The sequence below is a fragment of the Taudactylus pleione genome, unplaced genomic scaffold, assembly GCF_031769625.1.
Source record: "Taudactylus pleione unplaced genomic scaffold, aTauple2 ptg000464l, whole genome shotgun sequence".
Lineage (NCBI taxonomy): Eukaryota > Metazoa > Chordata > Amphibia > Anura > Myobatrachidae > Taudactylus > Taudactylus pleione.
In genome coordinates this window covers 1471732-1615910 of record NW_028284866.1, presented here as the reverse complement: position 1 = coordinate 1615910, position 144179 = coordinate 1471732, and the positions used below count along the sequence as shown (strand labels likewise).

Genomic DNA, 144179 nt, shown 5'->3' with positions numbered 1-144179 from the left:
AGATCAACATTACAAATTATTTAAGCTGACAAACATTGCACATATTCACCATAACCCATTACTATTCATCAGTTATAACATGTAAAACAGATTATTCAACAGTGATTTATCATGATTAAATAGAAGATGGCTGCCGACATGATTATAATGGACAATATGGGATGATTATAATGGACACTAGAGTGAAAGAAAACAGACCAAAGATGGCCGCCAACTACCATAAACACTAGAGTGAAGGAAGACTCACCAAAGATGGCCACTGCCGCTATTGGAGCCTATACTACAGAAAGCAGAGCCCATATTATACTGAGAAAGTATAGGGACACCACTAACACTAACCTACAACGGCTGTCCACTTCCCATCTAGATAGAGACCTAAACCATATGAGCATGCACTGCACATTCCCGATCCGCGGAACCCGGAAGTGCGGTTTCCTCACCACACACCGGAGTTTTAATAAGTTAGGACTTTCACTATAAAGCAGGGTAAGAGGATAGCAACAGACATTTGCCCTTGAAAAGTCCCTCTTAGGGACAAAACGCGTTGGAAACAGTGACACACCTGTTTTTTGCTTTTAACCCTAGCCTTAATACTGTACATTGTATAATGTGTTTTATACTGTAACTGGAGTTACATTAAAATTAGTAAACTGTCACAACAGCCTCAGCATCCATCCATTCACACCCTTTATTCCCCCTTACTCACATGCATGCAAGCATCGGATGATTCGCAGAGAAGTGACAGACCAGCAGATGTACACTTTTGGTAAGTACGATTCCTTACCTATATTACACTGCACCATAGTGTCATTGTCACACTGATACTTCGTTCATATTCTCTGAGGTGGTGTGAGCTGAGAGGAGAAGGATTACCACGATAAAGTGAGCAAGATAACTACATGATTTCTGAACACCCAGCCGCAAGTTTTTGCCCACATAATCATTACCTTTTTGTATAAGCATTATCATCATCATATGCTAAACCACTATATAGACATACAACACGCGCTGAATATCCAGCCTACAGTTATTGCCAACCAGAATTTTAAACAGACTTTTTCCTGAGACTTTCTGTCACTTCTAACCAAGCTCCAGACTCAAGATTTTGCGGACCAGTTATCCTACATAACACCTCAACTGAACATACTACACTGAGGAAATCTTTAGTTACATGCATCAACGTTACAAACAAACCACCTATATTCAGTCCAACCCACTCTAGACACCTATTCTCAGTAATTTACCCACCATAGAGTGCTTCCCTCCATCCTTTCTGTCTATTGTTTAATTTAGGGAATAAGGACACTCCCTGAGGTAGCAGCTAGTGGTGCCATATATATGCCCTTTTCAGGAGCGCTAACCGCCAACCCCATTTATTACAGATATCTGTTCTTGTTCAGTATATTTGCATAAACCGGAGAAATCATTAACTACATTAACAGACTTGAGAGTGGAAAGCAGGCGGAAGTGTAGCCCAGTGTTGTTGATTCAGTTCAGGAGTCGTTACAGGTTAACTCCACCGCTCTAGGTACACTCTTTGGGCAGGAAGAGTAACCAGCACATAGGTACCCTAGTATGTGATCATTTGTATTATAATAAATTGCTTTTTATTAACTGTAATGTTTTGCCTTTTTCTTTTTTTTAAGATGACTTCCCGCAGCACTGGTCTCTGGAGATCATGTTGACTTTTAGACAGTGGGACTCTTGAATAAAATAGAAGGACTACACCCTTCCAGTCGCAAGTCTGTACAGGCATCTGCTCACAGCTAAGCAAAGTTCAACAAGGGAATGTAAACGGAACTGCAGGCTATGCAGAGGTGGATGTAAGTAGTGGCGGATTTTACCTAGAGGCTGCAGACCCCTCCGTACCATCCGGCATCCCAGTGACCTCGCTGGAAGTGGCTTCCCATTAGCAGCGCTCCCTGCTAATGACAGCTGGACAGGCAGTCCCAGGGGTAGATGTATTATATAAGTATATATTAGCAGAGATTTTAGGATTTTTTTCCCCCCACACACAGAGAGTATTTAGTCTTCCACTCACTCCCATATTGAAGTTCATCTTGGAAGAAGAAGAAACTCGCCACCTGATCTGTCTCAGGGCAGTGGACAGACTGCTCATTTATTTGGCAGCCCATCACGAAGAGAGAGAAGGTAAGTCAGACTGGACCGTGCATGGAGGCATTGGTCTCTAGCTACAGCTCAGAAAGCACCTAGCAATGCTCCATAAGGAGTCAGCAAAGCTCACTAGTTGTACAAATGGTAAACCCATGAGTGGTGCAGGAGTAGCTCTATGTATTTAGTTATGTAACTTACAAAGATTTATAAACCAACCACCTACACTTAGATGGTTCACGTACATATTGATGCTGTCTAGTGCATCATAAAGAGTCAGGACCACACCCAGGGATATCAGTTAATAAGCACCTTTTTATGAAGATGGTGTGGTCACATACCAAGGGCACCCCAGATGGTTGAGTGCTGTGGATTAAGCTTGTCAGTTATATATATAAATTATATATATATATATATATATATATACTTTTCAACTGTCTGTTTTTCAAATTGAGTGTACTTATTACATTACAGAGAAGGTCCCTAGATCCTTAAATCCTTCTGCTGTATTCTATCACCCTGTCAGCACAGTACCATACTCTCAACATAAGTGCTGGTGTGTGCTAGATTTATGTCGTTATAGTAATTGAATGATTAATCTCATCCACCAGCGAGTAAGTAGTTCCACCTTTACTTGACTTTTAAAACTCTGTCTCTGCCAGGAATCATTGTCAGATCCGTTGCTGGCCCTATGCTGTTACATGGCTGTAGTTTCTGAGGTCTTGTTGCTTGTGTTTCCAGATATTATCTGACATCCTGCTTATCCATGATGTATTGACCTTACCCTGTTTAATACCACACTGAGCCCACCGCCTATTGGCCTGTTCCTGGTTAGGATTTATCTGCCTGAAACTAGATTTGCTCTGTTCAGATGGGTTGAGTATAGGATGCCGGTGTTTGGGATCTCGGCGTTAAGAATCCCGATGCCAGCAACCCGACAGGGTTAGGATACCGACATCTGTCAGCAGGTGTCCTAACCCTACTCCTCCCCGCACCCTAAACCTGACCCTCCACCCCAGTGCCTAACCCTAACACTCCCCTCCTAGCACCAAACCCTAATCCTAACCCCTAACCCTTCCCCTAACCCCACTACTTACCATCAAAATGCCGGCGTCAGCATTCTGCGCTCCGGCATCCTGTACACCTGGGATTTTATCTACATCCCATTTATATCATACTTGCTTACACTCCCGGAAGTCGCTGGAGGCTACTGATTTTTCAGGGAGCCCCCCCCCCACCCCCGGAAGAGTAGGTACTTCTCCCGCATCCCGCCCACTTCCTAGTAACATGGGCAGAAGTGGAGAAACTTACCTGGAATCTGCGGTCTGTCGTTAGGGGGTGGGGTGTAATGGCGTGACTCTATGATAATCAAGTCATTTGGCCCCATCCCCTATTAAAATATGCGCGATTGGTGGGACTTCGCTGCGAGGGAGCGGGACCTAATGATGCGGATGGCCCAATTCCGCCCCTAACACTGGCCGAAAGCTGACTCTCCCCAGGCTTCTCCCAGGGAGAACAGATCAAAAGATGGTAAGTATGGTTTAGACCTATACTCCTGTATTACTTGCTTAAGCTGTGGGCACCATATTTTCTTCTGTTATTTGCCTGTGAAAATTCTCATCTGCTTCTCTTTGTGAATGGGAGACTTATCACTAATGCTGGGGATACACCGGCAGATACATTGTGTGTCAGAGTGACAGGCATTCTATCTGGCAGCCTGACACCAAGCAGTTATTATGGTCATACACTGTGAGATATATCACAGTGTATGGGCCACAATATCTGTCTTCCTCCCCATTTCTCTGTCCTTCCCCTGTGAAGGATCGGTTGGACGTGGCAGTGCCTACACTGCCTGATGCGGACGACCTGTAACTTCAAAATAACGCATCGGATGATCCAACATGCCCGACCGCTCAATACTTTCAGATCGGCCCTGCACATACACATACAGTACAATTATCTGGGTGATCTGCCGATATTAGGAGGATCGCCCAGATAACTGTATAGTGTATGCCTAGCATTAGTAATTCTATGTGTCTACCAGTTGTCTGCTTCTGTTTTTTATAACCTGAAACATCTCAATTAGAAATGGTAATGGAATCCCACCTTAATAAATTAGTATTTGGAAATTTTAAGGTCTGCTCCATTTCACTAACAGCATTGTAAAAACTTTTTGACACATCATCTCTAATACAACCAAACAACAGTTTCTTATGTAGTAATGAAGCAAGGTATAGAAAAGCATGCCATGTTCATGTTACATGCTTTAAATACATAAATATATTTCTTAACCCAGCAATGAAATGTATCACTTTATCCAAGGTACTGTAGAAAAGTAGGATCTGAAGGAACTAATGGGGTGATGTATCAAGCCGTAGAGAGGGATAAAGTACCAACCAATCAGCTCCTGTCATTTTTCAAACGCAGGACCTGATTCAGACCCGCTCGCTAGGATGCATTCGCATGCTAGATGCGTATGCAAATTCTGCAAGGCAGGCGATCGTACGGCAAGGCATTAGCACGCTCTCTATGTCTTAGCGTGCAATTGCATTGTGTATGCAGACACCCACCAGCCCGTCTTAAGACGTCCATTTGCACACGTCATATCCAGGAAGAGTATGCAACCATCGGTAGCATCGAGTAACATCGGATGCGTTCGCAGCACTTGTGGTTGACCATATCCTGCCGCAAGCACTGCAAGTGACTACTACCAAGTGACGTGTACAATGACGCTGCCTTTTAATTATGCAGGCCCCTGAAACAGCGTTAAGACGCTCAGGCACGTCTGCGTTTGCACCTCTACTCCCCCGTTTTAGTGGCCAGCCCGCCACCACCCAAAAATGGCTTCTCCTGTCACTCATTCTGCCGGGCAGTCTATGCGCAGTGAGCGAACGCTTCCCGATCGCTCGCACAGGTTCGAGCATGCGCATTGCGATGCGTACGCATGAGCAGAATGCAAACAATCGGCTGGCTGCATGCGAACGCATCCTACTGAGCGGTTCTGAATCAGGTCCACAGACTGTAAAATAAAAGTTAGGAATTGGTTGGTACTTTATCTCTCTCCATGGCTTAGTACATGTCTCCTCAAGATCTGATACCTTTAGGTGCATACACACGTAACAATTTTGTAACCAACGATTATCTGTCAGATTTTCCCTTGAGAAGTGAACGGTATTTTGAAGTGTGATGAACAATGTTTACAACGATGAACGAAAAATGTTTCTTCCCTTAATGAAAATCGTTCTGTTGGACAGTCTGAAATGAACTCCAAACTGCAAACGGGAGCGCGCTTGAACGATTTTCATTCATTGTTATAACAAGGAAACTGAACGATTTTTTGAACGATTACGACGTCGTTATAGTTAAATTGTTAAAAAAATCGTTACGTGTGTACGCACCTTTAATCTGCACCTCTGAATGAACACTGAAGAAAAGGTGAAACCGCTCACAGCCCACTTGTTTGTCAGTTCTATACTATGAAACTGTGCAGCATATGGGACCACAACAAAAATGACCCACAGAAAAGAACAATCACAAGAAGGAGGAGTGCTCTCACGAAATTGCTGTGTATAGCAAAGGTACCTAAGTGACATGATAGTAGTCTATTTAAAATGTTTAATTGTTTTTCCACATAAGTGTTAACCAAGGCCGGATAAAGGGCCTCATGTGCCCGGTGCTAATAATAATCAAATGACCAGTGCTGTGTGGGCGTGGCCAGTACAATGTGCGTGTGTACACCAGTGTTTCCCAAACTCAGAACGCCTAACAATTCACATTTTCCAGACCACCCAGCAGGTGCTCAGGTATGTTACCAACTGTCATATTTTGAAGATCCACCGGGATCTGGAGCTGTTTGGGGCCCTGCCGCTATAATACATCTCCCCCTGTATGCTTTCATTTACAGGGATAGACTTTTTTTCATTTTGTTATCAGGGTCCTATTGTGATATATGAGGCTAGAGATCCCCAGGACAATGCTTTACCTTTGTGTGTAATTATTACCCTGATGTCCTGCCCAGCCATTACCCATTTTTTTTTTACATAGTAACCCTGAATGGCTCAAAGTGAGTACCCTGAGGATATTAGTACCCCAGCTTGAGAGCCACTGAACTAGATTATCTCTTCCAGTATATTAGCTTACTATGGAGCAATCCTATATACAATCATTATTGATATATATAAGTACCCTTTTTCCTTCTATTAATAGAATAGAAGGAAATTATGAATTATGGGTTTTAGTTGATGTTATAGGGCCTGATTCAGAGATGGTGGGTAATGCTGCCTGGATCGCAGTCGCTCTGAAAATAGCGTCTGCTGGAATATGAAAATGCTAATCTCAGCCTTCCTTTTGTGCGGGACGGTGCATCATGCAATGGAGTGTACAAGTGGTGAGACTCCCACTTTCAGCCTCCATGGTCTGTGCACTTGCAATGGAGATTGGAAACAGTCCAACAACAACGCAACATCGGTCGCACCATGGATGTTTGCGGTAGCCTAGGGTCTACTCTAGCTACTCTGCTCTAATCCAACTAAACATGGCCTCTGACGCTGTGGATTTGGGATTGGGAACACAGCAGCGTACCCAGACACGCTCATGACACTCCCATGAAACGGCCCCTTTATGTAATCACTTTAGGTCACCTCCTAGTTTCCATCCTGAAACGCCCAGGGATCGCAAACCCCTTTTCAAGTGTTAGCAAAGCCGTACACAATTGCAATGATCGCCATCAGTCATTTGGGTTCGCAAGGGCGCAGTGAGGATTTCTCTGACCTATCGCGCATGCACAGTATCAAATAAAACTGCAGCAACATTGATACTGTAATCAACTCTGAATCAAGACCATTGGGCCTGATTCAGAGCCGAACGCTCTGAATCAGTGCCCTCCATGAAAATGGAGCGGCCTCCTGGCCGCTCGCATAGCTGTGGGTGACCACCCACAGCATATGCGAGCGTCCATGATGATGGTCGCGATGGTCTTGACCATCGCGACCATCGGGCTTGCGACGGAGACCCTGCGGTAGGGTCTCGCTGCCGCAAGCCCTGGAGTGATTTTGGCTCTATCAGAGCCAAATCACTCCCAGTGACATCACTAGTGATGTCAGTGGGGCCGGCTTCAGACGGTAGGCGTTCCCATGGGAACGCCTCCGTCTGGCAGGCACGCCCCCGGCAGACCCACCAAAGGGGGCGTGCTGTCAATCAACATCGAAAAGATTAGATCAGAAAACAGTACACCGGCAGCCGGCTTATAAAAATATCACAAATGTACCAACTGGCCGCGCCTGCAGGGGGATGGGTTGGCGGGCCCCTACAAGCTTCAGGCCATTGGGCAACTGCCCAACAAATCTAATGGAAGAGATGGTCTGCCCAAGCATTGTTATCCTTAAAACCTCGACCGTTAGGTAATGATTTTCCAGTCAAGTATATGTATTTCTTTTCTGATTTATCTGAAACTGAGAACACATATATAACACAGATGTAATCATATAACACTGTAGCAATTAATATGATTCCTTTTCATGTATGAAGTTGAGGCAGTATCTTGCTCTTGCACAGAATCAATAAGCATTATTAGCAAGAAGACTTCTGTAAACATTTATATGATCCTATACGTACTGCACTGAAATGCTGTGCTCCCCGGAATTTGATCAGGGGACCTGGCAAACTATGTACCTATGTCCTGCTGGTTGAGCCACAGCATTACAGTGGTTAAGAAATCTGTTTGTTATTCTTGAACATCCTGTACCGGCTCTCCGCCCATTTTCTGACCACAGCCAATCCGCTGCAGGTTGTGTGTATATTAGCAAGGAAGTTAATTATACCGAAGCCTGTTTATTGTGGTCTATCCTTTAATCTAATCTAGCTGCTCCTGTCCCTGTTGCTAATTGGATTTCCTGGAACTTGACCTTAGCTTTGTGTTGAATTCCCTCCTGTCTCTGAAACCCCGGGCTATGTTCCAGACTTCGGCTCTGCTTATCACTTTTGTTACCTATTGCCACTCTGCTGGTTTACCTGTGTTATGACCCTCAAACCTAGACTTTAGGTCTGTCTTTAAAAGTTCATCGCTGCAGCACTCCTGCTGTAGGTTCCTGTAACACCTGCAAGAGACACACCTCCAGAGTATAATTAGAGTTATGGTAGACTTACCTAGATAACTCCTTTTCTTCGAAGTCCATAGGGGATACCATGGGGAATATTATGGTTGGAGACCAGGCACCAAACAGTTAAAGCTTCAGCTCCCATGCTTCCCCGGGTCCTCCTCCATATATACCCCCCTTACCCCTAGCCATAGGACTTCAGTTTAGTTAACAAGCCTCAAGGCAGGAGGATCAAAGAGGAGAAGGATAAGCAATCATACACCAGAAACACTATTACACAAAATGAGGGAATATGTGACCTAAAGAAAATTATCCATGCAGCCAGGTGCATCAGGTTGGGTGCCCTGTGGACCCTATGGACTTTGAAGAAAAGGAGTTATCTGGGTAAGTCTACCATAACTCTAATTTTCTTCTTCAGGGTCTATAGGGATCCACAGGGATACCATGGGGATGTCCTAAAGCTGTTCCCCTAGGGTGGGGGATGCTCCTGAGCAGAAAGGAGAACTCGTCGCCCAAAGGAAGCATCCTGAGAGGCAAAAGTATCAAAGACCTAACACCTAAGAAATAGGTGGATAGAAGACACATGGCTGCCTTGCACAATTGTTCAGCACAACTAAATGACCATGATGGTCCTATAGACCGAGTAGAATGTGCTGTCACCGTGCTTGGGACAGGGTGATCAGCCTGTGTGTACACCTGAGAGATAGTCATCCATAGCCATCTTGCCAGAGTCTGCTTATTAGCTGGCCATCCTCGTTTGTGAAAACCATATAATACAAACAGAGTATTTGAGTTTCTAACAGGGTTTGTGTGCTCCACATATAGTAGATACGGAGAGCATGAACTACATCCAGGGATGCTTCGCCTACAGAAAGATCTGGAGCCTCAAAAGCTGGATCTACAATTTCTTAATATACATGAAAACGGGACACTACCTTAGGAAAGTAACCTTGTATGAAGAATAGCTTTATTCTGGTGAAAAATCAAAAATGGAGAGCGACAAGAAAAAGCTGCCAAATTGGAGACTCTGCGAGCATAAGAGATAGTGAGAAGAAAAAGTGTCTTCACTGTCAACCACTTCAAATCTACAGAGTCTAGAGGTTCAAATGGAGGAGCTTGTAGCCCCTTAAGAACCAAAGACAAATTCCACAGTGCTACTGGTGGAACAAAAGGAGGCTGAGCTCACAGAACTCCTTGGAAAAAAATTCTAACATCTGGTAAAGAGGCAATCTTCCTCTGGAACCAGACTAACAGTGCAGAAACCTGCACTTTCAAAGTAGCCAGGCAGAGGCCACGTTCTACACCTGCCTGGTGAAAAGCCAGTATCCTGGAAATCCTAACCACCTTAGATTCATACTTTCTGTGGGAACATCATTGACCAAAAGAATGCCAAACTCTAATATATGCTGGCAGAGGCAGGCTTCCATGCCCTAAGCATCGTTTGAATGACAGAATTGGAAAAATCTTTTGCTTTTAGGATGGGAGATTCAAGAGCCACGTCGTCAAAGCCAGACAAGGTAAGTCCAGATGCTGGCAGGGGAGCAGATCCTACCATAAAGGAAGAGGATATGGACTGTCTATTGACAGATTCTGTAAGTCGGTGAACCAGTGACATCTGGGCCAAGCCGGAGCCACCAGTATTACTGTTCTGCCTTCCTGCTTGAATGTGATGGGTCTCTGGACCTGGATCCATACCTGGGGACCTTGTGGTTGTGATGTGACGCCATGAGATCTATCTTTGGTAGACCCCATTTGTTTACCAAGAGCTGAAACACTCTCAGATGGAGAGATCACTCTCCAGCGTGTATGTCCGGACGACTTAGGAAGTCTGCTTCCCAATTGAGTACTCCCGGTATGAATATTGCCGAGATGGCCGGAAGATGACGTTCTGCCCAAATCAGAACCCTTGTCTCTTCTTCCATGGCTATGTAACTTCTTGTGCCTCCCTGATCATTGAGGTAGGCCACTGTTGTCGCATTGATGTCATGACACAGGACCTGCTCCAGGGCAAGCCGGTCCAGATCCAGTCCAAGTGCTTTGTATACTGCTTGCAGTTCCAGAATGTTTATTGGCAGATGACTTTCCTGATTTGTCCATCTTCCCTGCAAGGTGTGACGACCTGTCACTGCTCTTCATCCGCAAAGACTGCCGTCTGTGGTGAGCAGCACCCAATTGGAATCCAGAATGGGTTTGGTTTGTTCAGTTAATCCTTTCTCAGCCACCATGGGAAGGAGTGACGAACCTCTGGAGTAAGAAGGATCCTCTGGGACTTTATTCGATGAAACTGTTCATTACATCTGGAGAGAATCAATCTTTGCAGAGGACTGGAATGGAACTGAGCATACCCCACCATGTTGAAGCTGGATACCATTGATCCCAGGACCTGCATTGCTAACAGAATGGATACCCTTTACTTTCGAAGCAGCTTGCATATTCGCAATGATAGGGCCACAATCTTGTCCTCTGGTAGAAACATCGTCTGTGACCAAGAATCCAGAAGAGCTCCCAGATGTACCATCTGCTGTGTTGGAGAAAGTGATGAATTCTTCCAATTGATAATCCAGCTGTGCTTTTGTAAGCAGGCTATGGTCAGATGAAGATGGTTTTGTAAAACAACCGATGTCTGTGCCATTATCAGAAGGTCGTCCAGATATGGCAGAATTCTGACCCCCTGACGCCTGAGATAGGCCGTCATGACTGCCATTATTTTGGTAAATACCCGGGGAGCCGTAGATAGGCCAAAGGGTAGAGCCTGAAATTGGTAATGTTGCTGAAAGGACAGCAAACCATAAAAATTGCTGGTGGGATGGTATAATAGGAACATGCAGATATGCATCCTGAATGTCCAGGGAAACCATGTAATCCCCCAGCTCCATTGCCAAAATAATTGATCGGAGAGTTTCCATACGAAACTTGGGTACATGGATAAACCTGTAGAGGGTTTATAGATTCAGTATAGGATGATAAGCCCAATTCGGTTTCTGAACCAGAAATAGATTGGAATAATAACTCCTTCCCTGTTGAGACACAGGAATCGGGACTATTACCTCCGCCTGCAACAAGGAGTGAATGGCTTCCTGAAGGGCCAAAGCCTTTACCACATCTGCTGGAGCATCTGTGCAAAAAAACTTCTGGGGAGGATGCATCCTGAAAGTGAGGGCATATCCCTGTGAGACCACTTCTCGGATCCAGGCATTTGTTGTTTGATGGCAACAATCCGCAAACTGAAGAAGTCAGCCTCCCACCCTGGGAACCCCCAGGAGGAGGCCCGCCCCATCAGGCAGAGGGTTTGTCGTCCAGTTTAGAAGCTGGACATCTTCCCGGGCCAGACCTCTTAGTTTGTTGTCTTGATATTTTGCGAAAACTAGATGTCTTAGAGGAAGACTGTTCCCTTGCTCATCCCTGAGAATGGAAGGACCGAAAAGAAACCTACCTAAACTTTATAGTCACCGTAGATGGCAGACCTGCTGGTCTGCCAAAAACAGTGATAGCTATAATTGACAGACAGAAATAATAAACAGTGTCAATAGAGCAGCTAGCAAACAGTCACATACAATGCATATGCAATAAAATTACAATCGACTCTAAATCAACTACAATAACAGAGGAATGGTAGGATATAGAGCACTAAGGGAGAGGATACCAAGGGAGACTGACCAAAACCCTCCTGAGACCAACAGCTACAGGGCACACTGAGAGTGGACCGTGAGCGTCTCATACACGTTAAGGGTAGGTGGAGCAACCCAGATGCACAAAACCCTTAGTAGAGACAGCATCTGAGTCGGAGGAGGAGCTGCCAGGGGAGCACCTACCTCCCCTACGGTGCGTTAACCAGCCAGGTATGCTGGCCTCGTGGCAGCAGAAGCGTCTGCTGCCGATCCCCGGAGTCAGATGATAAGGCCCCAGTGGTGTAGTAAGGAGGTGGACAATCCCGGGCCCTGACAGCAGTGGCTTCTGGTGCATTTCTGACACCAGAAGCAAGGACTGCTGAGCGTGATTCCACGTAAGCGAGGAATCGCCTTACCTGATATCTCCGTGCGTCTGGTTGCAGTCCAGGTCACAGCATTGCGGCTAGCAAACTTAGCCGCGACCCATCAAATTCGCCAGCCCAGTTACTGGTTTTGCGGCCCGGCAGAGGTGGATGGAGTCGCACCATATGTGTCTTAATTCAGACGCTTAGTACTGCCAACTCAAAAACAAAACATAAAATAATAGCTTAGGCTGCCAGAGCAGTCCCGTTACAAAGGTGCGTCTTGATCCTGCCGCACCAAACAAACAACAACTGAAGTCCTATGGCTAGGGGCGGAGTATATATGGAGAAGGACCTCGAGGCATCCTGGGAGCTGAAGCTTTGACTGTTTGGTGCCTGGTCTCCAACCATAATATTCCCCATGGTATCCCTGGGGATCCCTATGGACCCTGAAGAAGAAATATGGGATACACTCTTACTGCACGTGGCCTTGCAAACCCATTTCCACCCTTGTTCTGCCTCCGAAAGTGTAGGGAGTAGCAAGTGTAAGATGCAACCGAACCTGTATAGCTTATGTATTTTTTCTGCAGTACGGAAATGTGTATTTTCCAGAAAAATTGATATGTATATGTCCAGCTCTACAAGTCCCTGAGTGTTTTATCTTAATATAGATCATGTTATCTTAGGATTCTTATAAATGTGATTGCAATTAATTTTATATCTTTTATAATAGGATTAGTGGTTACTATTATACCCAATCTCTTTCTTATTAGCTTAGTTCAATAGGAGCTGACACTGCACTTTTACTGAGAGTTATATGTGATATTTTATATGACCTAGACAACACTTATAGTCCTTTATTGGCACAGTTATATAGTCATTTACTACTGCAATAAAAAATAATACGGTCCACTTTTGTGTGTCCAATTCAGAGGCGGAGTATTGCTCTCATAGAGGTCTGTGACAAAATAAGGTATTGAAAGCTTTTTTAATAATACTTTTATATTCTTAATTATACTCCTGTGAACATCAAGAAATCGTATATTAAAAAAAAATGACCACATCACATTTACCTATAAGGGGGTTACATATATTTTTAAGAAAAAACAAGAAGTTTAATTGTTTTTGACATATTTATTGTGATATACAAAGAAGTGTAGATGATATCACTGTGTTTTTGTCTTAATTACATAATAAAATAATAAAATCAAACAATAATAGAAACAAAACCATAATTATTGAAAAAATTGTTAATATCTTGTTTTTTTTGTCTTCAAACTTCATTTTGTCGCTTTTCGCTGATAAGCTTTTTCTGTGTCGTCTCTGTGTATCATCCAGCAGTAGTCAGCCATCATGCTGACGTCCCAACGAACCTGGTATCTTCTTTTTACATTTTTTACGTCTTGGTGGAACCGTTCACCCTGTTCTTCACTGTAGTCTTCGTGATTATTCGGAAATGCTCAATATGGGAATTAAAAAAAATGACCTTTAAACTCATATTGCAGCCAAGGTTTCTCTATTAAGCATTTCCCTTACAATTTCTTTGTAGCTTGACTTTGCCTAAAAATGTTGATATCACTTGTACTGTATGAGTGGTGTGTACTGTATATGTACTATGTGTGTGTAGTGTGTACTATGTGTGTGTGTATGTATGTGTTGGTAGGCAGGGGTTAAAATGAGCCGGCACAGGGCAAAACTGTGTTGCATCTGTTGTATTTGGTTCCACCTTCGCCAGCTCACCTTGTAGTTGTAGTTATTGTGTGTGTGCAGTGTTCCTTTAGACAGTATGGGGTTTAGGCCCTTTGTAACTTTCAGCTCCAGGACTATGTTGACCTTAATCTGGCACTGGGCGGGGGGAAGTTTTATGACGAGAACTGAATTGCAATGTTCTATACAACCGACTGAATTCATTTAAGACAATGTTTTATAATAAATGTAAGCAGAATACATTTATTACTTTAAAGAATATGAAAAAAATGACATTCATAAATACACATTTTGCAGAAAAATGTGATGTGATATGCAATATTGGGAGACATTTTCGTGTTCAGAAGCCAAAAATCTATAAGTATCACATAAATTTGTTAAAAAACTCTTTCATCGCAGACCTGTGTTATTAGTGTTGATTGCTGCATATTACATTTTTAAATATAGTATTCTATCAGAATGAGATTACATGTATCCAATGTACTATCCATGGATTGTTGAGAAATAAGGATGTTTAACATCCATTTTCAACGGTTGCTTTAGCAATCATATGGCAGTTCTATATGAACTGAGGATACTGCTTGTTACGGTATAAACATGATTGTGTTTTATTTAATGATATATTACTACTGTATTGGGGCATATATTTTATCTTTATTTAATTTATTATGTGATCACTTGATTAGAATCTATGCATTAGTTTAATGAACTGACATTCAGAGCTGCAGATTGTCCCAATTAAGAGTGGTCTATTTGTGTCAGTCTCTATTCTATATTCCCCTGAAGAAGTTACTTTACTAACAACAAAACGCATATTTGCTGCATTACTGGGATCAATATTATTCTATTATGAGGTCAATCCTGTCTCAGAGGATTGTTTATGGAGTGCTGCTGGAGACCCAGGACACCTTGCAAGTATTTGCTAGTTTGTGCTTATTAATCAGGACAATTGTTTCATATGGTTCTGTTCAATAATTATAATTATAAAGCTGGATGGTGGAGCATACATACACTTTGTGTACCCTCACTGACAATTCCCACTGCCACTAATGAGGAACAATGCCTAGCATTTTATCCAACCAGGGCCAGCCCACTTGCCAGCCTTCCACACTAACTTACTGAAAAATGTGTCTGCCACGTGCTGTCGGACCGCTTCACCATGGTAACTGAAGCATGTGCGTACATGTCCATGAAGATGTGCACTGCACGTGGCTGCTGTCATTAGGACACACATTCAAGTTCAATAATAAACAATTAACAGCCATCTTATACACAACTAAGAAATTGGACAGAAATCCCAGAGAGAAAATAAAGGGTAGACTATAAAGAGAGACAAATACTAAAGGAGACAACATCTATATTTTAAGCGAGAATGTGTGTGTGTGTGTGTGTGTGTGTGTGTACGTGTCTGTCTGTTTGTCCTTTATGCATGGCCTGAGTTTTGTACCTAGCTCCACCAAATTTGGCATTGTGGTGTAGTTTGACAAGGATTAGGTATTGGCTATATTTAAAGGTTGTCAAGGCTGTGGAGGTCTACATGGTGACAACCAAGTAGGCCGTTATGTTTCTGATTTGAAATTTTGGTTTAAGCAAGATCGCTCAGGATGTCTTCCAGTGCCTAAAACTGCACTGTTCTGAAGACACAGGCTGATATGTACCAGTGGGGGGATGGAGGGGTTGGGCAGGGGCAGAGCACCAAAAAAAAGAGAAGTGAGTCAGAGGATCAACTGTCACCCTGCACTTGCACTGACAGTTACTCATTTCCTCCAAGCACATTTTCATATGCCATGGTCTCCAATGTTGGTCTGCAGTGTAAAAAATGAAGACTGCTGATGTACTTCAAGTTCCATTCTGCAACTCAGGCAATGCCGTCCGGGTATCCCAGCTAGTTTTCAATATCAGAGTAAGGATGGGATGTACTTAGGCTGAAATGCTGTCAAACCGCTGGCGGCGGTGGTGCCAGACAGTATTTATTTGGCTAAGTCTATATTCATGTTCTTAGGTAAGCGCTGGCTGCGCTGCAGTGTGTGTCTGTGTTAGTGTATGTGTTTGTGTGCATTAGTGTGTCTGTCAGTGTGTGTCTGTGTGTATGTATCTGTGTGTGTGTGTGTGTGTGTGTGTATGTGTGTAGGCTAAGAGAGGGGAGTGAGAAAAGCATGGCAAGAGATTCAGATTAGGACTTGTACGAGTATGTACACTGTAGAGCAATTTATTATAAAAGTGTTAGTATTAGGGACTACTACAGGGTGCATTATATAAGGGGCACTACTGGGGGCACTGCATAGGGGGGACTATATAAGGGGCACTGCATAGGGGCACGACTACTGTGGGCACTACATAGAGGGGTACTTTATAAGGGGCACTACTGGAGGGCACTATATAAGGGGCACTACTGGGAGCACTGCATAGGCGGGACTACTACTGGGGGCACTGCATAAGGGGAACTACTGGGGCACCTCATACGGGCATCACTACTGTGGGCACTACATAGGGGGCACTGTATAAGGGGCATTGCTGGGGGCATCTATATATTTATTTGTGGCTAGATGTTTTTTCAGTAACCAAGAATTTGGAAACCCCCCTTTCAAAATCCTGCGTTTGCCATTGAAGAGAACAGAGGTACTAAAAGAGAGCAAGAAAAAAAATATGAAAAAGAAGATATTTTCCCTTTATCTGACAGTGAAAGTGCTAAGTGGGTTAAAACAAACAGTGGGACAGAGAGAGAAAAAGAGGGGGTTGAGCAAAAGGATGACAGAAATAAAAAGAGAGACGGGAAAAAAGTGGGTTATAGAGACGGGGAAGAGGGGAGAAGTGTGGGTAAGAGCGAGATGGGTGTAAGAGATGGGGAAGAGGGTTAGAGAGAGAGAGACCGGAATAAAGGGGAGAGAGAGATGGGGGAGAAAGGGGGTGGGATAAGAGAGGGGAGATATAAGGAGACAAGGCGAAGAAGGGGAGTGCGGTAGAAAAAAGTAAACCCAGCGAATGATGAGTACAACTACTAATGCTACCATCATCCCAGCTATATCTTTCTGAGTTTAAGACTGCATACTGTTAGAGTCGATGCACATCTATTGCCCAGTTCTGCTTATATTTTGTTTTATTTGTATGTTTTTGTTTTATTTGTATTTTGTTTTATTTATATGTGTTTGTGTATTACGGCCCTAACTGTGTGGAGTTTGTATATTCTTCCTGTGCTTGCGTGGGTTTCCTCCGTGGTGCTCCGGTTTTCTCCCACACTCCAAAATATACCGGTAGGTTAATTGGCTCGAAAAATTAACCCTAGTGTGTATGTGTATGTGTGTGAGCATGTGGTAGGGAATATAGATTGACTGTAAGTTCAACTGGGGCAGGGACTGATGTGAATGGACAAATATTCTCTCTAAAGTGCTGTGGAATATGTGTGCGCTATATAAATAATTGGCAATAAATAAATAATAAAACATTCACAGTTTTGACGTACATACTAGCTGGATTTGCAACCCATTCAATCTGCATGTTTTTGGAAATGGATAACCCAGACAAATTCTTGAACATTTCTCATTTCTTATCTTTTAAAATATGTACCATAATCTTGGGTAACTTCAAGTTTGACCTTTCAACTTCTATTTTACCAAAGAAATGGAAGGCCAAACACACTGGAAATAGATTCTGGGCCATGTCGTTGTACTCCACCTCTACAGATCAAAACTTCTCCACCATTGGATCTGTATAGCTTTTATTTGGGTTGCACCCAATGCCTGTGCACAAAAAGTCTTTTTTTCTACCATCTAAAAGTTTTAGTCTTCACTGAAAACTCCCCTCTGCAGGCAATTTAATCATATTCTTGAAGCAGTCACTTAACCTTCCTGAACTATTCTACTTGATTATCTCCCCTTTACACAGTTCACATAAAACTTGCATGTGTTCTTTTTCTATATACTCAAATAACCCTATGAGGGGTATTCAATATGAAACGTTAACTTCACTGTCGAAGTTAACGTTTCATATCGGAGTTTTTACCTGTGTTAAAGTATCAGGCGCGCGCCCGCTTATCCCCGTATTCAATATAAAATTAACGAAAACGTTTTTTATCAAAGACTTTTCAAAACTGTGATAAGTCTTTGAAATTGAATACGGTGTAAAAGTAAAACCTGCGATAATGACGTCATAAGTGCGATATTAACGCAAAAACGATGTTATCGCTCCCATATTGAATACCCCTATATGACTCATAAACCAACATTCCTGTGTGAATGGATTGTATAGTCCACTAAGATCTCTGAAAAACATTTTCGGACCATCAAAGGGGGTTCTAGTTACTCAGAAACCCTCCCCTGCGTGTCCCACTGTCTCTCCCCTCCCCTTACCGTCAGTGTGCATGGTGCCACACCTATCTCTGGCATTGATGATGTCAATAAATGTAGTTTTTGTTATAGCTCAGCTGTAACTTGCCAGATGTAACAAAATGCAGGTTATTTGTAGGCGTTTCCACTACAAAATGATGCAGTTTTCACGAGAATTTGTTCTGTTGGTTTTAAGCCAACTTGGAACAGACACAACATTCTTATTATATTAGTATAGATTTTCCTATACCAATAAGATATTATCAGATTCATCTTGGACACTCATTAATTGGTCAAATACCAATACTGGCTGCATACATATCCATTAGTTATATTGTAGTTCTTTTACTAGGTAATAGGCTGCAACATCACAGAAACTAAATTGCCTTTAACTATACTTATTGCCATTTACTTGCTGATCTGTGAGATTAGTATTACTAAAATGAGGATATTCTGTTATTGTTACTGTGGGTCTCTGTATTTGGGAATAAGTTCAGGAGAGCTCTGCCCCTAGATTGAGATAAGTACCAGGGGTCTGTTAGATATTTTATCATGTCTGTCAAAACTTGAATTTTGAGGACAACAGACAGTAGCCAATAGTGGGCAGGGCCGTGATCAAGCGACTCACTGTGAATTGCGTCATTATGGCCTCACCATAATGACATAATGCAGTGAAATGAAGCACAAAATGAAAGCATAGGTAAATACACCCCACAGCTAGCTCCATCTGAAGATGGCATTGTGCTGCTTTAGCCTATGGGCTACACCGTGGTTCTGTAGACCGCACATGTGCATGAGATCAACACAGGAGTGAAGAGACTCACTCAGAGCACATCGTAAGGACGGGCTCCTTTCAGAACCCCTGTCACTGTGTGTGACACTTTCACTCATTCCAGTGATATGATCACATCATCAGTGTCACGTGACATCACGTCCGAGCTGCTCTGCGTTGTATGCAGCACTGACTGTACATGCAGAACAGAGAGTCGGAAGCATTCAAGAAACGCCGGCCACAGGAGGTGAGTATTCAGGGGCACTGGAGGGGGGGCACAGTATACCGGGAAATGTGGTACTGGGATGGTATGCGTACGGCATCCTGGTGATCAGGATGCCGACGCTTACATTATCGGCGCCAGAATATCGACGTATGTCAGAATCCTGGCGCCGGTATCCCGATCACCGGGATGCCGAAGGTAAGTAACGGGGTGGGGGGGAGGTTTAGGGTTAGGAACTAGCGGGAGGGTTAGGCACTAAGGAAGGAGGGATAGTTTTAGGGTACGGGGAGGGGGAGGTTAGGTTCAGGCACTAGGGGGGAGGTTAGGGTTAGGCACTAATGAGGGAGGGTTAGAGTAGGGTAAGGGGGAGGGTTAGCATACGGGCCAACAAGTGTCAGTATGTTAACCCTGTCGGAGTTGGGATTCTGACAGCCAGAATCCAGTCTGTCTGTACTTCATACCAATTCCACTGGGGTTGGGAGCAGGGCTACTGGGACTAGGAAGGAAAGGAGCAGAGGTGCTGGGACTGGGAGAGAAAAGAACAGCAGTCCAAGAAATGGAATGCTGGGACTGGGAACAGGGATACAGGGACTGGGAGAGGAATAAATAATAGGATGGGAGAATGTTTGTAGAGCAATGGTGCTGGGACTAGGAAGAAAAGAGCAACAGACTAGGAAATGGGGTGTGGGACTGGGAGCAGGGGTGCTAGGATTAAGAGGGGAAGATATAACAGACTAGGAGAATGTGTGCTGGGACTGGAGGCAGGGGTGCTGGGCCTGGGAGAGGGAGGAGCAGTAACTTGGAGAAGGGGTGCTGGGCCTGGGAGAGGGAGGAGCAGTAACTTGGAGAAGGGGTGCAGGGAGGGGCAGACGCAGCAGCAGACTGGGAGCAACATTGTACTCATGAGAAGTCTTTGGCAGCCGGCAAAGCAGGCACAGCCTCACAATAAGTCACTCCCATGAGGCTGCGCTGCTGCTGATCTCCAGGGTCAGAGGAGCATGCGATGGGCTCCTCCAATCAGAGCTCAGCACATGCTCCTCTGACCCCTCTGCAGAGCCTCATGGGAATTACGCTGTAATGTAGTGTGCCCCAGTCATCTGTTTGTAGGTGTCGGCTGGGTCAGTCAAAGCAACCTTGATGACAGCCTTGATGACTGCCCAGCAAGCAGCTGCACTGCGGTGAATGGCACTGTAGAATGGCATAGCTACAAAGCAGTGGGGCCCACTGGGGACAGAGTCGTATCTAGGGAGGGCATGTGGGGCACGTGCCCTGGTGCCGCAGCAGGCAAGCAGGTGGGGGGCACCACCAGCCAGGGCAGTGTATCTGGCGGTGGGGGCGTGGGCTGTCTGCGACCACCACCGGGTACTTTAATATCTGGAAAAATAGTCTAAGTGCACTGTGTCATAATGTCCTTCTATCAGAACCATGGGTCAGTGAGGAGGCGGGGACTGGTGCAGCCTGGATAATTGAACAGGGAGAAGCAGGCCATGTCATTGGGTGGGGAACGGAGCGAGGGCTGGCGGACGTGTCTTGCAGCAGCCTGGATTATTCCATGATGCAGCCGCCAGCCCTCGCTGGCAGGTAGGCACCGGGCTAGGGCCGCCATTTGCTGGGTGCCGGCTGAGATTTCCTTCCCTCCCTGCAGTGGAAGGCTGGAGCTCACTTCTGAGCTCTGCTTACCGGCTCCTGCAATGGGTGTAGGGAGAGACGTCATGTGCTGAGCGCGAGGAGCTGTCGGTTGGCGGTGGGTGCATGAGCGGGGATTCAGGTAAGTACAGTTTTGTTTGTGTGTGTGTGTGCGCCTTTATGTGTAAGGGGCACTACTACTGTGGTCATAGTATTGGGGGCACTGCTACCGTAATCATTGTATAAGGGGCACTACTACTGTGGGCATTGTATAGGGGGCACTGCTACTGTAGGCATTGTATAGGAGGCACTGTTACTGTGGGCATTGTGTGAAAGGAGCACTACTACTATGTACATTATGTGTCGAAGGGGCAGTCCTTTGGGGATTGTGTATAAGGGGCACTACTATGTGGTATAATGTGAAACAGGGGCACTATGTTTGGTGTAATGTGAATAAGATTGTGCTATTGTATACAAAAACACAAAATCGAGGAGGAATGGACTGCGCACACTAGCGGCAGCAGTGAAGGAGTGCTAAAAAATAGGTCATCCACCTCCCAAGGGAAACAATAAAACAAGAATTAAGCACCCCTATACCTGCGCACAACTAATTAACAATGTGTATTCAAAATGGGTAATGTTGTAGTGAGTCAACCTCAAAAAACGTATAGGATTTAACAGTTCTCTATTTCGGATATTCAATATATCAGCCACATACCGTACTCACGTTAAAAACGGAGTATAAACCACCCAAAAAGGTTTCTTTATCTTCTATATCAAACAATGAGAGTGTATAAACAGTAGTAGGTAGAAAGGTGGGCGTACACCAACTCACAGTGAGGTATGTTGTGATAGTCGTATCAAGGTTTCTTTTATGTCGTCCCTTTAAAGTTTAAACTCTCTCCGTCCACATACTTTCTGTCCTCTCAGTCAGTCAGCCTTTAGCAGCTGATCAGGTCCCCAGAGAGGGGGGATAAAGAAACCTTTTTGGGTGGTTTATGCTCCATTTTTAATGTTCTGTACCTATTCACGACACTGTCTGGAACCAATTGGAAACAAGTGACTGTGATATATATATACGTTTTTTGAGGTTGACTCACTACAATATTACCCATTTTGAATACACATTGTTAATTAGTTGTGTGCAGGTATAGGGGTGCTTAATTCTTGTGCTATTGTGTGCCATTGGCTATTGGTCTGCAAGCCGTGATTGGCTTGTGGATAGTAACAATTCAAACTTGTTAAAACAAGCTTGCGCCCGGAGACAAGTCTCGCCCACCGCTGCTGTTTCTTAACCAGCGCTGGTAACAAACACATAGTTTCAGTATCCCACTGGGAACAAATCTTCTTTGCCTGCAATACTTCCAGCGCTGGGATCAGACACTTGATCCCAGCCCTAGCTACTGCCCACATCCCCACACACACAACAACTACAAAGAGGAAAGGAAAAAAAAAATTGATAACCACAAACTTGCACTAAACTCTGTTCAAGTATAAATACATAACTAAATAGGAAATGGCATATGTTGCATTGCTCAGATGTAAAATGCATTAATTATTAACAATTAAGGGCTGAGGAACAGAGAGTAGGGGGTGAAAGGGGCATAAACACCCTAGCGCCAATTTACACCTGAATATAACTTATGCATCTTAAACAATAAACTTAATCTATAATAAAGACACAGTGACAAATGTGGGGCTAAACGTAAATAGGTTTCTTTCTTCAGCCACTGCGGGGATTTATGTAAGTCTAGCCGTATTTTTAAAGTGGCAATCAGTTAACTGATCCCTCTGCTACAGTTCTTTCCGGCCCAACGTCAAAGAAATAGATAAACGGTGACTTTAAAGATAGGGAGGGAAAATGCTGCAAAGAGGCAGTTTCCTGTTAGGAAGTGACCTAAGTGAGCTACAGCTCCTCCCTGAAACCCACCACTAATCCTACCATTGGCTAGCTAACAAACAATGTTAACCCTCCATTAACCATGCAGCTGTATTTTCAACTGTCCTATAACCTAGGGGTTTAAGGTCCGTCCTGCACATGTGGGTGCCTTCCATTAACAGGAAGAAAGAGGGCATAACATTGGAAGAAAAGGCCTATTGATAGCAGAAATGGAGCACAAAAGGACGGGGGGGACGGGACGGGACGGGACATAAACAAGTGTTGACCTGGAAATGTTGCCCGTAAGGATATAAGGATAACATTAACTTACTCCATGTCATAATTATTTACTTATATCACTTTCAAGTGAATCCCACTGTCCCCCAAGGACTATAGTTGTGTCCCTTGTATCTTGGACTCTCTCCAATCCATGTTTTACAAAATATAACCAAAAAGTATGTACATTACCACATGTATGTGAGCATAAAGCTCCTCTCTGACCACCGATAGATAGAAAGGAAAAACAAAACGAAATCCCAGCTACAAAAACAATGCAAAACAACAACAAAGCAGCATGTATGGGAGAACAAATGAAATAAAACGTGTGCACACAGTCTAAGGAGAGGGGTTACTACTACGCTTGTCCTTCCATCTCTATCCCTACTTACCTGACAGAATTGTTCTGCCCACAAAGGTGTAAGTCCTGTCCTAGAACAAGATTCCATCCCTAATCCACATGTGCTGAACGTCAGACTTCAAATGTGATGGTATAAATAACCTCTTCTTATCTTTACATAACACTGACATAGATTTGTCTAGTTTCTCTCCAGACCATCCCACCAACCATTCTGTTACAACTGGCCCTTTGTATGTTTGCAGTGGGAAAACCCCAAGAACTAGCTCCAAAAATTGTAAGGTCATCCAAACCACTGCATTTTTGTACATTTTGGGGTTTTATGTGTAGTTCTTAGAGGTAATCTGATATAGTGTCTGTCCTCTCAGTTACCAAAGACCGATTGACTCCAATGGAAAAGTAGCATACTTAAAATGTCTGGCACCAGGTCTTCTTCCTTATGCAACACATACAAATGCTAAAAACAACTTAAATTGTTCCCCATTGGAGTAATATTCATATTGTGGCTGAGAGTTACAAAAGGAAGAAACCCTGATCCATGCATTGATGTATTTCCATCTCTATCTGTGAGGAGGCCTATGGGTAGTGAGGCAGGATAGGCTAATTACCAAGCCTGAAGCAAACGCACCAGCTTCATCCATTATACTGCCAACCATGAGCGCACTCTTACACCCTCCATCTACTATTCTTAGTGCATTTATGCTCCCCACAAAGAGACACCATCTTTTTAACAAAACCACGTTTAAATGTAACAAGGCATTACATTACGGCCATTTGGCAAGAGGAAAATACAGTAAGAAAATTATCGCTAGAAAAAGAAAAGTGAACAGCGCTAATGTAAAGAAGGTGCAAGTTCAACAATGATCAAAGTCGTATATAAGTAAATACGTCTTGGTGAAAAATGGTATACTGTATTGTTTAACACTACACAAACAAAAAATAAATAAAATACAACTAGATTAAATTCGATAATGTCGATAGTATAATAAAACACCTAGATAAGCCCAGGTCTGGTGATGTTCCAAAAATCTATTAGTTCAAGTACCAAACAAACACATAGGGGCATATATAATTGGGTTAAAAACCTCGTGCACTTCGCGCCCAATTCCGGAATACCGTGGGTATGAGCGCTCCCGCTACCCGCGGTATTCAATTAAAAAAATAGTGGACATGGGGTTTTCAGCTCTGAAAACCCCACGCTGTGTAAAATAAAATAAAAAAATAAAAAACACCTACCTGGCAGGGGGTCTCCGCGACTCCCAGTGGCTTCCCCTTTCTCTTCTTCCTGGAGAGGGGGCTGCTGGGAGTCCCGGGGGCTGATAGGAGGAGCAAGGGCTGCTGGGAGATGTAGTTCTCCCAGCGCCCATTCCAGGGGAGACACACACACCGCACCAGGGGTCACGCTCACACACAAACACACTCATACACACATACAGCACACACACTGACATACTCACCCTGCTGCAGAAGAGCCGGCTCCCGACGCTGGATGCAGAAGAAGATGCAGAAGACAGTGCTGAGGAAGGTGACTAATTAAGCTAATTCGATACTTCCAATTACTTAATTAGTCCTCAGGGGGGGTGCCGCGGGGGTGTCAGGCAGAGAAAAGTATCAATTTTCCGAAGAGCTGTCATCGCAAAAATGTCAACTTTTCGGAATAGATAGTTATGGGGAGGAGGAATGATGAATTCCTCAGGTAATTAGGTAGAACTCCATGCGAGTCTTAAACCTAATTACCTCCAAGGATATTTAAGTTATGATGAATAGGCCCCATAGTCTTATATGCGTATTTGGCGCCCGTCCGATTAAATGTTCAGCTAATAATAAAGAGCACAGCCGTAAATAGACTTTTTGGTACCCTGTGCTAGAAAGAGCATTGGCGCCCTCCTCATTTTTCGAAGGGACATAATGCACCCAAAAAAGGGCCATGGCTTCATGGGGAAGCGCCAGGGAAGAGACAGGAGAGGCCAGGAGATGCTGGGGATGAAATAAGAGGAAGCTACAAGCAAGAATGATAATAAACAGAAATTTGACAGGCCCAAAGAGCGCCCCCTGACCTGTGGTGCCCTGCGCGATGGCACCGGCCGCACTACCCTAGCTACGGCCCTGATATAGAAGTTACCAGCTTGGTATTTCGTCGTGGCAATATCCCACAGCTTCCTCTTTTCTGAGAGATGCATTAAGCGATACCTACCTAAGCCAACCCATCACCTGGATACTTTGGACATCATTGTGCAGCCCAGTCACCTTTTTTTCCTCTGTGTATGTTTGTAGTTAAGGTACATTTGAAGGCGAGACCACTTATCTTCTGCTAGAACTACTCCCACCTGCCCCAGGTGATTTTAATTAGTATGGGTCCTTTAAATTGAAGTACACACAGTTAAATGGGCGCTATTAAAATTAAGTCCTAGATAAATTTATTTAACGTGTCAGTATTAGGGATGCTAAGTACCCACCTTATGAGGGTCACCGTGATGTGGTAGGTGGGCAAACATCTTTGGCCAAACATGTACTAAGAACCTTACTTAAAAAAAAACATGATAATTGTTAGAGTTTATTATAGATATTTTGATCATCAGAAATCTTAGTGCTTAGAATGTGCAGGGCCGCCGAGAGGGGGGGGGGAGGGGGTACAGATTACCGGGACCCGGGCTTCCTGAGGGGCCCGGGCTTCCTGAGGGGCCCGGCGGGGGCCCGGGTCTGGCGCCGCTCCCCCTCCCTCACAGCAGCCCAGCACACAGCGTGTGCTGAGCTGCAGTGGAGACTGCTCGTGGCTGCAGAGCAGCAGCCACAGCAATCTCCTATGCCTGTGGAGGGGAGCGACCACACTGATCGCGCCCCCCCTGGCTTTGGGCAGGGCTGAGGGAGCCCAGAGCGCCCCCCTGCCCGGCGCTGCAAATCTTTTTTTTGGGGGGAGGGGGCGTGGCCACGCCTCCAGGGATTAGGCCACGCCCCTATTACCCAGGCCCGCCGCGGCTCTCAGCGGGCCTGAGAGTGTGCACCTGCATTTTCCTTTTTATTCTGCTGTAGAACTACAGGCCTCAGTATGGCAGCACCACTTATTATGTTTAAGATTAGAATGTGCAGCCTAACCCCCCTCCCTTTTTTTTTTTCCAATATGTTCCGAAAGTGGTCAGATTAACTAGTAACCTAGAAATCCGTCTATTTGTTGTACCGAACTAAGGCCCTCATTCAGAGCCACTCGCTAGCGGCAGTACGCTCGTTCCGAGCGATGTTCGCACATCTGCGCATGCGTACGGTTTTTAGTACGCATGCGCGAACCAGTCAGTGCGGCCGAAAATCGTTGGTACGCAATATAGCGAGGGCCTGCTATTTTGAGTGACAGAATGAGGCGTATGTGGGTGGTAACAGGGGAAGGTGCTTGAAAACGGGGAGTGGAGATCCGAACGCAGGCGTGCTTAAAGGTCAAAACGGGCGTTTTAAGGGAGTGCATAATTAATACAGCAGCGTCATTGCCCACGTCACTTGGTTTTTTTTAACTCAGAACTGCTCGCAAAATAGCGGTTGAAAACACCAACCACAAGAATAGCGAGCAGTTCATACGCTGCACGATGTACTCGATTAATCTAATAAATAGCGGACATGACGTATGGTGCGTGCGGCCAGGGGGCGTTTTTATCAAAAAAACTAGTGTATGTTTTGCTCGCTCGTTCAGACTTAGAGGTGGGAACAGACTGCAATTTGCGAACGGATCATTTGAATAGCCACCCCTTGTTTTTGAACGAACGACCACAAATAGCGAACGGCTCTGAATCAGGCCCTAAATCAGAATCAGTCACAGCTTTCATTGTAAATTGCAAAGCAGACTGACACATTCATGAAGTCTTAGCAATTCTACAAATCATCATTCTGTGCAACCTTCCTCTTTCTGCATTACTCAATCCCCTACCCAGTGATTCTCACCTAATGCTTTCCTGGTGTAAGTTTGTGCTCTTCAACTTTGTCGTAGGTTGGGATTTTTAGAGTTTGGTAAGTCAGTATGTTCTGTTTTTTGGCCTAATATTAGACACCTTGCCCTGTAGGTGTGCACTGCGACACCTACAGGGTCTCTTATGACAGGGAGAGGGGGGTGTGCAGTCTCTGAGCTGGACCCCCTCCTTGGCACACTGCCCCCGTACTCCACTCCGTCAATGCTTTGCACCTCTTTATGCGACATCAAACCTATTAGCTGCGCCCACAATATTGGGCACAAGCTTCAGCCGACGCTGAATCCTCTACCCGCACCCCGTGCTTTCATAACTTTATAGTGTACTGAGAATTGTGGTGTTGTTATCCGTTTAATGTTATGTACTGGTTACAGCGCGGCGGAACACTTGTGGCGCCCAATAATTAAAGTATAATAATTCTATACATACAGTAGTATAAAATATAGTCCCTGGTAGGCGCCTGTCTGTTTGTTCGGGCTAATATCGAGATCCACTGGACGGATTTTGATGCAGTTTTCACTATTCTATAGAGCATTTGTCACAGAAGGATTAGGTGTATGAAACATTAATGTATGACAAAAAGGGAGCCCAGCAGTGACGATTATAGTGATTTCTTGGCTTGCGCTGCCTAAACCGTTAAAGGTATTTCATAACGATGTGGACTTTATTTTATACCATGTAGAGATTGATACGTATTTTGATGTAAGTTCTGTTTACGGATAAAAAATTTCCCTTTTTGCCCTTTTTTTACCATTCCTATTTAATTTATTTCCAAAAATTATACTTTCATTTTTAAATGAGTCCAATTCCCGGTAAGAACCTGCTTTGGCATAACAATACATAAAGCACAGGGACAGACACTTAACATGGCTGGAGATGACCTAAGTGGAAACTGTTTTTCTCATTTACCACTTTATGTGGCCCTTTTGCGTGTCACTTCAAAATTAAGGGCGGGATATACTAAGCATCGCATGCGCAATGCGGTACATCCCGCCTCTCTTAGGGTACATACCGCTGTTGATTACCACGGTATGTACCTAGAAATGCTATTTAAATCAAAATGGACAGCTCTCCCGATAGAGGTGTCCTTTGCGATGTCCCCGGACAGAAGTCCGTCTGCATCCGATTGGATCCCTCTCAGGGTACGCGTCCAGGTAAGAAGCCCATAGGGTTCTAATGGGTAACGCCACCTTCAGTGGGACAAAGCGCATTCCGGTGCTTAGTACATATGAAAACTGCAGTAAAACCTCGTTTCTGGGGTTTTACCGCATTTTCAGCTTTAGTACATCTCAACCTAAATCTTTTCGTGTTGACATCAGGAGTAAAAATCATTAAAGTCGTCTACAAAGTAATCTTATATGTCCTCGATTAAAAAAGACTAATGCCATAAATTCTAAATTGTTCTTGTGTGAAGCCTGCGCTGGTCTCTAGTAATAATAATAATGAGAAGCACTATCTCCGTCTGAGGAAGGGCTTTCCTCCCTTTCATAAAATAAGCCTCTATAATAGAGGGAGCCAAAGTATTCCATTCAATTAAAATAGAACCATTGCTAAATGAAGCATCCATCCTGTCATGTCTATTGTCAACATCCTGAGATGTTGCAAATTAAAACTAGGTGGTATCACCCCTGGATGGATCAGCAGCAATAAAGCCAGTGGTTTATCTTTTATGTACATCTATATTACTATTTGTGAAATTTAGTGAGACAAAGGGGGTGAGCTGCAGGGCCGGCTCGAGGCACGTTCGACCAGTGCGGTAGAACAGGGGCACCACCCCATAGAGGGCGCACCCCTCCCAGCCATTCCCGATTTCAGCAGGACATTCCATTTTTTTCGGGCACTGCCCTACTGTTCCACCCGTGGGACAAAGTGTCCTGCGGGCGGTCAGGAGAATGGGCACCTTCCTGCCGCAGCTGTGCGGCAGTGCAGGCCCCGGAGAGAAAGAATGGATGCCACGCCTGGGGGCAGCCCAGCTACTGACGTAGTGCTGGACTCGCCCCCAGCCTGACGTTAATGGGAGGCGTGCCATACTGGCACACCCCCCCCAAATGCTTTCATGTAGGGCTGTGGCCTATGGTAATTAGGCCACACCGCCATTTTTGGCTGCACACGGGTAAGGGGCGCAGAGTTGCCGTCCTGCACAGGGTGTGGCTCCCCCTGGAGCCGGCCCTAGTGAGCTGCCTTCCTCTGTCCAGTCAGACAGCTACTCAACTATAGTATTATCCAGTCTCACACTGGTCACTTCTAAGGGGTGATATATCAAATAGGAAACTGCGGTAAAGCCCCCGAAAATGCCATTTCGGGGGTTTCAACACATTCCCCAGATGTACAAAGCACCGGAATGCTTTACCAAATAGAAGCCCATGGGCTTCTGTTCTGGACACTCTCCCTTTGAAGGGATCCGATTGATTAATAGGGCACGACATAACAATATAAATCCAGAGCCACCATTAGCTAACCTCCCCATGATACGCTACTGATGTTACAAATGTTCCTCACAAGTATTTTAAAGATTCCCTCCATGATCCACCCAAGTCATCCCAAACCACACCAGGGTCAGCCCAAATCCCACCCACATTATTGTGATCCATGAACCTTTCTGAGTTTTTGCAAATCTGGACAGCCCTGCCAAATTAGGAAAGTTGTGAGGTATATCAGTGCTGTATGCATTTGTTTGTATACATTCATTCTACTGTATTCATCTGCATGTCAACCATAACTGAACCAGCTACCATGCATGCAATTTTATGGTAATTGTGTCATTTACCATGGTAATCATGTGTCTTTTTTCGTAATATGTACCATAGGAAACCATCAAGTTACTGTATAATTTTAGTCAATTTGAAAGGTTTACCCTAGTAATAATGTGCCTTTTTCAGTAAGGATTACTATGGTACGTTTTATTAATGGAATAAGTATACAGTCTTGTAAGACTTGCTGTACAAGATAGTATTGGACTGACTGCAAGAAATTGTAGGGTTAGTATCAGACTACAGAATTGTGTTGCTATATGTCTGTGCACAGGGCTGGTGCTAGGGTCTTTGCCGCCCCCTCCCCTGAAACTGTAAATTTGCACCCTCCTCACCTCCATCAGGGACAAGCATCTGCCAGTTGTCTCTCTTTCACTCACTGTTCGGCAGGTCCTACTCCTGGCGTTGAGTCCAGATTACCCATTAGCCAGATCACCGATCTGCCTGAATTCCCAGGGGTGCGGGAGCAAACGTCATACGAAAATGGCGAATGTTCCCCATTATCAAGCCCCAAAAATATAGCATTTTTGGAGCTTGATGAATTTAGCTCCCCATCCTAGTGAATGGGGATGCCGGGCCAGGTTAGGAGTGAAAGGTAAGCAGGAGATGTCTGTGATATCTCCTGCGTTCCCTTTAAGATTAATGGCCCTAATACTTAATTTCTACAAAAGCAGTTGAAAATTTAAATTTTCACCTACTTTTGTAGAAATCAAGTGATGATAAATATGGCCCTTACTCCCTTTAATAACACCCCTATACTAAACAACTTCACTCTACACTAACGATTTAACAGTAAAAAGCCAATTTCCGAACAGGCAAAATTGGTTTTGTACGGTCTGGTTCCTTTTTTATGCAAATGAAACAGTTACAGGTAAGCAGGTGGTTCTGCAGCCAAAGATTACAGTGTCTGTGGGAGTGAATTGGAATTGTGCAGAAAGCAGGGGCATTCCCTGCTGAGCACAGATTAGACACACGTGCACCTGCATTTACCACCCATGCATAATTATTACAGATATTGTTTTGCAGGATGTAATTTTTTTTTTCTAAATAACATAAAAGTGGTGTCACTTAAACAGCAGTTTTCCCTATTTTGGAGAGAGGTGCACATCTGGCAAAAGGACTTTATATTGCCATCTCTAAGGAGATGTGGTTTAGTCCTAGACGTCAATGGGATGCATGTTGCACCTTACAGTTTGCACCTTACATTAGTTAAGTTGTAGATGCACAAGGACTAACTAATTGCCAGACACTCCAGCATTTAGACTTGCCTTGACGGTGGTATTTTAGAACAAAAATATTAAAGTTTAAATTAAAGGGTAACTTAGTCCCAAAGTGGTACTGGAGACAGACTTTAAAGTGATGTTTCCACTTTATTCTCCATGATCATAATTAGGCAGATCCACAATCCCACAAAAGTAGGCGCATCACTTTTATAGGAAGCAGTGCAGCTCTGCATTTTTTTATTTTGTGGCTCGTGGATGAGCATTCAAACATTCCACTGTGTACTCAAGGCTATCATTAGTTCCTCATATGTTAAACTAAACCCAACATTATATTATGATCTCTCTATATACAACCTCAAGCAGCCTAAGCGAAATGTGTAGAGGATTTGGTTGTGCATTTGTGTCCCCCAATCCCTACGCTAAGCTCTATACACTGAATTAGGTTTAAATACATATTGAACATTTTTATGTTACATACATCAACAATCTGAACACCATCATGTGTCCTTCACACAGTAACTACACAAACATGGTAATAATGATATATTATATACATATACACACACAGTAACTACACAAACATGGTAATAATGATATATTATATACATATACACACACAGTAACTACACAAACATGGTAATAATGATATATTATATACATATACACACACAGTAACTACACAAACATGGTAATAATGATATATTATATACATATACACACACAGTAACTACACAAACATGGTAATAATGATATATTATATACATATACACACACAGTAACTACACAAACATGGTAATAATGATATATTATATACATATACACACACAGTAACTACACAAACATGGTAATAATGATATATTATATACATATACACACACAGTAACTACACAAACATGGTAATAATGATATATTATATACATATACACACACAGTAACTACACAAACATGGTAATAATGATATATTATATACATATACACACACAGTAACTACACAAACAAGGTAATAATGATATATTATATACATATACACACACAGTAACTACACAAACAAGGTAATAATGATATATTATATACATATGCACACACAGTAACTACACAAACATGGTAATAATGATATATTATATACATATACACACACAGTAACTACACAAACATGGTAATAATGATATATTATATACATATACACACACAGTAACTACACAAACATGGTAATAATGATATATTATATACATATACACACACAGTAACTACACAAACATGGTAAGAATGATATATTATATACATATACACACACAGTAACTACACAAACATGGTAAGAATGATATATTATATACATATACACACACAGTAACTACACAAACATGGTAAGAATGATATATTATATACATATACACACACAGTAACTACACAAACATGGTAAGAATGATATATTATATACATATACACACACAGTAACTACACAAACATGGTAAGAATGATATATTATATACATATACACACAGTAACTACACAAACATGGTAAGAATGATATATTCTATACATATACACACACAGTAACTACACAAACATGGTAAGAATGATATATTCTATACATATACACACACAGTAACTACACAAACATGGTAAGAATGATATATTCTATACATATACACACACAGTAACTACACAAACATGGTAAGAATGATATATTCTATACATATACACACACAGTAACTACACAAACATGGTAAGAATGATATATTCTATACATATACACACACAGTAACTACACAAACATGGTAAGAATGATATATTCTATACATATACACACACAGTAACTACACAAACATGGTAAGAATGATATATTCTATACATATACACACACAGTAACTACACAAACATGGTAAGAATGATATATTCTATACATATACACACACAGTAACTACACAAACATGGTAAGAATGATATATTCTATACATATACACACACAGTAACTACACAAACATGGTAAGAATGATATATTCTATACATATACACACACAGTAACTACACAAACATGGTAAGAATGATATATTCTATACATATACACACACAGTAACTACACAAACATGGTAAGAATGATATATTCTATACATATACACACACAGTAACTACACAAACATGGTAAGAATGATATATTCTATACATATACACACACAGTAACTACACAAACATGGTAAGAATGATATATTCTATACATATACACACACAGTAACTACACAAACATGGTAAGAATGATATATTCTATACATATACACACACAGTAACTACACAAACATGGTAAGAATGATATATTCTATACATATACACACACAGTAACTACACAAACATGGTAAGAATGATATATTCTATACATATACACACACAGTAACTACACAAACATGGTAAGAATGATATATTCTATACATATACACACACAGTAACTACACAAACATGGTAAGAATGATATATTCTATACATATACACACACAGTAACTACACAAACATGGTAAGAATGATATATTCTATACATATACACACACAGTAACTACACAAACATGGTAAGAATGATATATTCTATACATATACACACACAGTAACTACACAAACATGGTAAGAATGATATATTCTATACATATACACACACAGTAACTACACAAACATGGTAAGAATGATATATTCTATACATATACACACACAGTAACTACACAAACATGGTAAGAATGATATATTCTATACATATACACACACAGTAACTACACAAACATGGTAAGAATGATATATTCTATACATATACACACACAGTAACTACACAAACATGGTAAGAATGATATATTCTATACATATACACACACAGTAACTACACAAACATGGTAAGAATGATATATTCTATACATATACACACACAGTAACTACACAAACATGGTAAGAATGATATATTCTATACATATACACACACAGTAACTACACAAACATGGTAAGAATGATATATTCTATACATATACACACACAGTAACTACACAAACATGGTAAGAATGATATATTCTATACATATACACACACAGTAACTACACAAACATGGTAAGAATGATATATTCTATACATATACACACACAGTAACTACACAAACATGGTAAGAATGATATATTCTATACATATACACACACAGTAACTACACAAACATGGTAAGAATGATATATTCTATACATATACACACACAGTAACTACACAAACATGGTAATAATGATATATTCTATACATATACACACACAGGAACTACACAAACATGGTAATAATGATATATTCTATACATATACACACACAGGAACTACACAAACATGGTAATAATGATATATTCTATACATATACACACACAGTAACTACACAAACATGGTAATAATGATATATTCTATACATATACACACACAGTAACTACACAAACATGGTAATAATGATATATTATATGCATATACACACACAGTAACTACACAAACATGGTAATAATGATATATTATATGCATATACACACACAGTAACTACACAAACATGGTAATAATGATATATTATATACATATACACACACAGTAACTACACAAACATGGTAATAATGATATATTATATACATATACACACACAGTAACTACACAAACATGGTAATAATGATATATTATATACATATACACACAGTAACTACACAAACATGGTAATAATGATATATTATATACATATACACACACAGTAACTACACAAACATGGTAATAATGATATATTATATACATATACACACACAGTAACTACACAAACATGGTAATAATGATATATTATATACATATACACACACGGTAACTACACAAACATGGTAATAATGATATATTATATACATATACACACACGGTAACTACACAAACATGGTAATAATGATATATTATATACATATACACACACGGTAACTACACAAACATGGTAAATAATGATATATTATATACATATACACACACGGTAACTACACAAACATGGTAAATAATGATATATTATATACATATACACACACGGTAACTACACAAACATGGTAATAATGATATATTATATACATATACACACACGGTAACTACACAAACATGGTAATAATGATATATTATATACATATACACACACGGTAACTACACAAACATGGTAATAATGATATATTATATACATATACACACACGGTAACTACACAAACATGGTAATAATGATATATTATATACATATACACACACGGTAACTACACAAACATGGTAATAATGATATATTATCTACATATACACACACGGTAACTACACAAACATGGTAATAATGATATATTATCTACATATACACACACGGTAACTACACAAACATGGTAATAATGATATATTATCTACATATACACACACGGTAACTACACAAACATGGTAATAATGATATATTATCTACATATACACACACGGTAACTACACAAACATGGTAATAATGATATATTATCTACATATACACACACGGTAACTACACAAACATGGTAATAATGATATATTATCTACATATACACACACGGTAACTACACAAACATGGTAATAATGATATATTATCTACATATACACACACGGTAACTACACAAACATGGTAATAATGATATATTATCTACATATACACACACGGTAACTACACAAACATGGTAATAATGATATATTATCTACATATACACACACAGTAACTACACAAACATGGTAATAATGATATATTATCTACATATACACACACAGTAACTACACAAACATGGTAATAATGATATATTATCTACATATACACACACAGTAACTACACAAACATGGTAATAATGATATATTATCTACATATACACACACAGTAACTACACAAACATGGTAATAATGATATATTATCTACATATACACACACAGTAACTACACAAACATGGTAATAATGATATATTATCTACATATACACACACAGTAACTACACAAACATGGTAATAATGATATATTATCTACATATACACACACAGTAACTACACAAACATGGTAATAATGATATATTATCTACATATACACACACAGTAACTACACAAACATGGTAATAATGATATATTATCTACATATACACACACAGTAACTACACAAACATGGTAATAATGATATATTATCTACATATACACACACAGTAACTACACAAACATGGTAATAATGATATATTATCTACATATACACACACAGTAACTACACAAACATGGTAATAATGATATATTATCTACATATACACACACAGTAACTACACAAACATGGTAATAATGATATATTATCTACATATACACACACAGTAACTACACAAACATGGTAATAATGATATATTATCTACATATACACACACAGTAACTACACAAACATGGTAATAATGATATATTATCTACATATACACACACAGTAACTACACAAACATGGTAATAATGATATATTATCTACATATACACACACAGTAACTACACAAACATGGTAATAATGATATATTATCTACATATACACACACAGTAACTACACAAACATGGTAATAATGATATATTATCTACATATACACACACAGTAACTACACAAACATGGTAATAATGATATATTATCTACATATACACACACAGTAACTACACAAACATGGTAATAATGATATATTATCTACATATACACACACAGTAACTACACAAACATGGTAATAATGATATATTATCTACATATACACACACAGTAACTACACAAACATGGTAATAATGATATATTATCTACATATACACACACAGTAACTACACAAACATGGTAATAATGATATATTATCTACATATACACACACAGTAACTACACAAACATGGTAATAATGATATATTATCTACATATACACACACAGTAACTACACAAACATGGTAATAATGATATATTATCTACATATACACACACAGTAACTACACAAACATGGTAATAATGATATATTATCTACATATACACACACAGTAACTACACAAACATGGTAATAATGATATATTATCTACATATACACACACAGTAACTACACAAACATGGTAATAATGATATATTATCTACATATACACACACAGTAACTACACAAACATGGTAATAATGATATATTATCTACATATACACACACAGTAACTACACAAACATGGTAATAATGATATATTATCTACATATACACACACAGTAACTACACAAACATGGTAATAATGATATATTATCTACATATACACACACAGTAACTACACAAACATGGTAATAATGATATATTATCTACATATACACACACAGTAACTACACAAACATGGTAATAATGATATATTATCTACATATACACACACAGTAACTACACAAACATGGTAATAATGATATATTATCTACATATACACACACAGTAACTACACAAACATGGTAATAATGATATATTATCTACATATACACACACAGTAACTACACAAACATGGTAATAATGATATATTATCTACATATACACACACAGTAACTACACAAACATGGTAATAATGATATATTATCTACATATACACACACAGTAACTACACAAACATGGTAATAATGATATATTATCTACATATACACACACAGTAACTACACAAACATGGTAATAATGATATATTATCTACATATACACACACAGTAACTACACAAACATGGTAATAATGATATATTATCTACATATACACACACAGTAACTACACAAACATGGTAATAATGATATATTATCTACATATACACACACAGTAACTACACAAACATGGTAATAATGATATATTATCTACATATACACACACAGTAACTACACAAACATGGTAATAATGATATATTATCTACATATACACACACAGTAACTACACAAACATGGTAATAATGATATATTATCTACATATACACACACAGTAACTACACAAACATGGTAATAATGATATATTATCTACATATACACACACAGTAACTACACAAACATGGTAATAATGATATATTATCTACATATACACACACAGTAACTACACAAACATGGTAATAATGATATATTATCTACATATACACACACAGTAACTACACAAACATGGTAATAATGATATATTATCTACATATACACACACAGTAACTACACAAACATGGTAATAATGATATATTATCTACATATACACACACAGTAACTACACAAACATGGTAATAATGATATATTATCTACATATACACACACAGTAACTACACAAACATGGTAATAATGATATATTATCTACATATACACACACAGTAACTACACAAACATGGTAATAATGATATATTATCTACATATACACACACAGTAACTACACAAACATGGTAATAATGATATATTATCTACATATACACACACAGTAACTACACAAACATGGTAATAATGATATATTATCTACATATACACACACAGTAACTACACAAACATGGTAATAATGATATATTATCTACATATACACACACAGTAACTACACAAACATGGTAATAATGATATATTATCTACATATACACACACAGTAACTACACAAACATGGTAATAATGATATATTATCTACATATACACACACAGTAACTACACAAACATGGTAATAATGATATATTATCTACATATACACACACAGTAACTACACAAACATGGTAATAATGATATATTATCTACATATACACACACAGTAACTACACAAACATGGTAATAATGATATATTATCTACATATACACACACAGTAACTACACAAACATGGTAATAATGATATATTATCTACATATACACACACAGTAACTACACAAACATGGTAATAATGATATATTATCTACATATACACACATAGTAATGTAATAATATTCAATGCTGTTCAGCAGTAATTATATGATCCCCATGTGCTTTTGTCTGCAGTCACTAATAGGAGCACTGCTAAATAATATAGGGCCTGATTTAGAGGTGGACAGAATGCCTGTCGCGGCTGCATCTTTGAACGCAGCGGATCAAAAATGATATGCAAGTGCCGCAGCCGCTGGGGTTTGTATTGAGATCCTCCACTGCCGGCTTATTAGATCTATCACTTGCGTACAAAGACGCACCATCGGACCTCTGAGCTACATGTAAGCCACCAGGGCCAGAACCTATGCATCCAAAGATGCAGCTGCCGGCTCCTACACCCCCTTCCCCTCCCAAAACGGGTGCCACCAGTGGCGGCTCCCCTGGTCGCCAGGCACCTGTTACCTCCCACAAACGGTCACTGCCTGTGTCCAAATCCTCACTATGACTGCCACAATAAAACCATCGCGGCACATGCACAGTGCAACTCTGCGCAGTAGCAAAATCATCGGCCAACTGCGCAAACGTCGGCTTTGCATCCACCTCAAAATCAGGCCCATAGTGAGGATACAACTACCAGGAGCAGCATGGAGAAAATTCTAATTCATTTTTAAATATAATTAAGTATATTTTATGCATAGTCCTCCATATTCCTGACAAAAACAGTGATTTCCCTTTTGGATGAAACCTTAAATCGCAAGTATTTCAAACAGAGAGCCTAAACACACTATAGGCCTAAACACACTATAGGTCTACTCTAAACACACTATAGGCCTAAACACACTATAGGTCTACTCTAAACACACTATAGGCCTAAACACACTATAGGTCTACTCTAAACACACTATAGGCCTAAACACACTATACGCCTAAACACACTATAGGCCTAAACACACTATAGGTCTAAACATACTATAGGCCTAAACACACTATAGGTCTAAACACACTATAGGCCTAAACACACTATAGGTCTAAACACACTATAAGCCTAAACACACTATAGGACTAAACACACTATAGGCCTAAACACACTATAGGCCTAAACACACTATAGGTCTAAACACACTATAGGCCTAAACACACTATAGGTCTAAACACACTATAGGCCTAAACACACTATAGGTCTAAACACACTATAAGCCTAAACACACTATAGGACTAAACACACTATAGGCCTAAACACACTATAGGCCTAAACACACTATAGGCCTAAACACACTATAGCCCTAATTCTGAGTGGCGCACAATGAGGTCGCAATTCCAGACACCTACAGCGATCTTCAGTCCTATGAGACTATACGTCCGTATTCTGTGTTGTACGCATTTAAGCGATCGCACCACCTCCCAGTTCTCTGGTTGCAAGAGCAGCCGTCATCACTATCAGCGGCATTTATACCTACCCCATGCTATTTGCAGAAAATCCGACTAACAATGGCATGAACTGTGCATACGCGTGCATACGCGTGACTTAGAATAGTTTGCACACCACTGACATGCCCATGCTATGTTTGTCTTACGTGTGACTGCCCCATTGCCAGCCAGTACTGTCCATTCATCCATCGCAGAGAAAAGACCGAGGTGTTTACATGTAAAGATGCCTATGCAGCCGACCACGCGTGCACAGTTTACTAAAGATCGCTAGACACTCCAGCTTTTAGACTTGCCTGTGACACAGAATCAGGCCTTTTGTGTGTGTACACACACATGGTTGCATTCATTAATTTTATATTAAGTTGTTCTCTGGGCCAGTGGTGCTCAACCTGTTTTCTGCTGGTATAATATGTTAACTGTGTGGCATTGTCCTGGGGCCCTGTGTCAGTGTGGTATTGTCCTGGGGCCCCGTGTCAGTGTGGCATTGTTCTGGGGCCCCGTGTCAGTGTGGCATTGTCCTGGGGCCTTGTATCAGTGTGACATTGTTCCAGGGCTCCATCTCAGTGTGTTTTTTTTCTGGGGCCCAGTCTCAGGAGATGTACTAAAGGGGAAAATGAGGTAAAGCCCCTAAAAATGCAATTTTCGTGGGTCTTACCGCATTCCCCATACGTACAAAGCACCAGAATGCAATGGGCTTCTTATTGTGATGCTCCCCCTTGGGATGGATCCAATCGGATCCCTCCAATCATTCCCCAACCCACCGCGGCCTGCAGCCTTCTGCGCATGAGCAGAAGGACTTCTGTTAAACCCAGAAGTCCCTCTGTCCAGAGCCATCGCAAAGGACTGCTGTTATCGGGAGAGATATCCTTTGTGATATTCTAGGTACATACTGCACTACACGGTATGTACCCTTAGACAGCCGGGATGTACCGTATAGCTGACGCGATGCTTAGTACATCCCGTCATCAGTGTGGCATTGTTCAGTATTCCAGTTTCAGTGTGACATTGTCCTTGGCCCCTGTGTCAGTGTTACATTTTTCTGTGGTCCAGTGTCCATGTGGCATTGTCTTGGGGACCTTGTGTCAGTGTGACATTGTCCTTGGCCCCTGTGTCAGTGTGACATTGCTCTGGGGCCCCATGTTGTCAATGTGACATTGTTCTGTTGTCCAAGGTCCATGTGGCATTGTCCTGAGGCCTTGTGTCACTGTGACATTGTTATGTGGCCCAGTGTCAGTGAGACATTGTTCTGGGGGCCCATGTTGTCAGTGAGACATTGTTCTGGGGCCCCGTGTTGTCAGTGTGACATTGTTCTGTGGTCCAGTGTCCATGTGGCATTGTCCTGGGACCTTGTGTCACTGTGATATTGTTCTGGGGCCCATCTCAGTGTGACATTGTCCTTGGCTCCTGTTGTCAATGTGACATTGTTCTGTGGTCCAGTGTCCATGTGGCATTGTTCTGGTGGGGCCCATCTCAGTGTGACATTGCTCTGGGGTCCAGTGTCAGTGTGACATTGTCCTGGAGCCCACCTCAGTGTGACATTGTCCTGGGGCCCCGCGTCAGTGTGACATACTCCTGGGGCCCCACGTCAGTGTGGCATTGTTTTGGGCCACAACATATAGTTTTTAATAAAACAAATTATATATCTGACAGCTAGAAGACGGTGACCCTACTAACATCTTGCATACCTCTATTGTTAGCATGGTGCTTTCCATAAGACAAACCTCTAAAGGTCACAATATGCTAATGCTGTTTTATTCCTTGCTTGTGCATAGGAACAAAGCCTATATAGCATAGAGGTGGCTGCAGGACGTCATTATTATGTTTACTCAAACATATTATTTCACATCACTCAGAAACTGACCTTCCATCAATCACTGTTCAGCTGAAATGACAGTTGGCTCCAGCATTCAGTCCCCTTTGTTTACTATGCCCATTCTGTCTGTCAGCAAGCCTGGCTGGCTGAGCCTGTAGTCAGATCCATCATCCATATTTTTTTTTTTAAAGTCAATTGTCAAAGTAGACAGAGAACGTAAACATTCTCAAAATGCCACAAACTCACCCAGTGCCATAACTGAGACACGCCTTGTGTACACATGGGACTGTGTCCTGCGGGGTTTATTTTAAATTATTTTTTAATAAATAAGTTTAGATAGAAAAGTTTGAACGTCAGGGATTTATAGTTTGTAAAATGTAAGGCAGATGAATAGTTAATTATTCATAGTCCCAGAAACCTATCAATAAAGCTACCGAATCACTTGTATCAACAAAATATCACTGATAATAGGCCTACCATTAGACAGTTAGATTATAGGAAAAACTGTGGACCTCATTCAGAGGCGGTCGATAGTCGCAAGCGGTCGCTCTGAATGAGGGCGGTCGCTTGCATCTTGTAGTGCCGCCTCTTGGTCGATCGCTAAGCTGTGGGTTACCACCCACAGCTCTAGCGACCGACCAGGGTGATGGTCGTGATGGTCAAGACCATCGGGGCTTGCGACGAGACCCTAAGGTTGGGTCTCGGCACTCGCAAGTCCCAGGAAGCTCCCCACTGACATCACTGCTGATGTCAGTGGGGCCGCCCCCAAACAGCAAGCGTTCCTTCGGGAACGCCTTCATTTGGCCGGCCACGCCCCCTGCCCGCCTCCCAAACGGGGCGAGCTGTCACTCACCATCGACAGCTCGTCCCCTTTGGTGCGAGACCCCTAGCAACGGAGTGCCCACCGCTAGCTGGGTCTCACGCATGCGCACGTCGGAGCCGTCTCCGACGTGCACATGCCCAGTGGGGGAACATCGACCCGGTTGCGAGCGCTCAGCGCTCGCGACCGGGTCTGAATGACCCCCAGTGTCCTAGAATGTCTGTGTCCTCAGTCTTTATATTGTATAGCTGAATGATACATTAAATAACAATAGGTCATATTATCCTTCCCTTCTGTGGGCTGAAACATATCTCACAACAGTGACGAATTCCTGTGAATAAAATGTTGCATAACGCACACTTCCCGGCATTTAGGCAGGAGAAATTGGGACAAATTAAGCTGTGCCCCAAACCTTCCAGGACCACCCATTTTTTGGACAAAGCACCAGTAAATTTTGAGTAAGTTCCATTCCATTTGAAATCCACTAATCGGGACTATCACACAAAAATTAGGACAGTTGGGAGATGTAGTACTGTATAATGGATTAACAGAATTCCACAACTAAATGGGCATTTGTCAAAGTAGACAGAGGAGTAGGACCAGGGGCATATCTATAGTGGGTGCAGGGTCTTCGGGAAACACGGGCCCCTGGTTCCAGGGGGGCCCCACACCGCACACCCTGCACCCATAATATTACTTACCTTTCTGGAGTCCCACGTTGGTGTGGGGGTCCAGCGTTGTAAAACGACTGGAAAATGGCCACGGCAGCCATATTCCCATCATTTGCACATGCGCAGTACAGGGAAAATTGCCGCCACGGCCATTTTCCCAGTGACCTGTACATACATTATAGACTCTGGGCACACTCTAGTGCCCAGAGTCTATAACTCTGGCGCTGGCCGCACACAGCTCAGTGCGCTGCCGGCAGCCGGGCAGAGAGGAGGGGGCCAGTGTCGGAGACTGCACACGGGCCCCCTCCTCTTTAGAAACGCCCCTGAGTAGGACCTGTGTGAAACAGGCTCAGGGGCGTATCTATGATGGGTGTAGGGTTTGCGGTGCACACAAGCCCCCGGATCCAGGGCTCCCGCACCGCATACCCTGCACCTATATTATTTAAAACTTACCTCTCCGAGGTCCCGCTCTGGGAAACTCCCCAGACCTTAATCCCATTGAATCCTCAAGAGGCTGGTGGACAAACGAAAACCCACAAATTCTGACAAACTCCGTACATTGATTAGGCAAGAATGGGCGGCCATCAGTCAGTATGTGGCCCAGAAGTTGGTTGACAGCACGCCAGGGCGAATTGCAGAGGTCTTGAAAAAGAAGGGTCAACACAGCAAATATTGACTCTTTGCATAAATTTAATGTAATTGTCAATAAAAGCCTTTGACACTTATGAAATGCTTTTAATGTTACTTCAGTATACCATAGTAACATCTGACAAAAAGGTCTAAAACCACTGAAGCAGCAAACTTAGTGAAAACCAATACTTGTGTCATTTTGGCCATGGCTGTATATAGTTCTACATGGATAATAATGTAGGGTGAAACAGATACAAATAGGAGATAAAAAAAAAAGTTCAGAATAGACTGTTTCATTTCGCATTATTCTGAATTAATAAATATTTAAATGAATAACAGTGTAAGTGAAAAAAATAGTGAATATTCAGAATTGGCTGTTTAAACAGTAGAACATGCCCGCTTTATCCCAGTATTCAATTAGGATCCGGCGAAAACGGGACTCGGCGGAAAGGTAATTATCAAAAAGTCCATTCAATTTGCGGGAAACCTTCTTGTCACCCCCCCTAAAGATGTGCTGACATGGGGGATCACTATTGGTACCCCCAATTTGGGCTGCTGAAGGTAGTCAGGATTTTTAATAGCCGTGGCAGGTGCATAAATGCGGCTTTAGAAGAAGGGGTGAAGAATAGCACTTAGATTTTTTATTATTTTTTAAATAACTTGCACCATCAAATTTGGGGTACATGAAAATGGGTGCAAGCATATTTTTAAGTCGCTAAAGTCATTTTCTTTTAAATTCTTTAAAAAATGCACCTGCCGCTACCACCCGCATTCTAGAATACACCTGCCGCATACTTGGGAACCAAACCTGAATCAATTTCGCTAGTTTAAAACTTTGTTCCCCAATATATTTTTTTTCAGCCCCAAAATGTAAGTACATTTTTTGGGGTGTCCAGAGGATTTCTTTGAATTTTTTTTGGCACAGATTACTTTTATAGTACACTCCCAGGACTGCAGGCTATTTTTTTTTAAGCCTGCATCCCTAAACCCCAATTCTGCACTTTTTTTTCGCCATGTATTACATGGTGAAAACTTATCCCCGTTTTTTAACAAAGACTTTTCACACCGGTGAAAAGTCTTTGAAATTTAATATGGGGATAATTGAAACAGGCGAAAATGAAGTCATCATTTCGCAGCCTAATTGAATACTCCCTAAGAGTGCTTAATTTTTGGAAAAAAAAAACATGTTGAGCATGTTGTACTGGCAGGAAGTGGCACGTCTACTCACGGTGTGCTGTGCTGGATTCTGAAGTAGCTGCTAAAGTAAGTCCTGTACAAGTCCTTTAAGTTTTGTAGTAATTTGGACATTTCTTGAATTTTTTTCTTTCTGTCAGAAATTTGTATGTCAGTGAGGTAGTGATGTGCTGCTTTTCTGTGAGCAGTTTCTTTGTGAAAGATGTTATTGTTTACACTTGTGGAGTTATACAGCTGTTGTTTTAGGATGAGGTTCAGAAAACAGGAAGTTGATCAGGCCTAAGATGTGCTGTTGTTGGCAAATAATGCATGGTCATGTGATCTAGTGTGTCCAATCATGTTGTTTTTATCTCTCAATACACACCATTTTATAAATATATATATATTTCCAACAAGAGGTGCAGCACTAGAGGCCTACCGTAAATGATCTAGAACACAGATGATGTATGTCAATGTTTGTGTTTTATACACATCAAACACTGAAACACTGGCATACATCTGCAGCTTTGTGGATAAGTTAACTTATTTTTGGAATATATATATAATTTATATTTTAACATGGCATAGTTATTGTATGTAACCTATGTTGCATTACAAAAGCAATTAATCCACTTGGGGTTGTGATCAACTAGCATTAATACCAGGTAATTTAAATTAACAGATGTTTATTTTCCCACCACATGACACAATGACTGCTAGTATGGAGCACATCATATATTGTAACATGTTTTAAGACCGGTGGGGAGCAACAAATATATTATAGTATTATAGTTTTGCCTCATGTTATAGGATTACACTTACCTCTCAATTTCATTGGAACAGTCACAACCAGGACTGCATGGTCCAAGTCTGCCTGGGAGTCAAGAGGTTAGAGCCATTCACAGGCCTCCCAACATAGACAGCTGGGGCACTGTTGTTTCAATAGAGGGGCGTCGCCTTTTATCCTGCCCCTGGTTACATCAGTTTGGGGGCATGTCCAGCACTCCCTGAGCGGACCCCAGACTCACTCCACACGGTTTAGATGCCATGCATGCACACAGCATCTATTCACCCACTGCTCACCCAATCCCCCTCCCCAACTGGACATTGCAGTTTGCAAGTGTGACGACGGGACAGCGCCTGAAAAGCGGGACTGTCCCACCAAAAGCAGAATAGTTGGGGGGCATGTACAGATGCTGCTCAGTATAGCAAAAGCAGCATAGGGGTGCTGCATGCACCTGCCACTGGTGCGTGCAGAATAGAGATGGTGGTATGAGGGTAATTAGAGAGATAAGGGGCAGCCTAGTGCTTTTCAGGGCTAACATGCCCCCTCCTTGATGTGGCTGCACCCACAGTAAGCTCACCCCCCAATATTGGGTGTTATATTTGATGAAAATCTCACTCTTGAGTTTTACTTTAGGGATTGCATCCACTCCTGGCATGCCTCTTTCCTTTTTACTGTAATGGCCTAATGAAATTAGCGGCGGCGGTGGGGTGCCCAACTTCCCGACGGCCTGTGGGTGGAACAGCAGGGCAGTGCCCGAAAAACGTGACTGTCCTGCTGAAATCGGAATAGTTGGGAGGGGTGCGCCCTTTATGGGATGGCGCCCCTGTTTGACTGCATTGGTCGAACATACCTAGAGTTAGCCCTGCCAAGATTCTAGCTATAATTTGATAGGATGTACTAGATCACAGGTTCTCAACTCGGTCCTCAGGACCCCAAACAGTGCATGTTTTTTAGGTCTCTTCACAGAATCCCAAGTGAAATAATAAGCTCCACCTGTGGATCTTTTAAACTGCGTCAGCGAGTAATGAATTTACCTGTGCACCTGCTGGGTGACCTGGAAAACATGACCTGTGTGGGGTCCTGAGAACAGAGTTTGAGAACCACTGTACTAGATCAGTGTTTCCCAAACTCATTCCTTAGGGAGCACTAACCGGTTATGTTTTCCATGTCTCCTTACAGGATCACAAGTGAAATAATTAACTCCACCTGTGGATTTTTTAAAATGTGTCAGCCAGTAATGAATACTAGAGATGAGCGGTTCGGATTCTGTGGAATCCGAACCACTCCGAACATAGGGGATCCGAGTCCACCCGAACCCTGTTCGGGTGTTCCCCGTCTGACTTGGATCCCTGTTCGGGGGCCAAACTGCGGCCTCCTGATGTCGGATTCTCGCGAAAGAATCCAACGTCAGGGCTCCTCTAGTGTAGGGCAGATCGCTGTGATAGCGGTCTGCCTTTCACAGACATAAACACACAGCCACCAGCGGCAGCTGTGTGTTTGTAATAGCAGCCAATGAGAGTGAGGCAGACTCTCATTGGCTGCTGCACAGAAGGAGCCGGTTGGAGCTCACTCATGAGCTCCGTCTTCCGGCTCCCTCCGCGCGTAATAGAGCAGCAGTGCGGGACGGACGGCGGCAGGAGCGGGGATTTAGGCAAGTTTTTTTTTTCCTTTTTTTATTTGTGTGTTTTTAAGGGGGCGCTACTGGGGGCATGCTAATGGGGCACTGCTACTGGGGGGCATACTAGGGGCATACTAATGGGGGCACTGTTACTGGGGGGCATACTACTGGGGGGATGCTAATGGGGGCACTGCTCCTGGGGGGCATACTAATGGGGAGCATACTAATGGGGGCACTGCTACTGGGGGGCATGCTAATGGGGGCCTGCTATGGGGGGCATACTACTGGGGGCATGCTATTGGGGGCACTACTACTGGGGGGATGCTAATGGGGGCACTGCTACTGGGGGGCATACTACTGGGGGCATGCTAAAGAGGGCACTGCTACTGGGGGGCATACTACTACTGGGGGCATTGTGTAAGGGACACCACTGCTGGAGGCATTGTATAAGGGGCATTACTACTGTGGGCATTGTGTAAAAGGGTCACTACTTTGGGCATTGTGTAAAAAGGGTACTACTGTGTATCGTAACATAAATAAGAGACACTACTTTATGGTGTAATGGGAATCAGGGACACTATGTGCGGTGTAATGTGAATAAGATTGTGCACTGTGACTCCTAGGGCCGTAGCCCACTTTGTAAAAAAGTACTGTGATTCTGCTGGCCGTACCCCACTGGGTAGGTGCACTACTTTTCATTTCTGCCACTGCTGTGTGGCAATGTGTCATTGATGTGCTTTATACTGTGGTGTCTGTGACGCTGTTTTGTTGCTTGGTAACCAGTCAGCTCACTGCAGCCTTTGCCCAATAATGGTGAAAACTATCATTTAAACTATGAGGTGGTCTAAATTGACTGTAAATGACTGGAAATTAATGTTCTTGAGGTTAATAATACTCTAGGAGGAAAAAAAAAATCCCAATTTATGCGATTTTAGCATTTTTTTTGTCAATTTTTGTAAAAAAATCCAAATCCAAAACCAGTCACCACAGTTTGGCAAATCCAAATCCGGACGACGAATTAGAACCAAATGCAAATCCGGCAAAAATGGTTTGGCGCACATCCTTAATGAATACACCTGTGCACACTAGGAAAAATGTGCACCCGAGGAATGAGTTTGGGAAACACTGTACTAGATACAGGACCGGTAGAAGCTCATTTGCTTGCTATGGGTAACACCTCCACTTACCCTCTTTCGAAGGTTTGATCAGACCCTCCTACATGACCCCTCCCACCCGGTACAAAATGCTCTGCTCCTGGACTTCCCTCTTATGGGGGGCATCCACTAGACGATTTTATCCCTGTCCAACCTCTTAACGATTTTCCCTTGAAGTTTCCCTTGAAATATGATCTTCCACTCTGAACAATTTGCAAAGGATTTGCAAAAGATTTGCAAAGGATTTGCAAAAGATTTGCAAACGATTTGCAAAAGATCTGCAAACGATTTGCAAAAGATCTAACAATAAACTATGTTGTTTTAATCTGTAATTGAGAGCTTTCAGCTATAGTGGGCAGACAGTGGTTCATCGTTTGATCGTTCAGCATGAACGATGTGTAAACGATGTGTAAACGATGTGTAAACGATTTGTAAGCAATCAAGTGAAATTGACCTGCATGTTCAGTCGATGGAGGAGACGATCAAACGACCAGCGGGAGCGTGCATCGTACATCGTTAGAAACAATTACTGCACGATTTGCAAACGATGTTCAAACGATGTTTGAACGATTATCGAACGATTTTGTTATTATCGTTCAATCGTTCAACTTTATCGTCTAGTGGATACCCCCCTTTAATTTATGATTGCAGCCACCTGTGTTGAAAGGATTAATTGATGAGAAGGGAGTTTCAGCACAGGTGGCTGCAATCATAAATTAAGAGGGAAGTCCAGGAGCAGAGCATTTTGTGCCTGGCGGGAGGGATCAGGTTGAAGGCGTTAGTCTTGATACATCTTCCACCAATGATTTAAACTGAATTTGTGATCATTAAAATAATAAGAACCCCCCCGCCCACGCCCACACCGTGCACGATATCGCAGTGGAAAGTAGGGCTGATATGTGGGATCCAGGACAGGGAGTAGAAATGAATGGACCACTGACAAGGCCAGAAAAGACAGATTCTGCATAACTTGTTGCTGTTCCTACACCATTTCCTTTTTATACTTGTACATTACAAGTGACCAACACCCATTAGAGTAAGAAAACTTTACCTTAGGAAAATTCACATTATTATTGATTTTCGCAACATGCCAGGGCATGGTCTGTTAAGGCAGGCAGGGAGATGCTGCATCTCCACATACACTGGAGACAGAAATTGCCTAATCCCAATCTAAACAGAGCATTTAGTAACTGTGTCAAGATTGGATATCAGCAATGCTGTCCTGTGCCAGGAGGAAATTGCTTCATAAATGTACTGTAATGTGAACGTGCAACCACAATACAGTACAGTGTGACGGAACCTGCACACTATCATGTCACAGCAGACACATGACCGGCTGTTGAACCTAGCAGCGGAAGCTTCGGTTTAATGATGTTTAAACAACATTTTGGGCCTTTGTCACCTTTATATAGAAAAACAATCCAATGTCATTTTTTGTTATAAACAAGATGGCTATTGGTAACAGTAGCGCACATCAGAGGGGGGTTCTGTGTACTCAGAAACCCCCCCTGACAGACTGGAGCGCAGGCACCACGTCCTTAAGCCCCGCCCCCTCACAGCAAATTGCCGCAATTCGCGGGTCAATCTGGAGGAGGCGGAGCCAATGACGCAATTTCATTAGAATCTAGTCATTTGGCAATAGTGCTCCGCGAATCGAGGCATAATTTGCTGTGCTGTAAATAAAAAAGGTGATCTGCAGAGCTAAACCATTCCTTGGCTGTCCAAACAGCGATATGGGAAGGAAATATATACATTTCACCTCCCTGTTTATTCATTACTGCTATATGTACCTCAGTGAAAAATGGGACCCACTCAAGTATTAAAAAGGACAAAGTTCATTTTAAGCGGCAGTGGCGTGTTTTTTTGATGCATTAGAATGCACAAAATCTAAATCCATAACCAGAAAGTGATGCGATCATGCACGCATCCATCCCATGTTATGTAAATAACTTGAGATGGATGAGAGTATAATAAATACAATTTCTCCCTAACACGTCTTCTCACTTCAGGAATATTAGTCCAGAAGAGGTAAGTAACTGCAGTTCAGGAGATTACTGGGCCGTACCAGTAACATAAATTGTAAGTTGCCTACATTCTGCGCACCTTATTTCTAGCTACTGGTTAAAAAAAAATATATTTTTATTTTTTATTATTTGGATATCATTTATTTGCAATTGGGATTACACATTTAGGATAAAGGGTTTAAGATTATGACTTCAGGAAGTGAGCAAGTCTTATTGCAACAAAGAGTTTAGTAATCTGTCTAGACATTTCTAATTACAGGTTTTTTTTAGTTTTGTTTTTTTCAGACGCTGGCATGTGCTTGACAATCATATTTACATTACAAACTACTAATATTTCATATTTTTTGGAATACTCTGAATTAAAAGGACACCACCGCCTTTGATGCAGCAGTCTTTAATTAGATATGTCCCCTTGGTCAGAAAATAGGTGGGGTCTCCTTCTCTAGGCGCCCCCACATTTACATGAAGCAGAGAGCTGCATGGTTTAAAATAGTGCAGCTTCCCTGCAGCAATGCTGCCAGAATAACGAGCACACTGCAAGCATACCTTAGCTCTATAGATCTACATGACCGGGCAGAAAATGATGCCAGTGTGCCTCTTATTTGGACAGCATAAGGGATGCAGAGATATAAAGTATGACACGGCCGTTACACCTGTGCCAACGTGAGGTGCTTAAATACAATGGTCAAAACACACCAAATTTCCAGCACTACAGTATATACTGCTGCACCTTTGTAGAATGCCCACATGAACCCTGGGTTCATATACACTACCGTTCAAAAGTTTGGGGTCACCCAGACAATTTCGTGTTTTACATGGAAACTGACCTTTTTTTATCAAATGAGTTGTAAAATAAATAGAACATACTGTATAGTCAAGTCATTGGCAAGGTTAGAAATAATGATTTTTATATGAAATAATAATTTTGTCCTTCAAACTTTGCTTGCGTCAAACAATGCTCCTTTTGCAGCAATAAAAGCTTTGCAGACCTTTGGGATTCTAGCTGTTAATTTGTTGAGGTAATCTGAAGAAATGTCACCCCACGCTTCCTGAAGCACCTCCCACAAGTTGGATTGGCTTGATGGGCACTTCTTGCGTACCATATGGTCAAGCTGCTCCCATAACAGCTCAATGGGGTTGAGATCTGGTGACTGTGCTGGCCACTCCATTACAGACAGAATACCAGCTGCCTGCTTCTTCCCTAAATAGTTCTTGCATAATTTGGAGCTCTATAGGGTATGTGGTTCACACGAATACACGTTTCTGTAAGACTGTATATTGTGAAGATTGTGGAAATAAGACAAAATGCAGTCTTCTTTAAGAAACATAACCTATAGAGTATTTAGCAATTAAATGATTTTTGCTTTAGTGGTGGGTGCCTTGGATCTGTTTTCTATTTTGCATGATTTTGAAAATTTCTTTAAACATTTTTTTTTGTCCTGTAAAATAATTTACTGTAGTTCTGAGGCAGTGTTTCCCAACCTCGGTAATCAAGGCACACTAACAGTCCTGGTTTTAGTGATATCCATGCTTAAGCAATGATGGTTAAATCAAAATAACTGAGGTACTAATTAAGTCTCCTGTGCTCAACTATGGCTATCCTTAAAACCTGGACTGTTCGTGTGCCTTGAGGACCGTGGTTGGGAACCCCTGTTCTAAGGCTTCCATAACACTTATGACCCTGAAATGGAAACCATTGGTTCTCATATTTATAAATGGAATTTATTTAAAACACTGGAAAAAAAAAAAAAAAAGCTTTTCTGTCATTGGGAGTAAAGAGACTTTAAAATAAAGAGAAAAACTCTCTCGTGACACAATAACTGAAGAGTCGCACAACATGTCTGCCATTCTATCCCACAGAATCCGGTGATAATTATGTGCATGCACTAGAATGAAAGCCTCCCAAAAGTTAAAGGGTGGAGGGCCTAGAGCAAGTTTAGATGCAAACATCTTCCACTGTATTCCAGTCAAGGTATCTTGAACTGAGAATAGAGGATCATGGGTTGCATGTAGTATATACAAAGAAAACATTACAATGCATCACAACTGGAGTGATTGTAATACAACATAAAATAGTATTATACTCTGTCACTAAGTACAGGAACTCGCTCAGTGTAGAAGATGATTAGTTCTCAACTGTCTGTACTACAGTTTGCTACATCATACACCCATGGGTATGCAATGTATGATGTAGCAAAGCACACACCGCATTCTATTGAGAATGCACCCCATAGGCAAACGCAGGGGGGGTTTCCGGTTGCCTGGAAACCCCTCTCCACAGGCCACACCATGTCCACTATATAAATAGTAATATAGAATTATATTACTGCTGCATGTTCTTCTCGGTATAACAAATGGAATAATTAGCACCACCTGTGGACCTTTTGTGTCAGCCAGTAATAAATAACCTGTGCAACAATAAGGAGATCTGTAAAAACATGCAGTTAGGGATGCACTGCTATAGACCATCAATAGGGTTAATTATTAACACCATATAATAATACACTATCCAGTGTATGATGATACCAATATGTACATATATGTCCAGGGCAGTGCTAGATTCTTCTGCCCGGATTAGTTCCAATGCTCTGGAATCGTGCCCACATTTGAAATAAAAATATTCAGCTCAGGCAGGATGGCCCTACTGCTGCATTTAATGGCATACTGTGATCGCTGATCCTGTATATGCTGGAATTATGACACAAACTTTGTATGACGTATAATAAAGCTGATTAAGTGATAATTATACCCTCTTCATGGACTGGCCACACTCACGCAAAAATCAAGTATTTGGAACCCCCCCTCTAGAAATCCTGCGTTTACCATTGCACCCTACCAACTCAAATCCAAACTATGGAGGTCATAGAAATCAATTATTGTACACTCTCTCATTTAAAAAAAAGAGCAACCGGCGAAAATATTTAAAAATCAGTGTTTGTTCCACACCCAAATTTAGCAACACTTCTCATAATAATTGGTAGGTCCATAAAAAGGCAACATATAGTTTATAAAAAGATTTTTTATTTCATTTTTGTTTGTTTTGACCAAGTAAGCGGGACTGCTGCTTTTAGCTGAGCATGGTATGATAGATTACCTCCAGATCCAACACCGATATAGAAAAAGGCAAGAAAACACAGGAGCGCATTGCCACACTATCTGCTGTCATGCAGAACTTGCCGATTCCATAGTTCAGGTGTCCAATTGGTGCCCATCATTCAGGTGCCTTTCCAAGCAAATGCACTTTTTGCCATTAAAGTCCCTTAGCAACATACAGTACAAAGTCTTATTGCTGTAATATTACAATATGGCATAAAATGGTTCATTAATTAATGCTGCAGAAAAAAAAAAAAGAAGTGGTGTCTGGACCTTACACTGTACATACATACACATTATGTAATTTATTTTTTTAAGTTTTTTCTTTTTTTTTTCCTTTTTTAATGTATTATGGTTGTGACACTCCAGTAATTATACTTTTTTTTTTTTTTCTTTAACTGTAACGCAAAACGTACTAATTTTAAGTGAAGGAAATGTTGAATTGCACTTTTTTTTAACATATATTTGGAATGTTAAAAAATACTTTAAACATAAAAATGTTAAGAAATTACCTTTTCAAGCTAAAAGACCATTTACCACGTGGGAATTGAAATTATATATATATTTATTTATTAGTACTCTGCAACACTAATCTTGGTCCATGATCGATGAGACTGTATACTTAGAAAAGAGAAAAAAATAAGTTGTTTTTTTTGTTTTTGTTTTTTTAATAGTTTTGCTAGTTTGAATGAGTTACATAGGATCAAAGTTAAAAAAAAATTACCCTGTTCTTCTTACTTTATGTACAACATTTATCGTTTTAACACATCTTCCCATCCCTGCCTTTTTTTTTTCCCATTTCCAACATATTAAAAATATAGAAATAGTCTTATTTGATAGGTTAGACTTCAAGTAGAGGTACAGAAGAGAGTAATATCATATTCCATGAACTCATTGGTGTTCTAGATCAGAATGTGCCACTCACAGCTCCGTATTAGTATAATGTCCATCACGTTACTGCATGATTAAAAACCTGTATAGGAGCTGGCATATTCTCTCCCTGCAAACAAAACTTTATAGTTCCCTTTTTTGTGTACTTTGCACTATTTTCTAATTGTTGTGTATTTACACATATCTAAAAACATACAATTAAAAAAGAAAACGAAACAAAAAAATAGCGTCTATATGATAAGTGGCCTTTTAACTTAAAACTTCTATCGCATGAAGCAGCTTATATCTAAAGCAACATAGGCATCTAAATTGATAAGGAACTAAAAAAAAAAAAACACACGAAAAAAACCCCTCAAAATCGGTTTGCATCAAATGATAAAACGTCAGCAGAAGCCTCAAAGCACTTAAAACAAGCCCCACCCCCACAAAAATCAAAAACAGAAAATAACTGGTTGTTCTAGATATGGGAAAGGCATACACCATTGTTCAGAATGATCATAATTAAAAGCAAAAAATAGAAAACAATCCTATATGTTAACAATATTCAGAAGTGGACAAGTTGTCCACCACTAAACAAGGTAAGGGTTGTTCTGTTCCAAATATGGGGGCATCTTCATCTGAATGCATATTAAACAAGGCTAGCTTGCTCTAGAAGTTAACTAGTGACATAGTGCTTTGCGGCAGGCTGCCCGTAGACCCTATAGAAATCCTGACGCCCATGCTGTTGGGAAGCATCAATCCATTCTCTGACAGCAAGTCCTGGAAGAGACTGTGTTACTGAAGGAGTGGGTGGAAGAGGATGAGAGTACTCCTGGGAAGAGACTGTCCATGGAAAGTGGCCAGACCTGGGGTATGGCTGGTGCCCACTGTGGTTGGACACTGAAGAGCAATAACAGTTGTCCACAGAGCAGACTAAGATCTTGCGCCCCCCATACTGGGAAAGCACGGACTGTTGAGATGATGAACTGTTGGGGTAATGGGAAGGATTGAAGACAGAATTGGAGTGGACCGGCTGTGGGCCGCTAGGAAGTCCGACGATGTGCTGGGTAGAGCTGCAAGGCACCATAGCTTGTGCCGACTGGCCCTCACCAGTGGAAGATCCCTGGCTTATGTACTGGCCGCTAACGGTTCCAGATGCTGGGTCAAGGAAGCTGCCTTCAGGAAAGGCAGTTGAATGTTTACGTTTTTCTGCCCCTGAGCTGCTGACGTTGCAGGAGTACATAGGAATGCTCTGCAGGAACGGCAAAGGGGTGCTGAACGGGCCTAGAGAAAAAGACAAAGTGTAGAAAGAAAAAATTATTAAACACCAACTATGTTAAATAACTCCGTAAATTAGACATTAGTAGGGTATCCATTTTATGAGGTCGGGTTATGAACTTGCATGCCATTTAAGATTAAATATACAGTAGTCTACTGGGCTCTATAAGAGCTATAATAATATACTGACAAACAATATGCAACATCTTTCCCCTATTTAAACTAAGTAGTTAATTGCCTGAAATGCCAGACTTTGCGAATACTTTGTGCTAAATATACCACATTGCATTGCTAGTTTTTCTATTTATAGCAATTCCCTCTTGTTTTCTGTAAAAAAGTTCCCATTTAATCTGTAGTAGTAAGAAAATTTGTTATTCACACGTTTAAAAGAATCAGCCTGCATATAAAATTGCGCAACTTATTTGGTAATTTTCTTCAGTTGTCAGAAACAATACCGCCAATTGAACAGATTAGCCATATAATTATAAAATGGTAATATAGATCTTTCGGGGGGAGGAAGGATTAAAGAGCATCTAACCACTTTCTACAGTGGAAGGGCGCCCCTTTGTACTATACTTCTAGAAAAGGAAGTGCTTAATAACAAGTAACTACTATGTTATGCCAGTTGTACAGCCATTTTCCATAATAATGTGGTTTGTATAGTATATTAAGATACTGATTTCCTGTTTGTTTTATTATTTTTATTTTTTTGGAAAGCCTTATCAAAACGGTATCTCTACGGATTGTAATTTTAAAAAGATATATATCCTTTTCATTTCAAATTTTTATATATATATATATATATATATATATATATATATATATATATATATATATATTTTTTTTTTTTTTTTTTTATTTCATGCAGTATCTGGCACTCTAAGCTGCTGTGAGCTGCTTGTAAACATGCTTGGGTGCCCTCCACATGGGCTGAGAAACCCTCCAAATAGATCAAGCAGAAGGCGGCACTCCAAGTCTTGAAATAATGAACCCAGATGTATGCTGATTTGGATGTAATTACCCTCAAATTAAATCTGAAAGTCTGCAGTTAAGGCACATCTTGTTTGTTTCACCTCAAAGCTCTTGTGGTGGTGAATAGAGGCCAAAATATAAAAATTCGTTCAATGTCCCAATATTTATGCACCAGACTGTGTGTATGTGTACATATGTGTGTGTGTGTGTGTGTATATATATATATATATATATATATATATATATATATATATATACACAAATTTGCAGAGTGCACGGCATATAAGTGGTTACAGCAAGAAGAGAAAATTATGACAGCACATCCTCTTTGCAAAGTTATCAAAAGACCTTTATATATATATTAAGACACTGATTTCCTGTTTGTTTAATTGATTTTTGTTTTAGGAAAGCCTTAACAAAACGATTTGCTTCAAAATGACTGCTGTCGTACTTCATCCTCCTCGCTACAGACTGTTGGAGGGTCAATTGTTTAGTAAAAGTAGTGGTGTTCCTACTTCCTCTCTGGGATGATGAACAACTCCCAGCAGCAGCAACAGCAGCAACAGCAGGCGGCGTAGCAATGCAGGATCCTCCGGAGGAATCCCGGATAGGAGAGTCAGTCATGCCAGTGACATGGCCTGCAGGACTACTTCCGATCCTGACTAAAGAGGAAATTGACAAGGAGGGAGTTGACGGTGTGGTTTGCAGGCGCTTGGATACAACAGGACAACGGGATTTTAGGTGTCCCTGGACTGCTTACGGTCTTCGCCAAAGTTTCTGAACTTGACAGTAACTTTTTATGAACGCGCTGCAGGTGCCGTATAAGGGAGGATGTTCCTAGGTGGTTAACGTCCCTACCCCTACTTATTTCACCTTTACATATGGCAAGACAGTTGTTGTCCAGATTTGGATAGAAATATTGCCAGACCAAAGAGGTGGAATGTTTGGTCATCTGCCCTGGCATGACCGTGATGGGCTTTTTCATCCCACGGACAACAACTGTCTCCCCCGGAGCCTGATTTAAACAAACCACATCACCAAGAGAATCCTTCTTGCCAATTTCCTCCTCAGCGCCAGCTACAACAGTATCCTCATCCTGTTGTACATCAACAGTGACATCTTCAATTTGCATATCAGCAAGTGGACTGTGGGTGCTCCTTTCAGCACTTGCAGGGGGCGTGCAAATGGTGGAAAGAGCCACCTCTTCCCGTCCAGTGCTGGGAAGGTCAGGCATCGCAACCACCACCACACTTGGACTCTCCTTGGGGATTTGTGATATCTTCTTAGAACGCACAGTTCTTCGCTGTGCTTTTGCCAGCTTAACTCGTTTGATTTTTTTTTAGCGGAGGAGGGCTTCCATCGTCATGTGAAGCTGAAGCACTAGTCATGAGCATAGGGAAAGACCTTAGCCGTTCCTTGCCACTCCGTGTCGTAAATGGCATATTGGCAAGTTTACGTTTCTCCTCAGATGATTTAAATGTTTTTTTAAAGGTCATTTTCCTGAACTTTGTCATTTGGGATTGTATGTGCCCTCTACTATGACATTGGGCATCGGCCTTGGCAGACTACGTTGATGGCATGTTATCATCTATGTCATGACTAGTGGCAGCAGCTTCAGCACTAGGAGGAAGTGGTTCTTGATCTTTCCCTATTTTATTTTTATCGGAGAAAGTTTGGTCCTCCATTTAGGTTATATTGATATATACGTGCGGCTAAGGCGCACACAAACACAGAAAATATTTTTTTATTTTTGTTGGAGACTAGTGCACTTTGTGGGTTACACCACCATTTAAGAAATGAGCCAACCGGCTCTTTACTTATGGGACACAGGCGCACACTTAGCGCTGCTCCTTTGTTGATGCACGTGCAGCTACAGTGCACTCAATTCACAAAGACATATATTTTTTTTGTGGAGTTACACCACCCTTTAACACACAGACGCACGCTTGAGGATGCACGTACAGTGCACACAATTCACAAACAAAGAAAATATTTTTTTATTTTGTTTGGAGTGCACTTTGGGAGTTACAGCACCCTTTAACGGTCAAGCCAGATGGCCCTTTACTTATGACACAGGCGCACGCTTGGCACTACTTTGTTGATGCACGTGCGGCTACTGCGCACACAATTCACATACACAGAAAAAATATTATTTTTTTTTGCACTTGGGGGGGAGAGCACCCCTGATGGACAGAGCACCCCCTGGACAACACTACAGCACCCCTCTAGGACTGGGACACTGCACAGGACTTTGGAGTGGACACAGCCCCTATGAACAACTGACTGCACAACACAGTCCAGCCAGCCCCTATGGACTTTGGAGGAGTGGACACAGCTCCTATGGACAACAGCAGCACAGCACAACACTACACTGCACTGCACTGCACTGCACTACACTACACTACACAGCCCAGCCAGCCCTAACTCCCACCCTCCCTCTTCACTGTCCACAGCCGAGTGAGAAAATGGCGCCGACGCGGGTACCTTATATAGAATCCAAAACCTGCGAGACCCGGAAGGCAGGATGATGACATTTTGCCTCGATTTCAGATCCGAGTCAGGCGGGAAAAGTCGAGCCTGACTCGGATCTGCCTCGGATCGGGGGGGCTCGGATTTCAGAAATCCGAACCCGCTCACCCCTAATTCGTACACACTTCTTCGCGACTAAACACTTTCTCCATACTGTGCACAAAGTCTTAATTAATCAGCAACAGACACACCCTCAGACCACAAAAACCGAATCACTGCACGCTGCTCTTCTTTCGTGCAAATCACAAGTGGGGCAGCCATTTTTTCCTGCACTGCAGTCACAAATGAACTGACGTAGCACATTCAAACCTGCACAGCAGGGTGGCACTGAAGACATCTTTAAGAAATACTCCAAGCCCAGAATTGTAAATCTTGGAGTATTTGTTAAAGGCGTCTTCAGTACTGCCTGTGTGGGTCTTTATCTTTGTATGCCATCCTGGTTCACATATGCAATCCAAAGGAGGGCCCTGACGCAATCTTGTAAATGGAGCAGAGGCACATTGGTTTCAAGAATCTGTATTCTTGGAAGGGATGAAGGTGGAACTCCACTGAAACAGCCATGTAGCCACTGATATATCTGTATACATGCATCAGGTACTGCTAAATTAATGCTGGTTGATAATGAAGATGGACACACTGAACACAAAAGGGAAAATAAATACATTTTCTTTTTTATACTTTGTTGGGACAGGTTAAACAATTCAGTATTACATGAGGTACTAGTAGAAGTAAAAATGTGTCCTGAGGAAAAAATTATATTTACAATAAGTGTAAATATAAAATCTATTTATAAAAGGCACAAAACACTTTTCAGCTAAAGAAAGGGATAATTTTAGTTCCTCCATATAAGCTGTCCCGAAAAGTGCGAAGAAAACAATTTTCACCTCCTTTTTCGTTGAACCTGCAGCCCTTATAACGCACACTGGGGGCTGTGCAGGCGCGCAATTTAGAACAATTAGAGAAGTTTTGATTCTCTCAGTTTTGGTTCAAAGCAATCCATTGAGCAAAACAAGAGAACAGTGACTTCCAGTACAAGACAATGCAGGAAAAGTACATGGTATATAAACATTGCTGCAACAGTGGTCATAACCCTCAAATATGTAGCAGGATGGCAGAAGTTATAGGTTAGGTGCCGAAGGTCATCGTAAGGGAAGGAAAAGCACATGGAGGGGAAGTGGGCCCTGCTCATGAGTTTACATTCGAAAGGGTAGGGGTAGACAGACCGGGGTGACACAGATGGGGTAGATAGTGAGCATGGAACAGTGTGTTAGGATGAGAGATGGAAGGCTTTGATGAAGAAGTGGGTCTTGAAAGCCCATTTGAAGTTTTGCAAAGAGGTGGAGAGTCTGACAGGGAGAGGTAGAGAATTGCAGAGGTATGGAGCAGCGCGTGCAAAATCTTGGAGGCAGTCATGGGAAGACGTAATCAGTTGGCAGGAGAGGCGGCATGCATTAAAGAACGAAGAGGGTGGATGGGAGGGTGAAGGGAAATAAGGTCAGAGATGTAAATGGGAGAGGAATGGGTGCAGGCTTTTTAGTGAGTGTAAGAAGCTTGAATTGGGTTCTGAAGGGGAGCCAGTGCAGGACTTTTAGGAGAGGGGAGGCAGATGTAGAACATTTGGAGGAAAATGAGCCGAGCAGCAGCATTGTGGACAGACTGGAGTGGAGAGAGGTGGGAGTCAGGGAGGCCAGATAGGAGGTGGTTACAGTAGTCTAATCTGGAGATGACCAGTGAGTGGATCAGGGTCTTCGTAGATCCAGGGTGAGAAAGGGTCTGATCCTGGAAATATTTTTGAGATGGAAATGGCAGGACTGTGAGAGGTACTTAATGCGAGGTTTGAAGGAGAGGGAGGAGTCAAGGATAACTCCAAGACAGCGCACTTGGGGGCTACAGGAGATGGTTATGCCATCAATATAGAATTAAATTGTGGGAAGTGAAGTTAGGTGGGAGGGTGGGAAGATTAACAGTTCAGACTTAGACATGTTACGTTTAAGAAAGCACTGGGATATCCAGGTAAAGATAGCAGAGAGATAGGTAGAGATATGAGTGAGGAGAGAGGGGGAGAGGTCAGGGGGTGGGGGGGGTAGATTTGAGTATCCTCAGCATAAAGATGATATTGGAGGCCAAAAGAGTTGATGAGCTGAAGGCCCCCAGGGAGGGATGGGCAAGGAAGGGCCCCAGGGAAGGGATGGGATTGGAAGGTAACAATGTATACCCTCAAGCATCTTCCTCATCTGCTTTTCTTTCTTGGCAATCTCTGTCAGGAAGAGCTTGGAGTTCAGATGTCCAATTTTAGGTGGAGGAAGACCTCCCCCAGTGCAGTTCTGAGTCCTGTTATGCCAAAAAAAAAAAAAAAAGCACGTCTGTTATTCAGCTTTTCCAGGCTACATGGTACATGAAAGTCATTTCTACATTCACTTCTCTACAGGTTCATAAATCAAAATGGCTCATCTGCTGCAAAGCCTCGGTGCCTAGCAGAGATCACCAAATTATAGCATAGATGACCGATGCAATGTGCTGCCCTGCATAGATTTAGAATATATGGCCAGCAATAGTATTATAAGCACTGATGGGTTCACCAGTTTCTCAGGGTTTTATTGTTGTTTAAGTGTAATTTTAACTTTCTATTTTGGGTTCCAATTTAGTCATTAGTTAATTGTAAATTGATAGGTTGCATCTTCATGAATATCCTGGGGAGAGGGGGTGGCATCCTCATATTTAAAACATGGACATTTAATACAATGATGGTAATGAAAATAATATTGTCATTGTACTGAGCAGATCAGAGAATAGCTTCATCGTTAAAGTCTCGTAATTCGTAACACAGACCTAGACAATACAATCTGCAATCCTCCTGCTTTTCCTTATTGTCTTTAATCCCCCTGGCTGAATAAACCATTCTACCCAGCAACAAAACGTGCACCATAAAACACTGCCTGATTACAATTTATAATCTCACCTGTCCATCAAAATTTTCACAGACTTTGTATTCTAGGAAAAAAACAAAAGCCAGTTAGTGATGTTATGGTGCATATAGTCCAACAACTGGCTTTCAAGCTGTATTTAAGTATGTCACAAGATGATGAAGCAATACAGTGCTATTCTCATTGACAGGCCCTAGGGGTCGGTTACCTTCTGATTGTTAGATTTCCCAACATTTTCAGATCTTAGGCCAATTTTATTCCATTCTAATAATGACTGAAAAATGGCCTCATGTTGCCAGATTCGTGAATATACCCCACTTATCCATCTTCGCCCAGTGCCATGCTCCCTGACGGTCATAGTATGAGAATTCAGGGGGGTGCAGTACCCATGGAGTAAAAGGTCAGAGATGGCGGGTAGGGAGCAACCCGTTACCCTTACTATTTTCATTCGACGCTGCCTGAGGAAGTGACAGTTCTGCAAGAGATCAGCCAGCAGTAGGGGGTGTTCATTCCCGCAGACTGCCCATCAGCTGCCTGGGAGAAGGGAGAGAGGAGACTGCAGGCCGCAGCCACAGCTGCCTGGGAGAAGAGAGGGGGGAGACTGTCGGCTGTAACTGCCTGGGAAAAGGAATTGTCTGGTGGAGGGGGGGGGTGGGGGGAGGGGAAGGTATGGCGCCAACCTGTGTGGGTGACCTGGCTGCAGGCGTGACTTGGCGATTGACTGTTCTCTGTGCCTGGAGAATGAGCAGTGAACTCAGTAGAAAACAAAGGGGCCGGCATGGCTGCCAGAGGATTAGCTTCCAGCAGCCGCCGATGGGCTTCAGATGCGACCATGTCAGGGAAAGCCCAGCTTGGCGTGGTTGCATCAGATGCGACTACGCCAGGCAAGTGGTTAAGTGCTGACACTACCTGTAACAGTGCTATAATGCTTGGCTCCCATTTATGGAGAGTAAGGGACTAGTGTTGCATAGCTGAAGTGTCACAATGATGTATTGATCTATAAAGTACTTTTCTCAGTGCCAGAGATACTCTTCTGTTTTCAATTCTATTCCCTTTAGGTTAAGTTTGGAAACCCATTAGTTCTCCTTAGCAGGGCCGGTGTTACCAGTAGGCAGCTGCCTAGGGCGCCGGCCACTAGGGGGCACCGCTGAGGCTCCCTACCACAAATGTAAAGGATATCTCTGAAAGAGACATCCTTCTTCTAGTTGACATTTGCTTGCGACAGCTGCGAGTCTTATTAGATGGAAACACTTCTCCCTGCTCTATGCTCCCTGGCCCTTACTAACATGTCTGCTGTACAGCCCCAGTGCAGCTTCCCCTGAGTACCAGCGGTATTCTCTCCTGCTCTTGCAGTGCCTCCAATTCCCTCCCAGCCAGGCAGGAGCTCCACCTCCTAGACAAGGAGCTGGCAACTGCTGCTAAGAGTGATGGGTCACAGAAGGAGGGCTCTGAGGTAAAGTGCCCTGGGCCACTATCCCCCAAGGACCTCCCTCTTAGTCATTATTTCAGCTAAATTGTCTTGTAGGCAGAAGATAGAGTAGAAGGATGTGGCTGTGTCCCAGCAGGGGGCGGGCTACCCAGCAGAGGATACAACACTGAGGAGTCTATTTACTAAGCAGTGTTAGGAGACAGAGTGAAAAGTGATAAGAATCTCACAGGCTGTGTTTGAAAAATGACAGTTGGGAGCTGATTGGCTGGTACCTTATCACTTTCTACTTTGTCTCCTAACACTGCTTAGTAAATAGACCCCTAACTCCTGCAATGTTTCATAGGAGATAGGAGGAATAGAGCTGTAAACAGTCCACTATCAGTGACAACTCCCAATCTGTAAGGTATGAAGGACATTAAATTATATTGGAATACCCCAGTCTGTGTCCGTTTAGATATGGGTCTGTGTAACTGTATGGGTGTATATATGTGTGTTTATGTGTGTCTGTATAACTGTATGCGTGTGTCTATTTAGATATGCGTCTGTGTAACTGTGTGTGTCTGTTTAGATATGTGTCTGTGTAACTGTATGTGTGTCTGTTTAGATATGCGACTGTGTCTGTGTAACTATGTGTGTGTCTGTTTAGATATGAGTCTGTGTAACTATGAGTCTGTGTAACTATGTGTGTGTCTGTTTAGATGTGTCTGTAACTGTATGTGTGTCTGTGTAGCTATGCGACCTTGTAACTATGTGTGTGTCTGTTTAGATATGTGTCTGTGTAACTATGTGTCTGTGTAACTATGTGTGTGTGTAACTATGTGTGTGTGTAACTATGTGTGTGTGTAACTATGTGTGTGTGTAACTATGTGTGTGTGTAACTATGTGTGTGTGTAACTATGTGTGTGTGTAACTATGTGTGTGTCTGTGTAGATATGAGTCTGTGTAAATATGTGTGTGTCTGTTTAGATATGTGTCTAACTATGTGTGTCTGTGTAACTGTGTCTATTTAGATATGAGTCTGTGCAACTGTGTGTGTGTCTGTGTGTGTCTATTTAGATATGTGTCTGTGTAACTGTATATGTGTGTCTGTTTAGATGTGTGTCTGTTTAGATATGAGTCTGTGTAACTGCATGTGTGTGTCTGTTTAGATTATATATATATATATATATATATACATACATACATATATACACACACACACACACATATACAGTTACACAGACACATATCCAAACAGACAGTTACAGACACATCTAAACAGACACAGTTACAGACACGTATATCTAAATAGACACAAAGATACAGTTACAGACACACATACAGAAATATATATATATATATATATATATACACATACACACACACACACACACACAGTTACAAAGACACATGTGTGTTTATGTGTGTCTGTGTAACTGTATCTGTGTGTCTATTTAGATGTGTCTAACTGTGTGTGTAACTGTATGTGTGTCTGTGTAACTATGTGTGTGTTTAGATATGCGACTGTGTGTCTGTGTCTGTTTAGATGTGTGTGTATGTTTAGATATGAGTCTGTGTAACTGTGTGTCTGTGTAACTGTATGTGTGTGTCTGTTTAGATGTGTCTGTGTAACTGTATATGTGTATATGTGTGTCTGTAACTATGTGTGTGTCTGTGTAGATATGCGTCTGTGTAACTATGTGTGTCTGTGTAACTGTATGTGTGTCTATTTAGATGTGTCTGTGTAACTGTATGTGTGTGTAACTGTCTGGGTAACTGTATGTGTGTCTATTTAGATGTGTGTCAGTGTAACTGTGTGTGTCTATGTAACTGTATGTGTGTCTAACTGTATGTGTCTGTTTAGATATGTGTCTGTGTAACTGTGTGTGTGTGTGTGTGTCTGTTTAGATATGTGTCTGTGTAACTGTATGTGTGTGTCTGTTTAGATATGAGTCTGTGTAACTGTGTGTCTGCTTAGATATGAGTCTGTGTAACTGTATGTGTGTGTCTGCTTAGATATGTCTGTAACTGTGTGTCTGTGTAACTGTATGTGTCTGTTTAGATATGTCTGTGTAACTGTGTGTCTGTGTAACTGTGTCTATTTAGATACAGTATGTCTTTGTAACTGTATGTGTGTATTTAGATGTGTCTGTAACTGTATGTGTGTGTCTGTTTAGATACGTGTCTGTGTAACTGTATGCGTGTGTCTGTTTAGATACGTGTCTGTGTAACTGTATGCGTGTGTCTGTTTAGATACATGTCTGTGTAACTGTATGCATGTGTCTGTTTAGATGCGTGTCTGTGTAACTGTATGTGTGTGTCTGTTTAGATATGTGTCTGTGTAACTGTGTCTGTCTATTTAGATATTGGTCTGTGTAACTGTGTGTCTGTGTAATTGTATGTGTGTCTGTGTAACTATCTGTGTAACTATGTCTGTGTGTCTATTTAGATATGTGTGTGTAACTATGTGTGTCTGTGTAGATATGAGTCTGTGTAACTGTATGTGTGTGTCTGTTTAGATATGTGTGTGTAACTGTATGTGTGAATATGTGTGTGTAACTGTGTGTCTGTTTAGATATGCGTCTGTAACTGTATGTGTGTCTGTGTGTGTGTAACTGTATGTGTCTCGTTTAGATATGTGTCTGTGTAACAGTGTGTCTGTGTAGATATGCGTCTGTGTAACTATGTGTGTCTGTGTAACTATGTGTGTCTGTGTAACTGTATGTGTGTCTGTGTAGATATGCATCTGTGTAACTGTTTGTGTGTCTGTGTAACTATGTCTCGTTTTGATATGTGTCTGTGTAACCGTATGTGTGTGTCTGTGTAGATATGCGTCTGTGTAACTGTGTGTCTGTGTAAAGCCGCATACACACTAGACGATTTTTCTGAACGATCTGGATGATAACAATATCGTTCAACGTTCTATATCGTTCATATCGTTCAGTGTGTATGCAGTGAACGACGCTCCTGCGGGTCATTAACAATGGCTTTTGTCGTCCGTACATGCAGGCCAATCTGACGATATCGTCAAGAATTGCCTGTTCAGAGATGTGGCAGGATGATTTTAAAAGATATCTTTCATTGTGTACATCAAATATTGTTTGTGCACTACAGAAAGTTAAGGGAAATCTTTCACCAATATCGGTCATACAGCACATTGGTGAGTTAACGCTCTGTATATATGTCAGGATTGGGTTATGCTCATACGACCTGAAGAAGCTCCAGTACTGGGAATTAGGGTTGGTAGATCTGTCTCTTTTTCTCATGGCTCATCTAACGCAGCCGCAAGTCTGACTTGTGAATGTGTACGACTGGGGGACTGGAGAGGGCGTGTATGTGGGGGGCTGGGTGGAGCAAGGGCGGTGTTACGTAGCTTTGCCTAGGGCGGTTAGAAACCATGCACCAGCCCTGTCCTTAGTTTGCAGAGATTGGGCACCTGTTGCCGCTGTTAATTTTTACTTACCAATTATACTTGATCTAACAAAACAACAGCACCATTCAGTGACCAAATTATCTAATAATATATTATAGGACCGCCCTTGTGTATCGGCGGTGTTACAAATGGACATCCATTTCTTGCAAATTCAGGGAGAAGATGAACATGTATCAAGTACAATCTGGAATCTAAAATAGTTGTCAGTGACCTGGCTGAGTAGAATAATACATTTAACGTCTGCTTTGGAAATTCATTTGTAAACATATATTATTTTTTTTTAACCTACCACCCCTCCAACTCATTACCCACTTCCAAGTAGGCTGCAGTAGAACGTCTGCCAGCCCAGCTCACATCTTGGTCATTAAGCAGCTTCAGACTACAAATGCAAGTACCTTAGAAAGTGCAAGCTTGAAAACTACTGGTACTGGAATTTTAAATGTTGGATGCCAGAACCTAAATGGTACCAACAGTTACAGAACCAATATAGTTCGGATGACAAGAATTTCCACAGATTACTTCAAACATTAAAATGAAGGTGAAAGAAAATATTTCTTCTAAATCATATATTTAATTGCTCTGATACATTGTTTAAACCTCACAAAAGTATCTGCTCAGATTTCATAAATGACACATTAAAACATGAAAGCAGTGGCGTTACTAGGGTATTTGGAGCCTAGAGCAAGAAAAAAAATGGAGCCCCCCAATGTGCGCACTTGCCGAAATAGTGGACATGGCCACGCCACAAGGGGCGTGGCCACTGAAAAATGGGGGCGTTTTGTCACTATGGAAACATTCCTTTACATATACACCTTAATGCGCCCAGTAGTAGTGCCCCTCTTGCAATGTCCAAAGTAAAAGTGCCCCCAGTAGTGCACTCTTATACAGTACCCCCAGTAGTGGTCCCCCTTATGCAGTGCCCCCCAGTAGTGCCACTTATACAGTGTCCCCAGCAATGGTTCTCCCTATACAGTACCACCCCGTAGTGCCCCCCCTATGCAGTGCCACTTATACAGTGCCCCCAGTAGTTCCCCCTACATACAGTATATCACAAAGACACACACAAAACAAAAACACAATACTTACCTGAAGACCCCACTCCTGCACCCTCCGCTCCTATGGGAGACACGTCATGACGTCTCTCTCTTCACCCACTGCAGGAGCCGGAAGGCGGAGCCCATGTGTGAGCTCTAGCCCTGCTCCGGCCGTAGGTGCAGCAGCCAATGATAGTCTGTCTGACTCTCACTGGTTGCATAAACAAACACACAGCCGCCAGGTAGTAAATGTGTACTACCCGCCACCGGTGTGTTTGGTTACTGTGTAGTGTGTGTAGACCACGAACCTGAACCGTGGCCAGCGCCGCAGGTCTTTCGACTTCCAGGGCACGAGCCCCGGCAGACCTCCCTAGTTACGCCACTGCATGAAAGCTACTAATTAAATGAATCCACCATACTCTCCTTTCACTCCTCTCCTGCAGTCAAAGTTTGAGTGACAGTTTTGCAGACTTGCTGTGCAGAACAAAGTCCTCTGCTATGAAGCACCCCATTGTTTTCAGATCTATAGCTAGATCTACATACATATATTCATTGATCGCTAGGTAGATAAATACCATTGAGAGTTAGCATTCCTTTAAGGATATTGGTGACATGTATAACAGTGGGACCATGTTTACATGCAGGATTTTCTCACTGGCCATTGGAGAAATATGGGAATGTCCACCCAAGGCCACAAACCCAGTTCTTGACTGCTTTTTTGGTACACATACCTCTTGACATTATTATTAATTCTAAAAAATTCATAAACATGTGAAATTGAAGTGGGACAAGCACGTGACCTACCTTCATGAAGTTAATGTCCTCTGTTTTGTCAAACATGACCTGCACAGAGCTCAGTAGTTTTTTGGCCTCCTGCATACGTTCGGTCAGCTGCTGGACCTGGGCTGCATTCTCATTGCAGAATTTGGCCTGAGCCTTATCTAAAATGTCCATGGTTTTCCTCATATCTTCATCCAGAATCTGGTGCAGTCTCTCGTACTGCTGCCGAACCTCATCCTTCAGCTGATTCACCTTTTCCTGAGGAAGAGAACACAACATGGAACCGATGTAATGATAGGACGACCACCAACTTAAAAGTGCACCACCAGCAGTCAACTTTCATTTATTACAAGCCCTTTTCAAAACATTGCTTTATTCCTCTGGTTTCCAGAGTTCCTCACCAAAGCCTCTATGCCAACTATTCAGAGAGGTTTATTTTTGTTTTTTTGCCAAAATGTCTTTGTGGCTACAACCTTAGTGAAAATCACAGAAGAAAGTTGGGGAAAAAAAAGCATTTAGCAATTATTAAGAGAGTATGTAAAGACAAATACATTAAAGTAGCTTGAAGGTGGTATGCCCATGTGTGTTATTGCCTAATTAGACTGCGCACTCACACCCATCTACAACTTCAGGAGTTTATTTAATAAACTGATGCAATTCAGCGCGATGTGGAATAGCTCCGGGAAGGAATTCCCAGAGCTATTCAATTGACCGCGCTGTTTAGTCCAACTACAAGATGCCTTCTCGCACCCTCCTGAGGTGCGAGCAGAAATCCAACTTAAGTGGCGGCCATGATGCAGTTTTCCGCCTTAGCGCGGTGCTCTAACAGCCTTGCGGATGGCACTTTAGTTGGAGAATGCCATTTAGCGCGACTAAATACCCATTTTTTACATCCGGTTATGAGAGCCCTTGAATTCCAGTTGGTTGTGATGGTTAGAGCAAGCCCACTCGTTAAACAACTTGAAATGAAACCCATCATTTTTGGATAATGGTTTGAATAAGGTTAGAACCATAATTTACATGAAAAGGGGTCATTAGCCGTACAAAACAATTTTTAGAAAAAGCTTAAATACAGCAACAGAATAAGTCAGAGCTATTAAAAGTAATATATCAGAATATATAACCACTACAATGTATACCAAGTAGTAAGGTGGCACAAATTGATCAATTCTGTTCACCTTCTAGAATTTTCCTCATGGCACACAATGTAGTCTTCACACCAGATGTGACTCCAAATGACATTAGGTTATGGTGGTTGAGGTGTACAAAGAAAACAGTGGTCATCTAAATTAAATGCTCTAGGGGAGATGCATCAAACACAGTCTTCTTGGACTCGCTTGTTACATCCTGTGCATGCACTGGCTAGTGACTTATGGAGCATACACACGGTCAGATTTGTCAGATGAACGATTGAACGATTAAACGATTTGAACGATTTTACCAAAGTTCTGAACGATTTGAACGATTGAACGATTTTTGACTGCATTAAAATGAATGGAATCGTCCAAGTCTGACTGCAAACACATCAGATGTCAGAAATCGTTATCTGACCATCGGGAACGCGCATCGTTGATCGTCCATCGTTCAGGCATGTCAGATATGAACGATTTTCCTTCAGATATGAACGACTGAACGATTTTTAAATCGTTATCGTTCATATCTGAAGGAAAAATCTGACCGTGTGTATGCACCATTAGATGTACTACAGCAGCAGCAGGATCCTCTGCCTTTTTATGAAACAGTTACCTATAGCGCTGCAGAGAACAATGGGACGTAGAAAAGCTAATAACCAAATCTGCAGAGAGGGAAGGACCCAGCCAACACATCACTTTCCGTGTCCCTGGCCTATCTCCACCACTCAAGTATAGGGGCTTCCAGTAACAGATATGCCTGCTCCAAATCACCTCATTGAATTAGAGACAGTTCAAATTAATTGCTTTTCCACAATTCACATCTATCTAAATAGCAGATTTGCCGACACTCCATTTCTGCTCCAGAGACAACGGTCTGCAGCTCAAACCACTATCAATTATAGATGATAATGACGGAGGATCAAAGCAATAGAAATACTTAAATAAAAGCTGTAATGAGGGATAATAATTGGAGGATACTTCTTTTATTTCATGCACTTTTGTGTGGGTATCTTTTCGCAGTGGCAGAAGCACATCAATGAGACACGCAGACTGTTCTGCCATCAGAAGTAGCAGCTGAAGATTGCAATACACTGCGACATTTTATTACATTCATTCACCAGGGACTGAATAAAATAAAGCAAACATAGCTGCATCATGAGACCGTCTCAATCTCAAGGTTCTTTTTAACATCATATTCAGTAATGGTCCCGTTCTATAGGACTTAGGCATTAGGAAAGCCAAACCGTTAAATTAAAAATGTGTGTTTAGAGACGTATTGAATTTACATCACACTTGCTAACCCGCCCGCAATGGCTCCCGAAAATCGTGTGGCGCTAACGGTGGCCAGCAGGGGAGGGCACGTCTCCCAGTCCAGCCACTGCCCCTTCCCACCCCGCTTCCTGGCAAAAGACTCAATTTGCGCTGTATAAATGCGATCAAGATGCCACGGCCCCGCCCATCTATGACACCGCTACACCCATTCTGTACTGACCTGGCTGCACCCTCCCTCAGCTGAAAAGTCAGCAAGTATGAATTCCATTGGTTTCGAATGCTAAAAGTAGTCTGCAATCCTCCATCCAGCAAATGTTTATTTTATCCACTGAATGATTCATTTCCACCTATCTCCAGAAGAAAATATGGAGAACAATTCCTTCTAAAACTATTTTTTCAATTTGTAATGCTGGTCTATACACTGTGAGATCAAACTCACCACTTGACAAACAGGCCAATTATCTGACATACGCTGACAGATAATTGTTCTGTCTCATCTGATGGCGAGTATAGCCGAGCAGAAATTATCGCATCTGTCAGGCATGCTAGACGATATATCATACCCAATAGACCGATAACGGGTGCTCGGCTACGGTCATACACTGTTATTATCACCTGATTAGTCGATAATTGGCTGATAATACAGAGCATGGCCACCAGAAGACATTATAAATCCAGGGAATATTAAAAAAACAAAAAGAAGGGACTGGTCTTGGGAGTGGGGGTCTGTGTACAGATGTATTTGGGCATCCCCCTCCCCTCAACAAAAAGTAGCACTGGCACATGTGCAGAAAATCAGAGACTGACACTAAGCAGAAGACATATTTCCGGCATTCTCATATTGCTGATGATTATATATTTCCAAAGAAACAGCCAGAATGAAGGCCCGTGCACTCAGCATGATGGCCAGGCAAGTAAATGCAATGGGTGCACGGTGTGCAGAGCCGGCTGACCATGATCCAGGTGCCCATATGCATCGCACACCATGCACCAAGTCTAGATACGCCACTGACTGGTCTGCAGAGCCTAAGAACAGAGAAGGAGGAAAGTGACACTATAATACATTCTGCAAGTGTGTAAAAATTAAAGTTACTAGCCTTTCTAAGAAATAGCAGACCATGAGGGCGATTAAATGGTAAGCAGTGTCGGATGCCCGATGGAGCAATTCAATTGTTGCTCTGTTTGGGGCGTGAATGGCCGCCGGCACCAGCATTTCTGCTCGTCCCCTACAGAGGAGGCAAGCAGAAATGTTCAATAAGTCCTGGTTTTTGGTGCCCAAACTGCTGTTTGGGCACCCTAACCAGGACTTTCAATGGGTTTAGCCATTATACTCAGCTAAATCCAGTCTAAATAATCGCGACAAGTGTGATAAATAATGGGCGCCCAACATCGCAACATTGGGCACCCATTAATTGGAATGCCTTAAAATCCAATTGAATCGCTCCCCAAGAATCTGATCAAACGATCTACAAAAGGAAAAAGAGGGTAATTCAATTCCCAGCACGCCAACGTAGCTCCCAGGATGAGTGCCCGGAGCTATTCAATTGGCCACGCTGTAAAATTGCGACTAGGTAATTTCTGCTTGCACACTCCTGAGGTGCGAGCACACATCCGACCTAACTAGTGCCTCTGGGCAGCATCGCAACCGGTAACAGCACAGCAAATGGCACGCAAGTTGGAAAATACAGTTTAGCGCCACTAAATCCAGGGCATTAGTCATGGTAAACTGAGTCTTCTGACTTAAGTGCAGGGCACGATGCAGGCAATTGAATAGTTCCGGGGACCTATCCCGGGAGCTACACCGCCATGCTGGGAATTGATCTGCCCCCTAAATAGAGTAAATGAAGCATCTCCTTATAATCAGGTGTGTTTTATTTAATCAGCAGCATAACCAGTTTTATTTCACACATCCTTAAATATGTTGCCCGTCTGTAGTGCTGGCAGCCACTTGGGAGACTCAATGCACATATAGATGTGTACACATACATCTATCCGCCGTGCGCTACAATTCGCGTTACACAACACGTGAGCGCTGTGTGACTCTGTAGCGCTGAGCGTCTTATCGTATTCGCACAGCGATGTGAATAGGACGCACCAGCAGCTTCTGCTGATTAAAATATGTGGTATGCCTATATTCTATGTGCAGCTGCAGGTGTATCTGCATGCGAAATGCTACGTTACAGTATGGCGACTTCCACATATGTGAATGCAGCCTATCAAATCGCCAAGAACCAATGAATTTGTGCGAGACCCATTTTGTGAGTAGACAATATTACATGAGAATGCAGCAAATGACTTCACTCAGAGACGTCACTGGGGGACTGCACTTACTTCCACTAGTCTCTTATCAGACTCCAGTTTGTACAGCTGGTCTTCAATGTCCTGCTCACGCTCCTCCAGGCGGTCTTGCTGCTTCATGAGCATCTTCTACAAATCCCAAAGGAAAAAAAAAAGAAGATGTATTAATATAAGTGAGAACCCATTTGTCAGACTTATCATTCACACCGTGTCAGAAGTGCAAAAAAAAAAAAAAACATTGTTAACCTACAAAACCAGATCTTTGCCTTATCACAAAAATAGTGCATGGACTTTAAATGAAGTCACACTTGATAAAATGGTTGTAACTTACATGAAACCACCAGTATATGCCCAACCGCATGAGACAGAGCATACATGATGGGGTCCAGAGAAGCCGTTAAACCACAAGCTGAATAGCAATTAGCTGTCCCCATTATGAAAAAGGTGAGATAAGGGGGTGTGAAACACATTATACGGTAGCTACTCAACTCAACACAAGTTATCCTCAAAACCAGAAAGAGTCGGCCCAACTGTATACCCTACCAATACGATATAGTTACTAACACTAGAACCACATGGAAAACTCCAACTGACCTTTTAAAGCCTACGCTTTATCAAAAAGTCTGTCTAAAAGAAGTGACTTTTATGAGGTGATAATCTGTGTACAAATAAAAGCAAAAGTAGTTTTCACAGCAACATTTTATTACTACTATTTATGCAAAAACTTATCCACTGTGTGCAATTCTCCAATCATGACCCCATTGCGCTTTGGAAGCCCAGGCTTCCAGTACGGCTTAGGAACGACCGCGTCAACAATCCATCACAAAAGCACAGCCCCATCACTTTGTTCAGAGGACAGTGGGGCTCTCTCTAATACAAGTGTTAAATTTTTTATGCCTTAAAGACATTGGTTTAAGTGCTCATATGTCTGCCTTGTACCATATAAAGCACCAACTGGTGCAAGTGGTACTCCAATTGAAAGCTATGGTCAACGTCAATCGCAAACGCGCAAACATCAGATTGTTTTCTAGGAATGCTCTGCGACCATCCACTAAAAAGTGTAAGTGCTTCCCTAAACGCCGTCTCAGACCAGTCAAGTTCACTCTTTGCTACGCTTAATTTAGAAACAGACTCATTACTTTGGATTGCCCAAATCTGATTTAAAGAAGTATTTTCAAGGTAATTTGATGGCTTAACATAGTAAGCCTAAAAGATTATTCATCAGAGATACTCACAGTATCATGACTGTACAGTAGTCAATTATTTTTGTATGCCATTACCAGACAATACATGTGAAGTACTGTTTTACGCATCAAAACAAAAAATATACAAAGCTTTCATCATCCTCTGAAATGTAATATTTCATTAAGAAATCTTTTCAAGGGTTACTTATGATCCTAAACCTAAGTACACACTTACCTGACCCAGCGGCCAACCGAACATTGTGCCGACCCTGTGGCCAATTTGGTAAGATACATACACTTACCAATCGGCCGCACAATATGTACAGCCAGACATTACAACTGGGCAGGCATTTAAAACTTACCCGCCCAGTTGGGATGTCAGTGTCGGCAGTCCCTGCAGCCAGTGAACGGACAATTGGCTGGTCGCCTGTACACACATGATGCACAGATATAACTGTATGATATCGGCATTAGCTGTGCTGCAAGGTCGACCGGATATATCTGATGCGCTACGCAGGACCGGTGCAAGGCTTCTCGGCACCCTAGGCAAAACCGTCTGTCTGCTGTCCCCTACCAATACCCATTTCCCAACTCCTCAGGGAGGCGGAGTCTTAGAAGTTCCACAGTGGAAGAAATATGGAGTCGACTTTAAGAAATAATTGCAGTTTGCAATTTATAACTGAAACTATTGCTGATAAAGTTGGTGCCCCAAACCAAACAAAGCATATTTACACGTACATAGCACTATGCAATACTACGCTACATACATCAGTCACAAAACTGAGCATTATACACTCTACACAGCACTGTGCAATACTACGTTACATACATCAGTCACAACACTGAGCAGGGCCACCATCAGGGGGGGACTGCCGGGCCTGTAGTCCCGGGCCCGGAGAGAGAGGGGTCTGGATGTCGGAATTAATGTATTGGTCATTATTATATGGGAAGCCAGGGAGAAGACCTAGCGTTGCGAAGGCAGCATTCCAAATAAGTTGCCAGCCGCGAGCCAATTAAAGCTCCTGATTGGCTGCGGTCAGTGCCATATTTGAAGTGCCACAGACACTGACGCTTTCTAGCTGGCTGCCAATGCATAACTGCACTCCTGCAACCCGGGCCCCCGCTCTCTCCGGACCAGCTGAAGTAAGTAAATAGATAAGCACATAAGTCCTCCTGATGCAGTAGCCTTTCACTGCTCGTCCGCCCCCCCCAAGTCCAGACAGCCTCCCTCCCCCCCCCCCCCAATATGGTTCAGCATTCTCTGTCCAATGCTCTCCCCCAGGGGGGCCCTGCCTATTTTATTAGTACCGGGCCCCACAATTTCTGGTGGCAGCCCTGACACTAAGCAATATACACTCTACACAGCACTGTGCAATACTACGCTACATACATCAGTCACAACACTGGCAAATATACACTCTACACAGCACTGTGCAATACTACGCTACATACATCAGTCTCAACACTGACAAATATACACTCTACACAGCACTGTGAATTACACTGTCCACATAATTTACATAGCACTGTGCAACACTACACTACATACTTCAATTACAACACTGAGCATTACACTCTACACAGCACTGTGAATTACACTATACACATAGGGCCCAATTCAGACCCGCTCGCATCCAGCGTATGCAAATTTTTCAAAGTGACGTCATGGGAAGTGATTGCTCGCCAAGGCATAAGCACACCCACTTTGGCTGTGCGAGCAATCGCTCTGTGTATGCAGACACCCATTAGTGTACGCCCACTTACCCACGTCATCTCCAGGAAGTGTATTAAAACACTGGTACATCGAGCACCATCGGAAGCTAACGCAGCACTTGTGGTTGCCTTACCCTGCCGCAAGCACTGCGAGGACTTCAGTGTAATAAACAGGCATGTCACGTGTACTAGGACGCTGCCTATTAATTATGCACGCCTTAAAAACGGCGTTGAAACACCCAGGTACGCCTGCGATCGCACTTCCCCCCCCCCCCGTTATTAGTGTCCTGCCCCTGTTACCACCCACAAAAGGCCTCTCCTGTCACTAATTTCACTGGGCTGTCTTTGCTGGGCGAGCGAGCGGCCTGCGATCGCACAGAGTAGTTGACGCACGCGCAGAACGAAGCATGCGCATGTGCGTTCGCAATCCATCGGGCCGCTTGCGAGCACACAGCACTAGCGAGCGGGTCTGAATGGCCCATAATTTACATAGCACTGTGCACTGCAGAATAAACAGTGTCATATATGCAGCACTGTGCAACCATACACACTATATATAGCACTGTGCATAACACTATACACATTACTGTGCAATATACACAACAGATCGCACCCAGTACTCTGCAGTACTACACTATCCACATCACACATATACACAATACTGTGCAATCACCACTGATAAATATATTATATATATATATCACTGTCACATATAATATATGCGCACTCTGTCATCACACTAAAATAGAGAGCTTGTGTATGTGCTAGAATTATTATGGGACAAATTGCATCCTGGTTCTGTTGAGCAATAGTCCTGGTGGAGATACTAAACGGATCATACAGATCACAAGATAAATATGTTGGGCGTGCAAAGGATCAAAACAAATCCATATACTTCTGTGTTGCTCCTATTGATCCAGTCATACCAGTCCACAAGCAAATTCAATGTCAAGTGAAATGCATTAACAGTCCTTTATTTAAATGCGTTCACCTTAAAAAGCTAGCAGCACCCCGGGCATCACTGTCAGTCACTCACGGTGATCTCAATACAAGCAGTGCACATGCCCACTGATGACTGGTCTCCTCTCTCCCCGCAGCATCTGCCCGGGCTGCTTACTAGCGCTGTCATGCAGTGCACTTGTATTCACTTGTTTACAAGCGCACATGAGCGCAGGCGCTGCATGTAGAGGACAGTGTGTATTACCGGTTATGAGATCACAGTGACTAGCCAGACTAGCATAGCCTATGCAACTCATTTATTTGTAAAGCACATCGGCTGGTAGCGGCACCCTTAGGCAGCTGCCTAAAGTTGCCTAATGGTGGCGCCGGCCCTGGCGCTACAGATATATCGTTCGTGTACCCAGCAGGACACTCTGCCAACACAAGGCAGTAAGTACCAGCCAATACAACCTTGACATTCAACATGTAAACATTAAAACTAATCCAAGAATCTGCTATAAGCCATTTATATTCCTTTCATTAGCAAAACAAACATCCTGACTTCAATGTGTGAGATTCTCCATTACTAACAATCAGCAGTGTGAGCACTTCCCAATCTGTAATATGTGCAAAACACTATTGTGTTTTATAATACTAAGAAATATAAATCCTTAGTGGGACACAGGTGAGAACCCTTCCAAATGCCTTCAAAGCAGAGCTGTCCTGTGAAGGCCACGTTATGCTCAAAAAACACTAATGTCGGTATTCAAGTTTTGTCGCAGGGCAAAGATTTAATATAGCTCAAGACACTGTTCTACGTCTTTATTTTCATTAGCTTCCATTTAACTTGACTTACAGCGTATGAAAATAAAACGTAGGCCTCCGTCATGGTTCAGGATCAGCTTCAGCTGGAGTTAAAGCCTGTCACGGCACACTGCCCGCAGCAGATTCTGAGGAGAGCAGAAAGCTGCTGCTTGGCGGCATAGTGAAGGCGGATTAATTTTTTTTTTTCTTTTTTTGGGAGGGGGGGGGGGGGATAGGACAACTCTGACAATTAATGGAAAATAAATATAGAGGTCACCAAGACCAAATTTCAAAAGATTAGTAATGAGTTATCGGCACTAAAGCAAAAGAAGTCATGAAAAGTTCATGCTAGTTACACTATAGGCCGTATTCAATTTGGGGCGAAATGTCAGAATCGGTGATTATCGCCGATAACGTAATTTTTGCCTATTTGAAATATCCCTGTATTCAATTACATTGACTTTTCGATGGTGCGAAAAGTCAATGATAAAAAAACGGAGTTAAGTTTTCACCAGCTTTTTGCTGGCGAAAAAAAAAAAGTACAGAATTGGGGTTTAGGGGTGCATTCTTACAAAAAATAGCCTGCACCCCTGGGAGTGACATTTAAAAAAAAAAAAAGTTTAAAAACAATCGGGACAGCCCAAAAAAAGTTTAATTTTGGGGGTTAACAAAAAAAAAAAATAGGGGAATAAAGTGCCAAACTATCTAAATTAATTCAGGTCGGGTCCCCATGTCTGCGGCAGGTGTTTTCTTCATTGCGGGGACAAGCGGCAGGTGCATTTTTGCAGAATTTTTAAAGTAACTTTAGGGACTTTAAAAAAATGCTTACCCCCATTTTCATGTACCCCAAATTTGATAGATTTATTAGGGGGGGGGGGAGTAAATAACTATTCCTAAGTGCTATTCTTCACCACTTCTTCATAGCCACAAAAATGCACCTGCCGCGGCTATTACACCCCGACTTCCTTCAGCAGGCAAAAATGGGGGTAACCCATAGTGATCTCCCATGTCTGGACATCTTTAGGGGGGTCCCAGGCATATTTCCCAAAAATTCCAGTTTATTTTCGTACATGGTGTGGAAAGTCATTTTAAAAAAACAGGGATAAATTTTCAATTACCTTTAGCAGGTGAAAAAAAGTGCAGACTTGGGGTTTAGTGGTGCAGGCTTAAATAAAAAAAAAATAGCCTGCACCCCTTTTTTTTGGGGGGGGGGTGAAAAAAAAAAACACTTCTAAAATAGACAAATTAAATCCACAGGGGTTCCCTTATATGCGGCAGGTGTTTTCTTCATTGCGCAGAGTAGCGGCAGGTGCATTTTTGAAGAATTTTTTAAAAATTTGTTTAGGGACTTAAAAATATGCTAGTACCCATTTTCATGTACCCCAAATTTGATAGCTTTTCTTTTTTTCGTTTTTAAAAACGGTCCTAAGTGCTCTTCTGCAATGTCGGGAAAAAACACCTGCCGCGGCTATTTACAAAAGCAGAACACATTCTGCAGGGCTAAACGGGGTTAATCAGACTGAACCCCCATGTCTGGACATCTTTAGGTAGGTCCCTAGAATATTTCCAGAAAATTCCCTTTTTTTTGACAATCCAAATTTGCCAGGGCCCGTTATCGCTATTTTTAAATTGAATATGGGGATAAAGCGGGCACGCGCCCGATACTTTATCCCCAGAAAATTAGAGATGTGGAGCGAAAAGTCCAGCACAGACTTTTCGCTTCCAAATTGAATACGGCTCCATGACTCTGCATTTTTATATTAGGACGGCCACAATTCTAAACATACAAAAGGAATAAATTACAAAATTAACGGAAGAAATTTTTAGATTTCAGTTAGATTTAAAACAGACAGATGTGCAGTTCCTTCTACAATTATCTACAATGGGTCATTAATGTGGGGTACACAATTAGACGATCAAGGATCGGCCATCCGACCAACCGATTTGGTAAGTATGTATCTGTGCCTACACAGTTACCAATCGGCTGGCTGATATGTCTGGCCATAGGAAGGACTGCTGATTTCATTTTAGCCGCTTGCTGCGGCCAGCATGTGGGTCATTTGGTCACTTGCATGTACACACCGGCAGATGCAAACAATATATCTGGAAGATAGATCGCATCAACCGTGCTGCGCGACCGATGTGGTATATGAGTAAACAACATTGTTCACATACTGTAGAGTGAATCAGCCAGGGAATGAACACAACCAGTGAATGAACAATTTCAGGTTTAATACAGTAATCTTTAAATGTAATGCATACAAGTCTTAGATTATATCTATTGACTATGTTAAAGCAATATGGTCTATTAAGCAAATTAAATAATGTCTCCCTCTACATACACACTAATACATAAGTTCATGTCAGATGACTGTTCCTGGAATTTGCTTCCAAGAAAGCACCCAATGTATACCAATGTCATATGCCAAAAAAATTAGCCTTATGGTATAACATACCTCAGTTAACTCTCTTTTATTCGAGGCCAATAGGGTCCGCAGGATCTACCTTGGGGGTATGTAGTTGGAGTGATCCATTGCACCAAACAGCTTACAGTTTTGAAGCTCCCAGCATGCACAGGTCCTCCTCCCTATATACCCTGCACCCAGCCACAGGCATTCAGTTTGAAAACGACCCTAACGGCAGGAGACGGAAAGTGGAGAAGGAAGTACAATGTACACAGGAAACGCTCTCAAAACACGAAGAGGGATTCAGTGATACAAAGAGAAAGGAACAGATCCCAGCTGAGGCCAGGTGCATCAGGGAGGGTGCCCTGTGGACCCTATGGACCTCAAAGAGTTAACTGAGGTATGTTATACCATAACTCTAATATTCTTCTTCAGGGTCCATAGGATCTACCTTGGGGACATCCTAAAGCAATTTCCTTAAGAGTGGGGATGCTCCTGAGCAGAGAGTAGAATCACCGCTCAAAGGAAGCATCCTGGGAGGCAAAAGTATCAAATGCATAGAATTTGATAAAGGTATGGACAGAAGACCAAATTGCTGCCTTGCATAGCTGTTCAACTGAGGCGCCATGTCTAACCGCCCACTATGGTCCCACAGACTGAGTAGAATGTGCTGTCGCCTTGTTCGGGACAGGGAGATCAGCCGGGGTATAGACCTGAGAAATAGTCATACGCAACTAGCGAGCCAAAGTCGGTTTGTTAGCTGGCCAACCTTGTTGGTGAAACCCATATAACACAAACAGCGCAACTGATTTCCTGATTGAGCCACGTAGAAACGTAGGGCAAGAACCACATCCAGGAAAGCGTCACCCTTAGAAAGGTCTGAAAACTGAAAGGCCGGGACTACAATTTCTTCATTAATATGAAAACATGATACTTTGGAAGGTGGCCCACTCTAGTACGGAGGACAGCTCTATTTTGATGAAAAACCAAATATGAGGAGCGACACGACAGTGCTGCCAAATCAGAAATTTAGCGAGCTGAGGAAATAGCGAGGAGAAAAAAAAAAGTGTCTTCGCAGTCAACCATCTAATCCACCTTATCCAAGGGCTCAAAAAGGAGAAGCTTGCAGTGCCCTGAGAACCAAAAGAAAATTCCACGGTGCCACCGGAGAGACAAATTGAGGTTGCAGATGGAGAACCCCCTTCAAAAATGTTCTAACATCCAAAAGGGGAGCAATTTTGCACTGGAACCATACAGACAATGCAGAAACCTGAACTCTCAAGGTAGCCAGGCGAAGGACCCAAGTCTAAACCTGTCTTAAGAAAAGAAAGCACTCGCGAGACCCTGAAAACTGTAGGATCATATTTTTCTGTGGGAACACCATGCCAAATCCTGTGATAAATGCGGTCTGAAGCAGGCTTCCTTGCCCTCAGCATCGTCTGGAACACAGAAATAGAGAAACCTTTGGCCTTTAAGACGGAAGACTCAAGAACCATGCCGTCAAAGCTAGTCGAGGTACATCCGGATATAGGCAGGGACCCAGCACTAGCAAATCCGGTTGTAGAGGCCGTGGAAGTAGAGTGTCTATGGATAGACATGTCAGATCGGTGAACCAATATCTCCTGGGCCAGGCAGAAGCTATTATTATCCTGCTGCCCTCCTGCTTGAACTTTCTGACGACCCATATAATGAGGGACATCAGGGGAAACAGGGATGAAAACCTAAAGCCCCATCTCACCGCCAGAGCATTCAAGAAGGTGGCTAAGGGGTCCCTCGTTCTGGACCCATACCTGGGGACCTTGTGGTTGTGGCGTGATGCCATGAGGTCTACACGTCTGTTAGTTCCCACTTGTCCACCAGGAGTTGAAAGACATCCGGACGAAGAGCCCATTCTCCGGCGTGCATGTCCTGGCGACTTAGGAAGTCCGCTTCCCAGTTTCGGACTCGTGGGATGAATATTGCCCGAGATTGCTGGAAAAATGCATTCTGCCCACAGCAGAATGTTCACCACTTCCCTCATGGTTGCCGGACTTCGTGTGCCTCCATGATGATTGATAAAGGCCACCGTAGTCGCGTTGTCGGACTGATTCTGGACAGGCCTGCCCTGAAGTAAGTCCTGTACCAGAATGAGCACTCTGAGTACTGCACGAAGCTCCAAAACATTTATCTGTAGGTGAGATTGTGCAATAGAAACATGCAGATAAGCATCCTGTATGTCCACGGAGACCATGAAATCTCCAGGCTCCACTGCCAGCGTAATTGACCATAGGGTTTCCATACGGAATTTGGGCACATGGATGAATCTTGAGAGACTTCAGATTCAGGATAGGGCGATGTGACACATTTGGTTTCTGAATCAAAAACAAAATTTGAATAACCCCTTCCCTGTTGCGTCACAGGAACGGGGATTACGACTCCCGACCTCAGGAGGGCCCCCACCCTCCAGGGGGAGGTCAATCCCATCAGGCTTATCGCCCGGCTTGGAAGCAGGTCATCTGGTTGACCAGGTTTTCCTGGTCTGCGGTTTCCTGTGGGAATTAGCCTGGGACTGCCTAGGCAGTCCCGCTGTTAAAACGGTGCGTCTGGATACTTGCCGCGCACCAAAAAAACCGGAATGCCTGTGGCTGGGGGTGGGGTATATAGGGAGGAGGACTTGTGCATGCCGTGAGCTTCAAAGCTGTAAACTGTTTGGTGCAATGGATCACTCCAACTACATACCCCCAAGGTAGATCCTGTGGACCCTGAAGAAGAAATATTCAAATAGAAGGTTGTAGCAAAATAGACTTGTCACCTTTGAGCTAATATATATATATATATATATATATATTTGGTAATAATTCTGCACTCAATCCTCTGGTATATAGACATATCTTCTGGTGCCCTTCCACATATGGAAATAATGGCAAAAAACGGATGGCACTCGTAGAGACTGTGAAAATGATCACACAACTAGAGTCATATAATCATCAGTTCGAAGGGATAACCTTCTTTATCATCCATTCTTTGCCATTATATATATATGTACTATGAATCAATACACATAGGGTTAATGAATATTAAAAGCCTGAGTACAACCGCCCACTGCCTCCAAGGACTCTGCAGTATGAGCTGTGTATGTGGGAGGGGGAATACCAGTTACACATAAATGATACAGTAAGGGCTATATAAGAGATGTGTATGTAATATAGCAAGTAGGGCAACTGATATGCGTCATGTAGCAGACAAATTATTGATAAATGTCCATGAATAGCACACTGACAGCCTCTAGCTTGCAGCTGGGCATTGTGCAATCAGTGTTGAACCATTAGTACAGGTACAGCACACAATAGCTGCTGTCAATGTTTTCATTTCTTCCAATAACAGACAAAAAAAAAAATTTAGCTCCCAGGCCCTAGCCTAGAACATAGTAATGTTTCTGATGCAGCCCCCTATCAAGTCGTACTACAGCAGAAATGCCCCTTCGTGTAATGTAATTATAACAAAGCTGACTCATGCAGGAGAAGCTTCAGTGTTCACCATTAGATTGTTTAAAGAAAGAAACTAGCTTTTATATTTACAATAAAAATTGGTGGCTCTGGGAGATTACATAAGTGACAATTTTTGAGGAGGAGAAAACAACAATTTAAATTCACTGCTTTCCAATTGGGGATTTTTTCTCCCATAAGGACATCTATTTTTATTTTTTTAAGTTGTAGAGCGGAATGCTCGTTGCCCTAGCAACATATCCCTAATTAAACATGCATGGCTATGTGCAAGTCATGGTTGCAGCATACAAGAATGGATATTATAAACTACACATTTTGGTACAATAAAGTATCAGAATCCACCAGAGGGAAAAAAAAACATCTTTATACCAGTATTTGGTGAGGACATCATTCCAATATTATAATTACAAACACACCCTCTTCACTAGATGAGGATAGTTGAAAACATTGATCTTATGCCTTTATTAAAATAAAAAACTCAATGTAAACTTAATATTCAGAATGTTTCAGCCATATTGTAAAAGCAGAGGGCTTTTATACAGGTCCTAGATGGACCATGTGACCAATAGGATATTCGTTCTAATAATACACAAACTTTTACATTTTTACTGTGTCATGTTCTTTGTGCCCATGGTACATCCGGTTAGCAAATAAAGGGCACGATTCAATTCAGCGCGATGTAAATAGCGCCGGGAGATAGCTCCCGGAGCTATTCAATTCATCGCGCTGTTAGGTCGGGGAAGGCTCGTTATCGCGCCTTAAACAGGGTGTTTAGGCGCAATAACGGGCATTGCTCGACCTAACTTCCCGGCGCGAGGCTGTTTTCCCGGCGCTAAGGGCAGAAAACAGCCTCGCGCCGGGACTTTTGTCGGATTTCTTCTCTCATCCCCGGAGGGATGAAGAGAAGAAATCATTAGTCGGACTTGTCAGCGCGGTGTATTGAATAGTATGTAAATAGCTCACTCCCGGAGCTATTTACATCACGCTGAATAGAATCGAACCCAAAGACTGTGCACAAGGGAATTCCGAGTGAAAGCTGGAAAGAGCTTGGATGCAAGACAACTGGATGTGCTGGATCCATGTCCATCCAATGTGAATTTGGAATGTTTACATGTACTCCCAGCAAGATCTCTATATACATTCCATTTATAGAGCCATTTGAATTACTTTCACCATGACCAAACCAAACGAACCACGGTTTCCCCAGACTTCGCCCACTATAAGACATTAGATATGGTACTTATCCAAGTCACCATGCCTCATCTAAGTACTTATCTAAGCCACCATGTTCTTATCTAAGTCACACAGAATTTCCTCCCCAGTCACCATGCTACTACATATGCCAACCTTAATTTCCAGGCACAGGCCCAGGTTTTATGTCCATGGAGATTACCTTATATTTTAATACTGACTAACTGGACAATAAAATGGCTCTAATTCTGTAACATAAAATTATTTTTCCATGAGTATTTATCAAGGAGAAGGAACAAACGTTTAAGAAGTAGGTTACTGTGGGGGTTGTAGTTATATGAGGTGCGGCTATAAAATAACAAGACTGTACTTGTAAAAAATAAACCATAGTGCGGGAGTTAAAAGAGTGGGGAAACGGTGACCTTGGACTATCCCAAAATGGTTTTGCAAGTTTAACCCCTCTCTCACAGTTTACGGTCACACAGCATTCTAATAAGTTGCTTTTTCCCCAAGCGTCGTATAAATGCTTAGTTCAAATGTAGAGCGACGTGTTAACTTAAACTTTAGTTAAATTGAACAAAGCACCCACCAAATCTTTCCGTATGCCAACAGAGGATTACAGTGCATGTCACGTGCACGTGTGTTTGAGTGGAACAAAAAAGTTTTAGTGACGGTCGTAAGGATGTAGAAGATGATGAACGTCCCGGAAAGCCTTGCACTTCAAAAACAAATGAAAATGTGGCAAAAAAAAAATAAAAATTGAGAAAATTGTTCTAATTGATCACCACCTCAGCATCAGAATGATAACAGAAATTGTAACCATCAACATAGCACAAACGTTTGTCATATAAAGATCTTGATGCAGAACAGTTTCTAAGATGGTTCCAAGGCTTATCGCTGCCGAGCAAAAAAAAAGCATTGAAAGCTTAACGTAATTTTGGAAGAAATTCAAGCGGATTTACATTTTTTTTTAGATAAAATTATTACCTGTGATGAAACAAGGATCTTCCAGTATGATCCTGAGACAAAACGCCAGTCCATGCACTGGAAAACACCATCGCCACCAAGAATGAAGAAAGCAAATCCAAAGCAATGTTAATTGTTTTCTTTTACATCAAGGGTGTTATTTTGGAAGACTGGGTACCAGAAGGCGCAACAGTGAATCAACATTACTACAAAAATGTTCCAGCAACTTTGCAGGAAAGAATCAGAAGAAGCTGTGAAAAAATGGTTTCATCCGCCATCAGGACAACGTACCAGCCCACACAGCTCTCTGTGAAGCAGTTTTTGTCCGAGATACAGACTGCAGTGCTGGAACACCCTCCATACTCGCCAGACCTAGCACTATGTGACTTCTTCCTTTTCCCTATAGTCAAATCTGTACTGAAGAGAACCCGTTTTGCATCGGTTACTGAGGTAAAGAAGAATACGACAGAGCTGTTGAGGCAGCTGACAGATAATGAGCTACAGCACGGCTTTGACCAATGGGAAGTAAGAATGCAGCAGTGTGCGGATGCAGAAGGGGAGTATATAGATAGGGAAGGGAGTTAAAAAGTACTATAGTATAATTAAATATGAATTATAGCACCAGTCTCGTTATTGAATAGCCACACCTGGTATATGGATAAGGCTGTACTGTAAAAAGATGAAATTCACCTCTTTAGCATACAAAATGTCCCAGGATTTAAGTGTGCAGGCCTAAAGGATGGGTGTGGTTGGTTTGGAGTAGTTGCCTTTACGGTGCCACAGGGGTGTATTATTCCAATGAGAGCTCTGTTCTCACAAAAGAGGGCTTTGTAATGATTAAAGGGTCATGAACTTCTTCGTTTAGGACATGCTTGTGAGACTAACCAGTGATTATTTTCACAAACATATTTTAATATTGTGAGTGTGTGTGCATATAATATATATACACATACACAAATACATACACACACACATATTTATGATTAATAATCCCTATGAGTCTGCAGTACACACACAATATCATCAGAGTGTATTGCTGCATGCATAATTAAACTACAAAGAACACGCAGTACAGATAAGCAAACTGACTGGTCAGCGTGCCCTTACCAAGTCCCCAATATTTTTTCTTTCACCTAGTTTGGCAACAGAAGATAAACGAAATGACTGTATAGGAGTGGAGAGGGTTAAACTTCCTAGGCTGGGGGCAGACCAGTGTGAGGAATCATGTGATAATTAGGGCCAATGGGTTTTTAGGGTTGTAGGTTATAGCAGGGATATTAGAGATTGTTGGAGGCGGAGTCAGCCTCTTTTGTTCCTGTCTTCCCACCCTCCCTCCCTAAAGTTTATTTTTATGGGCTCTTTTTGATTTGGGTTTGGTGATTGTTTCGTTGGCTATTTTAGGCGGGAAAGAACGGCAGGTTACCTATTAGCACTGTGAATATTTGTTTACTCATTGTTTTGCTCACCTTCGTTGACTCATAAAGTCTGCTGGACCACCCTGCCGGGGGCAGCATCATCACCTTACCGGGTGGGTAGTCAAGATAGAAGGCTTGAGCGTATTGTGTTGTGGTTGGAGTGTTTATAGTGTTAGGCTTGGGCTGTTGTTAGCCGTTCTTTCTTTGCCACCATATTTAAATTAATTTAATTAATATAGTAACTAATTCATTATATGTTTTTAAATAAATAGCTAACAAATTCTGCCAAATACAAGTCTCCGTGTCTTTATTTCAATTAAGTATGTTATTGTCACTGATTCACACGCAGGTCAATCCTCAGACGATGGGAAGTTTAGGAATACTTCACAAGATCAATAAAGAATTAATGGTTGGACTATCGTCTATAATATGATTACAAGAAAGACATTTCCAAGTTCAATAACTACCCTGATACATACCCTTTGTTTTGTAAAAATCCTTTTTTTTCCCCCCATCTACACAATGAAATAGGGTCTTGTGACTAACAGGCAGTATCCACTCTCCAATTATTCAGCAAATTATTTCTCAGTATTTCAATAAATAATTCAGCCGAATATCTTTGCATTAATATTCCATTGCACATTTAAAATACTCTAGAATATTATGAAATCAATCATATACACGAAATAGGCAATATTCCCATAATAAAAGTGATCCTTTATTACATTTTGTGTGCCTAATAATATGAAAGCATATATTGGAGAGGTGAGTAATGAAATTATTAAGCCTATGGATAACAAGCAGAGTAATAAAAAGGAGCCGAGAGCAGGTGGGCTCTGAATTTGCTGTAACAAAACTATAATTTCAGAGTACTCTGACTTATAACTGCCAGAGCAGCGGTCATTCAGAGGCTCCTTTCTTAAGTCTACCCAGGAGACAGCAGCCTACTGATTCAGTTGTAAATACAGACAAACCTCAGGACATACTGTGCACAGTAGGACGGTCATCTTTGGGATGAGCAATGAACTGGCAGCCATCTAATAAATAGGTAACCACATACTCTCTAGTACAGTGGTGCGTATATTTATTAAACTGTGACCCAAGCATCTGTGTGCCATTGTTTAAAGGACCCCAAAACAGATGGTTTCCAGTAGCGCATATGTAACATTCCAGAACTACGCTCAAGTGAACATTCCGTCTAACTCACATGTCTCTTCCCACGTCCTTCCAGGCTTTCAATATGGGAACTGGTCACCTGAGCTGTAATTCTGGAAGTGGATCTCTCTACACATACAGGGCATAATTCAGAGCTAGGAGGAAGACTAAAAAGAAGCATTGTACAGAGATTGAGTGTTGGGAGGGGGTACGCAGTCCAGTATCTGTATGCTACATGCAAAAGCTGACATAGTTTCCGTCTTGCAAAAAAAAAGGATTTGCACCCCTCACACTAAGAACATGTATATTCCCAGAGCACCCCTTACATTAAGAGCTTGTATGTTTCAGAAGCAAATTGCTCTTTCTTTGATGTCCCTAACTCTGTCCCGCAGTATGTAGAAGGCCTTTGTTCTAATCTTCAAAGCAAAATATAATTTACAGAACAAGTTAGATTATACTTGTTATATTTAGCTCTTATGAATTAAATTTACTTAGCTCTGTCTACTATGCTAGTCAAACAAAAATGAACTTCAATCCAGGGATGCCTTATAAACCGGGCGGATGAGATGCCTTATAAGCCGGGCGGATGAGATTGATTGCCCAGGGGCCCCTACACTGCAGCAAACATTACCCCAAACTGGGCGACTCTGGAATTTTCCTGGCCTGCTCCTGGTAGCATCTCAGTTACTGATAGACAAATTTTGGCTTTTGACTTTAGACGGAGACAGCTTTGTCTCCATCTCTACAGTGGGTGGCCTGACTGTGGCTGGCGATTGATGCCCCTCCCTCTTCGCCGACAATTCTGCGATTTGCAGGTGTATGTGTAGGGAGCAGGGCATAATGCCCTGAAGTGCCCTGCCCTCCCTCTCTAACCCCCACTGAAAATCCTGCATTTGCCCCTGGCAGTATACTAGATCATATCCGCGATGCTGCCGGGACTCTGTTCCCAGCAGTGTCGCAGACATGAGGGCAGATTTACTTAGCCTTGGAGAGAGATAAGTACCAACCAATCAGCTCCTGACAATTCTCAAACACAGCCTGTAAGATGTCAGTTAGGAGCTGATTGGTTGCTACTTTATCTCTCTCCAAAACTTAGTACATCTCCCTCATGATGTAACATGCTAAAACCTTGCCGTCAGTAGAGAGTCCAGAGACAAGGTAAGAGGTGTAGTAGTGGTAACAGGGGGACCGTCACAATTTTATTGGTGGGGTCTCGAACAACTTTGTTGCCCCGAGGCCCCCACAAGCCTTAACCTGGTTCTGCTTAAACCAATAGTAAATGCCTAAAGTCTACGTGTGTTATTGTGCTATGCAAAGTAACAAAATCAACATAAGACTCGCTCTTAGGAACGACTCATTTGATTTATCGTGCCCGACCTCCCGTCTAAAGTGACAGAGATGGGGGGGGCGATATTCAGTTGTTTTTAGGTGCCCATGCCTTTTCATGCATGCAGCGCCCAAATACATCGGGTTTAGCCACATAAAACAGCTAAACCTATCTAAAGCCCTGCTTAGCGTGCCCTACAACCAGGACTTTTGCACACTTCTGCTTACCATCTCAGGTCAGGAATGTGCCATCAGAAATGTGTCTACCTGCTCCGTTCAGGCACCAATGCCGTTACAATTGAATTGCTCCATCAGGCACCCATTAGCAACCAGCAGAGGGTGAAAACAATTGAATTGCCCTCTTAGACTGTAAGGTCATATGGCAGTGCCATATTTACCTTCTTATTTAGGTCATTACAGGTTCAGTCTCCCATATCCAAAATGCTCGGGACCAAGGGTATTTTGGATATCGGAATATTCCGTATTTTGGAATATTTGCATACCATAATGAGATATATCGGAATGGGACCCAAATATACACACAGAATCATTTATGTTTTATATACACCTTATACACACAGCCTATAGGTCATTGTATACTTTGTTTAAGGCACAAAATTATTAAAAACAAAGTTTATGTACATTGAGCCATCAAAAAGCAAAAGGTTTCACTATCTCAGTCATGCTAAAAATATTCCGTATTTCTGAATATTTGGATATGGGAGACTTAACCTGTATATTGTTTGCTTTATTAACCCCCACATATCCCTTTAGAAATACATCGTAATAAGGCTGAAACTGCTGAAACAAATATTCATACAGAGTATATCAAAGCCTACAGTGCAAGAAATGGACCAAATAACGCTCCATTGTTTATCAGACTTCACTCCCCTCACAAAATAAAATGTGGCTATAAAATCATCCCTGCACAGGAACAAATCCCTGGCTTCTCCAGCACTGTAATGGTTAATACAGGCTTTTGTTATGGACTAGGTCAGATGTGAAGCTGCAAGTGCTGCCAAGCGAAAGCCACGTGAGCGGGCAGGTCTGGCTTACTCTGCTGCACTCTATCATGTTGCTGCGTCACAAAGGAATGATACTGGGAGCGATGCACACAGAAACCCTGCAGCACAAGCCCCATCTGGAGAATTTATTGCACGCACAGAACCAAAATGATAGTGCGGGAAAAGTGGGAGGAGATCCAAGAACCGATGGGTTTACTTTATACCAGGATTTGTGATCGGCTGAATAGCAGGGATGCAAGAGCTGATCTATTGTGTAGTATCCTGGTGATAAATAAAAAATAACAATTTTACTGTTAGGGATCCTGGTGCGACGCTGTATACTGTAGCATTCAACAGAATTCGAAAATATGGATTTGTGCATCTCTAGCTACTTACACAGATTTCTGAGTATTTATTATATCTATTTATAGGAACATGAGTTGCACACAATATCTCCGGCGTCTCATCAAATTGGCTGATGGCAATAAAAAGAATAATTTAAAAAAAAAAAAAAAAAAAAAGCACCTACTGGCTGTACAACCGCCGAGACAATAGGAATATGTAAGGTGTATTTTCTGCATGGACCAATATCGAATAGAGAAAAAATTACAAATCCACTGTATATGCTGCAGTCATGAGTAGACTGTGTGTTGACACCTACAGCACACTCATCAGTGGGTTTTCAATAGCTCAGCCGTCCCCCAGCAAGGAGACACAGGCCTGGGAGCACTGGAAAGCAGCCACAGATAATGTCACTGGTTTGACTTGTTAGGATGCCAAAAGAGCACATCTGACTTTCTAATCAGCCACAGAATTGTCTTGCAGACATCTCGGCTGGCTCTTCTGCTATTCCACAAAAGAAACATTCTACAGTAGGGAGGGAGAGGCTGCCAGACCCACGGAGCCAAGCTTCTCCAATAGTAATATAATTACATTCTAATCCATTGCTGCTCAGATTGCCATAAAGCAGGTGAACAGCATTCTGATACAAGAGACTCATTTACCAGTATAAGAAATAATGACACGTTGCTCGGCAGGTGCGTCTATGTACCGTGGACTTCACCACCAATGTAATCGTGATATAATACTGGGTTTCAATAATCATTATTCATTCTAAAGTGAGTTATGTCTATGGGCTCGTTCACACGAGTATTGAAAAACACCAGTTAAAGGCATAGACACAACTGTCTTTGTCCTTGCTTTTGACCGAGTATTAATCATGTTTATTAACCTTGTACTTGTTTTTAACAGTTGTAAAAGTACACATATTAATGTGTGTCAAAGCTTCCCTGCAGTATGGTGCACTATGTACTGAACCCTGCAGGTAATGTCACAACGGACATGCAGCGACAGAATACAAACAGTTTTCAATAAGTGCATACCTGGCTGTACTTCCACTTACATGGTTTTTTTTATTCTCAGTCTCAAAGCACATTTACTATTCTTTAAAAACCATGCTAAAAATCCTAAAATGCTCAACAAATTAGAAACTTCCAAGAAGTGCTGACAGCATCCAGAACAAGAGAAGTTGTAATGTAAGTCTTCGAGAGTCTAAAAACACACACACACCCCAAATAGAAACGTTGTTATAAAGAAAAACTTCAAAAGGCCATATTTTGCACACACGACAGAAACTTCTAAACATATTGACTTACAGTGAGCTAAAATATTTTGAGGAAAATATACACAAGGGTTTATTTACTAAGCGCCGGGTTCTAAAATCTGGCGTTTCTGATGGTGTTTAAATATCGGACATAAACACAATTGGGAGCGCAGGGTTTTAGAACCTGGCGTATAGCATCTAAACTGAAACTACAATAGGGATTATTTTTTTTATACTTAACTGATGTGTTACTGACTGAAGTTAGAGTTCATTATGCCACAAAATCAGCTCAGTTTTATATCCAAGTGCAGAAGTCTCTTCGATCAAGCACAGCCCAGTTCAATGCTAATAATGACTCAAACACCACATGATTTTAGAAAACAGCTGTGAAACAGATAACAATAAATGGTGATTATAAATTTGAAAAACTACTTTCCAAAAGCAGGCGATGTTTGGTCACACAAAAATTTTGACGGAGAAATGTGAACAAAACCATACCAGAGAGCAAAACCGATGACCCTTATTATTACTCACCCAGGGCAAGATGCATAAAGCATTGCAGTATCCCACCACTGACCCAGAGCTGGCCCTAGCCAAATTAGTGCCCTAGGTAAGATTTTGGGAGCTGTGCCCCCCCCTCCATGGGATCCTGAAAATGGGCTGTGTCCTTATGAAAGGGGCGTGGTCTCACCCAGCCTGGCGCTAACCACTAGTCACCATCAACTCTAGCCACCATCAAGGTGCCCCGTCCTCTCAAACTGAAGCCGACTGTTCCACCACTGCCTGCTCATTGGTTGCTGCTGCCGGGCCCGATCGGAGCAGCCAGCTAAGCTCCAATCGTGGATGTTGTGCAGCAGCAACTGCCAGAGTTTCTGCCCAGCCGGCAGTAGGTGCCACGGCCCCAAACCTCCACCAGCCCTAGGCAGGCTTGGATGCCCTTAGGCATTTGCTTAGTTTGCCTATGCCTAGGGCCAGCTCTGCACTGACCGAATGCATAGCTGCCTTTATTAACGTAGTATGCATGAAATAAAGCATTGTTGCATCCCATCACTGATCACATGCATAGCTGTGTTTAATAACGTTGTATGCACTTCTAAAAAGAGCTGTCCTTTGCGGTGTGAGGACTTCCAGGTTCATGACCCGGGAGTCCTATTGTGCATACGCGGCTGTCAGCCTGAGCATGTGCAAGCCATTGGAAGGGATCCTATTGCATCCATCTCGGAGAAATCTCCTGTAAGAAGCCTGTAGGCTTCTATTAGGCAATTCCACCTACTGTGAACAAGCTCCGGAATGCATTTTTTAGTATAGTGCATACCACTGCCATTGTAGTACTTGGAGGAGTCCCACCATTTGCACCACCGCAGGTACCCAATTCCACAATGACACAATCAAACGTCTATGGACAGAAGTTGCGAACTGAACGAGCCACCTGATCGAAAATGCCCATCTTCAGCGCATTCAATACACATCTCCTGTCCTTACCTTTAAAATAACTGCATTGGGATGCAGCTCTCTAGCAGAGGGAGGGTTTACAGTAGGGAAAGATGAACATCAGCCGCCGGAATGTCATACCCAACTCCAATAATCCAGTGCGGGTAGCCAGAGTACAAATATCAGCACCCCAGCAAATTGCCATTCCTACCACAAGTGAAAGCCAGAACAGTGTCTGAGATGGCACAATTTAAGAGACAGTAGATATGGGGCTCTCATATTACTTACTGGTCCTGCATACTATTACCCTCCATCCCCAGATGCCAGGCAGCAGTCACTGTACCACCATGCCATGACTGAATTATTCCTCCTGCACTCTGTGGTGACTGTAGGAGTAGATATATCAGACAGCAAGGTGGCACAGTAGATATTATTGCTGTCTTACAGCACTGGAGTCATGGGTTCAACTCCAAACAGGGCCATATCCATGTGGTGCTTGTATGTTCTTACCCATGTTTTACAGAAGCAATTGCTGAAAGCAAAACTGTTCAGACATATAGCACATCATATTCATAAAGTAAGTTTAACACATAAAACCTTGGACTGGACTGTTCAGCCCTCTGTTTGCCCTTTTATTGTATTGGCGCCTGCAGGCACATGCTGGTAGAGGAGAAAGTCTATCTGTTAATGCAGGTTTCCCTACTGCAGGAGCCTGCCAAGTTTCCGATTAATCTTTCTGCATCTGTTGGCTTGGCATTTCACAGCTCTCGTATATCCCAATCCAGCTGAAGATGCATTTTGCAGGTGCCAAGCTCAATCAGTTTCTCTGCCCACAATGTGGGTAGAAATGGCACACAATAGTATGGTATGGTTTTTTTTGTTGGGGCCATCATACTGCAAAGAAACATGAGCACATGAGGCAACGTGGCAATTATCATATGAATGTAATCTGGTTTGTGTGACAATGGCAACTTCAGTATTTGTGCTGTGGCCTGATTAAATACAAAGTGATCTTTTGAAAAAAAGAAAAAAAAAAAATATTTTCCAATCCTATTTACCAGTGAAGCAAGAGAGGAGAAGCTTCTCGTATTGTGAAGGTGGAGCAAATGTCTAAACGCGTCACTTTTTGTATGACAGGAATCTGGCGACATGTGCTCGACAGTGGGATGTAAGGGCTTAGCCTCAATATAAAAACACAAATCTGAACGATCAAGAATTGATGGACATTTGTAGAAAATTAAATCAGTTTGGATTATTTCTGGACTAGCCATCCACAGGAAAATGTAGATAGGCCAATGTGACCACCAATATATTTTCTACATAACCCAAGAAAATCAAACCAATTTCTCAGCATTGGTAATCGATATACTTCAAGGCAATACGTGAAAGTCAAATAGAAGGCACTCAGACTGGGGCTGCACTCCTCCAGTGATTCAAAACAGAGGCACACGACCCCCTAAATAAGCTTACTGAACACATCGACAAAGTCACAAGTCAAACAGCAAGGAGGGCAAATGTAGGTAAATACAATAGCACAGAAGTTATTTGAGGTATAGCTCAGTAACACAGCAAATTCCACTAATGTGCTTACTTGCTATGGACAGAATATTTATTTACAATTATGCGGTTGCTAAATTACAGGGCTGGTTCTGGCCCAGTAGACCCAGTTGTAGTGTCGTACTTCTGTCCAGAGCCATGGTGGAGCCCATGAATGGTTTGCATTTTTCAAAGTCAAGTGCTATTTGCAGAAAGCAGAGCAGATATCGCTGAATGCGTTGGTACAGAATTCAGACAGTTAAAATACGAACAGCAGCATCTCGACAGATTTTGGTAAGTATTTTAACCCAAATCGTAACCCTTAACCTAACCCACCCATCCTGCAGCCTAAACCGCCTCTCCTATCGCCTTAACTCCAACCCTTAACCCTAACCCACCCACTAGTGCCTTACCAAAGACCGTCCTAACCATAACTAATCTGTTGGGATTGTGACCATCAGGATGATGCTGTTAGTATTGTGACTGGCTGCATTCTGGTGGTCAGGATCCTGACTACATCCACACTGGACGACCTAGAACCTACATATAATGGAGGTTGATGGAACTGCAAGTTCTTTTTCACAAAAGTCTGAATTTCACTTGAGGGTGCCCCAAGCTCCCAGTTGCTCTGAGCAAGGCTTTACTTTACCCCAGTTCTATCGATAATTGTTCTAAAAAAAATAAGACATTAGCAGAGAGAGAAGACCCAGCTCTATCATAGATTGCAAAGAATATAAACTTTATCGCTAAAGGGGCAGACGCAGTTACCCACATGTGTTGCACGGTCTCGTCTTCCATGACCAACCCATGAGCAGCGCCAAGGTAGCTAACTTCTGCATGCACCGTTTGATAGGTGAGACCGTGCGGCACAGCCCATGGGTAATTAAAGTGTAAACAAAATCTACCAGCGTTAATAAAATAAACTTTTAGGAGAAACTTAATTTTTATTTTTTTTTTGCATAAAGCCATACAAATACAAATTACATTTTACTCTAACAGTTGAAACTTTCGCCAGTGATGTGTCCTACTTGATTAACAAAAATCATGTACATGCATAAAGCAAGAGTATAAAAAAGGGAGTAAAATGGGAAGAGACTAACGTAGCACAATAGTGATAATACTAAACAAAAATATATAAATTAAAAAAAGGGGCAAGTTTCTAAAAATCCTATTGCTTCCTATAAGTGATTTCAGCTGGCACCTAAAACTGCTTGGATAAAGCAATTTCATCTTCTCATTTCATTTTATTTTGATTGGATGTTGAGAATTCCAAAGAAATAGATTGTAATTTTCATGAATCCCATCGTTAGGAGGACCCTGAAGAGAGTTTTCAATGTAGCAGCTGTTCAGTAACACTGCCAACTGCATCTGTCTACAGTAGGCAAAACTGGAAAGTGGTTCAGATGGGAGGAGGGAACAGTTTGAGTTTTTGTCACGCTGCAAAAAAAAGAAAAGTAGCTTTGGCAAAAAAAAAAAACTTTAAATTAAAATTTGGAAATTAAAACATTCATTAAATTTTTACCTGCTTGTTGTCGTAACAATGAAATTTACAAAAGGCTCTAAGGAATTCTAAATGTTTTTTTTTAATAATATTTTTATTGTACAATTCAAAAAGAGTACACATTACTCCATGCAACATATAAATGACAGTGGCAAAACAAAAACAAGGAGGCATATGCTTTACATTGTAAGTAAAATCTCCACTTAACAGCCAGTATCTTATAAAGAAAATGCGTAAGATATGACAAAGTCCATACGTCGGTTGGATAACAAATAAATCCTTGTACCACACAAAACGTCCTCATTCTGCAGAATACGAATTTGATAAACAATAAATACGATTAGAATGGTGGATGACCCTTTTCAAGTACCTCCATATTATACCAAGTAGTCAGATTTACTATTCTACGTATCATTTCTTTGGTGGATGGCGGTAAGGTGCTAATGTAGGGGAGCCATATCTCAAAAAATTTCTGTGCTTTAATCTCTATTTCCAGTGAACTTTCCACCCAGTCCATCTGATAAAGATACATTAATCTTGGTAGCATAAGCGCTAAGGATATAGAGTTGGAATCGATCCATTGTGACAAAATCTGTTTTTTTTTGCTGCTCCTGCTACTCTAGCCTTTGGTATTCTCTGGTGAGCTGTATGAGGGTAATAATTCCATAACGCCCATTCCATAGATATCAAAAAAGAGATAAGTAATGTATTATTAATGTAAGACTGAACCTCCACCCAAAATGCCTGAACAGTTTCACAGGACCACAAACAATGGGCGATATCAGCATTGGGCATGGAACACTTGAAACAATTAGAGTTGTCCGAGACTCCAGTTAAATATCTAAGTTTTGGCGTATAATACGCTATGTGTAATATTTTATAATGCATCTCTGCATGAGGAAGAAACCAATTGTTTATTCATAGTAATACATGAGGTAATAATAAATTGTAGTGTTAAATCTGGAAATGTATCTTGCCATTTGGCCAATCCTGTATCAATTTTGGAAAGATCTAATCTTCTAAAATGTTTTCTTAAAGTCTTATTAAAGTTGCTATTCAAAGTTGTGTACATGTTTTGTGAATTAACACAAAGTACCACTGACATGGTTAAAATTTATTTATTTATCATAATCCAGTTATTTATTTTATTAAATTTTTTAAGTGAATTGGTAAATTTATATTTTAAAGGCTTGTAAACTTTATGGAAATGGACAGCCATCCAAATAATACTAAATCGACAAAGTAGATCAAATTAATTTGGTATTTAGACCCATTTTTTTATGCATTGTTTACAAAGACATTGTTATTTGGCAGTAAAGTGTCCAAATTCCACTTTTAAGAAGTTGGTTTCTAAACGGACTTTCATTTTAGAAACCTATTTGTTAATTATGCGGTAGGTTTCAGCTGAAGAGCTTGCCATCCCTTGAGTGGGAACACTTTCCATAAAGCTTTGGTTATTGAAGTCATGATCATTTTTTACATTTTTAACAAAAAATTTTGACCAATAGTTCTATAATGTGATCAGCCCTAGTTCTAGATTGTTGTCAATAAAAAAAAAAAAAACACACACACATATATATATATATATATATATATATATATATATATATATATATATTATTTATTTATTTATGAAGAAAAAGATACAGGTACTGTGAGAAAAATACCAGTGCCAACCCAAGTACGCCCCCGGCTTGTTGAAGACTCTGTGGACAGGTAAGTGCCTCCCCGGCAGCTTTGTAAGAGGGTGGCAGTGCGCAATGTGCCACACCCTAAACACGTAATGTTACAGCGTCACACCTAGGGAGCGATGCAGTCAGCTCTGGGAAGTAGAGCACTGCCCGGAGGGCCCTAAGGACACTCCAGGCAGCTCTACAGGCTGCACAGTGCCAAGCACCCTGCAAGCCACATGTAGGTGTTACAGACCTTGCTCCCAGGTTTATAAAATAGCTTCAGACAAGTATCAGTACCAGTAAAGGCGGTAGAAGAACTTCCTGTTTACAGAAAAAAAGGTGCTGGTACTGTTAAAAGCCATCTGAGATAATAATTAATCTCTATGAGAGTTACAGCCCTGCACGTGCTCAGATTTCCTTCCACCTTCTAGAGACATACAGGTTGGTTAATATTCTCAGATTGTAAAACACTGCAGAATAAATGTTAGCGCCTGTCCGTTTTGCACTTACTGACCACCAAGCCTAAACAAAAAGCCACCTATAATGTTCATCAGAACAGGGAGGTTTCAGTTAAATTGGTGATCATAGGGAAGTTCTAAACACAACAGATTACCTGGCAGTAATTAGCACCCTTATAATTAGTGATCCTTGAACAGGGGTACTGAGGATATATTTATTAGGCCACATGCATCTTGTCTTTCATTAGTTAGGTTAAACTTTAAGCAGTAGCCATCTGTTGACTTCACACCTCTGTCGCCCAGGGACAAGAGCCCTCATCTATCACATGAATTTCACATAGAGATAAAATAAACAAAAAATAGATATGAAAGCACATAATGCATGCATATTAAGATATACTGGATCACAGTACAAACCTAAATCCAGATTGTTCGATAGTGGATTCTCAGTTGGCACAAATCTTAGGGCCGTATTCAAATAGCGGCGAAAAGGCCGGTTTCAATAAAAAACAGGAGAAAACGGCAATAGGCGAATAAAAAAAACTGGAGAAAAGTTCTCCATCCCAGACGAAAAAAAAATGCAAAATCCCTATTTTTGGCTAAAAATTTTGGGATTCCTTTCAGAACCCTTTGGACAACCCCTACCTAATGATAAATGACCGTTAAAAAAACATAAGTTGTGTACTTTGCCAAAAAACGACTGCGCAAATTTTGTTCTGGAAAAAACAAAAACAGTAAAAAAACAAATTTTTCCAGGAAATTACTGTACGTAAATTGGGGGTACGTTAAAATTTAAGCAAGTACATTTGCATGTCGTAAAAACACAATTTTAAAAACCATTAAAAAAAAAAAAAAAAAAAACACACCTGCTGCGACTGCGTGCGATATTTAAAACACTTGATGCATCCATACCACCCATCTAAAAATCAGACCCAATAGCTTAAATCCATTTTCAGTGAATTTATTTTTGTTTTTTTCGCCCAAAATTTGCGCTGTCTTTCACCAAAGTACGCAACTTACGATTTTTTTTTTCCCGGTAAGTTATCATTAAGGGGGGTGCCCAAAGGGTTCGGAAAAAATCCCCACACATTTTTAGACAAAAATAGGGATTTTGCTTTTTTTTTTTTTTTTCACCTGGTCTGGGATGGAGAAAACTTTTCTCCAGATTTTTTTCGCCTGTTTGTCGAAAACTGCCATTTTCGGCGCTAATTAAATACAGCCCTAAATCTAAAAGGTGCTATAATAATCACATATTGTGTACAATGTGCGCCATACTGTCAAAATCGCACACGATCTGAACATTATTCTGTTATACAATGAAGCTATTACGGGCCTCATTTATCAACAAGTTATATCATTCATAACAAACAAAACTTGTAGCGTATGATAATGGAGCTCCAGCCAATCAGCTCCCAAATGTCAACTGATTGAAAAATTACAGATGGGAGCAGATTGGCTGGAGCACCATTTAAATCATACACAATGAGTTTTATCATTCGTTGTGAATTATAAAACTCGCTGATAAATAGGCCCCTCTATTGTTAATGATCTTATTGAACTTAGTAGAGCAAACATGGAAGCACAAGAAATTATATTCGTTGTCTATGCCTGATCAATAGACCAGGAAGCCTGTCCGAGCCTCAGGATTAGGTCATGAAACGCCCCATTTGTGTCATTGCTTTTGTGCTTTCAAAAATATATGGGCCAGCTCACAAGATGGCTGCCTCCTCTATGTAGGCCACAGTTACTCTTTAAAATCAATAGCATTACTTATTCAGCACACAAACTGCATTTATGAAAGAAGAGGTTTCTAAACTCTGCTATTACAGTCCACGTTTTAAGGATATCCATGCTTAAGCACAGAAGACTTAATTAGTACCTCAGTCAATTTGATTTAACCACCTGGACGCAAGTATGGATATCCTTAAAACCTGAACTGTAATAGCAGAGTTTGGGAACCTCTGTATTAAGGGAAGTTGCCATTCAAAAGCTTGAAAAATGGTAGAAAGACATTTTTGTGGGAACACGTTAACTATAGCAAGAGATCATCATCATAAGTTTATGTTCTCCCAGTGTATGCATGGGTTCCTCAGGGTGCTTCAGTTTTCTAGAATAGAAGATCAATGTACAAGGACAACTGTAAACAATTACATATTCTTTGTGCAGTGTTATATTATTATGATTACAGTGTAAATATTACGCAAGTTCCCATTTCATGATCGTGTCCCACGTAAGCTATGTGGTCAGAACAAACGACCACCACAAATTCCTATTACCATTTCTAAAGAAAAAGTGCTAAAGTCACTCGGCTCATATTGCCAAAACCAGGCTTTAATGTGTCCTTTCATTTACCCTTATGACAAAATAAATCACAGCCTAGTCAGCTAAAAGCAATAAAAAAAAACTGAGTCCGGTCACTCATGCAAAGCATAGAAAAACATGAACACCCCTCGCCCTTGATGCAGGCCTTTATTATTAACCTTGACAATGTTGTGTAACCAAACAAGATTATGTCTTAAAGAGTCAGCACTCACTCCAATGCAGTGGCCACTTGGAGATTGTCATCTCCAAGCGTCACTGAATCCGGCCAATCAGGCGGCATGCGGCGCAACCCGGGTCATCGTGAGCCGCGCCGCGCCATTTACATTGCAACGACCCGTGCTCAACCCTGCAATCAAGCAGGGTCGGATCCCCAGGTCACTGGACCCGGGTTGATCAGTTTACACCGACTAAAATCCCGGGGTTATGCGCGTTCACGTGCATCAACCCGGGATATTTCAGTCGGTGTAAAAGGGGTAGAACAGTGAATGTGCCTGTGCTTACATTTTATTTACATACTACAATATCACTGTAATAATTAAATGCAGTTTTATTTCTATGAAACTTTTTTTTTTTTTTTTTACATTTTCATTAAAATCACATTCAATTGTTCGGTTATTAGCCAGATTTATTTTTTTTCTACAATTTTAGTAGCTCTTCTGGAGGTTTCATTTTTCTAAAGTAGCTCACACCTCAATTACCATTGGAGACCACTGGTTTAAAGGATTGTGATTTTACTGTATGTAGAAATGCCATGTAAATATCTGCATGAGCAATGTTACTTATGTCCCCTTTTCATTATGTTTCCATATGCATTTAAACAGACTTAAGAAAAGAAAAAAAAACATTGCATTCTGGCAGCTCCTAATTTGCTGCATTAGCATTCTTTAGGGTGACTCCTGAAACCCTTCATCGCAATCTTATGCAGTGTCGAAACACAAAAAAAAAAAAAAAATGACCTTGATCATTGACCCAATCCTTGAATTATACTGCGCATTCGTTCTCATAAATGCCTTCAAACCCTATCCTGCCTGCTTTTTTATATTGCGTATACTAAAGACTGTGCTGCAATGCATTCTTTTTAAAAACTTTACCCATTTAAAGTGTTGGAGCCAAGACGATACTATACAGTCCTACTATCCAATAGTATAAAAGCAAAAGTTTAAATAGACTGGTTATGGGTTATAGTACATAGGGTGAGATATACTAAACCTTGGAAGGAGATGAAGTGGAGAGAGATAAAAAAAAAAAACAACCAATCAGCTCCTGTCACTTTACAGGCTATGCTTGAAAAATGACAGTAAGGAGCAGATTGGTTGGTACTTTCTCTCCCTCCACGGCTTAGTACATCTACCCCATAGACATTTACTAGTATAGTGTGCATCAGTGTGATTGTATATTACAGAGGTTACCAAACTCCCCATTACAGTCCAGGTTTTTATTATCATAATTATCATCATTCTTTATTTACATGGCGCCACAAGGGTTCCACAGTGCCTTACAAAGTACATAAACAAATGAGCACACAAGACAAGTACATAAACAAATGAGCACACAAGACAAGTACATAGATATGATAACACAAGAAAAACAGTTAACAGTACAAACAATACAGGACAAATACACGATTTATACATTGCTGCATAACACTTAAATAAGCAGCATGGTGTCAGCAACCAAGGGTTAGGTGCTGTTGTAAATTAAAGCAAGAGTAAGTGAGGGAGAAGCACATGAGGGAAGAGGGCCCTGCTCGTGAGAGCTTACATTCTAAAGGGGAGGGGGCAGACAAACAGGGGTGACACAGATGGGCTGGATTGTGAGGAAGGAACATGGAGTAGTGGGTTAAGATGAGAGCTGGAAAGGTTGGAGGAAGAAAGGGGTCTTGAGAGCCCATTTCAAGGTTAGGAGCCAAGAAGCAAAGTTAACATGGAATTTTGAGTTAAGGCCAGGGGGACGAGGAAAGATAGCTACTCGAGGAAGTTGGAAAAGGCAACGGATATGAGCATTGAATGCAAACAATGAAGTGGAGAGTTTAGAAGGTAAGAGTAGATGATAGAAGTACCCCAACACCAACACTGTGGAAACCTCCAGGCCAGGGAGTGTGAAAGAATGTGAGGCTCCCAAAGGAGATAGCTGCAGGAGAAGTGGTGTCAGATGGGTAAGTCCAGAATTTGCTGATGGCTAGGAGATTAAAGGAGCTGAATATGAAGCCGTAATGGACAGGGACCAGTTGATTATAGACAGGACTGGCTTTCCTGAGGAGACAGGAGAGGGGGACAGAGTTGGGAGGAGAGAGAAGGAGATTGTTAAGGTTGCTGCAGTGTAGGGTTGAGATTGATTTAGAGCAGGGGGATAAGGAGAGTTTGGGCATGTGGTGGGCTTCTGAGTGAAGAAGGGTGACAGGTGGAGGTTTTAAGGATAACCATGCTTGAGCACAAGGGACTTAATTAGTAACTCGGTCAATTTGTATCAGTGATGTGCGGTCAGGTGAGGCATAGCCTTTCCTGTCATACTTAGGTATACTCCAGAGTTTTGACTATAAAAACTCTAAGAAAAATGTAAAGAAAATATTATAAATATCTTTTTTATAGTCAAAACTCTGGTAGTAAAACAGTATATGGCAGGTGTGGCACTGCCTCCGCTGTCTACCTTTTCTGCACATCCCTGACCAAAACATACCAAATTTCCAGCACTATATAGTGCTGCACCTTTGTATAATGCCCACATGAACCCTCGGGTTCATATATGTATCTGTAAATCTGGCTCTGCCCCCCAAGCCATTTACCTCACATCACTGATTTGGATAAGCATCCGCACTCAAACATGGATAGCCTTAAAACCTGGACTGTAATGGCAGAGTTTGGAAACCTCTGGTATGTTACATTCTGGCTTGTGAGGTCTGGGTAAATAACTAGAGCAGATTGCCTAAGCACAAGCAGGATACAGTCAGCAAAAGAAGAATGACACACACGTTAGTTTTCTACCTCCTACTCGAACACAAGTCCTCTATTTTTTTCCCTTTCCCTGACAACGCAACTGTGTTGCTGCAAGTTAGTACTCTGGCTGTCCATGTTAGCTATGCTGCAATAATTAAGTTCTCCTGAAATGAACAATGACATTCTTTCCCCTGTGACTGAGCTTTCAGGAAATAGCAGATCTTTTATGATGTCACAAAGAATTACTCTGCCATTCAGACACATCCTGATATCCTGGTGCTAGATGTCGGCCTGGAGTAACCATAGCAACAACTGTGGCCTATATTGCACTAGGTGTGACATCATCAAAAGGTCTCTTCTTGTGGTTCTATTTCTAAGGGAGGTAGAGGATAAAAGGCGTGGGGGGGAGGGGCGGGGATATAGAGGGGTCATTCTGAGTAACAATTACATCAAAATCTCACAAAAGGAACACCACATGGATTTGTTTAGCTTTTTCTTTGCTGTACCATAGGTACAGGTTGAGTCTCCCATATCCAAATATTCCGGAATACAGAATATTTTTAGCTTGACTGAGATAGTGAAACCTTTGATGGTTCAAAGTACACAAAAACTTTGTTTAAAGGCACAAAATTATTAAACAAAGTATAAAATCACTTTTAGGCTGTGTGTATAAGGTGTATATGAAGCAAATACAGTTCTTGTATGTACACAAACTTTGTTTGAGCCACAAAATTATTTAAAATATTGTATAAACTTACCTTCAGGCTGTGTATATAAGGTGTATATGAACCATAAATGCATTCTGTGTTTAGATTTGGGCCCTATTCCTAAGACATTTCAATATTGTATGCAAATATTCCAAAATACGGAATATTCTGATATCCAAAATACCCTTGGTCCCAAGCATTTTGGATATGGGAGACTCAACCTGTATATACTGGTTAAAAATATCCAATATTATCGTGAACCCATTGCCACTTATAATCATTTCCCTTAATGCATAAAATAAACACAGGTGATGCATGTTTTTATCACACAACCACAGTATGATGGATGGATGGATGTATACACATACATATATACACATACACACACACACACACACACACACACACACGCGCGCATCTTGCATTAAAATGCACACAAAAGGAGGTACTGGCAACAGTTTGCATAATTTATAAAACTTCACTTGGAAAGAGGGTGAAGTTCTGACATTTAACATTTGAACAAGAATTTCCCTCTGCAGTGTGGTGTAGTAGGACTGGTAGCACCGAAGCCTAAACCAGTGCCAAGTATCCAATTTGCCTAGAAAAATGGGATTTTGGTACCTACCGGTAAATCCTTTTCTCTGATTCCACAGGGGACACTGGAGGTGCTTACGCTGGGGTATAGAGGCGTGGATAACTGGAGCTGGCACTTTAAATAATTTAGAAGTGTGAAGCTCCTCCCCCTCTATGCCCCATCAGCCCTCAGTTTAGAAAATGAAGACCGAGAGGAGATGGAGAACAAGCGGAGTAAGAAAAGGAGAGAAGAACACACAATAACTGTATCATACAACATACGGAAGAAGCCGAACAGGCAGGCAAAGAGCGCAGAGGTGGGCGCCCAGTGTCCCCTGTGGAATCAGAGAAAAGGATTTACCAGTAGGTACCAAAATCCCATTTTCTCTTTCATCCACTAGGGGACACTGGAGGTGCTTACGCTGGGGACGTCCCAAAGTTTTTCCCCACGGACGGGAGCGCTCTGAGGCGCCTGCAGAACTAGGCGGCCAAACCGGGATGCCGAAGAAGGAAACATATCAAATTTGTTAAACTTGACAAACGTGTGAACTGAAGACCAAGAGTCCGCACGGCACAATTGTGACGTGGAGGTTCCTCTACCGGCCGCCCATGACGCACCCACAGAAGGTATGGAATGAGCCGAAATGGACGAAGGAGGCAGACGGTCGGCACTAACATAAGCCAGATGAATAGTCAGCTGAATCCAACGTGCCAAAGTCTGCTTAGACGATGGACAACCCCTCCGAACAGCATCATAGAGGACAAAAAGCAACTCAAACTTAAGGAGGGACGCTGTCCTGGCAACATAGGTGCGGAGAGCCGTAACCACATCCAAGGCAGAAGAACCACCAGAGTCCTCCACCAACGACGGTACCAAAATAGGCTGATTGATATGAAAAGCCGACACAATATTGGGAAGGAAAGCGGCTACCGTCCGGAGTTCCGCCCTATCAGCATGAAACACAAGGTAAGGTGCTTATCAGACATAGCCCCCCATTCTGAAACTCTACGAGTCGAAGCAAGAGCCAGGAGGAGGACAGTCTTCCAAGACAGGTACTTAAGATCAACATCCTCCAAAGGTTCAAACATGGGCGACTGAAGAAACAGAAGCACTAAGGGCCTGATTCAGAGCCGCTCGTAAGCGGCCACTCGTTCGCTCCGAGAGATGTTCGCACAACTGCGAATGCGTACGGCTCATAATACGCATGCGCGAACCAGTCAGTGCGTTCGAAATTCATGTGCTCGCAAAATAGCGAATGCCTGCTAATTTGAGTGACAGGATGAGGCGTTTGTGGGTGGTAACAGGGGAAGGTGCTTGAAAACGGGGAGTGGAGATCCGAACGCAGGCGTGCCAAACGGTCAAAACGGGCGTTTTAAGGGTGTGCATAATTAACAAAGCAGCGTCATCGACCAGCGGAGATGACGTAGGATGCGAGCGGCCAGGGGGCGTTTTTTACAAAATAGCGAGCACGTTTCGTTCGCTCGTTCAGACATAGAGGCGTCAACAGACCGCAAAGAGCGAGCGCTCTATTTAAATATCCGGCCCCTTTTTCTGAACGACCGTTCGTAAATAGCGTCCAGCTCTGAATCAGGCCCTAAGTTTAGATACCAGGGAGCTATTGGAGGTACGAAAGGGTGCTGCGCGCGCAAGACCCCTTAAAGAATGTCAGCATCTCAGGAAAGAAGGCCAATTTCCTTTGAAAGGAAAATGGAAAGGTCAGAGACTTGCACCTTTAAGGTTCCTAGACGAAGGTCAGAATCCAGACCTGTCTAAAGGAAAAGCAGAAACCGTGGATAAACGAAAAGTCCTAGACAGAAGACCCCGACCGGAACACCATGAGTTATAAGCATGCCAGAAGCAATGATCATGCGCAGCCGAAACTGGCTTCCTGGCACGTATCATGATGGGAATAACCGCGTCTGGGATGCCACTGCGTCTTAGGATATCGGTTTAAAGAGCCACCCTGTTAAACGCAGTTGCGCTAAATTGGGGTGTATGAAAAAACCCCGCTATAGAAGATCCGGGCGCATAGGAAAGGACCATGGATCTTCTGTCAATAGGGACCGAAGGTCCGAGAACCAACTTCTCCGAGGCCAGTTCTGAGCCACGAGATTTACAGAGGCTGTCTCTTGTTTATCCCTTTTTAGAAGACAAGGAAGATGCGGAATCGGAGGAAAAAGGTAAACAAAGTCGTAGATCCACTGACTTGTCAGAGCGGCTACTGCTTCCGCCTGCGGATCTCGAGTTCTTGACACGTATACTGGGAGCTGACAATTCAGTCGTGACGCCATGAGGTTCACCTGAGGATAATTAGGTAATCTGCTTCCCAGTTGTCCACACCTGGGATGAATACCGCCAACGGGATTACTTACTGGTTCTCGGCCCACCGGAGGATCTGAGTTACTTCTCGCATAGCCATGCGACTCAGAGTTCCTCCTTGGCCGTTGATGAAAACGACTGCCGTCGCACTGTCGGACTGAACTCTTACTGGATGAGCCCTTTAGAAACTCTGTTGCCTCTATCAGAGCATTGTTCGCTCTGAGTGCCAACGCATTTATGGCCCACTTCTGTGCTAGAGGGGACCCTTGAACCTGAAAGTGGTAATCGAGGACTACTGCACTCCATCCTTGGAGGCTGGCATCCGTAGTTACGATGATCCAGTTCCAGACTCCGAAACTCCGGCCCGCTAAAAGAAGATTGGTGGATTGCGTCCACCAGAGAAGGCCACTCTGGTAACCGGGCTCAGACGGATCTGTCGCTGTAGAAGCAGATGAGACCCTGACCCCTGGAGTGAAACCAGCCGAACTGTAGTGCTTCAAAAGCAGCTACCATCTTTCCTAAGAGACGCAGACAAAGAAGCATTGACACCTTCTTTGGTCTGAGGACCAGCTGGACTAACCACCGGATATCCCTGGCCTTGTCTGTTGGAAGAAAAAAGAAAATAAATAAATAAATAAATAAATAAAAAACCTCTGATTGATCTGATAGAAGAGATACTGATGGAGCCTTGAGCAACAGATTGTCCAAATAATGGATTATGTTCACTCCTGATGACCGAAGGAGAGCAATCATGACTGCTATGAGTTGGTGAATATGCGGGGAGCCGAGGACAACCCGAACGGCAATGCCCGAAACTGGTAATGATCTTTCAATATGGCAAAATGCAGAAAAGCTTGGTGTGATTCCCATGGGAACATGGAGATAAGCATCCTTGATATCCAGGGATAATAGGAACTCCCCTGGTTCCAAGCTCGCAACAACGGACTGCAGAGATTCCATTTTGAAATGATACATCTTTAGATACAGGTTTAAGGACTTTAGGTTCAAGATGGACATGACCGCACCCTACGGTTTGGGCACTACAAACAGGCTTGAGTAAAACCCCATACCTCGCTGATGCTCCGGAACCGGAACTAACTAACACAGATGACACTACTAGAGACCTGATAGCCTCCTGTAGAACTTGAAATTCTTGCAAGCGGGCTCCCACCGCATGAGACCCCAGGTGGGACGGAAAACAGTCATGCCACCTGTTTTCTCAGCTGGTTTAGACTCTGGTCTACGTGCAACAGTGTGTGGACGACCTCTACCTCCTCTCGGTTGCGTAGGAGCACCTCTGGCTCTACCATGAAAGGAATGAGTGGCTCAAAAGGAATGAAACAAAGGTCCAGTATAAGGTCTTCTGGGATCTGGAGCAGTAGATGGGAGGAAAGAGGACTTACCCCCCCGTGGCCTGGGATATCCACTTGTCCAATTCCGGGCCAAAAAGCATGTCACCCGTGGATGGTAAACCCTCAACCGCACGCTTGGACTCTGCGTCCGCCTGCCAAGTGCGCAACCACAGAGCTCTGCGTCCTGAAATAGCAGATGCAGATATGCGATCACTAATCTGACTAATATCCTTTGACGCTTCTCCCAAGTAAACTGCAGACTCACGGATGTGGTCTGCTAATAGAAGTAATTCTGGTCTGGAAGTACCAGAGTCCAAACCTGAAATCAGCTGGTCAGCCCAGCAAACCACAGCCTTGTTAACCCCGGCGGTAACAAGGGCAGGACTAAGTTGAGCTCCCGTTGCGGTATAATATATATATATATATATATATATATATATATATATATATAGGCACTGGAAGTGCTGTTTTCTTAGTGAGACGGGAAACAGACGCATCTACAGGAGGAGGTGTTTCCCACTTCTCCATCATGGATGATGGAAAAGGGAAGCTAGACGGAAAACTACGCCCAGATGCAGAACAGGTGCTTTACCCTCTGCACCATCTCTGGATACACATTCAATAGTCAGTGGACGAGGGATCTGAACCCAGGTCTTGAAATTTTGAATTGTTTCCAGGCCACTGATAATTTCTTGTAAAACTTCCTCCAATTCAACCTCTACAGTATCCTCTGTGGCGAGGAATTCTTCGTCTGACTCTTCTGACTGGAAAACAGTCATTAGAATACACTTTTGAGACGGGCTTTGGTAGGAAGTGGAGTGTGTAGGCACCGCTGTACCCATCACCTGAACCAGGGTGTCTAGAGACTTGGTTAAGTCAGCTACCCAGAGAGGTTGAGACCTGCGCGCCTCAGCCAACTCCGATGTTACATTTGACATAACTCCTACCATGTCAGTGACCCATGGCGAAGCAGGATAGCTAGTAATCGCCATCTGTGAATCCATTGTTATACAAGCATCACATAACGTGGACCCAGTGGCATGGTGCTTGGTCTCTTTGTTGTTACACTTGGAACAGACAAACAGCCTTTGAGAAGCTTGTTCTGTTGGACATGGTACACACAGTTACTCAGAGAAACAGCATAAAACAGAGAAGACAGACATATAAAAACAAGAAGGCTGTGGGACACAGAGGAGGAGAAACCCCCCTCCCACAGATCAGATTCCCCTGCACTTACAGCCTTTTTACCAGGGATGTAATCAGGGGATGTTGTCCTGCAGCACAGGAATGGCAGCAGAGGAATCCAGCCTTCTGTGTCTTACACTGCAACCTCCTATATAGAGATACAGTATGAGCTGCTGCGTAATGAAGAACGGCAGCCCTGCTGTTATACAGCCACTTGCCGTGTAGGGGAGAGAGACCCGTGCTGCCTTTAAGCTCTGCCCTCCTTCTTTATGCCCTAAAGGGCTAACAACCTCCTTACAAGATGGCTTCTGTGGCCATTAACCTCCCCCCGGGCGCCACACCGTGTGTACAGCGGACCGATTACCGCCTCTCTGCCCCGCGTGTAACAGCAGGGAGAGCCGGGCGGGAGGAGAGCAGGCGCCTGGCCGCGCTTGTAGCACATTTATCAGCTGCCCCGCGCTACTGTAACAGCGGGGAGAGGGTGAGCCTGGCGGGAGGAAGGAGAGCAGGTGGCCGCGCTTGTAGAGCACTTAATCAGCTGCCCCGCATCGGGGTGAGCCGGGTGCCGCGCTTACCAGCGGGAGAGGGAGAGCAGGGAGCCGCGTGTAGCGCTCTGCATTAGCTGCCCAGCACACTAAGTTCTGTAAGAACGATGGGCAGCGGCGGGTGCGGGAGCCGGGGGATGCGCAGGTGGTTACTCACTGCGTGGTCCCCGATAGAAGTCTCTCTGCAGCAGTCAGCACTTCTCTTCTTCCTTGTTGAGAATGTGCTGTGGCGGTAAGGAGCTGTCAGTGCTTTTAGTATAAGCGCTGTGCACTCCTTCCTGCCTCCTATAAGGACAGGGAGCCAGGTACCCGGACCCCACCTTTAGAGAGGTGACGAAGGGTACCTAAAAGTGTCAAGAGATGTAAAAAAAAGAAAAAAAACTTAAATAAAATAGGATGTGTTGCTGGAGCACAGCAAATTGTGACCAGCTCCTAGTAGGCACATTTTCTAAACTGAGGGCTGATGGGGCATAGAGGGGGAGGAGCTTCACACTTCTAAATTATTTAAAGTGCCGGCTCCAGTTATCCACGCCTCTATACCCCAGCGTAAGCACCTCCAGTGTCCCCTAGTGGATGAAAGAGAAATTACTTCTGCCGCCTATGGGAGTAGCGTATTTTGAGGTAATTGGATGCACATTTTCCATGGCTCCTTGAAATATCCTGCTAGCTCTTAAAATTGTCCAATTGGCTCCTGAACTGAACATTGTTTCTTCCAGCTTTACTGCTAAGCAAAACTAATTATTATGGGAGAGTGGACTTCCCCTGACCTAATCATTAGAACCACTTTCATAAATGTCCTGCAATATAGCCCACACAATAGATCAGAAACAAGAGTAAAAACGATGTGCGCCATTCAACACAAAATATAAGCTTCAAGGACAACTATTTAACCCATGTACTACCTTTCTAAGCCATGTATTTTTGATTTCTATCACACACATCCACATTTCTTCATCATCTTGCAAATGAACTTCGATAGGGTACACACTAGGCTATATGTCGTCCGATCCGGCAGATCGGACCGACCTAACGAGCACATGGCCCTCGCCATCGCTGGCCGTCTGCACATGGCACCCCCGCCTGGTCCTGTCGCTGAAGATGTCGGGCTGGGTACACTTCTTATAGTGTGTACCCAGCCCCAGTTTCTATGAATATATCTTCATCAAAAGGTTACTTATTTAGAAAACAGTTGCGTATGGAGACAAACTAGAACTACGGTTATTTTAATTTTACCTGACCTAACAACTCATGTACCACTTCCTCCCACTTTTCATAGAGAATTAATGAAGTATTTTAAATACAAAAATAAAGTAAGTATTTTAAAAACAGTATATTTTCACGCTGCTAATACTCGGTAAAGACTATGCACACAAAGACCAAAATGGTAGATCAGGGTCAAATTGGGTCAGCTTCACAAAAACAGAGTGCGTACTGGGAATTGAGCACTATGGTAGATACAGATTAGCAGTGCATGACATCGTGCAAACTTCACCCATCCCCTCTCTAGGAAATTCAAATAACACCTTGAAGGGAAAACAATGCTTGAGAACATAAGGATGCCTCATTTATTGCTATTTATTATTTCTCAGCCAACTATCATGGGAGGGAGAGAATTCTGGCAGAAACAAAAAGGACCAAACCCTTGATATTCTCACTTTAGCCCTGAGCAGTTTTCCACTTTTTATCTTAACATGGGATGTTTAACTCCTCAGTATGGCATAGTGGAGAATTTGGACTCTTGTTCCTTGCAGATAAAGTTTATCAACACCATAAGTTTTGTTTTCTTTGTGAAACCTATGGGCTAAAATGCTCATTTAGAAACAATGGAGGTCATCTCACAAGGAACACTAATACCCATTTTCCACCACCGCAAAAACCCGGGCTCTTGCCGTGTCAACCCGGGGTCGCGGCTCAGGGGAAAAGGCTCCTAGGGAAAAAACCCAGGTCAACTGACCCGGTATTCCTTCCCGTGTCTCGAGCAGGGTTTTATGAGGGTAAGGCTCAGTGGAGACTGGTATCGCGGGTCATTCAACCCAGGTCTTGTCCAGAGAATAGGGAGAGCCGCATTTTCTGGCGTTTGGAGATGATGCAATCTTCAAGAGCCACCAGCGGTAAGCCGAGGCAAAATTCCAAAATGACAAAGTCCTCAGTGATCAGCACCCTGCCCTAAAAAATCCTACAGTAAAAACCACACATTATACTTAACGATACTGTAAAAATCCCCTCCAGGAAATCCCAGAGGGGGAGGTCATGATTCACTGCGAATTGCATCAAGCCCTTGGCTTGCAGAACGTAGATTTAAGACACAAAGTAAGTGCTCTAACCTCAAAGATCTAACACCTCTTCAGCTAGCTTAAGAAAACAAAAATTAAATAATTTAGCCAAATAATGTCCATACAAAAGCATGAAATCTCCTTTCTTTCTACCCAAATACCTAAACACAGATCAATGCTTTAGTTTCAGGCAGCTACATATAAGAAAACCATTACAACTATCATCAACATCAAGTTAGTTTTAATAACACCATCAAACAATATTTTGCTTTATAATTAAGTCCCTGAAATTAAGAAAATAAATAAAAATCTAATAAAAATAGCAAAAAAAATAAAAATTAAAAAAATATATATTTTTTCTATTTTATTTTATTTTTTAAAGAGAGTTTCAAAGAAGAACCAAATTAAACTTTTACAATTAAAAACAGAGCTGGTATCAGAGAACAAAGGGATAGGAGCAGAAAACAAATGCCTTTGTCTGCATTTCTAAGCATTTGGCTGTTCCAGCAAGACTTCTAGAATGTGCCTTTATTATTATACACCTATCTTTTCCTGAATTAATCTGCACTGCACGAGGAAAGTGCACATGAAGGCGAATAATAAAGTATCAGGGTCATTTAGAGACCAGAGCTGAATGCTTTAATATTTTATGCAAGAGCAGGGTCAAAGCGAGCCCTCTTGTCTTTTCAGCATACAAAGGTCACCGGTGGCTTCTCGGGAACAGGCATCACTCTAGAGGCCAAATTAAGGGTAATTTCAAGATCTATCTTCTGCAAAATAATGGACAAGGCAGAAAATAAAAGGATTAGCTGCGATTCAGCCTACTTACAAAATATATTATAAGCTTTTAACCTTCATGTTGGGGGGAGGAAAAAAAAATAAAAAATACACACAAATTATATCCCATTTGACATTTTAGTGCATAATAGACCAGGATTTCCATATAGAAAAGTGCACAACTTTGAAAGGGTGATCCTGAAAGCAAGTGCCTGCATACTACACAAGATAATGATATTCCACACAGTGCAAAGTCAGGTCCCTTACTTACTATTAGTGCAGACCTTTGTTGGCAATTTCAGTAATAATGTATGAGCACTGGTGCAGAGGAAGGATCCAATACGCAGGTAGAAATGACAGCTGGCTACTAATTGGACAAGGCCATTTGATCTTTTGACACTCGTATCTGCACTGAAGTCGTCACTGACTGCTGTGAGCGTGGTCTACAGCAGGGGTACTCAACATGCAGCCCTGCCAGCTGTTATTATTATCCTTTATTTATATGGCGCCACAAGTGTTCCGCAGCGCCTTACAGAGTATATAACCTAATAAGTGAACAAGAAACGAGTAATTTATAGTACATTACAGCGCAGGGCAAAAACAAGGTTTATATACATTGCTGCAATAGCGATTAAAACACTCACAATAAGCAGCAGGGAGTCAGCAGTCAAGTGTTAGGTGCCCTTGTGGGGAGTAAGGAGCAGAAGAAAGTGTAAGGAGAAGCACATGAGGGAAGAGGTCCCTGTTCATAAGAGCTTACATTCTAAAGGGGAGGGGCAGACAGACAGGCATGACACAGACGGGGTAGATAGGGAGGAAAGAGCATGAAGTGGGTTAGGATGAGAGCGGGAAGGCCTTGATGAAGTAGTGGGTCTTTTGAAGATTTAGAGAGGTAGAGAGTCTGATAGGAAGAGGGAAAGAGTTCCAAAGGTAGGGAGCAGCACAGGTAAAATCTTGGGAGGAGGAAGTGGGAGGAAGTAATCAGTTGGCAAGAGAGGCTAAGTTGAGCTAAGTGGATGGGAGGGAGTGTGAAGGGAGATGATTGGCATCTGAAGGGGAGCCAGTGTAGGGCTTGAAGGAGAGGGGAAGCAGATGTAGAACATTTGGAGAGGAAGATGAACCGAGCAGCAGCATTGAGGACAGATTGTAATGGAGAGAGGTGAGAGACCAGATAGGAGAAGGTTACAGTAGTCCAATCTGGAGATGACCAGCGAGTGGATGAGGGTTTTAGTAGCATCCAGGGTGAGGAAGGGTCTAACCCTGGAAATATTTTTGAGATGGAAATGGCAGGACTGCGAGAGGTCCTGAATGTGTGGTTTAAAGGAGAGGGAGGAGCCTAGGATATCTCCAAGACAGCGCACTTTGGGGCTAGAGGAGATAGTTGTGCCATCAATAGAAAATTAAATTGTGGGAAGTGAGCTAATGGAAGAGGGTGGGAAGATGATCAGCTCAGTCTTAGACATATTAAGTAAGTGCTGGGACATCCAGGAAGAAATAGCAGAGAGACAGTTGGAGATACAGGTGAGAGAGGGGAAGAGGTCAGGGGTAGAAAGGTATATTTCAGTATTATCAGCATAGAGAGGATATTTAAGGTCAAAAGAGTTGAGAAGTTCACCTAAAGAGGACGTATATAGAGAAATAGGAGAGTTCCAAGAACCTTGGGGAACTTCTACTGTTGGTGGAAGTGGGGGTGGAACTACATTTCCCAGCATGCTCTGCCACAGTTTTAGCATGCCCTAATAGCAACACTGTGGCAGGTCATGTTGAATACCCCTGATCTAAGGTAAGGGATCCCTACCTATGTAACGGAGTGTTAGGTTGTATAAACCTCCCATGGAGGTGAATTATCCTCCGTTAACAATATAGTCAGGTGCATAAATATTGGGACATTGACAGAATGTTCATATTTTGGCCTGTATTCACCACCACGATGGCTTTGAAATTAAACAAACAAGATGTGCTTTAACTGCAGACTTTCAGATATAATTTGAGGGCAATTACATCCAAATCAGGTGAACGTTGTAGGAATTACCACGGTTTGCCGGGCAGAGGAACTTCTGAGTTTAACACCCAGCAGTCCTTCTGCACATGCCCAGAAGGCCGCGGGGGCTCAGCCAGGAGCTTCCTAATAAGAAGCCCATAGGCTTATATTGGGCACCGGAATGCAACGCATTGTGGTGCTTAGTACATTTGAGGAATGAGGTAAAACCCTCGAAAACTGCATTTTCGGGGGTTTTACTGCATTTTTACCTTTAGTACATCACGCCCATAGGAGAGGCTGGAATTGGGAGAAAGACTTGGTGCAGTTGGAAATCTTGAATCGGAAGCTTTCTTTTACATGTTACACTGCCAACACCAGTACATTCACCTCTAAAATCTATAATTAAACTTCCTCTAACTCCCTACCATCACAAAGAAATAGTCCTCAACTCCCTGCAGTACTAAACACACTACTCTGTATTGACACTCCCTTTATTGTCACACTAAGGGGCCAATTCAGCAAGAAGTGCCGCAAATCGTCATCAGAAAGTTTGCCGTTCACATGTATCCTGAAAAGGTGTTACTCTTCCACTGCACCTCCATTGGGGAACAAGGAAAAAGTAGAAATGCTGCTGGTATTGATGTGCTGTTCCGGAACAGAAGTCTTGCCACTAACAGGCTATTAAATGTGGCATAAAGCCTCCAAACATTACACTATGTACCCACTATCTATCATAATACTCACTAGAACCCTATGGGGGTGATGTATCAAAGCTTTGAGAGAGATCAAATGGAGAGAGAAAGTACCAACCAATCAGCTCCTGTCATTTTTCAAACACAGCCAGTAACATGGCAGTTAGGAGACAATTGGCTGCTACATTATCTCTCTCCAAAGCTTGATACATCTCCTCCTATGTGTAACACTATACTCTACACCAGGGGTTCCCAACCACGGTCCATGTTTTAAGGATAGCCACACTTGAGCACAGGTGACTCAATTAGTACTTCAGTTATTTTGATTTAACCACCTGTGCTGAAACATGGATATCACTAAAACCAGGACTGTCAGTGTGCCTTGAGGACAGTGGTTGGGAATCACTGCTCTACACTGTCTGCATACTCAAACATAACATTATGATCGCCGCACAATCTCATCATTCATGGCCTTCATGATAGCAGTAATTCCCCAGGGTCCACTAACCCTTACAGCAAACTCCCTACATGAAACATTCACTTTCTATATATCCCATTGAACATCTTTAAAGTTCCACACAATCATAAAATGAATTTCTACAACAATGCACCATTATTTCCATATACCTACATCAAGGGGACTACCCAAGCTTAGCACACATATTACACGGCCACATTTTTTAGGAGAACTCCTTGAAACAGAACTTAAATAACCAGCAGGTGCCGGCCCCCACAGCCAGAGAAGTGGGCTACTGGCCCTGGGCAGCGGCACAAGTCACACACCCCTCCCTAGGAGTCACCTGCTATTCTGAGGCCTGCTTCAACTACTTTCACTTCAGAGCAGTTCAGTGCACTAAGAGTGTATAAGGGTACATGCCTCAGACATGCTAGTACCATGTTCTGTCAGTATGGCCCATCCATGATGGGTTGGAAAATAGGTCAAATCTGCAAAGTGCCGTGTCCCTACACGATATAAAACACAGACATTTTCACCTAGGAGTAAATATAGCCAATTAAAATCAAACGTACGGCCTTATAACAAGACACACCAATGTGCATTTGGATGCGATGAGCAAATCGCATACCACCTAACAAGCACACCATTCGTACACCACCAGCTTTCGGCACATGGCTGTTATTTCAGTGTTTGGAATTCCTCCATCCACATGCTATTAAAATATACATACCTTGCTATGGGGTCTATTCATCATCAAGGTCAAACATGCGTGAAGTCGCTGGGGATGCAGTGGATCCCTCTTTGCATCTCCAGAACTCCTTCCCATAGAAGAGAGCAGGGCCCAAAGAACAAGCGTCATCTAAAGATGGAGTTTATTCTCGTAGACAAACTCCGAACACTACGTTTTTGGATTTTGCTGAATATCAGGTGGTCCTGTCGGACCCCTGATAATAAATGGCCCATTATCTTAAATATGCAGAAATTGGAGTTTCCACATGTGTAATAGGCCATTTTAGTTATGATGAATAGGGCCCTGTATGTGGAAAAATTTAATACAGCCTATCAGTTACATAATTACAACTTAAAATTTGGCAGTTCCTTATGCTCTGTCCCTAAATATCATCATTTATTCATAAATCACCATGTACCACAAATTGCTTTGGTCTTATCTTTATACATTGACTAGAACATCCTCAACCTTTTACACACATCCTACACCTATATTTATGTCTCTCTCCTTCTGCTCTTATTAGCTGGTGACACGTCGGCAAATCCAGGCCCCACCCACACACCGCTGATTCCCCACTGTATATAAATCTAGCTAATCCTCTAAAAAACATCATGTGTATTCCATTACCCTCTAAATCACTAAAATGTGCCTTGTGGAATGCACACTGTTTGTAACAAGTTATCATACAACCATGACCTCTATTCTCAAACAACCTCAACCCTCTGGCAAGAAAAGAAAAATGGCTCACACAATCAGACACAGCTTCCCCTGCAGCACTTTCACACGGTGGTCTTCACTACACACACCCCATCAAAGGACTGGAAACAGTAAAGAAAGTGGAGTTGAATTATTACTGTGCCAAATTTTCACAAACCGTTCTAACGTAGGTTCCATCACTCATGTTTACATTGAAGTACATTCTATCAGGAGTTTTAACCCATTCTCTCTGCGTATTGCTGCTATCCCCCACCTGGCCCACCCGAATATTTTAACATTTTTCTGCCTGGCTCCCTCACTTATCTTCGGACATCTCCACCATCATGGGTTATTTCAATATCCCTATTGATAGACCTCAAACTCCTGCCTCCAAATTACTCTCTCTAACCTCCTTTTCAGCCTCTTCCCAGTGGACTGACACGTACTCATCTGCCTTGATCTTGTTTTCATCAGACTATGATCAGTTTCTGATTTCACCAACACTCCTTTCCCTAGCTCAGATCACAACCTTATTACCTGCATGCTCTCTTTACTTCAAGCTCAGTGTCACTAAAATCTACCAAGCCTTCTCAAACCTGTAAAAACATTAACACTAATAATTTTCAACAACTATCCAGCACTCTGCAACAACTAATGTCAAGTTGGCAGTCAAGTATTAGATGCCCTTATGGGGAGTAAGGAGTAGAAGAAAATGTAAAGAGAAGAGGTCCCTGCGCGTGAGAACTTACATTCTTTACTCTCGTTCCCAACACTCCACAGAGACAGCACTGGCCAAGCTAATGAATGATATAATCAATGCCAAGTCTAAAGACTATTACTCACGTCTTGTTCTTTTGGATTTCTCTGCTGCAGTGCCTAAAGTATTCAGGACTCATCCTACTTATCAAATCGCTCTTTCAGTGTTAGTTTCTCTGGCTCCTCCTCCTCTTCGCTACCTATATCAGTTGGAGAACTGCAAGGCTCAGGCTTAGGTCCTCTGGTTTTCTCTAGTTATACCACTTCTTTTGGCAAACTTAAAAACGCTTTCAGATTTTAGTATCATCCGTATGTGGCCGCTACTCAAATCTACATATCCTGCCAGATTTGCCACCATCTGCGTTTGTCCATGTTAGTGAATGTCTTTCTGCCATTTCATCTTGGATGTCATCTCACCACCTCAAACTTAATCTTACCAAAACAGAATTAATTATATTTCCACCAGCCAATAATAGCTACCAAAAATCTACAATCTCACTGCCTAGGTGTTACCTCGATTCTGAACTGTCCTTTGTTCCCCACATTCAGTTTCCAAAGTATGTTACATACTGTACATCTATAAAAACCATATCCAGATATCTTGCAACTGTAACTCTGTTTATCAAATTCAAATACTAATTTTAAAACTTTGCCAGTTCTTGTTTCCGGTTGTTCTCATTTAATCACGTTTGACTGCTTTTTTCTGTTTCTTGTACTTTATTGATGATTGTACCACCTCACAAAAAAAGTAATTAAAAAAAATACAAAAAAACATATCCTGAATAGACGCGTACCCTACACATAACACTGCAAAATCTCTAATTCATGCACTCATTATCTCCTGCATTGATCACTGCAGGAGTCTCCTTATTGGCCTTCCCCAAAACAGACTCACACCACTATGGAAGAATTTGAATGCACCCATGAGGCTGATCTTCCTCGCTAAAAGTTGTCTGCTGCTTCTCACTGTTACCATCTCCATTGGTTACCTGTATTCTTCCAAATTCAAAATAAAATACTTTTAAATTACACATAAGGGTATTAACCAAACTACACCGACATACTGTACATTTCTTCGCTTATCTCAAATTATTTCCCAACTTAACCTCTCTGCTCTGCGTAACATCTGCGTCTCTCATCCACACACATCGCTGCTCCCATTCATGGTTACAGGATTTTTTTCAGGCTGCATCCAGTCTGTAAATCCCACACACTAAGACTTTCCTCTAGTCTCCAAACCTTCCAGCATTCTCTGAAAACTCACCTCTTCAGACAAGCGTATCAAATTCCGGAACCATCCACATAACCTCCATAAGCTAGCTTACCCAACTACATCCCCTCTATCCAGTCCGCACATAACTTTACATATTTTCTCTTACTTCACTTTCGTATCCTCCTGACCCCAGGCCAACATCGCTGAGCAACTGGATCATACAGCACCCCCCCACCCCGGAATACATATGGGTATCCCGGCGGTCAGAACCTCGATGCTGGCATCCCGACAGGGTTAAAATACAAACACCTGATGGTAGCTATTCTAACCCTCCCCCTACCCTAAACCCTCCCTCTCCAGTGCCTGACCCTAATCTGCCCGCACCCTAAATCTAACCCTGCCCCTTAGTGCCTAACCCTAACCCCCCCCCCCCCAGTACTTAACCCTAGCCCTGTACTTACCTTCGAGATCCCGGTGGTCAGGATACCAGCACTGGTATTCTGACTGCCGGAATCCTAGCAGACGGGATATTGACCGCATCCCAGCCCACCAAGAGCCCCTACAATCTGACTGGAGTAATATGCAATAAGTAACACTTATTCTCAAGTATTAATGCTTATTTCCCTATAGATTGTAAGCTTGCGAGCAGGGCCCTCTTACCTCTATGGTGGCGATTCAATGGTCTTCACCCGTGGCAGTGACTAATAGGCGCCCGACAGAGCAATTCAATTAATGCTCTATTCGTACAAGCAAATGCAGCAGGTGGACACATTTCTGTTCGCACCTTCCTGAGGTGGCAAGCTATGGAAAGTCCTGGCTTAAGTGTGCCCAAACAGCAGTTTGGGCACGTTAACCAGGACTTTAGACAGGTTTAGCTGTTTTACAAGGCTAAACACAGTCTATTTGGGCGCGACATGCGCAAAAAGGCATGATCTCCCTGTGTGTCTGTTATTACAGAATATACTGGCGTTATACAAGTACATGTTAATAAACATGTTTGAAAGACTCAAGGTGAGATGTATGAAACAGTCAATGGAGACGTTCCCCATAGCAACTAGTCAGCTTATAGCTATAATTTATCTAGCACAGTGTATAAAATGACAGAAGCTGATTGAGTGCTATGGGCAACTGTTCCGCATTACCTCTGGAAGGTTTGATACATCTCCTCCCCAACCCTCAAGATCACAACAATACCTAATATAGCTGCAAAGCAATAGCAAAATGTCAACAGAAAAGTACTCTATTATAAAGAAATACTTCAAATACAATGGGGTTTAGTTTTGTCTCATAGAAAAATAAATTATTTTCTGTAGTTTTGAACAGAACAGGAACCCTGTGATTCAAAGTAAACCTGCAATATCTCTACCAAGAGAGGGTCGCCACTGTCCTCTCATGACCCTATGCCCCACACGGTCATGGATGGTCATCATTTTAGCCAAAGGTCAGAGCTCCGTACATACATCACAGTCCCCAATGCACAGATTTCTAAGCCTTTAAAAGCTATTGCACTTAAAACAATAGTGAAAATGCTAGTATGAGCACAACACACAGTCAGCGTCAACTTGCTGCACACAACATTAACATCCAGACAAAGGGATTGTTGTTGTGTGCTTTCCACCAATACGGCACTGCCAGTACCCTGACCATATCCTTTGTTTGAGCAGGGTTAACAGAAACACAGCTGCACAGTGTAGATTGCTGTGCTCACAACACTGCTTGAGCTGTAAGGGCCTCTGCTCAGCAACTCAACAGCTTCCTTCCATCTCACAAATTAAACTTCCTGTCTTTCAATTCCTGCATTTAATCCAGTCTAGTTGGGGCAGAGTCTGCAAGGTACATCAGTGAGCATAAAAATATACTGTTTCCCACTGAACTGCAAGTATAAGAAGAAAAGTATTAAGGGGCCTATTTATTAAAATTTTTACTCAAATAATGTGAAAACTGGTGTTTTCACAACCTTTTCACAGGTCCCATTAATTTACTACAGAGCAATTGGTGTAGAATTCGCATAATTCTACTTCAGTCCAAACCCTAAACGATCACATATTTTTAGTAAGCAGATTGCATTTCCCATACTGCTAATGGGAAATGCCATCTACCCAGATTTACTAAAATTGTATTGTGAAAATATACCAGGGGAAGCCCTGCTATAACATCGCCACCTGGAGATGGCGTTATCCAGGGTTTCCCAGGTTCCAAGAATCCTGCTCTGACAGGCAGAGCAGAGCTGGCCCCCTGTGATCAGCTTTGTGGTCTAATTAGACCACAAGCTGATCATTGAAAAAACACAAAAACACTTACCTGCATCCAGGGACCAGTGATCAGTGCTCCGGTGATGTTCTCTGGGGCTCCGGTCAGCTGGTCTCTGTGCTCCTGCACTATGACACTAGTCAGCTGCTGCATAGAGCAGCTGACCGGGGATCACAGTGCAGAGCCCCAGAGGACATCACCGGAGCACCGATCACCAAGGTAAGTGTAATCTGAGGGGTGGGGGGGTCCCTGGGGGGGTGGTTTCTGTATCCGGTGGCAGTGCATGTGCAGACAGATTCTCCCTGTATTTTTTTTACAAAAAATTCAGGGAGAAGTGTATGGACGGGATTCGCAGGGACAGAGCTATATTGCAAGCTCTATCTCTGCATGCGGATGTTAGTACATCCATGTGATATTTCCTAAATGCGCAATAACAATTTAGTCGGAATTATCCACTACGACCGCATTTTAAATGCGGATTGTAGTAAATAGGACCCTAAGACACAACCTCCTAAATATAAATAACATGTTGCGCAACAACATAAAGAGAACATATAGGTAGAAAATAATGGTTGTTGAATGTATACACACACTCACAGTATATATCTAGGAAAAGCTTGTTGTAGAAGCACGCTATCCTTGAAGTATCAAAATACAATAAAAAATCATCTAGTTCTCACTATGGGGCATAAAAGCCGCATTAACTAAGGACCCCCTCCGAAAAATGTTTTATATTGTAGCCAACTGTTTCAGAGGTTGATGAATTTGGCTAGATCCCTCATCCCCATGTGCACTCTCGAGGGTTCGTTCATCGCATTGACTAAATGCTGCTCAGTCAATTTAATAAACGACCCCATGCTTATGGAGGCGGCTGGTGAACGACATAATGTGCGGTCGTTCACCAGATTGTGTGGTGGCAAACGACCGCACGACATGTCATTCATCACACTGTGCGTCGGCCGGGTACACACATCGCCTAGTGTTTACGATGTGATGAATGACATGTCGTGCGGTCATTTGGCACCGCACAATCCGGTGAAAACCGCACCGCACCGTTCACAAGCCGCCTCCATAAGTATTGGGTCGTTCATAAAATTGACAGATTGAGCAGCATGTAGGCTTGATCTGTCGATGCAATGAACGACCCCGCAGGAGTGCATACGGTCGCTCATAGCGGGTACACACTGGCTGATGTGGACGACATGAAGTGCGATCCGCCGGATCGGACGACAAGGTTCAGACTTTTACGGGTACTGCATTTGCGATTGAAAATAGAGAGACAGCAGCAAATATAGGAAATATCTGCAGTGGTATCCTCTTAGTATATTTGGGTGGGGAGGAATTAATGTGTAATTCATCAGAAAAGTGCAGTTTTATGAGGCCCTTCCACAAGAAGAACATAAACAGGCTCCTAAGTCTAAACAGTTCATAAAGCACACGGGGCTCATACATCTGCAATAAATTGAGGTAAAATCCCTTTTCTGCAGATGAGTGGGTCGGTGGATCGTGAGAACCCAACATATGTTGGAAATCCTTGATTTGCTGATTCCGACCCTCCCCCCCCCCCCCCCCAAAAAAAGCCATGTTTGAAAAGGCACAATAGGAATTTGAACCAGAATAATCAAGTGTACCTCATTATTGGATAATCAGGAAGTGCCACCACTCTTATGTAGAAGCAGAACCTCTGGCAGTTTGGCCTGAAGCAGTCAGGTGTTACCACTGTGCCGAGGAGCAACATCTGCAGTGATCTCAGAGAAGCAATTATTGCTGTTCATCAGTCCTAATAATTTGAAATCTATTATTCCACAAAATGGATAACTTTAAAGACTTGTTAATTGGGTGGTGAGAGGTCATCCCAGCAAATACACCCAAAGATTACACCATATCATCCTCCAAGAAATTGTAAGGAACCCAAAAGCTAAATTCATGGAAAAATTTACACGTGTTTCTCATCACAGTGATTGCTATAGTTTATGACTCAACCACTAAGTGTAGCTAAGAGTAAGACCACCACATAACCCTACCCTCGGCAATGGGATGCAGTTATAATACAGACCGCGGGGATTCTAACGATCAGAATGCCGGCGCCGGAATCCCGACAACTGTCAGAATCCTGAAGCCGGCATCCAGTAGGTTTGCAAGTAGTGGGGTTAGCAGGAGGGTTAGGTTTAGGCCCTGGGAGAGGGGGGGGGGGGGTGTTAGGTTTAGGCGCCAGGGAGGGAGGGAGTGGTAGGGAGAGGGTTAGGATACTGGCCAACAGGTGTTGGTATCTTAACCCTGTCGGGATGACAGTGGGATCCCTAGTGCCGGCAGCCCGTACCCGACCCCCAGCAACAAGAGTTCAAAACCATAATCATTTTATTGATTAGGTTAACAAAGCTGCATCAGAATGAAAACACAAAACTTCTACAACAACCTACGCTGGACCTACGACACCACAAAGGCGTCACTTGCTCTTTTAATATAAGGGTATAAGGTGATTCCATGTTAAGTGGGCCAGGGGTTCCTACCTGACTGACTATCTCCAATTTTGATAGTTGCACCCACCCCCACTTTGAGGGCCATAGTTTTGCTACTATTGCATATTGTGAACTGCATATTTTCCAAAAGTTAGTCTGACATATAGGCCAACCTTCTAGTAAAATGTTATCAAATTTGGAGATGGTCAGCTGGGGACGATCTTCAAATTTGGTCCACTTGACACGGAATTACCCTAAAGCAAAGCGTAAAACCATCTACAATAACAACTGAAGCTCATCAATGCTACCGGACAATGAAGCCAAGCACGCCAACAAATCCACCATAGAATTATTTATTTATTTTTTTAATCAAACTTTCATATAAATGAATGCCCTCAAATATCAAGTAAATTAAGTGGTGTTAAAAGGAGGATAGAGCCGCAAAATGGATGCTTCTTGTAGGTGCAAGTGACATGCTATTCAATCGTGAAAATTATTATAATATATATATATTATATATATATATATATTTATTTATTTACACAGACAGTCCCGGCTCTCCCTTCCTCCATATATAAAATAATAGGACGGGTGCCCACACAAATGCATCAAAGATGCTATATACTTCCCATGGGTGTGGCACTCCTGGACGACATCACTCACTCAGACAGCGGCATAATACGGCAACGTTTCTGTGCCTGTTTATTAGTGTGGCACTTTCATCAGGATGACCATGGTCATCCTGATGAAAGTGCCACACTAATAAACAGGCACAGAAACGTTGCCGTATTATGCCGCTGTCTGAGTGAGTGATGTCGTCCAGGAGTGCCACACCCATGGGAAGTATATATATATATATATATATATATATATATATATATATATATATATATATATATAAAATTTAAATTAACATATGCTGCCTAAAATTCAGTGATTAATAAAAAAGGTCAACGAAAACACACTTGTAAATAAGTTGTTTTTTTTTTTTTTTTTTTAAACAAAAAAAAAACAAAACACAGCTTATGCCTCAGGTGAACATACAATAACTTAATCCTGATGAATATTTATAAGCACATTTTAGTTCTCTCTGGGGTCACTTGCAGAGAGGGGAAAAAGAATTCCACATTCACCATGCAAGATGCAGACAGTAGAAGTTGGTATTTTGTGCAGTACATACATAGCACTTTTCACACAATGTCATTTATACGGAGAATGCTAATGGCAATCTCCAATCAAATATCTCCACAGGGTACAAAGCTTCCCTGGCTGCTTGGGAATAAAGAAACAGACGGCATGCTAAAGAGAGTCTCTCCTCAGATTTACAGGAATCTGGCTGCATGTTATAGCACAAAAGAAGAAACAGACGCCTCAGCCTATGGCTTCAAAGTGGAGTTCAATCAGTGTGGTGAAGATAGAGGTGGACGGAAAAGGTCCATCTTGAGATTTTACTCCACGCTGCATAATTGGACGCTGCTAGAATATCAATGGGAAAGGTCGGTTCACACGGTTGGAAACAAAAATATTCAAAAGACCCAATCTAGCTGTTTTGCAAAGCACATTCCAATCTTCAAGTACAAGGCTAAAATAGAACCATAGCCTCAGAACTGGGTAGTGGTTTATCCTCCAACTCTTAGCACCAAACTGCATGAAAGCAAATAATACTTTAACACTTAAATTAAATGTAAATAAAATATTCAGACAAATTGGTTGGTTGTGGACTCTTCCTTGCCCCCCTAAAGGTACTATTTTTCATGCAATATGGCAGCACAGTGGTTAGCATTGCTGTCTTACAGCACTGGAGACGGGAGCTTGATTCTCGACCAGGGACCAATGTCTGTGCTGTTTGCTTGGGTTTCTTATGGGTACTCCGTTTTCCCACATTCCAAAAAACATACTGGCAGGATAATTGGCTGCAGAGTAAAATACACCCATATGCGCATGATAGGGGATTGAGGGGTCTATTTACTAAACAGTGTTAGGAGATAGAGTGAAAAGTGATAAGGTGCCAGACAATCAGCTTCCAACTGTCATCTCACAGGCTGTGTTTGAAAGCTGACAGTTGGGAGCTGATTGGCTGGTACCTTATCACTTTTCACTCTCTCCTAACACTGCTTAGTAAATAGACCCCTGAGACTGCGAGGAGTAGATTATCTAAAGTACTAATTTTTAGAAGTGGAGGAGATGTTGCCCATAGCAATCAATCAGATTTTACTTAACATTTAAATAGTACCTTCTAGAAGATAATAGCTAGAATCTGATTGGTTGCTATGGGCAACATCTTTACTTCTATAAACCCACACTTTAGTAAATATACCACTATATGCTAATGGGGGCAGGGACAGATGTGAATGACAAATATTCTCTCTCCATACGGTGTTGCGCAATTGGTGGCACTACAGAAATAAAAGAGGATAATAATGCATGGCAGGATAGACTGACTACAACAGGCTATAGGCATGGCACCTATGCATTAGTCCTGGAAGTACAGACAGGTCCTAACAGAGAAGGACCGCATGCAGTTACGGCTCTCCTTAACCAGACAGTATACTGTTATCATGGCAGAAATTAGATTCAGCAGCTTCTGAGGATAAACAAAATGTATATTATTTATTCTATCTACGGTGTCAAATGGGTAGAGGGGGTCTTGGTACATTACAGTGCTGAGCTGGATTAGGGGAGTGGGTGTGAATAAAGAACAAAATTAGGATTTGCTATTGGTCCAGTTAAGTTCTAGTAACACAGTTAATAGACATTAGCTTTTTGTTTCTCATCCAATATTTATTTTCCCCTTTGTCTCACAGCTGCATGTAATGTAATGAATACTAAGGGGTGTTCACTTTATGACAACATTTCTCTTTAGTAGGTGTTTGGTTCTGTTCCCTGGCACACACTCTCATACTTAGCAACATTTCCCATGGGCAGTGAAGAGAGCTTCACAAACTCTGGCACCAGAAGTGAACAATGGCAATCTCTGTGTTATGGGCTGGAAGCGGACTGAGGACTGCTGTACCTGGCTTGATTGGCTGCAGAAGCCCGTGCCACATTCACTGCCTCCAAACCCAGGTGGTTTGAATTACCCATTTCTTGTAGAGCTGGGGAACTGGAAGTGCTCTTCTCTGCCAGTGTGCAGAGCACCTTCAGAAAGGGTAGCTAATGCAGGTTCCAGGAGAGTAACCTTCACTGAGCTGACACCAACCAAATAGGACTACCTGGGACAGAAGTATGGGAGACAATGGAGGCGCCTGCTGCCGGACGCCAGCACTGAAGGGGCACCTCCTCCATCACTCACAATATATTCACCCATTTAGGGCTGTAAATATAGGGGGGCACTAAATGATAACTTGCGCCACTGAGGACTACCCCTGATGTGAGTGTGCGCTGTACTCATTTTACAAAACTACCTATATGGAGCTTCAAATCTTGATGTATTCATATGGCAGATTAGATAGATATACTGTGTGGGAATACATAAAAGGTTCAGAAGTTCAATTTCTTCCAACATTACAGGCTGTTTGTCCAGTGAAAAAAAAAAAAAAAATATATATATATATATATATATATATATATATACATACACACACACATATATATATATATATATATATATATATATATACACACACACACAGTACCTGGCCACAAGTTTGCTTGAATAACAGAATACAAAAACACCACACACATACTGTAAAAATAGATTATATATATAATCATATCTCCAGTTATTTATATAGCGCACACATATTCCGCAGCGCTTTACAGAGCATATTTGGCCATTCACATCAGTCCCTGCCCCAGTGGAGCTTACAATCTTTATTCCCTACCACATGTACACGCACACACATACAAACTAGGGTTAATTTTTTTGGTGGGAGCCAATTAACCCACTAGTATATATTAATTTTCTAAGAAGTGAAAACAGCTGTATTCCTGGAACCAGAGTCTCCCTTCTGGGAAAGCCAGGGAAGTTTCAGAATAAAAAGTTGCAATTCCAAGTATAGGAAAACTTATTTCTTTTCCTTAGCAATCACTGCGATTTACAAGAAAAGAGAAATTCTCAGAATTTTGTTGTTTGTTTGTTTTGCAGGGAAGTGAGTAGTACCTGTGAAGATACTGGTACAGTATTCTAAGCAGTCTCACATTTCGTGTCATTCCACTAAAGCCTACATTGAAAATGCCACATTCACATAATAAATATTGTGTAACCACTGGCTTACAAGTCAGCCAAGTCATGGCTGACCAGCTTTACCTACCGGTGTTAACCTTTACTCTTATGCAATTAACATTTACTAAATACTGATAATTAAATACTAAAGAAGCGCTGTTTACATTCTTCAAACTTTTTACTAAAAAAAAAAAAAAAGAAAAAAAAGTGTCATAAAATCCTACCAGACTTTACTTTTCAAATAGACTAGAAATAGTATATCATACAGCTCACTGCACTTGAAATGTGGGTGACACACACACAGTCAGGAAGAGTAATTCAGCTAAACACGAAATGTGTCTCCCACAAAACAACAACCGTACGTACCAAGGGGCCTATTCACTAAGCCTTGGAGAGAGATAAAATGGAGACAGAAAGTCACGGCCCATCAGCTCCTGTCATGTTCCAGGCTGTGTTTGAAAAATGACAGGAGCCGATTGGCTGGGACTTATCTTTTTCCATATTCTCTCTCTCCAAGGCTTAGTGAATAGACCCTCAACTGCGGTGCAAACGCACCTGATTTTACTCAAAATAGTTTACCTATAGTTACATAGAACTTTACTTTTTACACAAAGTCCAGGTTAGACGCATTTATGAGCTTAGTTATGCCCCCACAGGCCCAATGTCCCCTCCATTTCATTACTGGATTTAAGACATTAATGAGGAGAAACCGAGCAGTATTATTTAGGAAAATGCTAAAGTGGTAATTAGATGGACTCTTTCACTCTACACCAGGCCTGGCCAAACTGTGGCTCTCCAGCTGTTGTGAAACTACAAGTCCCAGCATACCCTCTGACCAATCAACTGGTAAAGCATGCTGGTACTTGCAAAAGGTACACAGAACACTTTGATGGTGGAGTATGAACAACCACCATGAAGGTGTGGGCCATGTCGTTATGTGCTTAGCAGAGACGTAAGCTCATAGAAAGGTATCATGGTTTTGGTTTGTGGGTTTTAAGAGGCCATTGTTGGGTTTCAAACTGTTTTGAGCCAAAACGAATGCATCTTCCATGCAATGATCTACCAGCACCTGGCATCATGATAAAAGCAGCACCTAACAATGCGATTTTCCATTGTATCTAATGTTAAGTTAGAACTTGCACAATAAATTGCAGTTTGGCAGGGAGGTTATTATTACCACTGGAGTAACAGGGAATGAGCTCAATAAAGTCAATCCAAATAAAAATTATTGTGAGGAACAGAATTCCCTTGAAACCTGCAGATGTCAGGGAACTATGGGATATGATAAAATTCATTTTGGGAAGATTCCTAGTGTGTACACAAGAAGAACTGCAGAATATTTCAATACGTATTTGTCAAAGGGTAGTTGGAGCAGGTTAATGTTCTGCAGATTTCTACATAGTCTAGTTAACTAATAGTCAGTTTCTGGATAATCGGGGTTTATAAGGTTAATTATTGCCATAGAGGCAAAACCTATAGCAGCCCTGGGAGACTACACCACAAATGCCTAATACAGCCATATTTATGTGCTCAGTACACCCGGTGATGCTAAACACAAACCTGACGCATGGCTGCCACCCCACTCACGGCACAATCATGCCCCTCTATTACACTGCAACACCCCCTGCCCCAATCTGGCCACCTCCAATGTTGGGAGATGTGCTAGCAGACTTATGTTAAGGGAGGAGTTTCTCCAAGCAGAAAGTTTGAGTGACAGCTTTGCAGAATTGAGTAGATTGGTTGATTCATTCATAAAAATGGGGCAGGGTCAGTGATGCCACAGTAATTATAATGGCTGCAGAATCAGCTTTTTGACTTGTATGAGACCCCATCAGGGTGCTGTATTAAACATGTGGGAGATCTATAGCAATCTTAGGTTGATGGAGGTGCCACTTTTAACACAAGATGTATATCCGTACAAGCTGGAACGGTAGGCACAAGATGATTTGTATGCCTGTTTAGTTGATTTAGATCAAACTGGCCCCAAACCACCCCCCATTTGTTTGGATGTTTGCACATGATCGGTTGCCCGGACTAACGAGACCCAATGGGATCCAGTTTAACCACCAAACAACCAAGTCTTTCCAACACTGATACCCACATGTGGCCAATACCATCACAGATCTTGGCATTCATGAAAAAAGGCTGCATGGTCAAATGTTAAAGTGGCCACATTATTACACAAGGGAACAAATGGGAAATGTATTCAATTCTATGCATACTAGTAATTGTTTTGCAACTAAGCAATAGGATCAGGGCTATAATTTGCTTGGAGGGGATCCAATTCTAAACGCAGGGATGTAGAGTCCGGCTTAAGTGCCCAAAGCTATTCATTTGACTGTTTCCACAGACTAACACCGTGATTAGCCCCGCGGCACAGGAGGGTGCAAGCAGAAATCCTTAGTTGCAGTTTTACAGCGTAAGCAATTGGATAGCTCTGAACACTTAACCACGGAGCTATATCCCTGCAATTAGAACTGAATCCCCCACCCATGAAAGACAACATCAACATTAAATTTAAAAGACTACAAACTTCCACCTACATTCATGCTGGGTACACACTGGCCAATATATATCGTCAGTTCAATTGAACGGCTGATATATTGTGGGTGCATCGGCCAGTGTGCACAGACAATATGCCTAAGAACGTCGTCATCAGCCAGCCGCCCGTACACTTGCTGCAGAGGCCGCGGGGAGCACGACGTGACCCGCGGCCAGATAGCAGATGATGGTTGTTCAGTGTGAGCTGCAGATATATCGGTTATGTGTATACCCACCTTTATTTTGTGCCACGGATTTAAGATAGAAGCCCACAGATCAAACACTATTGTCCTGGCATACTCAAAGTTGTAGCTCAACAAAAGGCAGGATGCCCATTGGTTATCTACACCTATCAATGGCTTTTTTTTCGGTGAACCATGGGAAAAAAAGCCGATTGTGTTCCAAAGAAATTACTGATTGGTGTCACTACTATACCATTCTTTACTTACTTTACAGACAGTGTGGGGGGTAATTCAATTGCTGTTTGGGCACCCGACGCAGCCATTCAATTGTTGTGATGATCGGGCACGAGTGCTGAGGGCGCTCATACCCTCCTGAGGTGGAGAGCAGAAATGTGCGAAAAGTCCGGATTTTGGGCGCCCAAACTGAATTTCATCAGCGAAAAGTAATGGGCGCCCAGTTATTCATGCCTGATCGGCACAACATTTGAATATCGCCCCGTCACTTTAGATGGGAGATTGGGCGCGCAAAATAATTGAATTTCCCCCTAAAAAAAGAAAATCGCACAAAAAAAAATAAATAAACCCATCCTGAAACAAGCTGTGCATCAGTGTGTGTACATGACATTCCAAAAACACAGTAGGTTATGTCTAGCTTTAATTCAAGTCTAACATGGTAGTTGTCCAGGAACAATCTTACTATTAGTCCTGAATTACTGTAGGCCACTGCAAATAAACATTTACTAGTGCTAGTGAAGCACTGAGCTAAAACTCCACCACAGTCTTGACCCGGATAGGTAGCTGGTAGAAGAAACCAACAAAATTAAAAAAAAAAAAAAAAAAAAAAAGAAGTGACCAGTGAACAGGTCTACATAGCAAATACAATATGGAAGCCGTACTCCTTCGCTTATCTAATCTTTCTTTCCTCAGAGTAGGGGGACCTTTAGAAAAACCTGAATAATTTAACGATCGATTCATATAACATTTGATATAACATTTCATGAATATTCTATTATAACTTCCATTAGTACCATTTAGAAATATGTGGTCAAATTGAACAATTGTTTGTTAACATAATGTGGACTGAAGCAAGGATAAGTGGTACTTACTCTGATCTCATTCCTGCGTATCTCCACATCACACACCGAATGTCCCTGGTGGGCACCACTATAGTAGCAGCAGAACTGGCACACCGCCACCTGTTCAGCGTCACAGTGGTACAGCCGATAAGCGTTGTGTTGTGGGCAACTCCAGGCCCTAACATCTTCAGCCTCTACTAGGAGGTGCCCTCTGGCAGTGGAGGGCTGTTGTAGGTGGGTCTGCACGTGCGACTGGCAGCAGGGTGCTTCACATCTCAAACAGATCTTCTGGGCAGGAAGTGGAGGTCCCCTTCTACAGAATACACAGTGCAAGATAGAGGGTGGCTTATCTACATTAATAGAATTGAATTTTTCGACAATGTTCGTGAGTTTAAGGTTCTTTTCAAGGTTAGGCTTTTGATTGTAGGCCTGGTTGCACTCAGGGCACCGAACAAGACTCGCCTCTTTTGACCAGGCCTCGCTAATACACCCTCTGCAGAAATTGTGCTTACATGGAAGCTGAACAGGTTCTACAAACACATGCAGACAAATGGGACATATCAGCTCTTCTTCAAAACAATTTTTCCAATTTTCCGCCATTTCCAACTAGGCAGTGTAACGTATATAACGTTGTTTGCTCGTGAACTGGAAAACAGTGAGTCAGGAGTAATGTCAATCAATTGATTTTTATCCTTAAGAAAAAAAATATATATTTATAGCAATGTTTGTACTATCAGATGAAAAAAGTATATATATTATTCTTTAATCTTAGATTTCAAATAAAAAAATTTTTTATAATTCAACCAGTGAAAAACAATAAAATCATTGACAGTAAAATTATTGGGCAGTGATATAACCTGTTTTTGTGGTTCTTACTTCACAGCACATATTCCACGTAAAAGGAAATTTTACAACACAAACTCCTCTCTTTTTTTTCCTAGAGGACCAAACCCAAAACCCCAAAAGAAAACAAAAAAAAGTAAGCCACGTTGATCTAAGATAAGTCGTTCATTGACAGGTTTTAATTTTCGAAAAATCTAATAGGACTCCTTTAAAAATTAGCCAAGCAACCAGATTCTTGAGGTGGTTTCCATAGAGAGCGATCCCGAATGTTGCTCTGAAAGAGACAGTTCAGTCTTGCAGATCAAATTCCAGCCTAGAGCGAGAAAAAAACCCTCCCACCTCTTCCTTGTTTCGCAAATGAGAAGGGAAAAAAAAAAAAGAAAAGGGGGCATACAAAAATTGCTTTTAAGCTCTGCGCAGAAGGAGCTGCCCGATATAACTCTTATTTCTTATCACCTGTAAACAAAAGCCTGACAGAAAATAAAAATACGAAACAAAAAAAAAAGGCAAAAATAAAAACAAACAAGCTGGATAGGGATCAGTGGATTAGGCTTTGCATGCCTTGATCAAACTGAAAAGGAATTTCTCACCAGCTAATCACAACCCTCCCCCCTTCTGTCTCCCCCTCCTGACATGAAAGCTATTTCTGATTTTACATTGAATCTTCAAGGCTAGTGTCAGCGGGCCAATGAGCGAGACAGACACAGAAAATTAGCACATTCTGTTCTTAAAAAAAGAAAAAAAATGTGATCCTTACCATGAATATTTAAAGTGCTCTCGATTAGAACTTGTGTAACGCACCATGCAAAAAAAAAAAAAGGGAAAAATAAATTGTATATATTTAAACAGATTAATCCAGACGCCCCTTTAACTATGCTCCTTTTACAGATAAATTCTGTTTAGAGGAAACTTCAAACTGGTCTCACAGCTGCCTAGTCTTTTGGCATTATCACCAGATCATCACACAAAAAAAAAAAAAACACAGCTACCTTCAGCCATTTTGTTTCTTAATCCCTTTAATAAAATTATATATCTATTTTTCTATCCCAGTGATATATATATATATAAAAAAAAAAAAGAAGCTTACTGCCTCCCAGTCCTTGTGTAACGAAATAACACAACAGCAACAACAACGAAAAATAAAGAAAAAAAAACCAATCCTTTTTAAATCACCGTCTCAATAGAACAGAACTGGTCAGGAGGTGGGAGGCACTGCATAAAAAAACAAAAAAAAATAACTGATCATAAATAAAAATATATTAGATTTAATATAAAATATGTATGCAGGTTGAGCATGCAAACATTCAAAAAAAAGACGCACAACGCCCTTCCTGATGCATGTAGAATGATCAATATGATATAATAGGATTTCTGGTGTCTCCTTTCACAGCAGGTTATTTGTTAAATCCCAAGAAATTACATTTGTTTTGTATTTTGTTTTTGTTACAAAATGAGATCTGCAAAAAAATATATATACAATGTTTCTTGCAATGTCAAGATAGGGGTATCAGACCACAATCTGTATTATTCCTCCAGCCAAAAGATCACACACAAAAAAAAAAATACAATTAGTCCCAGTTATTGTGCTTCCCTTGTTGGATTTTGAACGGGGATCCAAATCTGATGCAGCCTCCTTGATTCCTGTCTATTTAAATGCCCCCCCAGGTCCAGTCACACAAGAGTCCCCCAACCAGTCCAGTAGCACATGAAGGCACCTCTCTTTCCAGTGGGGAGATTGCTATTACAGCTTCCTCGGTGCAGTCTGCAGAGCTTTTCTGAGATGCCAGGGATTTCTCGGTGTAGCCCCCCAGGCCAGAGGCAGATAGATCCACAGGGAGGGAGGGGGGGATCGAACTCGTGTCACCGCCTCACTCAGCCTGTCTGTGCAGAGAGCAGGGCAGCAACGGCGGCAGCACCAGATTACTTCCCAGCCAGCTCCGCCCCCTCTGCTCTGGCTGCGTCACTGCTCTCCTCTCCATGCAGTGCAGGCTCAGCGCGGCTCAGCAGCGACCCCTATCTTTACTTTCATTTCTGCCAGGGCTCTTTCTGTCTTACTGCCAGAGCTGTTTCTCTAGTCTTAAAGGAACACTAATAGCCACGTTTGTTATTTAGTCTGGGGATGGTTTCCTGTAGCAAACTTTGTAATGAACTGAACTTTTTTTGGCCGGACAGGAAAATGAATAAAAAATCCCCCAGTTTTTTTTCATGAATTCACAAAAACCTGTTTTGATGAATCCTCAAAAAAACTTAGAATAATGAGTAATCAAGGCCTAAGATATCCAGAAGGTTGCGGCAGGGCCGTAACTAGGGTGGTGCGACCTGTGCCATGGCACACGGCACCGTAGGGCAGGGGGCGCTGTTTGGGTCTGTCAATTTTCCTGTTTATTATCATTCTCACTTGTAGCTTCCTCTTATTTTATCCCCAGCATCTCCTGGCCTCCCCTATCTCTTCCCTGGCCCTTCCCCATGAGGCCATTCCTCTTTTTTGGGTGCATTATGTCCCTTTGAAAAATGAGGGGGGAGCCAATGCTCTTTCTGGCACAGGGCACCAAAAAGTCTAGTTACGGCTCTGATCACAAGAGGGGCAGAGATTTGTTCACAAGCGCCTAATGTTTACAAAAACTACATATTCTGATAACATTTATACAATCTAGAAAGAACAGAAGGAGGGCACACTATCGTGAAGCATTTAAAGATAAAAGCTTTTACTTCTGAATTAAGGGGGTCATTCAGACCTGCTCGCGAGCGGCAGTACGCTCGCAAGCGGGTCGATGTTCCCCACTGCGCATGCATCATCGCTCCGGGTCTCGCACCAAAGGGGGCGTGCTGTCGATGTTGATTGACAGCATGCCCCCTTTGGTGGGCGTGCCGGGGGCGTGCCTGCCAGACGGAGGCGTTCCCTTGGGAACGCCTACCGTCTGAAGCCGGCCCCACTGACATCACTAGTGATGTCAGTGGGAGTGATTTTGGCTCTGATAGAGCCAAAATGACTCCAGGGCTTGCGGCAGCGAGACCCTACCACAGGGTCTCCGTCACAAGCCCGATGGTCGCGATGGTCAAGACCATCGCGACCATCATCATGGACGCTCGCTATAGCTGTGGGTGGTAACCCAAAGCTATGCGAGCGTCCATGAGGACGCTCCAAAAAAAGGTAGGAGGGCCCTGATTCAGAGCGAGCGCTCTGGTCAGAGCGTTCAGCTCTGAATCAGGCCCTAAGTGCAGATACACCAAAACTAAAATCAAAAGATATAACAAGCCTTTAAAAGCAGGTCAGCACAATCACGCATTTCCGGACCACACTTTGAGCCGCAGATATCCTGCATCCACTTCAGTTTCAGCAACTGGAACTGACAGATGACTTCACTTGGTCTTTTGTCATTAGGCCACTCCCTACGCGTTTCATCACCAATTTCCAAATATTATGCTGGTAACTATAGACAGACCAGGAGAAATATGAAGTGTTCTGTTTCCTCCATGGATGGTGATAATCTTTTTTTTTTTATCCAAACAAAGGTTAGAAGTCAGAAGGTCATGTTATAATACAGTATATCTGGCAGCTGAAGGACCTATAAATGTCTAGTTTGAGAACAAATAAAATAGGTAAGTATGGCGTCTACTGTAGTACACCAGGAGCACAGTAGAAATTGTACTTGGCATCATACAAATATGCCACATGTCATCTACATCTTAGGCATGATGTGTATTACTGTATGTGTAGTTGGGGTTTCTTATTAAAGGCACAATTTCCTGCAAAATTAAGATTTGTTTAACAAAAGTCTGTCTGGTTACCTGTAAGAAGTCACATTGTTTTCATATGTATGTTTCTTTGAATTGTGATTCAAGCTGCTGTTAACGATGTACAGTTTGTCATGCGATTACCATATCAACCACAGTCACATGACATAATGTTGTGAGCAGAAAGGCTGTGAAAGCCCTCTTTCCATAGCATGCAAGGGCCCTCCTTCATCTACATGTGATCCATGGAGAACTGTGTGACTGATTGGCTATCACTCAGAGATCAGGTTACACTCTGCTGGGAAGAATCAGAAATCAATGCTTAAGGTGGCCAATTATTGCACAGTACATATCTGTGACAGAGCATAAATGAACGCATCTGTCAGCCATGAGAAATCTTCCTGTATGCCCAACAGGTGCTATAATTTGTACTCAGCTATCTCACCATCAGACAGACAGAACAATTATCTGACGGCATATGGTAAGGATATTGTCTGTTTCAGGAGCATTTCTAGAGAGGAAGGGGCCCATGTGCAGTCTCCAACATGGGCCCTTTCCTCTCTGTCAGCGCACTGAGCTGTGTGCGGCCAACGTTGGAGTTTTAGACTCTGGGCACTAGAGTGCGCCCAGAGTCTATAGAGTATGCGCAGGTCACCAGGAAAATGGCTGCGATGGACATTTTCCCTGTACTGCGCATGTGCTGCGGTGGCCATTTTCCAGTCGCCTTTACAGCGGCGGACCCCCGCGCCGACGTGGGACTCCGGAGAGGTAAGTAATATTATGGGTGCAGGGTGTGCGGTGCGGGGCCCCCCTGGACCCAGGGGCCCGTGTGCCCCGCACACCCTGCACAGATTATAGATACGTCCCTTGTCTGTTTTCATAATGTCAGATAATTGGTCTGTCTGTCTGTCTGATGGTGAGTTTTATCTGCCTGAGTATGACCTTTTTCACGTGTCAAACATTTTTTTTACAATAGCAATCATGTAAATCTGCCACACAGATCAATTTTGCACATTTATAGGAGGAATTTCTGGTAATTGACCACCAGCTTCATGTTATAAAGCTAAAAAAGTAGATGTTTATAAAAAACGAAGAAAAAAGCCACCTATGTGGAACTGAGGGGGTCATTCAGACCCGCTCGCGAGCGCAGGACGCTCGCAAGCGGGTCGATGTTGCCCCACTGCGCATGCGCACGATGTAGGGAGCTCCGTCGTGCGCATGTGCGAGACCCGGATAGCGACGGGCTCTCGGTCGCTCCAGGTCTCGCACCAAAGGGGGCGTGCTGTCGATGTTGATTGCCGGGTACGTGGCTGCCAGACGGAGGCGTTCCCATGGGAACGCCTACCGTCTGAAGCCGGCCCCACTGACATCACTAGTGATGTCAGTGGGAGTGATTTTGGCTCTGATAGAGCCAAAATAACTCCTGGGCTTGCGGCAGCGAGACCCTACCGCAGGGTCTCCGTCGCAAGCCCGATGGTCGCAATGGTCTTGAACATCGCGACCATCATCATGGACGCTCGCATAAGCTGTGGGTGGTCACCCACAGCTATGCGAGCGTCCAGGAGGACGCTCCATTTTCATGGAGGAGGGCCCTGATTCAGAGCGAGCGCTCTGGTCAGAGCGTTCGGCTCTGAATCAGGCCCTGAATCTTTAATTACCATATATTTTTTTTAATTATAGTAGAGCAAATGCTTTAATTAGCCAATCACCTTTTTCGACATATCACTTATGTATGTATTTATTGTATATATTTTCACACTTTATGTGCAGTTATGTTTCTTTGTTGTAGCAACATGATCATTTTCATTTTCTGCATTACATGAATCAGGTCAAACATCTAACCACAGCAAATCCTGTTTTGCTTTATTGCCTATAGTTACTTTATCATAAATTTGCTCTGTTATCTGCACAGCTAAGTACGGTAAAATAGCCAATGTCAGATCTTATGGCCTTTGTTTCAAATTGATTTGTTTTATAAATAAGAAAATTATAAGTGCTTTTGAGGTCCACCTGCTACTTACATACAGTTAATGCTACCCTTTAGTTGTCTGTACTAAAATTCCGCTAATTGATTCGCTGAAACCTAGGGAAGTCCCAATAGTCATGATGTAGGTGGGACCAGTGACGGATCCAGAGGTGGGGCTGCAGCGCTGTCCAAAATTCAAATAGGGAAGCCGCACCAACTGCCAGTGAGACCCGGCATGGCGATGTTTGGCAAAGTTTGGGGTGACAGTTGGTATGTCACACCTATATTGAATTTTGCACTGCGCTGCTGCCCCACCTTTGGAGCCGCCACTGGGTGGGACTGTCTTGGTTTTTGGGGAATCGGTATGTAATACCGCCGGTCGCATGGCTGGCAGTTCGATTCCCGGCAGCGTCAGGCCGACATTGGAACAGATCCCGGCAGCAGCAGCCCGACAACGCTGGAAATCCCGATCGCCCCCAGGTAAGTATGAACTAACCTACCCTACCCCCCTAACCCTAACCCTCCCTTAGGGGTACCTAACCCTAACTTCCCCCAAGTGCTTAACCCTAATCCCCCCTCTAAGCGCCTAAACCTAACCCCCCCTTCCCCGCTGCCTAAACTTATGTCCCCGGGGGGTGCCTAACCCTAACCTTCCCCCGGGGGTGCCTAACCCTAACCCTCCCTCCCCCTAGCCTAACCCTTACCCTCCCGGGGGGTTGCCTAACCCTAAGTCCCCCCCGGGAGCCCTACACCTAACCCTCACCCCCCCGCGGCTGTCCGCAGCGGCGCCCGGCATCCCTTTGATCGGGATGCCGGGCGCCGGTCTCCCGGCATCGGTGAAATGAGCGGCGTCTACATCTAGACGCCGGTCATTTCACCCTCTCAGGGATATGACAGTCGGGAAGCCGGCTGTCGGTATAATGTCAGCCGGATTCCCGATTGCATCCCGGTTTTCGGCCCGAAAAGGCTCATGGCTTATCAGAAAGTGGCCATAATGACATCATTAGCTCCTATTGTATTAATAGGCTGCATTATCCTAAATATTGGTTAATCTGACAAACAGCTGAGCAGGTGACGGGTACATTATTGTAGAAGCATGCAATATACTTTACAATTTATAATATAAGTGTAGACACTTTTACATATTTGTCTATATTTACATACTGCTTTACTGTTACTAAAGAAAGCAGCCATTTATTATCAGTAAAGTGTCATTATAATGAGAACTGCATGCTAACCTAGGACGCCCAGTTGGGTTACACAGGTGCCAATCTCTCAGCACACTGCACACAGGTGCACTGCTGCAGCCTGTTCTACCAGTTTCTGAAGCACAGAGGAAGAATAACAAAGGCTGGCTGCTATCAAGTGACTAAAATGTCACACAGTGAATGCATCAGTCATTTGTTAATAATCAACATCAATAACAGCCAGAGCCGATGACCTTACAACATGCACTGTAGTTGCTGTGGTAGAACCTGGTGGAAAAACTGTGTGAAAGACATTTTACCTTCCCTAAAGTCTTATCTACTGGCAGAAATCATGGAGGACGTTTTACTCTCTGTCTGTTCCACATTGGGTCCTGTAATATGGAAGCAGAATGATAGCGGACAGACTAAGCTCAGGAACAGAGCTTGAGAGCAGCCAGTGCCTCGGCACAGATGTGTTACTCATTGCTGCCTGCCAATGAGGGAGGCATGAGGCAGGCAGCAGTAAGTAATACCTTTTTCAGACATACGACCCGGAAAATTTCCTGTTTAGACCCGTGAATTTCTCCTGTGCAAAATCCCAGGTATTTGACTGATACCCCCCTTTCACACTACAGCCCCTTTCAGACATAAGCCTGTTTTTTCAGGTTTTAAGATTTTTACACAGCACCTGCCTCTCCTCTGCCCTCTGCCACTCCTCGCCTGTCCCCTCTCCTCACTCTGCTCTCCGCTGATGATGTCATCATCTTGTAGCCAGCCAATCACAATAGAGCCCCCGTTACCTATTTGCCCTGGTGCTACAGCAGGAGTGCAGGCGGCCCGGCCACCCGCTGTGTCAGAGACCCACTGACGGGTGAAGCTGCGCCAACGTGACTCCCTGCCTTACCTGAGTCCCCGGTGTCCCACTGTGGCTGGGGTCCTCTATACCTGAGGAGAACCCGGCCAAGGTCGCTGACCAGGTCACAGGCGCCACGGCTGAGCGTCCTATAGGATGCTCTGCGCTGCCCACTCAATGTTAAAAGTTGCTTGGTGCAGCCATGGAGTAAATTCCCGGGTAGTACAATTCAGACATGACCCAGGTAGTCTTCCCGGGACTTCAGTCCCGTGAAATTCCCTGGTTAATTGCAGGGTCGGCTACCCGGGAATGTGTTCCCGGGTAGGTACCTTTCAGACATACACGAGATCCCGGGAATTTGACCGAGGCAGGCCAAAATCCCGGGAATCTCAGTATGTCTGAAAGGGGTATAAGTGAAAGGTGATGGTGGTACCAGCAAGCAGAGGGGAAGTGGAGTATAACACAAGTGGGTGCAGGAGAGCATATTAAATATAGGGAAAGAAAGAAGGGTATAATACAAGCAGATAGTACAGCAAGCATAATGCAACCAGGAGAGGGGAATCATAGCATAATTTAAGCAGAAGAGGGGAGCGTAATACTAGCAGTGTGGGGGAGCACAGAGTCGGCCCTAGGCATAGGTAAACTAAGCAAATGCCTTGGGTATTTGGAATGCCTTGGGGCAACCAAGCCCGCCTAGGGCTGGCAGGGGTTTGGGGTAGGCACTGAGGCATGGGTCACCCACTGCTGGCTGGGGCTGCTGTTACTGCTGCTGTGCAGCATTCACTGTATGCTGTTGCCGGGCCTGATCGGAGCTGTCAACTGAGCTCCAATTGGGCCTGGCAGGAGCAAACGGAGAGCGGGCAGGCAGCGGCGGAACAGCCAGCGGTGGTTTTGGGGGCGGGACACCAGGATGGCGGCTCTGCTAGTGGCTAGGTGGCCGCAATCGGAGCTCTCAGTTCCAATCGGGAGGCAGCAGGCAGCTGATGCCCAGCAATAGTGGGCTGCCACTGCGGGAGCAAGCAGGTCCAGGGAGGCTGGAGCAGAGTAGTAGACTGTGCACAGTTGGGGCAATGGGTACTGGGCCTAACAAAAATGGCTGCTGGTGTCTGGAGGACGGCCTCAGCTGAAAACTGTTTTCTCAGAGAGAATTTAAGTTGATTAAAGAAGGTATAAGTGACTAGAAAAATGCAGGCCAGTTGCTGAAAAACCATGAAGATAGCCATAAACACACTACAAACATGAAAACATGGAAGGAATTGGAGGTCTGCCTTGACAAGGGTCTAGCCATTAATAAACAAGAGATGGCACTTTCTTAAACTGTGAGAAACAGGTGGCATCAAGTTCTTACTAGATTAGTAGCAATAAATCAGTTCTTAGCTTAAAGAAACATG

At 42.5% G+C, this 144179-nt stretch overlaps 1 protein-coding gene across 6 annotated transcripts; it reads right to left on the bottom strand.

Annotated features, from left to right (window-relative positions):
* Positions 1-54207: 54207 nt before the first annotated feature.
* TRIM8 (tripartite motif containing 8) lies at positions 54208-136917 on the bottom strand. 6 transcript variants are annotated; one of them, XM_088448706.1, is made up of 8 exons: positions 136135-136917; positions 135805-135834; positions 134235-134849; positions 74264-74359; positions 69552-69785; positions 62908-62939; positions 62164-62279; positions 54208-56453 (listed from the first exon to the last, which is right to left on the bottom strand). In XM_088448706.1, the coding sequence occupies exons 3-8, from the start codon at positions 134802-134804 to the stop codon at positions 55846-55848; spliced, it is 1656 nt and encodes a 551-aa protein (XP_088304832.1). In that variant the 5' UTR covers positions 134805-134849; positions 135805-135834; positions 136135-136917; the 3' UTR covers positions 54208-55845. The 6 variants fall into 6 exon arrangements, with proteins under 6 accessions (XP_088304832.1, XP_088304830.1, XP_088304829.1 ...); XM_088448704.1 differs by having other exon boundaries at positions 135062-136917; XM_088448703.1 differs by having other exon boundaries at positions 134235-134896; positions 135805-136917.
* Between the last annotated feature and the right edge of the window lie 7262 nt (positions 136918-144179).

Excerpts from the sequence above, each read along its gene's own strand:
- TRIM8 (XM_088448704.1), bottom strand. The coding sequence starts at position 134,804 with ATGGCGGAAAATTGGAAAAATTGTTTTGAAGAAGAGCTGATATGTCCC. Across the intron at positions 69,786-74,263 it reads CTGATAAGAGACTAGTGGAA|GAAAAGGTGAATCAGCTGAA; the intron begins GTAAGTGCAGTC and ends TCTCTTCCTCAG. Across the intron at positions 62,940-69,551 it reads AGGACATTAACTTCATGAAG|AATACAAAGTCTGTGAAAAT; the intron begins GTAGGTCACGTG and ends TTTTTTTCCTAG.